This window comes from Anolis sagrei, chromosome 2, assembly GCF_037176765.1.
Source record: "Anolis sagrei isolate rAnoSag1 chromosome 2, rAnoSag1.mat, whole genome shotgun sequence".
Classification (NCBI taxonomy): Eukaryota; Metazoa; Chordata; class Lepidosauria; order Squamata; family Dactyloidae; genus Anolis; species Anolis sagrei.
This window is the reverse complement of record NC_090022.1, coordinates 227,291,371-227,435,549: the sequence shown is the minus strand read 5'-3', so window position 1 is coordinate 227,435,549 and position 144,179 is coordinate 227,291,371. Positions and strand designations below refer to the sequence as shown.

The 144,179-nt window shown below is 39.2% G+C and overlaps 1 long non-coding RNA gene and 1 pseudogene across 1 annotated transcript; one reads left to right on the top strand and one right to left on the bottom strand.

Moving 5' to 3' along the window:
• Positions 1–60,257: 60,257 nt before the first annotated feature.
• On the bottom strand, positions 60,258–99,863 carry LOC137096433 (uncharacterized). The gene is made up of 3 exons (XR_010909468.1): positions 99,785–99,863; positions 91,435–91,504; positions 60,258–63,031 (listed from the first exon to the last, which is right to left on the bottom strand). It is a non-coding gene; the product is annotated as an uncharacterized lncRNA (long non-coding RNA).
• Positions 99,864–134,939: 35,076 nt separating this feature from the next.
• LOC132769517 (U2 spliceosomal RNA) lies at positions 134,940–135,088 on the top strand (annotated as a pseudogene).
• Positions 135,089–144,179: the final 9,091 nt, after the last annotated feature.

The following is a 144,179-nucleotide window of genomic DNA, read 5'->3' as shown; positions in this document are numbered from 1 at the left end:
TGAGATTTTTGGATTCTTGGAGCCTAAAAAACTCAAGACAGTCCCCACCCCCTCCCAAACCCCCTTTAAAAACCTTAAAAAGTAAAAATTATTTAACATTACCCTGCTGCCAGCCCTCTCCTGGTGTGTAGAAATGATGCACCAGGAGAAGGGGAGAGGAGAAAAATTGCTCCTGCCCCCCTTTCTCCTAGTGCATCATTTCTACACATCAGGACATGGCCAGCAGCAGTGTAATGGTGGCTGGCTAAGTATTTTTTAAAACTTTTTAAGGCTTTTCTGGGAAGGGGGTGTTATTAGTGTCTGGGTATCCTGCTGGAAGGTTCACCAAGGTATCTGGACACACACACCCTTCCAGGAAAACATGGGGTTTTTTTTTTACCGGTGCAGGGGCAGAAGTTTGGCCTGACCTGGGTTTTAAAAAAAAAATCTGGAACCACCCCATGTGATGCATTTGCATGCTCACTGCATATCCATCTGAAGAAAGTTGGATGACCAGGTGTTTTGGATTTCAACTCTCAGAAGCACTCGTCAACATGTGTAATATAGTAAAGGGCCATGGGTGTTTATGGGCCAAAAATATCTGAATGGACCAAATGCCTCCACACTCACTTGTCAAAGCTTACAGAGAGCTTTGAGATCTTGTAATGAGTTCATGGATGATTGTACAAAGATCTAAGTCCTATTTGAAAATAGTGAAGCATACATACAGAAATGCCCAGGAGGCTGAAGGTGAAGGAAGGCCAACAAAGAGAGAGGGAGAGGTTTGACAAATGAAGGATGGAGCTACACCTGCTCACTGGCCAACACCCACTCTGTAGCCTAACAAAATGGCTGTATAACAAGATATAAATTACTTCTTTGTGTATCATAAGCAATAGGAACAAGGGGATAGGTCAGTAGAGGTATGGACTGGCCCATCTGGGCACTGGCCCTGGATTCAGCAGGTTTGTGCTGAATTTGGGACTTCTCTGGGACAGATATACACCTGAAGCTGGATCTACACTGCCACATAATCCAGTTTCTGAATCCATATTATGTGCATTGAACCATATTATATGAGTCTACATTGCCATATAATCAATTCAATTCAGAAACTGGGTTAAATGGCAGTGTAGATGGGGCCTGAGTAACCTGTGAGGTAGACATGTTCTTGATATGAAGACCCTGAGAACTCATTCATATTGTGAAATATTTCACAAATGTATGATATTAATTGCATTTTTATTATTTTTGCAATTTAAAAATGAAAGTGGTCCAGCATTTTTTTTAAAAAACCCTTAAAATTGCTCCAAGAGAGCATTTTCGGTCACCCCAAAGTAAAGAATAATTTTTACTCACTACTTGAAAGATATCATATTACCAATTGTTGCTTTATTTGAAAAAGAACCACTGTTTCATCCTAATTAACCTTCTCCCTAATGTCATTATTTCTGACTTCTGATTTAAATATAATTTTGAAGTAAATTTGTAATATTACATAGTACTGTGCAAATGTAAAGGCATATGAAAGTGAAATAGACCAGAACTAGAGTGATTTGCTCATCTTTATATTGTTTCAATGTAAGAAACTTAAGCAGGTACTTAATCTACTTCCTTTTTTCACTAAATCATGTTTTAAGTGATCTGATTACCTGGTTATATTGTATACTTGTCTACACAAGCACACACCTGAGAATTATCAGAACTGCCTTCATCGGCAACAAAACCTACAGTGAGAATAAGGGCTAAGTCAAGTCAAGGGCAGTGACAATACTAATATTGCAGATTTCACTTCAGTTGCAAATCAATACAAATGTCAAGAGACAGGCTAAAATTGCTGCTAGTGTGTGAAGGAGACATTAAACACTGACTGGAGTGCAACTTCTGCAGAACGAGCTTTTCCTCAAGCACTGAGCGTACCTTGTAATAAATCAGCTCAGGTCAACACAGATAAATAGCCCTTGCTACAGCCAATAGCAATAAACCTCCACTAAGGTTACTAGTTATTTTCTGCTTCTTTTGCACCTTCCATTGTAATAAGCAAATAATGCCTTTAAGAAAGGTGAAGCAAAGCCTGTCCTTGGAATTTGAAAGAGACAAGTAGCCAAGAGATGTCACTTTGGAAAATGCCTCCATTAACAGTATATATAAAACATGACAATGGGGTTGATTGTGGATCCTTAGGCCCTTTTTCTTCTACCACTTCTGGTATCTTTATTACAAATCCCGCCTCCCTTTTTTATTATTCTGGAAATGGCACAAAAAAAGATTTCTTTGTCTTGAACTGATGCTATCTGAAGTGGCAGAACTCCTAACTGATATTTCCGGCTTGCTTGTTTCAGTATTCAACAGCTCTTTTTTTAACTTCATAATTCAGCCAATAAAACAAAACCCAATTTGACTAGGCGTTATTTAAAATTGCTCTTTCTAAGCCTATGCTAAAAGAATCTTATATAATGTAAAAACATGTCCACCAGCTAAATGTATTATTATGTTTACTATGGACCCAGGCTCACATACATCATGCACCAGCTAAGACCTGCCTCCTGATCAGTCAAAGACCTGGCAGATGCCAGAGTTGGCCAATCAGGGGAAAGGGAGGGAGTTTCAAAACAGCAATGTTAAGGCATGATAACTCTTGTGTATAAAAATGTCTGCTTATGATTATGCTTTTATACTTGTACTTTTGAGCATCTGTGCTGTATGAGTGTCCCTTTTGTGCAAATTGAATAAAGTCTCTGTCATTTGCCTTCAACCTGTTGAGATTCCCGGTTCCTGATTCCTGATTCATGACATCTGCGGTTAGCGAAGCTTGCCAGGCATCCCTTGGTATCCATGAGACATTGAAAAACTCAAAATTTCCAACATCACACACACACACACACACACACTTTTATTATTATAGAGATCATTGAAAGCTCTTAACAGAACGAGGGAAAATATCAAACATAATAATCTGAAAATGAGAAATTCCAATCAAATGTGATCAAGAGGAACAGAAGATAAAATACACAAATTAATACATTCATGATGTATCTTCTATGCATGGGAAAAGCAATACAATTGATAATATGGAATTTCATGTTGTAATAAAGAACGAAAGGCGAGGTGTCTCTAATCACACCTGTGTGACAGGAATTCGAGGGAGGGAATGACTAATGATGTAAGAGACCGATAACACTGGTAGATTTTTGCCGCCACCGCCTCAATTTTACTGTTTGAGGAAACAAGATGTGAATATATTTGAAGCAATATGCACCCAGGCTTCTGGTTCTTCTTTTGGGGCTCCCTTGCTTGCTGACTGGACTATAACGAGGTTTTTAGGCTGACTGGATTTCACTAAGTATGACAGACCGAGGCAGACACCAGTTAACAATGAACTAATAACAGGTTTATTAAACTTCAAGAAGATGACAACTCATAAAATGAGATGTACACACGCGTATTTTTGTTACTGAGGCTTAGGCTTACTGGACATAAAGTTTTCTACAGCTTTTATTTGAAGTGAGATATCTTCTTCACACTATTCAACCCTTTGAAACAGTGTGTTTCTAAGATCAGTCCCCCTGACTGTCTTACAGAGTAACCAGACTTTCTCCAGTCTACTCTCCATTATAGGGCAATAAGCTCACTTGTACTCTCTATGAATACAAGTTGACAAGTCTTCTCAATGACACTCCTAGTACAGTAATACTGAAGCCCTTGTCCCTTTCTTATTCCCTAACAGCTTGACTCACTCAAAACCTTCCTTCTCCCTGTCTAAAATACTTCTTCTCTGTTAAAATCCTTCTCCCTGCTCTGTTAAAATCCTTCTCCCTGTCTCTCTGTTCGTTAGAACCCTTCTCTCTGTCTCTGTTAGACCCTTCTCTCCTCCTGTCAGAAGTGACAGCCTTTTTCACTCTCACCCAACTCCTCCCCTTGGTGCTTAAACCAATCAGGAGTTGGCTGACTCCTCCCCTGCCTCCTTGCCTCTCCCAAGATGTCAGCTATTTCTAAGCTGCCCTACCAAGATGGGGACCCAGCCCACTGACTCTCAGGCTTCGGCCTAGCCGTCAAAGGTTAGAATCTATTACACATGTCAATATCATATTGGTTGTGCAGCCAAATGGTAATTTTTGTTCTTAGGATCACTAGACACCTGCTTCTATTTTGGATATTTAAAAATGGTTACTTCTGAGTCATGGAATATACAATTTGACCTTTTAAAAATGTTAATTTAAGGGTTTTTTGCTGATTTGATTAGGCAATTCAGAGTACAACCCCCATAGGCCCAAGAGATACTTCCCTGGACTTCCCATGAACACGGGAAAATGTGAGTAATAGTGAATCTATTGAAATAAAGGAAGAATATTGTAGAATTTTGCTGGAGGACTTAGAAAATGCCTAGAAATGAAATGAAACCATGGGTACTGATCCAGCAGATATGGGAGTCACAGTGCTGTCCTAAGATACTAGGAAAGGAAAGGAGACATGATGGAGTGTATAGGAAGCAGTGGCCTAAATCCAGTTACTAATCCAAGTCACAGTGAGTCAATTGATCAATTCCTGAATAAAAAGTCAACATTTACAAAAATCAATTGATTTGATGGGTCTATTCTGATTAGAGCTATCAGCATATGGTTTTTCTTTTGGAGGATCTACACCTTGATTTTCAATAAGCTGCTATTAAAATACGGGCTGAAAGCATGACTTAAGTTTTACATTGTATAATTTCTATTTGTATTTATTTGGTTAGACCCTTAGTGTACTGTGCCTACAACTGCATTAAGGTGTACCTGGACGCAAAGGCAGGTCTCTTTCATTTTTATTTTTGTATAGATTGCATTGGTCACTGGGTCTGTGCAAACAAAATTGGATTTTATTTGATTTGGAACTAGCAATTAGATTCAAGACTTTGAATACACAGTAGCCAAATTTTATTATTTATTTATTACAGTCGCTTATACCCCGCCCTTCTCACCCCGAGGGGGACTCAGGGCGGCTTACACAACAAGGCACAATTCGATGCCCGCATTACATGACAACAAAACATAACATCAATAACAATAGCAATTATAACAATGATAACAATTAACCTAAGCAGTCATTATTATCGGCAACACATCCAAAAAACCCATAAAGTAAAAGCAATTAAAACAATTAAAACAGTAAAAGCAATACAAACCCCCTACTAGCCATAGCATCTTCCAGGGACGCAATTCTTCACCCGTTTTCATTTTGAAAGAAGCAAGAAGTTATTTTAGCAATGATGGATATGAAACAGTTACCTAAATGTACTTATCTTTATTTATTTATTTATTTATTTATTTATTTATTTGCTTTATTTCTATACCGCATTTTTCAGCCCAAACAGGCAACTCAATGCCGTTTTTTTAACTGATTCACATATGTGATCACCACTTAATCATGATTGTAACAAACCTACTTTATCGAGAATCGGCTGTATGGGAGGAGAAGCTCAATTTTACCAATAATTGGAGCACTGGTGAAAAAATTCTTTTTGACCATTTTCAAGCAGTCTTTTCATCTCTATCATGTCCCCAACTTGGGAGGAAGTTATGTCACAGCCAGGATCACGCTTACAATGGGAGGTACATACAGAACAACAAAAATGGAAGGAAGTATTGAATGTTGTTCCTTTTCCAATTCCATCCTGTTGGCAAGAACCCAATAGACCTTAAGTTATGTCAGGCTCTTTCACCTTGGAGCAACCTGATTTATAGAATTGCCCTATCTCCTAAGGAGAAATATGAATAAATTCAGCATTCCTAATGAAAATGGATGGGATGTAACACAATTTGACATCACTACAACCCCAGACAGTTAATTCACTATCAAAAGTAGCTTGTTTGAGGAGTGGGATTAGAATTGTTTGACATTTCACTATATGTGAAAACTTTTTTTCCCTTTTGTGGCAGGATAATGCAACCTAGTATTTGATTTTTTTGTAACATGAAATCATGAACTAAAGTAGACTTTGATCAATGTTCTGGATTATTTTAAATAGTTCAGAATTCTTCCAAAACCCTTTGACAGGTATTAGCAGCTTCTTCTGGCAACATGCCTATTTTTTTAAAAATATGCAGAACACATACTCTCACTTCTCCACTAACACATCACTCTCACACAATGGGCAAAACATGAATGGATACCGTTTGCTCTTGTGATCAATACTCTGATATGTCACAGGAAGCATGCACTTTAATAAACAGATAGTATTCCCATATCAATTAAAATAGAAATCCTTGACATTAAAGTGAACAATTTTATGAGGATTTTATGAATCTAGTTTCTCAGAGATGAACACAACCGACAGAGCTGTACCATGAAAGGGAATATAGAACATCACTCTCCTTTTAAGCAGCCTCAGCAAAAGCATCTATACAGAGTCCTAGTGCTGTAAAACCTTTCAGTAAACCTATTACAGCATACACTTGATTTATGAAAAGGGGATAAAAAGAGTCTATTCCTTATTCTGACCTGGAGGGTTTTGATGTAGGCGAAGAACTGTTGATACACCCACAATAATCTCCAACATGCTATGTCTGCCTCATTCATTGTGGGAGGCTAGAACTATCCTTGATTTTATATTGAATGAGGAGCCAAATCATGTTCATGAGCTGAATCCAGGGGCACCATTTTGTGGAATTGTATCCATCAACTAACTTCTAATGAAGTCTTCTCCCTGAGCAGACTTTAGGGTACCTCAGCAGATTGGAATGGGATTGGAGGAACAAGAGAAAAACCCATTTCACTAAAGGACTCCTTCTTGGCAGGGGGTTGGACTGAATGGCCCATTAGGTCTCTTCCAACTCTATGATTCTATGACTTCCATTAGCCCCATGTTGGATTTAAATCAATGTTATTCATTTTTGAGTGCATCTGCACTGCAGAATTAATGTAGCTTGACACCACTTTACCTCCCTTGGCTCAATGCTATGGAATTATGAGAATTGTAGTTTTACAACGTCTTTAGCCTCTCCTGTCAAAGAATGTTGATGCCTCATCAAACTACAAATCCCAAGATTCCACAGCATTAAGCCATGGCAGTCACACTGCAATAATTCTACAGTATAGACCCAACCTTTATTTTAATCATGCAGGAAAAGCACTACATTTTGAGATTTAAGGGCCAAGGAATGAGATTTTGAATGTCAGTATCTGGGTGGTGCTGCTAGATGGTAGTGTTGCTAACTTCTCTAGACTTAGCCTGATTAGGTCTGTGTGCTTACACTGAGCAAAACAGCAATTCTGCCACACTAATATGATATGGTTTCAGCATTACTAATTCTGACAGCAAGCTTATAAGCAATGTTCAAAGATCTTGTCATAAATATATTCATTAATTTACATTCCACCACCCTATTTTATGCTTTGCATTTTAAAAAATAAGACATGTTAAACTCTAAAACGAATGGATTATTGAAGGAAAAAAGAAATGCTTTCACTGCTGAAGTCAAGTCTATTTAGCTTTCCATTTTTAAGAAGGCAAATACATTTCCTCTTATTATAAAGGGCAATGGGGTTGACTTCAAAACCCATGCGTGTTTTGATCATCCTTAGTCCGAAGATAAAGTCTTGTCACAAAACCTGGCAGGCTTTTTTTAAGCACCCACATTTAAGAGTTATTTATTATAACAAATGTATTCAGGTACTTTAAAATCTTGCTTCTGTAAATTCACTGTATGTCCTACTTCTCTCCTGCACCCATACAACAGTAAATGCTCACTGAAATGATTGCTTAGTTGGCATGCTATTTAAAAAGATTTTTTTGTCATGTTAGGAGCGACTTGAGAAACTGCAAGTCAGTTTCTGGTGTGAGAGAATAGGCCAGCTGCAAGGACATTGCCATGGGGATGCCAGGATGTTTTGATCTTTTACCATCCTTGTGGGAGGCTTCTCGTGTCCCCGCATGAGGAGCTGGAGCTGGTAGAGGGAGCTCATCTGCCTCTCCCCAGACTTGAACCTGTGACCTGTCAGTCTTCAGTCCTGCCGGCACAGGGGTTTAACCCACTGCGCCACCGGGGGCTCCTGCTATTTAAATTAGAACTTAAAGAAAAACATCACCTTGCAGTGCTTCTGTGTATCTTCTTGATGTATGGAAAATGAAATTGGTTATTCAGAGGGAAAAATATTTCATTAAGTATTTCAGATTCCCCTGCCCACACTAGTCTAACTGCTTTATGTTCCTGTCCCTAAACAGTACAATCCTATGAATGGTATTGAAAGAAAAGGAACAAACAAATTGACTGAGAGAATGAGAATATAGCAAAGGAGTGAACGATTTTCAGTGCTCCACTTTGCGATACTAGACATTTGGGAGTTCACAATACATATTTGAGAGGGGCAATACCCCATTTACCCAGTCACTATGCATCTGCCCCTGGCTCTGATAGCAAGAGCAAACCAGAATAAAAGAAAATGCCTGGAGTAACAATGGGATGATGAGGAAAGATAAAATAAAGATGAATTTAGTTCAAATTTAGTCCATCTCTTTTATTGTTGTGTGCCTTCAAGTCATTTTGGACATATGGTGACCCTATCAGATGGTTTTCTTTGCAAGATTTGTTCAGATGTGTTTGGCCATTGTGTTCTTCTTAGTCTGTGAAAGTGTGATTTGCCGAAGGTCACCCACTGAGTTTCATGACCCAGCAGGAATTTAAACTCTGCCCTTCAGTTATAATCCAACACTCAAAACACTACACCATGCTGGCTCCTACCCCTCTTATATCAGGTCAAATAAAATGAATAGATGTGACAGTGGATAGCCTCACTTTGCCCCTTTCCCCATTAGCTTCACTCCTGGTGAGATTTAAGACCAGTAGGGACTATTTCCAAATAAGTATATATCTGTTCACAGTCCAGAGCTGCAATTTATTTACCTGGGAAGGAATCCCATTGAACACCGTGGAATTTAATTTCTGATTAGACATGCATACGATTACACTGTAAATGTTATTTCAAAAACTCCCAGACTGTTAAATATGTATTTCTTCCTAGAAAAAAAACGTTGCCTTTGATTAAACAGGTACTCATAATGTTTTGTGTACTAAGGAGCACTGAAAGACAATAGTGACTAGAATATTGAAACATTTGTAAGTAGATCAGAGGTCTTGTGGAAACAGAAGGAGATGCCAGGATGATTCCAATGACAGAAAAGTGCACCCATTGCGGATTCACTGACACATATCTCAGAAATGTGTTGCCTTCTGACTTCTAGTATGTACCTCTCAAAATTATTTGAAAACTGACTCCACAGAGTTCCTCATTCATCAGGAGTAGCATTGTGGACATTTTTTGTACTGTGAGATTGATGCCTTCTTTTGTATATCACCTATAATGTTTCTGTAATGCTCAATATACCGTCATGGGCTAGAATGGCACATTTTATCCCATCGTCCAAGTCATGGTGACCTCGATCAAAATATGAAGGCATGAATCTCTGTTATACCTGTCTATGGATTCATCTACATGAGCATAATAACTAGTACTCACTATGAGTTTGAGCTTGGTTGTCTTCATAACATTTCTTCACTTCTGATAGATATCATGGGGGGCAAATTGGAATAATCGGGTTTAGCTGCACTTTAAGAAAGGTCAGGGCAAATTCCAGAGTCTATCTAAAACTCCAGAGCAACCCTACTGCTTCAGAGCAATGTAGACAGCAGGATCTAGTCTGTTTCAGACAGGTCTACTGTCCACATGGGGCACTGCAGACATCCTCTTTTCCCTGCACTCATCACCACAGGAAAAAGGCAGCAGATTGTGCCTGTGTCACCATCATCTCTGCTCCAAGACAACCACATATGTCCATGTAAGCTCCTGGCCAATTAGGGTTCCCAATGTGGACATTAACAAAGGGACTTGTAACAGCCAGGAGCTCACACAGACCACCATGATTATTTTGGAGCGGTGGTGATAATATAAACACTAAGGTAATGATGGTCCAGTGTGGTCTCAGCCCAGCTGGACAAGCTGGATTTTGACCTATCACTGCTGTAAGTTGACAGTTCATGTGGCCACCTCCAGGGATAGCCCCGGATGAATCAATTTTTCTGCTATGGACTGACCGATTTAGACATTGCCCATGACATTTTAAGGCTTTTGTTAAAGAAGGAATTGGAGTACCTCCTTTATGCAACAATCCCTGTGTGCATTCATCCTACCTAACCACTGCTGATGTGTGTTTACCATAGCTCAGATTCTCAAATTGTGCTCCTTCAGGTATTTTGGACTTCAGCTCCTAGAAATCCCAGCAAGCTTACTGTTAGAAATTGTGGGAGCTGAAGTTCATAACATCTGGAGGAGCACAGTTTGAGAAACTCTACTGTAGCTATTTAGTTACTAGAGTTGAGCAGGAAGTACCCAAGCAGAATTTGGCTGCATTTCTACAGTCCCCACACAAATAAGATGGCATTCATCTGGACTTCCAGAGGTGGGGGAGGAGGAAGTATAAATATGTTTCATGGAACTTTATATTGCCTGAAACAGTATGGGATCTGGGCTATTTTCTTGCAAAATGCAAAAAGAACTAGACCTTCAATACAATCATTCTGTGACTCAGTCATCTGCAGTTGTATAAAATGTCTACAAATTCTGCACACTTGTCAAGTACAATGATATTCTTTTTTCCTACAAAGAAAAATAAATAAATTAGTGATCGTCTACAAACTTAGAAGATGGTCAGTGCTAAAATTACTATGCTCTTCAATAACACATTCTTAATCTAATTACAAATATATATATTTGATTTAACTAACATGTCCTACCAAATAAGAAAATTCTTTTGATGAACCCAGGATCATGACCCTTTTTTCTGTAGAGGCCATGGCATCTATTATCTTAGAGGTTTATTTTTATACTAATGCAAATGAGATTACTATGATCAAGCAGAATTAGTCAAGTCATTTTTAATTGTTGTGTACGGCCTGATAAATTTGGTTTAAAAATGAATCCTAAGAAAAGCAATAAGACAGCCTGAGAATTAAAATTTTAATATATTCTAATTACTGACTTTATATGACATACTCATTTGTGATAAATACTTTCATCCATACTTTCTTCATATAAATGCTTTGCAATATTTTGCCTTTGATGTGATAAAGATGCAGGATTTCCATTAAATGGACTTCACAATTGCCATTTCAGGAATTCTTTGTGACAATAAAAACTACATTCTTTGATGCAGGTTTTAATAATAAAGTTGTGTCTAAGAATCTTTTAACCTTTAATCAGCTTGGAATGCTTTGATCTAAAACACATTACTAATTTTTGCCATCATTATGTTTTTACCCCAGATGCAAAGTGTGTCAGTACTTCTCTGTTCTGCACTCTTAACAATTTATCAGAATATTTTGAAGACACTGTTAGGCAATTTTATTCCACCCAGAATACCTTCTGGTTTTCAGAGTGGCTCCCCAACATATCATTAGCAAGCAAATGGGTTGGTATGGAATTGCAGCCAGTTATCTATGGGATTATTGATAAAATATGATTATTCATTTCTCAGAACTCCTTCAAATATGAAAAAAATATGAAAGTCCCAGGTTTTGTTCCTGTACAGACAAATTTAGGGTTCTAGGCCCACACAATATTTTTTTTAATTTGGAAACCCTCAGCGTTATCAAATACTTTTTGTTCCTACTTCCCAAGTTACTTTACTTTAACTCAGTATTTTCTGAGATAAAATGTATCTCATCTTGGTTGTTTGTTTGTACTTCCATAGAACCATCAAAGATTACCATCACCAGAAAATGCAGCTATTGTTTGCAGAAGACAGATTCAACAGAGATAAAATGATCTCAAGAGAAATTTTTGCACCACAATGGCATGATGCTAATGTTCAACTAGTATAGTATTGTTAAAGCACATTGACACCTTTACTATAATTCCTAAATAATAATAAGGAAGGCTGAATGAAAATTGGTGAATTTTTTTTTTGAAATAGTGCATGAATCTAGAGTGGACACATGACCAGCGGAAGGGTGAAGAGGAAAAACATAAGGTAGAGAATAAAGTGAGGGAAATCCAGATATTTCAAGAAAGAGTTCGGATGCAAATTTAGGAATGGGCAAGGACAATCAAAACAAAAAGAACTGGAAACTCTTGATACTTTCAGAAACCTTTCTCCAGTTCTAGATGAATCTTAACACCACCAGGCTTTGTGATATGACCATATATTTACCACATTTTATCTCAAATTGTGATCTCTATTTATCAGAATATGGGTTTTCAGGCTTAGATTCTGTGGTCTGTGTTTAATAATGAGCATATAAACTGTGGGGACGTGGTTCTAAAAAAAACCACCTTTTCCTCAGTATGGTTCTCTTGAAGACATTGACTTCCTTTACCCTCATCTGTTGGCTCCTAGTTTAAATAATCTGCCATAAAATAAAAATAAGCCTGACACATCTTTTTCTAAAACAACAATAACCCATAAATGAATGTCTGGGTTAGGAATTTGGATCTAAATACAAAAAAAGTTTCTGTTCTTCAGCCATTAGTGCACCCGGCTAACTGCTGGGAAAGACTGATGCTCAAAAGATAGAGGAAAGGAGCACCTGCTTTCTCACGCTGGTTTGTGTTTGCTGTCTTGATAAAAATGCAAGACAGCATATGCAGAAACTGTGCGGAAACTCCATTCACATGGTAATTCCTTTGTATCTAAATAATTTCTTTTCAGGTGCCTGAATGAATACCAGGCTAGTGGGAGGATTTTGAACATCCCATTCCTCCAGTTTGTTCATGGCTATGTTTAGCATCTAGCTGATTTTGAAGATCAAACACCACCTCATTGTCTGACTACTCAAAAATAAAAGGTTGGCTCACTGGTTCCAATCCAGGCCAAGTATGACTGAATAATGTCTGTTTAGATAACATGACCTCACATTAAATTAATCAAAACCTACATTTTGCTTGATCACAGGAAATCGCATTGTTTAAAAATAATAATAAAAAGTGGGGACGTTATTTCCAGGCGTGACTAACAACAAAAACAGAAGATTGGGAACCAAGCTCACTGATCTTTAATCACACAAAGCCTGTGCAAGAAGCCAACAAAAATAACCGAACAAATTCCAAGCCATGGGAGCACCTCATGCTGGGGCAAATAAAACTGACCACAAAGCTTGTAAGATAGATTGAGGGTAGCATGTGAGTTTAACTTTCAATATTAGGTGGTTCAGGAAAGCTCCTTTGTAAGATTTTTTCAGTTCTGCCATGTATGTGACCACGCCTGCTTTTTCAATGCTGCTGGACACCAGCAGTGCACTTTGATTTGAATGAGATCTTTGACAGCAGACAGCTGGAGTAAATCTGGCCCAGCTTTGAGAGGAATCTGTTCTTCTATAAAGAACAGCTCACTATAATTTGGCCTGGAAGTACTGATAAGATAAAACAACCTTCTGCTGCATGTGTGGGAATGAATTCAATTTATATCCCATGTTAGAGAGGGAGTTACAATTAATCATGCATGTGTGGTCTGTTGCTCATCTTTCTGAATCTAACAAAATGCTAGCCTTTACCACTGATAAGGTGCAAATAGCACCAGTCTGTATTTTACTGTGTGCATTGTAAATGGAGACAATATATATCATAAAACAGAACAAAACAAGGCAAAGTCTAATGGAACATAGGAGGATATCTGTCATGATGGCTAAACTATTATTTGCTTTATTTCTATACCGCATTTTTCAGCCCTTAACTATGTCTTTCAGATGGGGTGATCAACCTTAGTAGTTCCAGAAGCACATTTCTGCCCCCATGACTCTTTGGGGGGGGGGGGGGGACGGACATATGAGCCACACACACACACACACACACACACATCTGATTTAGAAAAATGGGGCAGGTTATACCAAACAATAAAGAGTGGACTACAAGCTTTTAAAAAATGAGTGACAACTCCCAGGGGTTTCTGGACAGGGTGATTTGTCATTTTTTTCCTAGAAAAAAAAGTGTTCTGAGAAAGTCTGGACTATAAATGTAGCCTTTGGATGTCACATGAACCCCCAAGGTTCTGCCAACCCAAAGGGTACCCACCCCTACTAAAGAAACATATCTACTTTGTTAATCGAGGAATATCTGTATATTTAAAAAGGCAAAAATAGCTTCACAACAAAACTCAATAGAATTTAAAGATATAAATTCTTTGAGCTATATGCCCACATGCAAACTCTTTTGAGGAGCCAAATTCAGATATTCCCAAAGTTTTAAATTTTATTGGTGAAGGCTTTACCCAGAAAACCTAGAAATGTAGTCAATCAACTATTCTGGAATGACCTTGATGTTACAGCTCAGGTTTGCTGTAAAGCCACTGCTTAACCACAATAAAACAGAAAGGACCCCAGCATAGCAGGGTAACCCATCAGGAATGTCATTAAGACCACCACTCTGGGTTAAGTTGAAGGTGCTTCAGAGGAAGAATTTCAACTTGTTCTTCATTAGTTTAGCCAAAAGACAAGAGCATTGGTAACCATCCCTCCTTATATTTTCTCAGTAGACAGCTTACTTGGCTACTGGCTCTGGAGTAATGGATTGGTCTACTTCACTTGCCTTCTTCTATAAGCTTAGCAAGCAAATATGAAGGGCCCTATTTTTTGTAAACTTGTAACCTTGGGTAGCTGTAGTGACAATGAGGTCAGCCATCTCAAAATCCTTCTGACTTCTCCTGCCAAAACAGGGAGATGCTGGCTAAGGATTTCACCACAATGTCACTGCCCTGATTGTACACTAAGGTAAGAACTGTCGCAGGTCTTGAGATTTCAGTACCAAACCAGGGCCCTAAGGATGCTATTTTATGATTCACAGTAGTGATAATAAAAAGATTGATGTTATAGGTGGTATCTCCTTGTGATGCCATTAAACATTGTAATGTAAGCATCAACCACAGTTACACAAAGTCTGTCATTTGAATAAAAAACATTTAGACCAGCTGCATCAAACTTCTGCCCCTTCAGATGTTTGGGACTTCAACTTCCAAAAGCCTTAGCTAGCTTATCCAGTAGCCAGGAATTCTGAGAGTTGAAGTCCAAAACATCTGGAGAGCCACAAGTCTGACACCACTGATCTAGACTAATGAATGAGGAACAAACACACACTTTTTTCAAGGGAGTGCTCCTACTATGAGATTGCTTCCCCTTATTCTGAAGACTGAAAAGGTGCAATTCAGAAAAAAAACCTATACTGTTTTTGGTAAACCAGGCAGGAGTACACACAAGCCAGAAGGTAGGGCAGAGGGGAAAATGAGCCAGTCAAAGAGGTGAACAAGAAAAGAAAGGGCTTTTTTTTTTGCAATTAATTAATTAATTAATTAAAATATTTTGTGGGGGAAGGAAGGTGCAGGGCAGAGTCAGAAGTAAGAAGACAGGTGAGGTTGGGGACGGATTGAAATACTAGTATTTTAGTCATGGGGACTCAAGAGAGTCAGGCTATCTTTTCCCTTCCCTAAACCACCCCCAAAGGTGAAAAATATTTAAACAACCCCCCCCCCCCCATGCCCTCTCACAGCCCCCTAAACAAACACACACCCTCACCACTCTAGCAAAATTGTAAAAAAAAAAAAAAAAGAACAAACCCTGAAAGATATTAAATTAAGAATGAAAACCAAGCGATTTTGGTTGCCATGTGGTCCATTTTGGCTAAGTCAGTTCAAGCCCTGTTGCCCATCCTGGCCTTTAGGAAAAGGCTAAAAATGTGGATGTTCGACGAAGCATTCAAGGAGTAATCTATTAGTGCAAAAAGATGGTGAAATAGTATAATGACAAATTGGAACAGGCGCGGACTACGATGTTGGATTGCGTGATTTTAAATAATTGGTTTTAAGGTTTTATATGTTTTAATGATTGTTTTAATGCTTATGTTTTTATTGTGTGTGTTTATGTGTGTTTTTGGCATCTAATTGTTACCTATATATGCAAGCTGCCTTGACTCCCCTACGGGGTTGAGAAAGGCAGGTATAACTACAGTAAATAAATAAATAATAAATGAATCCTATTTATGGAAGTTTGGTTTCCAGAACTCGCAGATCCCATTTTGAAAAACAGTACTGTGCACACCTCTAGTATCCATGCCCTGAAGCTCAGAAGAAGGTCCTAATATGTGGGAACCTACATTCACATTGATTTCTCAGTGTATACTGTAGCATTTCACAGATCACAACCTAGACACATGTCACCAAGCAATGTAAGAGTGTAGCCAAGATGGCATCCTGTGTCCCTGATGCGCTGAGTGCAAACTACTTTTACACTTTGAACTCAGTTTACAGCAATTGAGGTAAGCAGAAGACAGAGTGTGAAAGATGGGTAGATGAGGGACAATCTGGGAGATGTTAAAAGCAGGTTGATGACAGAAGATTAAGTAGGACTGTCTCTGCCAAATTGGAACAATAGAAGAGTATGCCAGTGCCAAATGCAGAACCTATGTAGTAACATTTTCATGTGTATTGTGCTTGAATTACTTTTCATTTCTCATTTAATCCATAGCATCAACTCAAAATGTGTGCATCTCCAATACAGTTTCTTAAAACCATAGCCAAAACTATTTTTAAAGAGGCACTTACTGTCCTCTAGCCCAACTCCTGGTTTTGTATTGTATTGTATTGTATTGTTTTGTTTTCAACAGCAGTCTTCAAATGGAAGCTTCCTAATGGAATAAATGTCACAGGACTGCTTCTTCCTCTAGGTGGCTGCTTTGATTGTCTTATTCCTTTAAGGCTTGCAGAAAAGCATTTGTTTATATTGATTTCCAAAGCCAGGAAATTGCTTCCTCTTCCACCCTCCCCCTCCCCACAAAGCTGCTTCACTCTGGTATACAAAAACAGAAGGTGAAATGTTGACCTAAAAGATAAATTTAGGGGAAGAAAGGTGAGTTAACTTGCAGTGCAAAGAAATGAAGAAACAAACCTATTTGGGGTAGTGCATTGCAAATCCCAGTCATAAACACACCATTTAGATCAATGCAGCATTCATTATATATATTCTGTTATCAATATGTATGTTTTTAATTTTTTCAAAAGAGTACCTCATTTTATATTGTTCAGTTTGTATGTTGTTATGAATACCTTTGTGTTCAGCTTGCCAAATACACCCAACTGGTGAAATAACCATGCTTTGTCCTGTATAATTTGGCCTACCGCATTGTAAGATGCCCATGGATGCTGTGTTAGTTGGTAAGCACATTACTAGCCAATATGAATTATATATGAGGATATGGTTTTAGCAGTTGAGGCATTGTGGTGGGATGTAGTTCTCTGGCTCTCCATCCCTGCACACAGAAAAAGGAAGAGATTATATTTAAATATCATATCCCATGGTTTACTGTGGCTTAGGGTTTTACATGGTTTTTTTATTTCATTTCAGTACTTAGAATACTTGTGGATTACTGCATTTCAGGACTGGTCTGGCAAAGGCTTGTTTTAAAGCTGGCTGTGTAAGATTTCCTAAGCCACAGTCTGAGGAGAAATACATTAAGTGTAACAAACAGGCTTTACAAAATCTTTGAATACTGCTATCACTAATCAGATTGAACAAGGCTAGATCCCAGTCCCAAGAATTGAGGGACAAGCAATTTGCTTTGCAGTAGGGATTCTGAAATGTTCTCTCTCATTTTGGAAGCAACAACCATGCCAGCGGACATGTTCAGAGGAACTCTTGGAGGAACTCCAGAAGCTACCTGTAGGATGAAAGGAACAGCTGCTGGCGATGGGTGAGGGCAAAGCTTTGGTGTGCTGAATAAAGGACTTCATGCATGTCTCCAAAATGCTGTTTGGAGCATGGCAGGAAGCTCTAAAGCACATTTAAATGTAAACAGCTTTACCCAAAGTGACAGCTACTACTACGTTTTCTGCTTCCAAATGTGAGAAAATTAATGTGCCAAAAAAGTGCCTACTATTTAAAGGCGTCTTGCTCCAGACATTTTTAACAACTGAGATTTGCAGTGGGTAGACCACTGAAGTGTCTCGTCATTAAATTATGAACTATACATTAGAAACAGATGTAGCACTGGAAGCCTTGCATGACAGTGCAGCCTTCAAGAGTTGGCGGTTACATTGCCGCTGAAAGAGGAATGTGAAGCATGACTAACAGATTGGCTATTCCTCCTAGGAGGTGTCAATTTGGGATGGTGAGATTAGTACGTTTCAGTGTCGCAGTGCCACCTGTTCCAAAAGGTACCATTTGCAATACATTTTATCTCCTGTACCCAGTAAACTGCAAAGGCCATTTAATATCAACACATGGTAAAATATTTGATATGCTAATAAACACATTGAAAAGTACTGCTTTTAAAATAAGAGGGAAGTTGTGTTTGCTTGCTTTTAAATGTAAACCTCCTCACAATTAGCTTATGAAGCAATTGTAAGGCTTAGCAAAATTATCAAAGGAAGGAAGACCAGGTGGCAGAAGCCCAAGGCCCATTCAATGGAATGAGTAGGAAGGCTTCAAAATACAGAAGGTTTGACTGATCATCTTATCAAAAAGTTATCATCAAAATTGGAATGAGGAAGATGAGACTAGTAAGTATGCCATTTGTTTAGAGTCTAGACACTCACACTGACAGGTTCACCTTTGCTAATTTTATCGTCCCCCTCCCTTTGAAAATGATTTATTCTATTAAAGGTTTGAAAACTTCTTTCACTTTCAATAGTTATGTTCCTCCTCTGCCATAAAGTACTTCTCTCGCGGGGCAAGTCACTACAAACAAGAAAAACTGGAATGACCTCTAATCCAATGCCTGCCAACCCTACAATGTATGCCAACTTCTGGTGAGCATCCAGGGTTTTCTTTTCTTGATCCAGCTTTGCTCTGCTTTAAACAAAGTAAGGGAATATTCCAGAATTGATTGGAAACTCTGGACTATCCTGGGGCTTCATGGCAGTCTAGTCAGTCGAATCAGGTCTGATTTCACCCAATCAGCCACTGTCGCACTCCCCACCAGCCACAGATTTCCATGTGGTGGTCTGACCATTATGGGCAATATGCTGAAGCCACAGCAAGGGACCCATGCAACCATCAAGAAGGACAGAGTTGCTTTACTCCCAGCTTACCACCTAGTTCTGGTCATGAAGCCACCATACCTAAAATACAATAAACATAATAAGGAGAAAGCAATCAATTAGGAGCATATTAAACAAGTGACTGAATAATAACAAAACTACCCAAAAGGTGCAATGAATTAGTATGAAAAGGTTATTTCAATCTAATAGTTGACATCAGACAAGCCCCTACATTGGCAGTCTTTAGGAAGAGTTTGAAGACCTGGCTGTTCCGATGTGACTTTCCAGAATAGGAAACTGTGCCAGAAGCACTTTATCAGAGTTTTAAGATGGTCTGAACATTGCACTTACCCTAAAATCCTACATCCACCTGTCACACCCAGCACTTTTTAATCTGTACCCATTACATTTGGCCTGGCCCTAGTTTTATTGTGTTATGGTGTATTGTTTTTATTGTTTACTGCTATTGTTTTAATGTTTGATTTGATTTAAATTATGTGTTTTGTTATGCTGTTGTTTTATTGAGGCCTTGGCCTGTGTAAGCCGCATCGAGTCTTTCGGGAGATGCTAGTGGGGTACAAATAAAGTTAATGATGATGGTGATGATGATGATGATGATGATGATGATGATGATGATGTTGCACTGGATGTGGCTATACTCTTCCTGGTTTTACTCTTGGATTTAACCCAAGCCTGAAAGCTCAGTATTTCTTGGTGGCTAGTAATTTGCACATTTAAGTCTTGTACGCCAACAAAAAATGCAGGATCTGGCCACAGAAACACATGCCCAAAACTGTAATACAACTGGGAGATACAACAAACTGAGCTAGTAGCTAGCACATGATTTCTCTCTCTCAACATCCAGGATGCCACTTGAATAGACGAGCTTGACTAAAAGACACATGAGTAGTTTTCTTTTTCTGATTGACTCAGGCAGCAGGACTCACAGGCAAACCAGTGTGCTCATAGCTGCTGCCCCACATTCCATGTGTAGCCAAAAGAAACTGAAAGCAGACATTTTTGGCCACCATGTTTTTGTTGTGGTCAGAAAAAACATGGCCACACCTATGCTGTTACAGGCAATCTGGTGCCTAAAAAGGCCGAATCATCTGGAGCCCATTTTGAAAAATGGAACATCGCACAGCCCTACTAGTTAATAGGAGCAAACAACTCCCTTGTTGCAACAGCTTCTCTGATTGTTTCCGAACACAATTCAAGGTGCTGATTATGATGTATAAAGCCCTATAAAATTCTGATCTGGGTTAATTGAAGGACCACATTTTCCCATGTGGGACTGCACATGTTTTGACATCTTCTGGTGAGGAACCTCTCTTTTCCTCACCTTCTTCCCAAGTAAATCTGGTTGGAACACTGGAGAGAACCTTCTCAGTGAGTACTCTCATGTTCTGGAATTGCATTTCTAGGGAGATTAGACTAGCATATTGCATATTTCAGGAAATAGTCAAACATCTTGTTATCACATGATGCCTTTGAAAACTTATTGTTCAAGAAGAATGGGATTCACTAAAATGTCTATTTGTTGTTTTCTTTTGTTAGTTTAATTACACTTTTAACTTCTATATGCTGTGAATTTTTGTTTCGTTTTACTTGTTGGAAGTCACTTTGAGGTCTAAAGGTGATGGTGGTGGTGATGATTATATCATATGATATAAAAAATCTTCAGTAGTTTACAGATGAAAAAACATAAAAGTGTTCAAAAATAATTTAAAAAGAAAAATAAATAAACAGAACTGCAATCATTTGCTGGAGAAGACTTCTGTTGGAAGATGGATTGTTTCTGTTTTGATCCAGTATTTTTACTTCCAAATGCATGCAGATAGAAATGAGTTATATGCATTGCTTCAAAAATTATTGTTTAAAGAAAATAGCAGGATAATCCATTTTTGATACAGTAATGATATCAAAATGAGGAAGGTCCATATAGGTTCATATGAAATTAGTGAAACTGTAGCTGCATCTCAAAACATGTATGTTTTCCCACAGAGGCAATGAAGCATTCGTTTACATACTTTTCTTCTTTGCTTCTAAACATGAAGAGCATAATTACTCATTGCTATGAGTTTTAGCACTGCAGGTGGTAAAATTAAGACATGCTGTGAAGTCATTTTTATATTGCATCAAGGGAGCTGCATACTATAGAAATGAATACAGTTCATATAACTAATTTAGTTGAATATAAAAAGGCATTTGTATAAGGAAATTTGCAGTTGAGAGTAATTTGGAAGACTTAAATCATTCACTGTCCTATTTTTGTGATTTAAATTTGTGGACATTATTAAATGTATTCCTTTCTTTTCAACAGTATTCGATTATATACATTTAGAAATTTTAGCTAGCTTTTAATAAATATTTCAAGGCCTTTGTGTTAAATAATGATGGCTACCAATTTGGATGGCTTTAAGAGATAATTAGACATATTCATGGAGGCATATTCAGTGGCTAGCAGTCATGATGGATGTGATCCAATATTAGAAACAGCGTGTCTCTATATACCAATTTCTGGAAAGCACAGGGAGGAGGGTGCTGTTGTTTTGATATTTTGCTTGTGGACTTCTAATAGAAAAACTATTTGGCCATAGCGGGAATATAATGATGACTAGATAGACCATTTGTCTGACTTCTTGTCTCTTTTGACATGCTTTTAAATGGTGTTTAAAACTTTTGGGAGTTCGCTGTATGGAAAACAGTGTACTAAAGTACATTACCTGGTTTGTCAAACACTTTTTTTGAGTAATATATAGTTAAAAAATTTTTTGTGCCAAATCTGTAGTTTACTAGCAGCAAAGTTAGCATTTTCAGGTAGGTGAGGACAATTGAAAGATGGGTTATTTTTTTCTTTCGGCTGTCCAGGTTTACTTTATGTGGCCATAGACTTTATCACACGAAAGAGGCACACTGGCATTAAAGCAAAACCACCACCCTATCACACAACACTGTGTGCATCCCGTTGCTTGTCTGCCTCCTCCCTGTGATAAACCCATACACTGCTATTGACACAAAAACCCATCAAGCTGCAGATCAGTTATGTGATACAATGGTGTTGTTTTGCTTCTGTGCAAGCACAATGGTACTGCAGTGGGTGGAATCACCTTCTCTGCCACTCTTCTCCTCCCACTCACTATTCCAGAGGCAATCAGTTTTTTTTATTTTAAGTTTTATTTCTTTTTTAAAAAGTAAACAGTGCTGGAATTGTAAAATTGCTTCTAAAATGATTAGAAAATCATAAATCAGTAGAAATGTGGAAAAGTGGGATTAGAAGTTTTTGTGGAAGCTTTTGGTCGTGTCAGGAGCAACCTGAGAAACTGCAAGTCACTTCTGGTGTGAGAGAATTGGCTGTCTGCAAGGACGTTGCCCAGGAGACGTCCGGATGATTTGATGGTTTTTTTTTTATCATCCTTGTGGGAGGCTTCTCTCATGTCCCCGCATGAGGAGCTGGAGCTGATATAGGGAGCTCATCCACCTCTCCCCGGATTTGAACCTGCGACCTGTCGGTCTTCAGTCCTGCCAGCACAGGGGTTTAACCCACTGCGCCACCGGGGGCTCCTATTTTTGTGGAAGTAAGAATGTGGAACCATGGGTCAGCAAATCAACACAGATGTGCAAATGCAGGAATATGAGATAGTAAGGGTGCTCATAGTGGTATGTTCCCACTATTAGTGATGACACTAGAGCTGTGGAATTGAGGTTTTGTGCAATAAAGTCCCATGTTGGAAAATCAAGCATTTCCTCATACATCCCTTCTGCGGTGCCAACATTCCCTTTTGACATAAAATGAGTCCTTGCACCATCTTAGGGTCAATGTAACAATGGTTTTCTTTTAAGACCTATTTTAGGCCACTTCTACACAGCTGAATAAAATCCCACATTATCTGCTTTGAACTGGAATATATGGGAGTATGGACTCAGATAACCTGGATATTGTGGAATTTCCTGCCTTGATATTTTGGGTTATATGGCTGTGTGGAAGGGTCCTTAGTTTATATTGATCCCTGCACTCTGTACAAAGTATAAAGGGTCTTTTTACATCAAAGGGGAAAATGAGGGTGTTGGGAGTAAGGGGGCTACAGTGGGGCCCCAGGAAGCTCACTGAAAATTAGACAGTGCTATCATTGACTGCATCTGTTTAACCTTTTACCCATTGCTTTTCCATAGCTTTTTGCTCACTTTTGGAGATTCATTCTATCATCTCCTCCAGTTGTCTCTCTTGATGCTCTGATGGTTCAGCCATGTGAAAGGGAGAAAAAACTAGCATGTGCATAGCCAGCAGTAGAAAGGGGCAGGTAATATGGTATCCATGACAATGGTGGAACTTGCAAAGGATGAGAGAATCTCTTTTCTGTTGCCCCTTGTAGAAAACAGGTATATATGCATTCTTCATGGTTGACTTCCATGAAGCATGCCAGGAATAACACTACATCAGGGATTGGGTGGAAGTGGAGACTGATAGAAAATAGAAGCAGCAGCTATTGGATGGAGCACCTCTCAGTGCTTGGAGGAGGGGAGGAAAAAGCACACCCCAGACAGGAGCATACCCTGAAAGTGTTCCACTTTTAGAAAGACAACCCTGATTAACTATATGTAATTCCACCATTTTTCTGCTGTTAAAATATCCTTGTTTCCTCTTCCTCTTTTTCCTCCTCTTCCTCCTCCATCACAGTGGCTCTTTGGAGACAACTGTGGCAGTAGTTGTAGTATTTACCTGGCAATATTGTGCCCAACAGTAGTAATTTTGTTTTCTACAGGGTAAGCCAGCATAACTTCCTTTTTTCAAAACTTAATAAAACCCATTGTATGAATCAGAATTTATTTATTTATTTTTATAATGTAGGCACATACCTAAAGTTTTGTTTTATGTAGTTTGAAGATCAAATTAGGTAGGTGACATCCCCCATTCTCCATTCTCCCGCCTCTCGAACGAGACCACTAACACTAGATATGTCTTCAACCGACTGAATGGCGCACATTTTAAAAAAGGAAGTTATGCTGCCTCACCCTGTACTAATTTCACATGTATTAAAGTGTATTACCAGAAGAAAAGAGTGAAATGGATTCAAGAAACATTCAAGCTGTTGCCATGAAACTGTCTAAAAGATTTGAGGTAAAATACAGGAATGGTCCCAGCTAGCAGATGGCTGTGACTAATGAGCTTGGGTCAAGTCATCCTTCCTCCCCAAATCAATATGAGGCTCACTCTCTAAGCAATCCAAATGGTAGTGTTTACTTTGGGACGTTGTGTGCATTTCTCTTTATGATAAAGTAGTGTGATAATTGGACGAGAAGGGAGAGATAGAGATTCTAACACTTTAATCAAAGCACAAAGCTTATAGGAACCTCTCTCATAGTTAATGAAATCTTTGGCCCATAAACATGATCCACTTACATTTGCAGTCAACAATGTTAGATTTATCATTGTTATTTCTTACTGCAAAAATAAATCATTCACATACCACCTGAAATTTATATTTGACTTAAAGCCAGCTTCCCTTCCTTCCCTTTCCCTTCCCTCCCTCCCTCCCTCTCATTATTTTTTGTAATATTCCTCTATATAATTAATTTAAAGCACAGTATGAGGAAGAAGTTGCCATTTTGTCTTGATTTTATCCAAATCTGTCATTCTTCTGAATAAAATTAATTGTCTTGTATTTTACAATGGAAGAGATGAAGCACAACAGCTCACATAAACAGGCTGTAATGGTAATAGCCAATTTAAAGGTTCATTAACAAATACCAGCACTAGCACTGTAAGCCTCCGCTTCTTATTACCCAGATGTGAAATGACAGAAATTAAACATTCAAAGAAAGTGATTCCTAAATACCAAAACAAAACAGAAGGGGTGTTAAATGACAAAGCTCTGTTTTAGAGTTCGGGGACTACTGACATGCACATATTATGCAACTAATGTAATTTTTGAACTATCTAAAATAGTGGTTCTCAGTCTGTGGGTCCCCAGATATTTTGGCCTTCAACTCTGAGAAATCCTAACAACTGGTAAACTGGCTGGGATTTCTGGCAGTTGTAGGCTAAAACACATGGGGACCCACAGGTTGAGAACCACTGGTCTAAAAGTTCTGTACAATAGAAGAGAAATTGACAGGGGAAATAACAAAAACTTTTATCTGTTGTAGAAATTTACAATACTATTGTCAATGTATTGATTACTGTATATAATCATGTTGTAGTTGACCTCGTGTATAAGCCAAGGGCAGATTTTTGGGGCTAAAATTGCAGATTTTGATATGAACTGTGGATATGTTGAGGATCTTTCCACAGAGAGGGAAAAGCACTAATTCCAATTCAGGGGATAAGCCACCCTGTCTGCCACTGCCATTTCCCCAGGTAGGCATTCTAAAAGGCCAGGAGCAGTGCCACGGTGGAGAGAGCAGATGCAACTGCCACTTCTTTTAGATTTTGCCAAGATGAATTAAGCTCCTGCCTTTTGCTGCCCTACTCAGAGAAGGGGATGCTTCTTTTTTTTCTTAAGAAAATAGTACTCACATTGACCCATGGATAAGCTCACATAAGTTTTTTTAATTGATTTTTCGACAAAAATTCCAGATTTATACATGAGTATATAGGATGTTTTCAAAAATGCTACTAAAGTGTTAATGAACAACCTGTAGCTCCAAATAGGAGTAAGACATGGGAAAATCTGTGAATTTACAATCACTCACCAAAACCTTGTCTATGTCCCTTCATCAAGCTGAGACTAGTGAACTCACAAGTTTCAGCCTGATGGAGGTGCAACAGCTTCCCAGATGGCCTCATTCAGCCCCCACCCACCTTCCCTAGTGTCCCCTCCTCTTTCCAGGTGGGAAGGAGAAGGAGACCCCCCCCCCTTTCACAATAATTCTTCCTTTTGCATATTAGAATGAAAGAACAAGTAATAATTCTATTATGTAATTGAACATCGCCATGATGACATATCACATTAAAGATAGAGAATTAAAACACAGTAGGGCAAAAACCAAGGCTGGAGTAAAAACTCAGATCCTAAGAGTTAAATTTAGCACAGCTCTGTTACTCTTTATTCATGCACTTTCTCCCCAAAGGAAATAAACTCTTTAAAGATGAGATGGAGTGTTTGCCACTTTCCTCACAATTTTAGATTGGCTCTTATGATAGGAACAGATATTTGTTCCTGGCAGGCATTGTTGTAATGTGCATCTTGACATATTTAAAGGAAAATAAAAGGTATAATAAGAATTGGGTTCCTGTGCAGTTAGTGGTATGGGTTTTACCCAAAGACAAGGTGAGTTCTAAAGCACATGTATCAAAGATTATTACCAGAAGAATTGAGTTCTCTAAACCAAACAGAATCCAGTGGCTCTTGAGATTAAGCAAATATTGATTAGGAAGCGTTGAAAGCTTCCTTCAGGGATGCCAGAGAATCCTATAAGGTACATACTGGAGAACAATTAATCCATGTGCCTGCTCAGTTTGCATTTACCCATATCGCTTAAAAATGCCAGTTGATGTTTTTATTTTAAAAAGTAGAAGTGTTGATTTTTTTCCTGATACGACTCTTAAATGCATGAAAAAGTGAAAACATCCCCATCCCACCCCAGATCTTTATACCACTTCATTTTCCTCTGCAATCTCTCTCAAAATGATGAAGTTTCATTATTTACTGTTATCATTTTGAGAGGGGCTACAGGGAATGCTTAAGGTAGAGGTGGCCACATTGGCAGTTGGGAAGACCATGAGAATCTGCACCTCCTGACTGGGTGCAGATTCCCATAAACACAAATTTAATATGTTTATGCCCTCTGGGCTGTTTTAGACTCCAATCGAGACCTGCTTTATAATAGGAAGTCAATGAGAAGTTGACAAAAACTTTGAGAGGATAAAAAACCCATTGTGTTGGGGGAGTAAATGGTCTTGAGGGTCTCAAAATGGTCTTGAGGGTCTCATGATTTCAGGTGGATTGTACTGACATGTGGTAAAAATATATCAGAAATGTCTTCCTCTACTTTAGTGGTTCAAGCATGAATCACTCTGCTGTTCAGATGATTTCCATTTCTTTTTTTTTTCCATTTCTTTTATTGTGCTTACCTTTTTTTTCTCCACTCACTTTTTTTTGTCAATGAATTTGGATTCATTTTTGTGCCCTTCTCTCTACCCCTGTTCTTTGTTTGGCTTAACTTTCCAAGTTCTCAATTATTTAGACATTTTCTACTTAATCCTTTCAGAGGCAGGGCCGTCTGTCAACAATGGCGAGAGTACTGAATAAGTGCAGCACAAACAGGTTGTGAGGGCTTCAGAACATTTCACCCTCCAGATAGGAGCCCCTGGTGGCACAGTGGGTTAAACCCCTGTGCTGGCAGGACTGAAGACAGACAGGTCACAGGTTTGAATCCGGGGAGAGGCGGATGACCTCCCTCTATCAGCTCCAGCTCCTCATGCAGGGACATGAGAGAAGCCTCCCTCAAGGATGATAAAACATCATAAATCATCCGGGCATCCCCTAGGCAACGTCCTTGCAGATGGCCAATTCTCTCAAACCAGAAGCAACTTGCAGTTTCTCAAGTTGCGCCTGACATGACAAAAGAAACCCTCCAGATGTTTAAATGTTTGACCTGGCTTGAAAAACTAAGAAACAGACCTTCCCCTGTCCTGAAATAATTAAAATAGTATGTGTGTGTGTGTGTACACACACAAAGTGTGTGTATCATTCACACACACTTATATATATATGTGTGTGTGTGTCAAATACATAAGTGTGTGTGTGTGTGTATGTTGTGATACAGTAAGATAAAATTGCTTTGGGAAGAATGCTGGAGTGATTAAGGAGTTTGGTGGATGCCTTGTTTTAATCAATCAAGTGTGAAAGTGCTAATGAGAAACCAGTGCCAGCTTTGGGAACTACACACAGGCAAGACAAACTGCAAGAGATTTGCAAGAACAGGTTCTTTAAAAATAGTTGAGCTCTTTAGTAGAGCTGTCTGTGTATTCATTTTCCATAAAGTAAAAGAAATACACGTAAAAAGGTATAATCAATCTTAGCTTTATCTCAAAAATCAAAGTCAATCTCCAGGAGGAAAGATAGAATGGAATCTAAGGAGGTATCATTTCATGTAACAACTACGCAACCCCTTCTCCAGGGCTATCTCACGTTTTCTTGCAAAAGAAAAATAAAATAATAGATGCAGATGGATTTTACTGATAGGCAGTACAATCTGAAAGTTGCACCAGCTGTAGGATAGCAGCGAGTGAGGCACAGACCTTGTCTGTGGGTAAAATTCCCTTCTGTCAACAAAACCTTATTCTGCCAACTGAGCTCAGAGATCTGCCAACACAACATTCTGTGGATAGAACTGGCTAAGATCTTCCAAAGAAAGAGCCAAAAGGTCATGGAGAAGGTAAAACAGATATGCTAGATTAAATCTCATCCAGTCCAGAGACACAGCAAAAAATTCCAGCAAAATTTAAGATAGGCCTAAGCAATTTCCAGCATTTCCAGACTTTGAGCGGTTGGATTCTGTACAGCTTCAGCTCAAATGATCCCTGGTCATCTTGAGCAGTTAGAAATATACTTCAACTAAAAGAAAGATGAATTGTGTGGTTGACATTAAAATCCTTCACAGAAGTAAGCTAGGGGGTTGTTAAGGTAATATCTTGTTACTCATTGCATTTTCAAATATTCACTCCCACTTTGATTTTTAACTGAGCTCCTTGCCATCCTTGGATGCCCTTGCTGTCATTTCCGATGTTGCCTCCATGACTCTGAGATGGGATGAGAGAAAGGAAGCATAGGCACTTTTGCAAATGTCAAGAAATGACACCAGGTATGACCTGGAGATCTTTGGAGCTTTGCAGCTACCATGCCAGGACCACCAAGGTAGGTATCACCCTCATGTCCTACTGTGAAGTCCATATATATGCGCTATATATGTTGTTTGTTGATTTGTCTGTCTGATGTTAATTGTTGTGGAGCGACGTTGTTGTCCCGGTTGTTGTATTGCTGTGTTTTAATTGCACTGTAAACCGCATTGAGTCGCCTGTCAAGGGCTGAAATATGCAGTATAAAAGTGAAGCAAATAAAATAAATAAATAAATAAATAAATAAAGCGAGATTGGCAGGTGCAAACAATGGAACTTGTTTTGATTCAGAACTCGCCAAACTTTTTAAATGGCTCCAAAGTCAATGGCTGTTTCCAAGCTTTGGGGAAGCTCTGGAGCATTCCCCATTTTTTACAATGTGCATTGTGGTGAGAAGGGTCCATGTAGCATGTGAACACCACAAGGCCAATTCGTGTCCATCCAACTTTATAGTGTCAATATAGATATACCCTAAAAGGAGAAACAGAGAACACACCAGCAGGCCTAATCAGTGGTTCTCAACCTGTGGGTCCCCAGATGTTTTGGTCTTCAACTCCCAGAAAACCTAACACCTGATAAACTGGCTGGGATTTCTAGGAGTTGTAGCCCAAAACACCTGGGGACCCGCACGTTGAGAATCACTGAGCTAATATAATTTGAAAATAAAATGGGGTAGAAGATAAAAGGATAATATGGGGTGAAAGGTGCATCAATTGTTTCCACAAATAGTTTGTGGATACAAGCAGTAGAATGTCAATATTCTAGCCTGAAACCTAAATTGCATTGCTAACTGTGGAGGCTACAGATAAACAAGGCACTGGATCCATGCTTTGAGAAACCCAGTGACAAGTAGTTCATGATTAAGAAGTCACAATATTTTCAGTGGCTCTACTCTAAGCATGGCTAAATTCAGATTCAACCACAATATTTTCAGCTTTTGTTGCCAAATTGTAAGATACTTCATTATTCTTACATCATGAGTTGCGGAATTTGTTTTCAAATGTTATTCATCCACACCAACCTCTGGTTATGGTTAATGTTATTCAGAGAACATCTTGAAGTATGTTCTTATAATTTATTTCTGCTCTGAAACCTCAAAATATGCTTCTAGTTTACAATCTACACTGCCATTTTATTTTGGTGGGAAAGCTCTGGTGGCAATTATAGCAAATGAGATTGAGATCTTCCCCATTTGCCTGTTAGATGATCTTTTGTAGAGTCTGGGCTATTTTCCACACAGCATGTTATGATCTGGAGCTCATTGCGATAACCTTAAAGAAAATATTTCCCCAGAGATAACAAGAAATAGTATACTTTCATGTTCCCTCCATCATGGTTTTCACATTTTTATTACCATAATTTATTACCCAAAGAATATATGACTTCTTGTGACCAAGCGAGAAAACATGAGTGAGAAAACAGGAGTAGAGGTGAATCATAATTTTTCACAATACAGAGTTTTCAGAGTTTATCAGGTTGAAGAATGTAACATAATTCACTTTATATTTTTATGGATTTATTATTTCAAGCTGGTGATGCTTGTGGGGCAGGGAAAGCATTTCAAATTAAACCTACCCCCAAACACATTGGGTTTTCTGAATACAAAATGTCTGTGTACATCCAGTTCTAATACACCCAGAAGTCATATTTTTGACACCTTTCTTCTTAAATACAGTGATACCTTAAGAGTTTCATTTCTTCCATAACTGAGTTCTTAACTCAAATTGCTCTTATTTCAAAGTGAATTTTCCCATTGAAATACACTTAACTGCTATTAATCTGTTCTGCCCCCAGAACACCCTCCACCAATTTGTAGCCTTTGTGGTAATAGTAGTAATAATAACAGCAGCAGCAACACCAGAGGCCATGTAGTCCAACCCCATTCAACTATGTAGGAAAAGCACAAGCAATGCATCCCAAACAGATGGCCATCTAGCGTTTGTAATAATAATAATAACAACAACAATAATAGCAGCAGTATGAGTTGTTTTTTTCTAAAACCTCAGTATTCAGGTTAAATTGCTGTGTTGGCACTTTGTAATAAATAAGTGGGTTTGGGGTTTCAATTTGAGCACTCAGACTCTAAACGTTTTTGCCATCACTGCACTATAGCTAGAACTCACTATTAGAAAATTTTAAAATACTAAAAGACCTGGAGAATTTAAGAGTGTGTAGATAAGAAAGATGTCTAGGGTGCTTATAAAATAGAATTCAATAAGGGTGTGCAAGACACCAAAACTGTGCAATTTTTAGTTCCTTTTTTGCTGTCCCCTGTTTCATTTACCAGGAAATTTCCAAAACTGGGAGGGGAAAAATACTGTTCTATGATCTGGCAGCTGGAAGTTTTGTTTTTGTTCTGAGGAGATCTGGTCCCTTGGCAACAATGGACCAGATCATTTTTTTATGGCTATTGGGACGAAAATTTGGAGGACACATGTATGATTGCAAGCCCCCCAAGTTTCAGAAAATTTGAGTCACATTTAAACTTTTACAAATAAAATGTAAAACTTTAAATATAGGAAATGTAGGAAATATTTAAAGTTTTACAAATAAAATGTCTTCTAAAAAAACTAAAAGAGGTATCCCTTGGAATTTCTCTACACGAAAAATAGGAAAGAGTCAAAAAGTGAACTAACAAGAAGAAAGGGTTTTTAAAAAGTAATTTTTAATATTGGAGGTGCGGAGGAAGACTACTGGACTTGTGCAGGAGTACACACAAACCAGAAGGTAGGACTGGGGAGGGAATATCAGAAAGAAAAGAAGTGAACTAGAAGAAAGGGCTTTTTTGTAATTGTTAAATTGGGGGGGGGGGGGGAGCGGCGCTGGTGCAAGAGAGAGTACGAAGCCAGAAGTTAGGACTGGGGAGGGATTGAAATAGAAATAATATTCTCCCTGTGGGGACTAAAGGAAGTCAAGCCATCCCTCCCTTCCCTAAATCTATCACACATTCAGGGCTCTTCCAAACAGGTCAAAATCCGAGAGGAATTGGGATTTTGAATCCCACTTTCTCTCAGGATGGAGGCCAAACCTATGCAGGGTGTGTGTGTGTATCTGTATGCATCTAGATGCCCTCCCTCGTCAATATTCATCAACCAGATCAGCACGGGTGGGCAAGGGCATTGACAGGCTCCCCCTCCCTGCCCTCCATTTCCTTCCACTTACCAGAGGAAGGCTCCATTTGTGACCTGGAGCCTTTCTTCCCCCTTCCACTCAGAAGAGCCAAAAGAGGGCTTTGGGAAGGGGAGGGGGGATTCCTGTTCCAAGGATTTTTGTTGGCTCTTCCAGGGAGGAGGGAAAGAGGAAAAGGTTTCAGGCTTCAAACAGAGTCTTCCTCTGGTAAATGGAGGGGGAAATGAGGGGGCAGGGATGGGGATTTGGCAGTGCCATCCCTCTTCTTCAGGCTGCCTGAGCCTGGGGAGGAGGGTTTGCTATGGAAATAGGCACTGGGATAATCAGAAGGTAATGCCAGTGCCTTCTCTCCCCCCCCCCCTTTCTCTCTCTCTTTTCCTACTTTCCTTATAACCATGTTCACCTACTTTCACTGTAGTAGAAAACAGTTATCGCAGTCAGGTCAATGACTTTTTATCTTTGGTCAAGGTGTATGGGGTCTTTTTAAAAAATATATATTTATTCATTTTTAATTTTTTAATTTTTTTAATTTTTTAATCTTTTTAATTTTGGAGTATATATATATATATGTGTGTGTGTGTGTGTGTGTGGATATATATATATATATATATATATATATATATATATATATATATATATAAAATTAATGTCAACATTTATCTGTATGTTATGTCCATGTCATCTATATCTATATATATAATAAAAGTCAAAGTTTGTATGCGACGTAGGGCAGAGGTAGGTAGGATGTAGGGCGGACGTGTTTGGCAGCTTTCTGATTGGCTGCCGCTGTGGTGCTATTTGCATATGGTCTCTGATTGGCCAGCTTCAATAGGAGCCCCTGGTGGAGAAGAGGGTTCATGGCAGAAACGGGGCATGACAGAAGGAAATTTGCATATGGTCTCTGATTGGCCAGCCTCAAATGCAAGATTCCGAGATGAGAAAGAGAGGAAAGGAAAGGCCGGGGGCTGGGTCAGAACACTACCAATACAGAACAGACTTGGCACACAGGGCCCCCATCACCCACTCAACATCCTACTGCAGTTTGGAGGAGTATGAACCATGGATGATGGGACTTGCAGTACCACCACTCACATTCTGAGACCGCTGTTAACCTTATCCAATGACTGAGCAGGACCAAACATCGCACAGAGACCTCTCATGACCCACTTTACGTCCTGGTGTGGTTTGGCCGGGGATGGACTGTGGATTATGGGACTTGCAGTACTATTGCTCAATTCTTCAGACCACTGCAACCCTCATCCAATTACCAATAAATACCAAACTTGGCACACTGAGTCTCCATGACGCACTTTACATCCAGGTGCAGTTTGAAGGAGGATGCACCATGGACGATGGGACTTGCAATACCTGCACTCCCTTCCTAAGACCATTATAACTGCCAACAATGATGGATCAGGACCACAATTTACACAGAGAGCCCGCATAACTCACTCTACATCCTGGTGTGGTTTGGAAGAATTTGACAATGGATGATGGGACTTGCAGTCACTTCACTCACTTCCTGAGACCACTGAGACCCTTGCCAATGACTCATCAAGACTAAACTTGGCACATGGAGCTTCAATGACCCACTCTACATCCTGGAGAAGTTTGGAGGATGACAGACCATGGATGATGGGACTTCAAGTACCTCCACTACCCAAGACTGCTGCAAAACTCATCTAATGACCAATCAAGACCAAAGTTGGCACACAGAGCCCCCATGACCCACTCTACATCCTGCTGCAGTTTTGGAGAAGGGTGGACCATGGATGATGGAACTTCCAGTACCTTCACTCACATTCTGAGACCTCTGCAAACCTCATCCAATGACGGATCAAGACCAAACTTGGCACATAGACCTCTCATGACCCACTTTACGTCCTGGTGTTATTTGGAAAACTTTGGAGATGGATGATGGGACTTGCAGTACCTTTGCTCACTTCCTGAGACCACTGAGACCCTCGCCAATGACTAATCAAGACTAAACTTGGCACATGGAGCTCCAATGACCCACTCTACATCCTGCTGCAGTTTGGAGGAGGACAGAGCATGGATGATGGGACTTCAAGTACCTCCACTCCCTTCCGAAGATTGCTGCAACCCTCTTCTAATGATCAATCAAGACCACACTTGGCACACAGAGCACACAAGACCCACTCTACATCCTGCTGCAGTTTTGGAGGAGGGTTGACCATGGATGATGGGACTTGCAGTACGTTTACTCACTTACTGAAACCACTGCAACCCTAATCCAATGACTGATCAAGACCAAACTTAGCACACAAAGCCCCCATGACCCACTCTACATCTTGGTGCAGTTTGGAGGAGGACAGACCGTGGATGATGGGACTTCAAGTACCTCCACTCCCTTTCCAAGATTGCTGCAACTCTCATCCAATGACTAATCTAGACCAAACTTAGCACACAGAGCCCCCGTGACCCACTCTACATCCTGCTGCAGTTTTGGAGGAGGGTTGACCATGGATGATGGGACTTGCAGTATGTTTACTCACTCACTGAAACCACTACGACCCTAATCCAATGACTGATCAAGACCAAACTTAGCACACAGAGCCCCCATGACCCACTCTAAATCCTGCTGCAGCTTGGAGGAGGGTTGACCATGGATGATGGGACTTGCAGTACCTTCACTCACTTACTGAAACCACTGCCACCCTCATCCAATGACTCATAAAGACCAAATTTGGCACACAGAGCCCCTACGACCCACTCTATATCCTGCTGCTGTTTGGAGGAGGATGGACCATAGATGATGGGACTTCAAGTTCCTTCACTCACTTCCTGAAAACAATGCAGCCATTATCCAATGACCAATAAAGACCAAACTTGGCATACAGAACTGCCATTACCCACTTTCTCTAATAACCCGAGCAGCGCCGGGTCCCCAAGCTAGTTTACCAATAAAAATGAATTGCAAAAAGAAAAAGGAGAAGGAGAAGGAGAAGGAGGTAATCCCAGGAAGGTAATCACATCAGTAGGTAATCCCAGGGATTATTGGAAAGTAATTCCACAGGCCCCATAGCTCCGGATCTTTAGAGGTGTTTTTAAAAACTGGAGTAAACTGAATAGATTTGGTGTACTCCAGTTTGATTTGCCTGAAACATCATCTGGATGCCTCAGGCTAATCAATTTTTTAGCCTGAGTTTTAGGACTGTGTGGAAGGGTGCTCAGTCAAGTCAAAGCAAACAAAGGTAAAAATATTTAAACAAACACATAAAAATGTCATTTTAAAACATATAGTCTTCCCCAAATGTAAACATACACACACACCCCTCCCTAGCGAAATTAGTCTATAACAAAGATATTAACTAAGAAAATTTAATGATATAATGCATTAAAAAAATGATCCTAAGCAGCAGTGACACAGAGATAGCATATGGAGCTAGCTAGCACACAATTTCTCTCTCTCAAACATCAGGACACCACAAAAAATGAGGTGATTGTGCTGGTATATATAGACCCTCTTGGAAAAACACATGTGATCCGCATTCTTCTTCTGATTGGTTCTGCCAAGGCTAACAGGGAAAAAAACCATGCTGGGCTGCTCTTGTCAATCATGGAGCAGTCAAATCTCCATAATGAAAGATTTGGTGCCACATAGTCCATTCCAGCTGAGCCTTTGGCTGCCCCCTACCCAATCCATTTTCGGCAGTCCAACTGTCAAATCACTGAATGTCCTCGAATCTCGGATTACAAAATGTAACTGTGCACACCCCTAAAATTCAATTCATCTCCATAACAACAAATCAACTAGCTATGCCTACATAAGAACACCCATTATATTTGGAGGTCCAGGGGCTTCAAATATAGTCAAAAACCCCAACATATCTCTTAGAGGTCATTTGGGGGCATTTTGGAGCAAAAACAATATATTTTGACCTAGGGCTACAAAATTATTTTGACTTGTGGGCCACACTTTCCCTACTGGTATCCTAGTAATATAATAAGATTCAAAATGATGCCAACAAAATGTAGTACAATGTTCCATGTGGCCAATATTCGCTATCAGAAATTAGATGTGAATCATCAAGAAAAAGGTTAGAGGCTCAGTTTGTGACAGTGGACAAAATTAATTCCTGGCTTCATGTCTGTTAAGACATCAACCTACATTTCTGATTTCCTAATTTTGTGGAGCTTGATCCAATATGAGATAACCTTTGCTTTGATCATGTTCTGATAGATCTTTTAAAAATTGCTCGTATGTTTGTATATTCATTATTTAGAAAGGAGATGAACGTATTGGTTGATCGGGTTGAATTGTGTTATAGCCCATCTTTCTCCCAGAACTGGAACTCAAGGGATCTCACTGCAATAATATAAACAGACAAAAATGAAAACTCAATACAATGCGATCTTTAAACCAATTACAGTACTTTTAAAATTAAAATCCACTCATTTAAAAATCTATTTAGTTATTTTAATTAATGTTGCCTATGTATTAAAATCAATTTAAATGTCCTGCCTTGAAAAACAAAAGCTGGGTTGAATAGAGAGACTATTGCCTGGCAGCATAAGGACAATTCGCAGTGATCTGATTAGCTTCTCTACTGTATTGACGGCTGTGCCGATTATAAAACTAAAAAGTATTATTGGGTTTCTTCCCTGAGATTGGACATTCACAGATGTTCTGAGAGCAATTGGACAGTTAGAGGGTGGTTTTAGTTTTATTTAGCCCAGATGGAAACAGGAGTTGCAGCAAAAGGAGAAAGGAATATTTCCTTAATCCCCTTTCACATCCACAAACACACTGTTAAACTATTATAAACATGCTAGTTCACATAAATTAAAAGTCTGTGTGTCATTTACCTATTTTGTTCTAATGAGTGATTTAACATGGCTGAAATGGTGAAGAACATTGTAGTTTCCACTTTGGTATACAGGAGTTTGGTCATCATTAGTTGTGGGTGGAACACTTTTTTTGTTTCTTTGTTTCTATTTCACACCGATTTTATGTTTTCAGTGATCAGTTCATCACAACCCCAATATCTCTTTCCTGATTAACCATTGCCGCTTCAGACCCTGTAATTGTATTTACAAAATTTTAACTCGCTGGTGACTCAGTGGGTTAAACCACTAAGTTGCTGAACTTGCTGACCGAAAGGTTGGCGATTCAAATCCGAGGAGCGGGATGAGCTCCTGCTGTTAGGCTCAGCTTCTGCTAACCTATAGTTCAAAAGCATGCAATGTGAGTAGATCAGTAGGTACTGCTTCTGTAGGAAGGTAATAGCACTCCATGCAGTTATGCTGGATTTATAAAAAAATTAAAATCATGATTTTGGGACCAGGGCTTCAGGCAGTAGAGGTAAATGTATGCAGCATTTCAGAAAGACAATGACTGGAATGGCTATTCAATAGACGAGACTATTTTATTGTTTTAATGACTGTTTTATTGCTCATGGATGTATTTTTAAATTTAATTTATGTCTAATTGTAGTGTTTAATTGTAATTGTTTGTACTGGCATTACATTTTTGCCATTACTTATGTGTAAACCGCTTTGAGTCCCCCTCGGGGTGAGAAAAGCGGTATACAAATACTCTAAATAAAATAAATAATAAATAAATTCAATTCCCAAATTTTATTTTAGGATTCACAAATTTTTATTTTAGGATTCACACTTTAACATCATGGTTATCTTTGTATGCAGTACACGGTTGGTTGGTACCTATGGTGGCATGGTTCCAGGGCCCATCTCCCCCACCTCAAGGGGATAACAAAATTCATAGATGTTCAAGTCCTATTATATATAATGTTGTAGTAAAATGATGCTCCTTATATAAAATGCTGAACTACTAAAACTGGTGCTGGAGTTTTCCCTGCAAATATTTTCAAGCTGTGTTTGGTTGACTCTGTGGATTCAGAACCTGTGGATACAGAAGGCTGACTGTACATGTTATAAACAACATACTAGAATACAGGTATATGATATAAGTATGTATTGAAGCAGGAGGCCTGCCACCTCACCCCATTGGGGTTTTTGGCCCCTTTCCCCTCTTCTGTCTGGGGCCTGCTGAGCACCATCAGACAATGCTGGCTTGGCCCCATCCCCATTCCTCCCAAAGTGGAGGGAAAGCGTTACAAGGTGCTTCCTCTGCCATGATGTAGAGGGAAGTGTGTGATAAGGATTATTTTGAAACCAGTATGTTCCTGTTTGCTCCCACAATGACATTTCTGTGAGGCAACTGACTGGTGTGCTAAAGTTCCTTTTTTCAGATCATCCTCACCATATACATATGCACAACTATTGCCTTTAATAAGACAAATGAAATTTAAAGACCCAGACAGAAATCTCAGGGTCACATACAGTTTTAAGTTAAGGAACTCAGAAAGAAACAATTTATAACTCTGATAGCCATTTTTGCCTATCATTTTTTTATTCATTTTATCTGATTTAAAGATTGAATTGTGGTCCCATTGGGATTTGTAGGCACACAGTGTTCAGAACAGTACATATGGAACTGTTTACAGGTTCATTCCTATACTTTCACTCCATTCTTAATTCTGCTGGGGGATCATTCACAGTGAACTAGGGGAAATGTGTCCCTATAGAGGGAACTAACTAATAAGTATCTTGAAACTGCTGACATGAGCAATTAATTTAAGATGTACTCAGTGGCTCGGAACTACTTTTGAGATTTTTGGGAATAAAGTCTTCCAGAAAAACCACAAAAGCTGCAGTACTAAACATACTTGTTTAGAAGACTGTTATTTTGTAATTAATGGAATCTCTCAATCCAAATACTGTAAATGAAAATATTAATCCTGACTTAGAGGCAGATGTCATTAGTTACACTAAGGAGAGTGATCATTTGAGATTTTCATTTCAGATCTTTCCTTTCTCTGCTAATTGGATGGAGACATTTTAATATAATTTCCTTCCCATGCTCTTAGTACAGCTTGCTTCCTTCCTGACATACAGGAAATTTTCCAATATAATTTCTTTCTCTTCAGTGACCTGGGTGGGTTACATGTCATCCTTTTTCTTTGGCTTCATTCATTTGTTACTGAGATAAATACATTAATTAATTTCATTGCATCTTATGAACTGCTATTTATGGCTCATGTTTTCCATCTTTTTTAAAAAATGATATAACATAGCTTTCCTTTGGACAAAGGATCTCATTAATGTTATCTTACTGTCAATGGGAAACCAATGCATTATAGCACAGTGAAGTGATTAGATGGACTTCTTTTTAAACTGAATAGCAATTATGTGATGGCTAAGGCCTCTGGGGCAAATAAAACAACCACATTATCTTAACTGGGGTTGCAGGGTCTGTGTAAATGACCTTGCTGCTGTATTTGCAGCTGCCTTGCTTTTCTTAATGACCACTTATCTTTTCTTCCCTGCTGGAAAGAAGAGGCATGACTTTACCTCCAAAGATGACAAGTTAAATAGGTCACTCTCAATTTTCTTCCTAATCTGGCTGCTGTAAACACAAACCTCCGACCACCCAAATGGATAGTAGAGCATTGCATGATATGAAACATGTTTGAATGATGACTCTTATCTGAAGCACAACTTTACTCTTAGGTAAGGTCTACTGAATTCCCAAGTAAGCAGGAATGCCACTGTCACTGGTTATGTATTTATTGATGTGCAATATTTACATGGACAAGGAGAAATTGCTCCAAGAATCAAAATTAACTACTTAAAATTTTCTTAACAATAAAATCAACCATAGTTGTAAAATACCAGTCAGAGGAAATAAAAACAACTTAAAGCTAAAACAGACTAAAAAGCCTGGTGATAAAGAGTTTTTTGTAAATGAAACTGGCAATAATTCCACCAATATAAAGGTCTATTCCCCAGTTGTGACACAGTAAAATGTCAGACAGCAGTAGGATGTGAACAGGTAATCTGCCCTTCAGGTATCCCTATCAGGGTGCTTCCAGAGAGTGCCAAAATCCATGTTTTAAATGAGGGGTAAAAAATCTGGGACCTAACTACTGGTCTCCACCCAAACCTGTCAGTCCCAGGATTGGGTCCCCTTCCATCCTCATAGGCTTCCTCTGTCGGCATCTTCCCTCCTTTCTTTCAGAAAGAAGGTTAAGTCATGGTTCTGCCACCAGACCTTTGGACAGCAAGCATGACAACACTTTGGATGTTGAATTGGACTGGAATTGGCTATATGGCTTGATGACAATGTTTTTAATGTGTTTTTAACTTAATGTTCTATTTATTATTTTTAACTGTTGTTGTTTTATTTGTTTATATTTGTATTATCTTGTAGCATCGAATTGTTGCCGGTGTAAGTTGCCCTGAGTCTCCCCTCGAGGGTTGAGAAGGGCGGGTTAGAAATGTGGGAAATAATAAATAAATAAATAAATAATACCAGAACAAGATGGAAGATAGACAGAGGACATCCAGCGGAAGTTTTTTTTTTAAAAGGAATTTTTATTTAACAATACAAAAAAAATACATACTGTGCACACACAAAACATTTCCAATTCCCACCACCAACACGACATTGTTTTCTTTTACATTTACATTATTTTTGAGACAATATTATATCTTTATCTTTATAAATTTCCATTCTGTATGCAACGGCAGTTTTTGTTTTTTTAAAAAAATATCACTCTGTTATGTGCTGGACTGTATACTTGCACATGCAAATATCTTAATGTAAATATAAGCAGATTTGATGTGCTCAAATGAGGTACAGCACATAACAGAGTAATTACATTTATTTATTATTTATTTATTTACTATATTTCTATACCGCTTTTCTCAGCCCTCGGGCAACTCAAAGCGGTTAACAGTAACAAAATTCAATGCTCAAAACATCATAAAACAGTTAAAACAATTGAAGCAGTAGTGTAATAAGCAATCATTATAAATCAATAAAACATCTCATTAGCGTCTCATAGTTAAAATTAAGATCCAATCTCATCATCCAAATGTTCCATATTCCTATCTTCATTACACTGCCTTTCCAAATGAAATGCTAATAGGGAGGGGGCCGATCTAATGTCTGTAGGAAGGGCATTCCACAGCCGAGGGGCTACCACTGAGAAGGCTTTGTCTCTCGTCCCCGCCAAACGCACTTGTGACGCAAGCGGGATCGAGAGCAGGGCCTCCCCAGACAATCTTAACATCCTAGCAGGTTCATAGAGGGAGATGTGTTCGGATAGGTAAGTTGGGCCAGAACCATTTAGGGCTTTATAGGCTAACACCAGCACTTTGAATTGTGCCCAGTAGCAAACTGGCAGCCAGTGGAGCTGGCGTGACAGAAGAGTTGTGTGCTCCCTGAGTGCCGCTCCTGTTAGTAACCTGGCTACCATCCGGTGGACCATTTGGAGCTTCTGGACAGTCTTCAAAAGCAACCTCATGTAGAGAGCACTGCAGTAGTCCATACGGGATGTAAGCAGAGCGTGGACTACCATGGCCAAGTCAGACTTCCCAAGGTATGGATGCAGCTGGCGCACAAGATTTATCTGTGCAAATGCCCCCCTGGTCACTGCTGAAACTTGGGTTCCAGGCTCAGCGATGAGTCCAAGATTACACCCAAGCTGCAAGCCTGCATCATCAGGGGGAGTGTAACCCCATCCAATACAGGCTGTAACCCTATGTCCTGTTCGGCCTTATGACTGACCAGGAGTACCTCTGTCTTGTCTGGATTCAATTTCAATTTGTTCGCCCTCATCCAGACCGTCACAGCGGCCAACCATCGGTTCAGGACCTGAACAGCCTCCTTAATAGCGGGTGGAAAGGAGTGACAGAGTTGGACATCATCCGCATACAGATGACACCGCACCCTTAAACTCTGGATGATCTCCTCCAGTGGCTTCATGTAGATGTTAAACAACATGGGAGACAGTATTAAACCCTGAGGAACCCCACAAGACAATGGCTTTGGGGTTGAACAGATGTCCCCCAATAACACCTTCTGGGTGCGACCCTACAGAAAGGACAGGAGCCACTGTAAAACAGTACCTCCAAGGCCCATTCCAGAAAGGAGTCCCAGAATGAAACCGTGGTCGATGGTATCGAAGGCCACTGAGAGGTCCAGCAGAACCAACAGGGACACACTCCCCCTGTCTAACTCCCGGCATAGATCATCAACTAAGGTGACCAAGACTGTCTCAGTTTCCTGTCCTGGTCTAAAGGAAGTCTGCGCCAGATCCAGATAATCCATGTCTTCCAAGAATACCTGCAGTTGTGAAGCCACCACACATTCCAGGACTTTGCCCAAAAAGGGGAGATTGGAAACTGGCCGATAGTTGTCAAATTGAGTGGGGTCCAATGATTGTTTTTTCAACAGCAGTTTTATTATAACTTGTTTTAACCTCGTTGGAATATTGTCTTCCCGGGGGGAGGCATTAACCACCACCTTTACCCACTCGGCCAATCCCCCTCTGGCTTCCTTAAAAATCCAGGATGGACAGGGGTCTAGGATGCATGTGGTTGGCCTCATTCCTCCAAGTATCTTGACCACATCCTTGGGTTTCACCAATTGAAATGAATCCATCAAAACTGGACAAGCAGATGCTCATGTTACATCCTTAGAGATTGCTGTTAAGATGGTGTCCAGACCAGAACAGATCAAAGCAACTTTGTCTGCAAAGAACCAAGCAAAAGCTTCACAGCAGGCTGCCGAGTTGTCAGGGCTCCCATCCTGGATGGAGGGATTTAAAAGGCCACTGACAACTCAAAACAGCTCTGCCGAACAGTTCCTTGCAGATGCAATATTGGCTGCAAAGAAAGATTTCTTTGTGGCCTTTATTGTTGGGGCATATGCCCTTAGTAGGGCATCAAGTCGTATTCGATTTGGCACACTGGGATCCAAACCTCACATGCTCTCTAGTTCCCTCTTCTTCGCTTCATTGCTGCCAGCTCCTTGTGAAATCAAGGAGCTGGTTTAACTCAGCTACTTGAGAGGGGACGTTCTGGAGCAATCATGTCTGTTGCCCTAGACATCTCCCCAATCCAGAGACCAGGGCATCAAAAGGATCACCTACCAGGGTGGTGGGAAATTCCCCAAGAGCCATCAGAAATCCATCTGGATCCATAAGCCTCCTGGGGCGGACCAACTTAATGGGTCTTCCACCTCTGCGGCTGTCAGGGTGAACAGTAAGTCTAAACCTGACCAGGTAGTGGTCAGTCCATGGCAATGGAGAGATGCTTAACTCCTCAACACAGCCACCTTCCTCCCATCCCTGGAAGAAAACCAAATCCCATGAGTCTCCCACACTGTGAGTGGGGCCAGATACCCATTGCGAGAGCCCCATGGTTACCATGGCAGACATGAAGTCCTGAGCTGCTCCTGATAGGGTAGCCTTGGCATGGATATTGAAGTCCCCCAGCACAATCAGCCATTGGGACTCCAATGCCAGGCTCGAGACCGCCCCTGCTAGCTCAGGTAGGGAGACTGTAGTGCAGCGGGGTGGACGGTACACTGTACACTAAAAAAAAAAACTTCAGCCAGATCTCTTTCTTCCCCCAATTGTTAATTCAAGGTCTGCTTACTATTATAAAGTTTAAAATAAAGAGTTTCAGAGAGGTGTAATTGCTTCCCACTTGTGCTTCCCTTGAGCCACCTGTGTGTCCGACTGACAGCCCAATCAGCTGATCAGCTGTTTCAGACTTTTAAAAAGCACATAGGCACTGGAGCTGTCTCCACAGGGGGGAGGGAGGGAAATCATATATTTTTCACAAGTGCAGGGATATACAGTGATGTGAATATGCCCAGTTTCCGGGTGGAATTCGGATATAAGCATGACCCTTTTAACATGTGTTTTTTTAAAATCAGTTTCTGTGAATCAGTGCAAATGTACTGCTAGTGTCATTTAGCCCCCCCCCTTTAACCCATTAATGTCAGCATTTTAGGTACTGTGTAGAAGGGCCTCAGTTTGAAGTACAAAGTGATGGATGTATAATGAGACACCATGATCCACTAGAAAATGCAATAATGCTTGGTAATGTCGAACACAGTAGGAAAAGAGGAAAACTACATTCCAGATGGATGGATTCCACCAAGGAAGCCAGCACACTCTGCAGGACATGAATAGGGCTGTTGATGACATGACAACTTGCAGGTCTCTCATTCATGGGGTCATCAACTTGATGGCAGTTAACAACCACGATCAAGATTCAGATTCAAAGCCACATTTTTCTGTGCAGTTTTGCATTATTCCAAAATGAATTGGCTGCTATCCAAATAGGTGAATAAGGACCTGAGGATCTTTTTATATTTGGGACATGCCTTACGTTAAATCCACCCTCTCCAATGGTCTTTTTTATAGATAGTATAGTCTTATAAAACAAATCATTGGTCTTAATTCAGTGAAATATTGTGACTTAGTAAATATATGTGGTTAGTATACATGTGTCATGAAATCTACCTTTCAGTCGACTAGGCCGAAGCCTGCATGACAGTGGCTGTCATCTTGGAGGGCAGACAGAGCAGGAGGAGGAGTCAAGCCAACTCCTGATTGGGTCTAGCAATTGGGGGAGGAGTCGGTTGTGAGAGGGAAAATAAGCTGCCAGCTTTAGAGAGAGAGGAGAAGTGTCTTAAGGTCAGACAGGGAAAGAAGTGATTTTTAGGAGAGGAAGATAGATAGAGCAGGGATCTGACAGAAAAGGAAGAGCTTTTAGTGAGCCTGAAGTTTAGGGAATAGGCGAAGACAAAGGCTAGGATTTTTACTGTGTTGTTAGGGCCAGTAAAAGAAAGATTTGTCTCCTTATACTAGGGACAGTATAAGGGAGCTTATTGCACTGTGCTGACAGGAGTCTGTTCTTAACTGATACTGTGTCTAAAGATAGAACAGTATGTTTAAGGAGTCTCACAGGTGTTAAAAGCTTTTCTGTCAGGGGAACTATTTGTTTTAGTAACCAAGTTTCTGTAACTGAATCACGCTTATGTACCACTCATTCCTATGAGTTGTTGTTAATATTAAGTTCAATAAACTCTTTCTAGTTAACTTTTAACTGGTGTATGCCTCAATCTATCCATTTCCTCAGAACTCATTCTGCCAAACCCATTTTAAAGTTCAGTCAGCCAGTGAGGAGGCCATAGAAGAATCAAGAGCTCAAACACCCCTTACCTATAACACATTCACACCCTTTGGTCCCTCAGGCCAATAATTCTGAGGTGGTGGTGGCAAATACTACCAAGGACATTCGGTCACTTGTATATATAACATAGGGTCAGGTTTAATTTCGCTATATTGGTGGCAGCGGTGGTGGATTGATTGTTGGCCCCCCCTGCCCAGATATCCTTTCAATTTTATTATAACATGCACAACATTTACTTAGCTATATTTTACCTTAGAAACAAAATCTATGTGTCAGACTGCAAATCAAAATTAATCATAGCAGATGTTTGCCTAACAATTTTACATGGCGGTATGGTCTCCCAAACCTTTAAGAATAAATATTAGGAGATGGAGGCATTTCAATGAATCATAGAATAATTGTGTTGGAAGAGACTTCATGGGCCATCCAGTCCAACCTCCAGCAAAGAAGCATGTTTATTTTCCCCAATAGTTTTAAGCATGCGAGAGGCCTTTTAAAAGGAGAAGTGAACACAAAGTTATTGTGGCAAAAAAATGGCAAAAATGCCACCACATCCACTAGAGTGTGTTTGTAGGCCTTTTAGTGATTTAAAAAATGGATGGGGGAGGTATTGGAGCAGCCCTCCAAAGACTTCTGGTTGGCTAAGTTATCCCTATATTCTCTGATAGTTGCCCATCTTGGGCTAGAAAAGGTAACTTCACACTCAAATCATCCAAGAACTGAAAAGTTGAAGTCACTTCTGGTCACTGTTTTGTGGATTCCCTGGAAGATATAATTGATTTCCAGGGGATTTTTTTGCCCAAAAATCCATCAGTGTAACCCACTATGGGGAATCACTGGTGTAACAATTTCATTGCAGTTGCCCATCCCTGTGATCTAGCAATGACAGAAAATGCTTTCTATTTAAATTTCCTTTTAAAATAATCTGTGTTGCCACCAAGGACACACAAAGAGTAGTGGTTTACCATGCATGACAGCTGGATGGAGCATAAGGGATATTCACACATCTGTATGAAAAATTATGGCTGTCATATCACAGCTGCTTCTCCACTATTGTGGGAAGAACTTGTGAACAGTTCATGAGTCTGTAAAACCATATGACACCATGTACTATGTAGCCACATCAAAAACCACTATGACAATTATGCAGTTCATCACACAACTATTCAGTATAACATAGATATTAAGCCATACCACATTTAAGTGAAGTGAGCCACTGTTTATGAACATTAGTTTGGGATCCTGTCGTGTGTTACATAAGTTGATGTTTAGACAAGTTTTGTTTTTCCCTTGATTAAAGTTAGCAAGTGAGAATTTCCTTTTCTCATCTCTTTTCAGATTATAATACAACTATTAGATTAGGTGACTGACTCATCAAATCCTTTATAGCTTTTATAATTTTGAAATTTGAAGAGTTTTCTAAATCTATTTTGGATCACAAGGGTATTTTGCAGTTCCTGAGTAAGCATTGGCCTATACTTTTCCTGTAATGTTCCTGAATCTGTCTCAGTTTAGTCTCACCACACATCAGATTCTATTTAATCCAGAAAACCAATCAGACAAACTATACCATATGTATTGACCTATTTGTCTGAATAATCTTGAGCAAGCATTTTTGTGGGATACAAATACTTTTCTTGTGGTTCATTGCAGCCAGAATCACTTAACTTGGGATAAGAAGCGTGCTTCCCAAGGGAAATGCAGATCAATGACATTGGTTAGGCACAGAGTCTTCCCTAATAATTTGTGTTTTGAAAAGATCAGAAGATTGGGTGTCAAGAAAGATGGTGGTCCATTTTGTTTTTGCTTTGGGAGGATGGGGGACACATTTTTACAATATTTCTAATTCTCTAAATGGCTTAGAAAGTAGGTTTGGAGTATGGTAGCATAAGGAGACATAGCTGTCAAGACATAACCATGTGAGATATGTATATCTCCAGATGTATAATCTCAGCCACTAGTTGGTCTGCATCAGGAGAGGTACATGCCTCACACATTTTCTGCAAAATTGGTGCTTTTTCACAAAAAGGTTTGCACACAAAAAGAATGCAAGAAATCAATATGTGTTTCTGTGCAGAATAGTTATATGAAACAGTCTGGGATGTATAAATACCAGACAAAAGCTGCACAAAATTCTTTCTTTTGTGTTTCTCTTTCCAGTGTTTTGAGTGACAGGAAACTATTTTTTGGCCAGAAACAAACAATGTATACTAGACCTGTGCTATCAATTAAAAATGTTTCAATACTCATTACAAAATTAGGGGTTGGGAGGAAAATTATTTCTAAAGTGTTTCAAAAATTGGATGGAGTCCATATCATAACCATAACAAATTAACTATGTTCTTGTTACTTTTTGTTAAGAATTGTGCCAATGAGGAAATTTCAGGGGCTCCTTTCTCCCTCATTGTTAGAGCTATAGGCATGAAACTTTCTACAATTATATAACAAATTTACCACTAACAGCCCATCAAGTTTCAGAATGTTTCACACATTTACAGATTTCTGGGGAATTTTCAAAGTTTTTTACAAACAACATTGTTAAACAAATACTACAGGGCTATCTCCTTGAATTTCTATTTTCAAAGATACAGCATTACCAGGGCATCACTACCTCCTCTCCCCAAGTTTTAGAAATATTCATGAATTTTGGGGAATTTTTAAAAAGTTTGACAAAATGTTTTTTCAAAGCCACAACAGCTATCTCATTGAATATCTTCAACCAATTTAGAGATTTCTTCCCAGCCCAACACAGATTTACTTACTAGTTTTTAAGTATCAGTCAGTCCTCCTCTTTTCAGATTCAACAATTTATTGGAACTCTGGCTGCTGCAAGGAGGAACAAATCTCTTCCCTATCCTTTCTGCTGCTAAGTAGAATTCTGGGAAATATAGTTTAGGGCAGAGCCTTTTGAATTATTTGCCATAGGGCTTCTTGCCTTCCCAAACTACATTTCCCAGAATTCTGTGCTCTCTCAGTCCCTTTCCCAGCTTATTCAGCTCACCCCATCCTGTTGCTTTCTTCTCCTCATGGCAAGAGGCAGCCTATCTCTTCTTAAGAGGAATGGAAGCCTTTTTTACTTTGCTTTGTTTGCTCTAAACATAAAATTGACTTCCGAACATTACAGAATTCAAATGAAAAAGTATTGGGTAAGTTTTGATTCTTAAGTTTTTAGTGTACCCCCCCCCCCCCCAGTTTTTAAATATCTGTTTTTATATACAAAACTTACAAATTAGATACAACTAACAATTTAAAAATGAAGAGTTGCACATCCCTACTGTATACGCATGTATAAACTGAGGGCAGATTTTGGGATTTTATTATGGATTTTTATATGGAAAAGTCAAGGATCATTCTAAGGAGAGGGAAAAGCACCAATCCCATTTCAGGGGCCAGCCAGTGTGCCATTCACTTAGGTGACTGGGGGTGGGGGAGAGCCAGAGTACTCTAAGGAGGTGGTGTTTCACAGCTGGGGACAGTGGTGACACAGGAGAAAGGGAGCTGCTTGAGCCTGGATAGCATGGGATGACTGTCAAGACAACTGTGGCCAGTTCTATTTAGGAACTCCTGGTGATGAGTGACACTAGTTATGTTGCACCCATGGCTGCTGCTATGATAAGAACAGGAAAGGGGTGTGGAGTACCATATGGGACAGTCATGTAGACAGTTATGGCTCAAAAAGCCCAACTGCTAACATGGGCTCAAAGTCACAGTTAGCTTCCATTGGAGCGGGGTGGGGATAGGGGCCTGCATTTCAAGGCCACATTAAGCAGTCTGAGCCCTCACTAACCTGAATTAGCTCAGTGTGTCATACAACCTCCACAGAGCTACTTCGCTCCCCATTAGTATAAAAGTGTCAACGTGATCCCGTTACAGATACCTTTGACTCCAGTTCTCACGAAGCTGACAAGCTTCCTGGATAAGTCACCTGAATCCTTTGTCTGTAAACACTGGCTTGGTTTGGATTTTGGTTCCCTCTTTCAATGAAATGACTGAAATGACTTTAACTTTAAAAATACGTTCAGTCAAACTTCTTTGAAGCTGAGGTCAAGCCCTGATTTGCTGAGTATTTTGTTTTTCTCAGCAGAGATTGAGATTTTTGTAGTATACTGCAAGTTGTCGCCAGAGTACTGTAAGGCCCCAGTGATTTTACACAATAGAATTAGGAACTGGATCAAATGAAAACACACCCCATGTTCTTATACTTAGAGAAACTCAAGTCCAAATTTGGAACTCAATGCTGGGTCTAATTTCCATATCTAATTAATATGCAAATCCTCTTCAGTTTGTGCCCTCATTTGCACTGTGTAAACAACTTCAAATAGCTGATTTCTCCCTTTGTTCTTACAATGTCCTTTGAAGGCAAGAACAAAATTAATAGCAGGTAAGCAATTAAGTTTAATGAAGCATAGACAAAGCAACCAGTTAGTATAAATTGTTAGATTTTTCGTCTAATCTCATTTTTCAGTTTCTCACAGATCTTTTAATTTGTTCTGTCACTAAAACGTCAGTTCCCTCAACTCGACAAGCCCTGCTTCATATGCTTTGTCAATGAATAAAGGAACTAAATATTTTACACTGCTTCATTGTATGATGAGAAATAGTAGGAAATATATACATTCATTAAGACTAAGGAGCCAGACTAAGAAGGCCCTTTCCCCTCCAGTATATTTCCATAATAGAATATTATAGATGTGTAATCAACTATGTTTCATTGGCCTAGATCCAGGTAGTCAATGTGAATGCACTGAATCAATTGGTAAATTAACACTTAACAGTAAGTAAATTTGCTGTAGGGTTGCCATGGGTTAGAAATGACTTGAAGGCATACAGCAACAGCAGCAGCGGGAACAACAAAGTTTTGGTTGATTCAGTGGGTCAAGATTTTTTGGGGGAGGGGAGGGGTCATTACAGAGGTAGGTTTCAGAGCCATTCTGTGGCTGGTAGAGAATGGAGAAGAACAATCTCACCCCCTCCCATAACTCCCCTCATAATACAGCTTGCTGTGTTCCCATAATGAAATCCAGATCAATCACATCAAAAGCTAAGACTTCCAAATGATGCCAGAAGATCTCAATAAAAGATGTCTTTGGTCTGTATTTGCCTATGGGGACATAGTTAAGTATGCTTCCAGTTCTAACCCCACTCTCCACCAGCCCACAATGGATGATTGCAATATAAAAATAATTATCTGGTTGTCACTGAGGAGCTAACATGGACTTCCCCGTGTAGAACTCTTATGCTTTTATTCACTATGTTAGTTCTTGGCTTTCAATAGGGTTTATCCCTAAGCATAGGTATGACAGCATAGCCCACCCCAAATATGCTGAGCAATAAATTTCACTGTGAGGCTTAATGCCAGTATACAGAATTGAAGTCCAAATGCATTTAGAATTTTTGTAATCCTTAAACAATAATGAATCATGGCTATATTTAAACTCAGCCATTTTTGGCATTTTTGGTTGAAATGACATGCGTAGGAAAATTTCCTGGAATGGAGGAAAATCACTCCTGCTCCCCTTCTCCTGGTGCATCATTTCTATGTGCCAGGAGAGGACTGGCAGCAGGAAAATGCCAGCTGGGTAAGTTATTTTTTTTTCTTTTTAAGGCTTTTAAAAAGGGTTTTGGGAGGGGGTAAGGGCTGTCTTGGGTTTTTTGGGCTCCAGGAGCCCAAAAATCCTGAGACAGCTGAATGGATTGGGAGCGGTAGTTGCATGACGTGATCCCTGGGCCCAATCCACACAGCACCCACAGCTGGAAAGACCAGGGTCTGTCCAGCTGTCAAATTAATTCAGGACAAAGTCTTCTGGAGGGTTTTCTTTTGTGTCCGCGTGCTCTGCCAGAAGGTTCGGCAGAGCATCTTTACACCCCCCCCCCCACCAGAAAAGCGTGGTTGTTGGGGCAGTGTGCGGACTATAAGGCAGGCCCTATGAGATTTTTAAAATGCAATTGGGTGTGCATTAAAGTCCTAACTGGAACGGTCCTTTTAAAAACAGAGAGAGAAAGAGAGAGGGAGAAAAATGACTAAAATGAAAATTCACAGAAGAAGAATTGATTACTTTATTTCCTCAAATCTTAGTATTTTTGGTATCTATGCTCCAATCTGTGATTGGATATTCAAATGAATATTTACAGCCCAATCCTATGTTTCTTTATTTATAAATAAATTCCACTGTGTTCAGTGGCAGTCGTGTTTTGAAAAAGTGTGTCTTTGAAATTGTACAAACCTAATTTCTTTCTTTCGTTCTTTCTTTCTTGAGCTTATTTTGGATTGTGTTTCCCATATTACTCTGCTTTCCACTTCTAATAAGACTTTGCAAAAGCCTCTTGGAACTGAAGCCTCTTTCTGTGTTAACTGGGCCATTAAATTAAAAACACAACAATCCGTTATATGCCGCTTATAATTGCAAAACATTTTTGACATAACCTTGATATGGGAGCCAAGCAAATACCCCCATGAAAGTGTAAGCCATTCATTCTGCTTTGCCTTTCTTCTTCCTTTTTTCTCCTAAACACCCTCCACTTTCAGTCTCTTTCTCTCTTGTCTTCTGTACTTTCTCTCTCTCTTTTTCTCTCTCTCCTTTTTTGTTCCTGGAACATTCTGTTTCTTTTACGAGCTAACAAGTTTGATGTGGCCCTGTGTCTCATTCCCTTCCAGGCTTGCAGCTGTTTTGGCAACAGAAGAAAAAAATCCCCATAACAAATCAAATAAAAGCCCATTCTATGAAGAGGAATTGAAAACAGCAGGCCTCAAAGAAGACTGCACATGAGATGCCTTGTTCTGGCTTTCAACGCAACTCAAATCAGAAACACATTATCATAATCTGAAACAGCCCACTGCTAACACAAGACAGATGGTGGGTAATAACCCATGCATCATTAATAAATAAATTCCAGCATTAAAGGCTTTACAAAGTATGACAACATTATCCGGGCAAGATTACTGCCCCTCTCCCACCCCGACATCACTCCACGATGTTGTGGGTCTTTACCCACCCTGCTTTCTTTCCTTCCTTCCTTTTTTCCCTTTCTTTCAAGACCCTTTGCTTTTGAAGGAAGCTAATAAGGCACTTAAAAACCCAGATGAAAACCATCTCAGTGTGTAAGACAGTTTTTGAAACTCCAGAAGGGAAAAACAAAATTGCTGCCAAAGTGTAATAGCTCCCATGAACTTCCTTGGATTGGCAAATGGCAAATTATTACACTGCTCTCCACTGGCTCTCTCTGGTACTCTGCTGTTGTGCTCTTCCAGTAAGCATTCCCAACAACAATTCTGGCTTCATATGTTCCACAAAGCTGAAAGAAAGATATATAATTTCTCAGTTTTCCTCCTGCATACTCTCCCATCTGTCATTCTGTGGCCTACAATCTTGGCCACAATGTTCTTGTCACATCTTGGCCACAGTCCTAAAAACAATAGGACAAGTTCCACACACCCAGCAGGGTTATCGGCTTCTCTTTCTTGAGTACTAGGCTATTAAAAAGCCAGCTAAAAATCCAACGTATTCAACTAGAGAAAAGGTATACGTTTGACATTGGCTTCATTTCAGCTGGCTTAAGCATTCCCGATGTGCAGTTTTTCTGAGTGGAGTATTTGTCTATTTCCTTTCTCTCTGTTAACCCAGTGCAAAATCCCACTATGCTATTGAGTCTTTCACCTCACCAAACAGGTACCAAGAGATGCAGGCAAATGGACAAATCAGTGAAGATTGTCTCTTCAAAGAAAACTCCCAACTGAACTGGAAACCTTCAGTGCAGGGATTCTCAAACTTATTCAAGTGCAGAGCCCTTTTTGGAGCAAATGTTTCTTAGGGAGCCCCAAGAAATGTTTATATATTATATGAGTATTATACAGGGTTAGTCAAAATGCATAGGCCAATAAGCCATTCAATGGCTTATTGGCCTATGCATTTTGACTAACCCTGTATTATTATATCAAACTAGCTGTACCCTGGCCACGCGCTGCTGTGGCCCTCAGAAAACAGGAATCCTGGACATGAAATAATCTGGGCTAGGGAACACCTCCCCGTAAAGGCTTCCTGTAGGCAGTAAGAAGCCAGGTTTTCAAGCTGCAAGGCTTTTCAAAGGTTATGAAGGTGGGCAATGTATGTGTATGTGTATATGTGTGTGCATGTGTGTATATATGTATCATGTATGTGTATGTGTGTATATATGTATTTATGTGTGTGTATATGTATATGTATATATGAGTATATATATATGTGTGTGTATATATATGTGCATGTATGTGTTGTTTGTATATGTGTGCAGGCCTGGGCCTACTTGGGCCCTCCAGACATTTTGGACTTCGGTTCCTACAATTCCTAACAGCCAGAAAAGCATGGCTGTTAGGAATTGTGGGAATTGATGTCCAAAATGCCTGGATGGCCCAAATAGGCCCAGGCCTGGAGTAGGAGATTTGTTACTGAACTCTGTATCTCTTTCGAGGTCTGTGCAGCCTCCTCCTGGCATGGCTACTCCTCCCTTCCTCCCTCCCTCTCGCCAGCCTTGCCTGATGACTACAAAAGGCCTCCCCTTCCTTCCTTGCTTGCTTGTTTGCTTCTTTGCTTCTTCTGTCCCTCCGTCCATCCATCCGTCCTTCTTCCTCTCCCTCTCCCCCCTCTCTGTGGAGGCTCTAAAGGTTGCTTTTCAGAGCACCTTTGCTGGGCTGTTCCTTTCCTGCAGGGCCTTTCTCCTCCTCTCCTTGGCTGGCTTCTCGGCTTGCTGTTTGCAGGGCTGCTGGATTGCCTTCCAAAGTAGTGACAGCCAGCTGCTTTGCTATAGATTGCTATTTTCCCCCTCTCTCACAATAGGGGGCGGGGCTAGGTTTTGCACATGCATTGTAAGGTATTTTTCATTTTTTATGGATTTTAAAGCTATTTTCACAGTTTTTGTTTTTTTAAAATTGTTGGTCGTACCTTGGGGTATGAGACATTTAGAGACCAAATTTTATGTCAGTTGCCCCCATAGTTGGTTTGTTTTTAGCCCACTCACAAAGCACAGAAGCTTTTTATATATTAAGATGGTGACCTTGAACAGTCCAGAAATTACATTATGGGTAGAAAAAAAGGCAATGCTCTGTAAAAAGGCAAAGATCTGTATAGGAAGGATAACAATATCGAGGATAGTTTTGACGGTGTGGTGAATGAATTAGAACCAGACATCCTGAGGAGTGAGGTTGAATGGGCCTTAAGAAGCATTGCTAACAACAAGGCAGCAGGAGATGATGGGATCCCAGCTGAACTGTTTAAAATCTTAAAAGATGATGCTGTCAAGGTGATGCATGCCATTTGCCAGCAAATATGGAAAACACAAGAATGGCCATCAGACTGGAAAAAATCAACTTATATCCCCATACCAAAAAAGGGAAATGCGAAAGACTGCTCAAACTTCTGTACAGTGGCCCTTATTTCTCATGCCAGTAAGGTAATGCTCAAGATCCTGCAAGGAAGACTCCAGCAATACATGGAGCGAGAGTTGCCAGATGTTCAAGCTGGGTTTAGAAAAGGCAGAGGAACGAGAGACCAGATTGCCAATATCCGCTGGATAATGGAGAAAGGCAGGGAATTTCAGAAAAACATCTACTTCTGCTTCATTGACTATTCTAAAGCCTTTGACTGTGTGGATCATAATAAATTGTGGCAAGTTCTTGGTGGGATGGGCATCCCAAGCCACCTTGTCTCTCTCCTGAGGAATCTGTACAAGGACCAAGTAGCAACAGTCAGAACTGACCACGGAACAACAGACTGGTTCAAGATTGGGAAAGGCGTACGGCAAGGCTGCATCCTCTCACCCAACCTTTTTAACTTGTATGCAGAACACATCATGCGATGTGCGGGGCTGGATGAATGCAAAGCTGGGGTGAAAATTGCTGGAAGAAACATTAACAACCTCAGATATGCAGATGACACCACTCTGATGGCCGAAAGCGAGGAGGAGCTGAGGAGCCTTCTAATCAAGGTGAAAGAAGAAAGCGCAAAAGCCGGGTTGCAGCTAAACATAAAAAAAAACCAAGATTATGGCAACAAGAATGATTGACAACTGGAAAATAGAGGGAGAAACCGTGGAGGCCGTGACAGACTTTGTATTTCTAGGTGCAAAGATTACTGCAGATGCAGACTGTAGCCAGGAAATCAGAAGACGCTTACTTCTTGGGAGGAGAGCAATGTCCAGTCTCGATAAAATAGTGAAGAGTAGAGACATCAGTCTGGCAACAAAGATCCGCCTAGTCAAAGCCATGGTATTCCCTGTAGTCACCTACGGATGTGAGAGCTGGACCTTAGGGAAGGCTGAGCGAAGGAAGATAGATGCTTTTGAGCTGTGGTGTTGGAGGAAAGTGCTGAGAGTGCCTTGGACTGCGAGAAGATCCAACCAGTCCATCCTCCAGGAAATAAAGCCCGACTGCTCACTGGAGGGAAAGATACTAGAGACAAAGTTGAAGTACTTTGGCCACATCATGAGGAGACAGGAAAGCCCAGAGAAGACAATTATGCTGGGGAAAGTGGAAGGCAAAAGGAAGAGGGGCCGACCAAGGGCAAGATGGATGGATGGCATCCTTGAAGTGACTGGACTGACCTTGAGGGAGCTGGGGGTGGTAACGGCCGACAGGGAGCTCTGGCGTAGGCTGGTCCATGAGGTCACGAAGAGTCGGAGACGACTGAACGAATGAACAACAACAACAACTTTATAGCTCCCAAATTTGGATTAGTCCCAGAACTGGGGAATTTTAATTTGAGGCTGGAGGGGATTCTAAATTTTGTAGTTTTTAAATACAGAAATTTCAACTGGTCCAACGGGGGGTGGCCAGGTTGTTAACTGGTGCTCCTTACAGGGAGAGGTCAACCCTCCTGTTTAAGGAGCTCCATTGGCTGCCGTTCATTTTCCGGTCCCAATTCAAGGTGCAGGTGCTTACCTACAAAGCCCTAAACGGTTAGGGACCCGCCTACCTGCGTGACCGCATCTCTGTGTACGAACCCACACGATCTCTTCATTCATGTGGAGAAGCCCTACTCATGATCCCACCTTCATTGCAAGCGCGATTGGTGGGGACGAGGGATAGGGCCTTCTCGGTGGTGACCCCTCGACTCTGGAACTCGCTACCCAAGGACATTAGGCATGCCCCAACTCTAGCAGTCTTTAAGAGGAGCCTGAAAATGTGGTTGTTCCAGTGTGCCTTCCCAGAATAAGGAAACCCTAAGCAACATGTCCCTAATCACACTTTACTAATGATCTAGGATTGTCTGCTTGCTCCATCTCTCTCCAAATACCTATCCTAGTTATATGTCACCTTGTCATACCCAGCATTTTAAAATATTTTAATTATTACATTTGGCCCTGCCATAGGTTTTTAATGTGTCATGGTGTTATTGTTACTGTTTATTGCTTTGTTTATGAGTTTATTTATTGTCTGTATTGCTGTTGTTGCTGTTTTTATTGATGTATTTGGGCTCGGCCCCTTGTAAGCCACACCGAGTCCTTTGGGAGATGGCAGTGGGGTATAAATAAAGGTTTATTATTATTATTATTATTATTATTATTATTACTAAAGCTCTCCTTCACAAAGCTGGTGATACCTTAAGGTTGAGGAAAAATGGTCCTTCCCATACTATTTATGTTGGTCCTAATCATCTGCTCTGGTTTTGAGAATGTATAGTTATTTATAAGAATTATACAAGCAGTCACTATATTGTTCCCTAGCTCTGAAAATGAGAATCGTGTTACAAAAAAGAAAAACATGAGGACCTGGATAACTACTGACCAGTCAGCTTACTATCAATACCAAATTCTAAACTAATCAGTAAGCAGTCCATCCATAAGCATTATAAGAAAGAATGTTTTGATTACTAAAAGCCAGAATGACTTTCTCAAAACAACAAAAGCAAAACAAATTCGACTCAGCACACAAGTCTAATCTTTACTCACTCACTCACTCACTCACTCACTCCTCCCACCTTAGTAGATCATGGGGAATCCTATGAATATAATGCATCTTGATTTCAGAATGGTTTTTCACAAGGTCCTCTATGTGTTCTTGCACAGGTGCAGGTAAAATGTGGGCTAGAAAATGATACTTTTAGGTTGATGTGTAGCTTGTTGATGGATTGAAACTAAAGAGACCCATCAATGAGCCTTCTTCGGGTTCATCTACACTGAAACAACAACAACAACAACAACAACAACAACAACAATAATAATAATCTTTATTTATACCCTGCCACCATCTCCCCAATGGGGACTTGGAGCGGCTTACATGGGGCCAAGCCCAAACATCATATTACATCAAAATAAAACCAAAACATAAACAACAAGCAACATCATCAAAATTACATGAAAAAAGTAACATTACAATAAACAAAAACACAGTCACAGCAAACAATGGGTGAGCCACATGTACAGGATAAAATGTTAAAACTCTAATGAGATAAAAATAGGAGCAAGTTATTTGCATGGAGCTTATAAAGATACACAGGGTTGTGAAATGAAACTTCCCATTTAGGGGGCGTGTACTCAGCTTCAAGATGATTTGAAACTGGCCATATAATGCATGCCCAATGCTTGCTGCAGCATGGATTGAACGTATCATTAGTCCTCACAAACTGGATCAAATGAGCTAAATTTGTATTTACAACGCAATATCTGACCAGTGAATGTAGCTCATGCCAAAACCTTAATAATCAAGACTTACACAATACTTTTTTATTTGAATTTTGTAAACCTTGGAAGCCTCCCAAAGCTAGTTTCATTTTCAGCACAAGGAAGTAAAACAAAGCCAAAAAGGCTGTCTTTCCTCTTTAAATTAATGGCCTCTCACCATTAGGAGAGGGAAGCAGCAGGGAGAAACCAGAGTTGATTGAGAAAGAGACTGAGAAAGCACAGAACTCTGGGAAATGTAGTTTTGGAAGGCAAGGAGCCCTATCCCAGAAAATTCAAAAGACCCTGCCCTAAACTACATTTCCCAGAATTCTACTCAGCACCAGAAAGCCCCAGTCAGGATAGGGGAGAGATTTGTCCCTCTGTAATGGCAGCCAGCCAGAGATCCAATAAATTGTCGAATCTGCAAAGAGGAGGACTGACTGATACTTCTAGTAAGTAAATCTCTGTGCTGAGCTGGAAACAAATCCATAAATGGGAGATCTATTGGTTAATATGAGGGACATTCAATGAGATAGCAGTTGTTGGTTTTTTTAAAAAAAAATTGTAAAAACTTTTTTAAAAATCCCTAAAATTAGTAGATGCATGAATATTTCTGAAAGTTGGGGGGGGGGGGGGTCCATTAATTTGTGCCACTATATGAAATGTAAGGAGATAGCTCTTGAAATTATATATATATGTGTGTGTGTGTGTTGTTTATAAAAACTTTGAAAATACCCCAAAAATCTGTGGATAGGTGAAACATTCTGAAACGTGATGGGCTAACAGTGGTAATTGTGTTCTACCATTCTAGCAAGTTTCACCCCAATAGCTGTACAAACAAGGAGAAAGGAGCTCCTGATGCTTCCCCACTTGCACAATTACTATAACGAAAAGTAACACAATTTTGTTAATCACATTACAGTAATGAAGTTTTCACTAATGATACTTTAGAAACACTTTAGAACCAAAATGCTGCCACTTCCTAATTTTGTAATGAGTTTTTAAACTTTTTATTGATTGCACAGTGCATCTTTTAAAAGTCACAGGAAAGTCCAATTTAAGACCTGCGCAGATCTCAATATATCTTGGATCTCAGGGCAAACTCAGCTCTGCAGAGTGCAGAGCACATTGTAGACATCCCCCCTTGACAAAGTGCTTTGTAAAATTCAGAATGTGGGAAGAGGGGCTGCCGAAACATGCCCCAAGGGCACGGATGGCTAGCAGGGGGCTAATTAACCCTCTGGGATAGGTAATTTATTACCCTCCCACCTAACTGGTACTTTCCCCTTTTTCTTCACCTATCCCACTGGAGTGCTGATACACACCTCTCCCAGAAATGGAGGAAGGGATATGGGGGGCATAGAGCAGATTGAAACCAGCTTTTATGGTTGACATAATCTCTTTTCTAGCTTCAACCCAGTTCCAGACCTGTCTATCTAATCCCTTACACAGCGAAACCAGCTGTTTCAAAACCGGTTTCAAGCTACATTTTAGTGTCAATATAGATGTGCTCTTAGTCCTATAGAAAAGTCTTATATTTGCAAGGGTTGTTGCAAAGCTTTTTGCAAGGCTCTATCATTCAACATCTTTATAAAGGGCTAGAATGAATGAACAGAGGGAATTTACATCAAATTACAAATGACATCCAACTAGGAAGGAAAGCTAAGACAGAATCAGGATTCAAAATGACCCTAATAGGGATGTATGTTTAACTAATGAGGATCATTGTGGTTTAATGATTTGAATGTTGGACTATGCATTTGGGATACAGATTTCAAATGCCTGCGTGGCCAGGGAAACCCTCTTGGGAAAATTACACTCTCAACATCAGAGGAAGGCAATAGTAATCTCGTTCTGAATAAATCACAAAAACCCTCTTGATAGGGCTTGATATCTTAGTTTCCATAAGTCAACAGGGACAACAACTAAGCCAATACTAATAAAATAAATTTCAACAAGGTTAGATGTAAATCACTAGATCTGAGAAGAAGATAATGCAGAAATATAGGATGAGCTGCGCTTGGCTTCAGAGCACTGTATGCAGAAAGCATCTATGGGTCTTAGGAGATCACAAGCTAAACTGAGCCAACAGTATGATACAGTGGAAACAAACCAATTCAGTTCTAAGTTGCATCAACAGAACTATGATGTCTGAATTAAGAGAATTACTAGTACTATTTTCTTCTAGTTCAGTCAGACATCACCTGGAGTCCTGAAGTTTAAAAAGGATATGTACAAGCTGGAGCATGTCCAGAAGAGGGCAACCAAGATGATGAAGACTCCAAAACCCAAACTTTTTTCAGGAATGATTGAAATTGTGTGCTAGAAGAAGTTTTGAAATAAATACCTTTAAACATCTCAAGGGTTGTTACTGGGAAAATGGAGCAAATGGAAGGATCTTTTTATGAGTGGTACAATATTTTTATCCTCATTGTTACATTTTAAATGCTTTTAAAGTGTTTTAGTGGAATAGTTGACAGAAGATGCATTGATGGAATAAACAAGTTGATGTGTTGTATACAGAGTACGTCCACACTGTAAATGAGGGAAAGCATCTGCCCATCAGGTCTAGCTGTAGAAAAATACTACAGCTGGGTTTTATTTATTTATTTATTTATTTATTAAAAAGCTTTCGTCGAAGGAATGTACATAAAACACACCCTATACAGCAAACGAAGTCCATAAAGAAACAACACTTCAAAGCATTAATACAATGTACGGTAAATGTTTAATTCAATCAAGTACATCATTCCATGTATGAACATAAGTACGAGGGGTTTATCTTCTTGGGTCTGTTGAATTATTAGCATAGCAAATAGAAGCGATCCAAGTTTCTGTAAAGTTATTTATGTTTGTGTCTTTGCTCAATTCCTTGACTGCAACTTTTTTTTTAAAAAAAAGGTAAACATTAATGGTTGGGTTCCACTTATTTTAAAAACCACTCAGAAATCAAGTAATTTGCACCTTCTCAGGGGAATTCTCAGATATTTAGAAGTGTTTATGTATGCAAATAATTTCTAAAATGCCTAGCTCTTCAGAGCAATCTTTCTTTCATTTATAAACATTCTTTTTTTTAATGAGCATTTAAATTTCTGGGTACTAATTTTCAAACAAAATATTTGTGATATGGAATGTTTTTACAAGTGTGGACAAAAACCTGTTTTATGGACATGATGAAGAGGAATTTCCATAAACTAATATTCCCCATTCTCTCTCCCCTCCCTTTTCCTCATCTTTTTAATTAATTTTAGCACAAACAATCTAATTCATAAAACAATTTACTTTCAAAGAAAGAGAAATCAGAAAAAGATACAAAAAGAAAGAGCTTCTCTTCTGTAAAGCAATGTGAAATTAACATTTGTGGGAATGGAAGCTAAAAGTCTTCATTTATCTGATGGAAAAAGTCCAATCGGTCCATCTTGTGGGACACTGGATCGATTTTTCTTTCCATGCCATTTTCTATGGAGATTAGTCTTTCTCCTAAGAAAGACTTGGCTATTCTGTGTGCCACCAGCTGCTTTCACGACTCGCATTAAATCTAAAACCGTGTGTCGAGGAGGCATGAAAAGAATGGGCAAGGGCTGACACTGAACCTTTGAAGTCATTCTCATTCTGAGAAGATTTAAAGGACATTGTAGACGTCATGTAATGTATTTGCAAAGAATGAACTGAGTCGCTGCACTCTGATCAGTGCGTGTAACAGGGATCAGCAGTCTTGGCATGCATCATCTGTCTGTTTCTGGGGGCTACAACTGAGCGCATATTTGTATGGAGAAAGCAGGGATTGAGAAGGCCAAGAATCATGTTAAAAGGGAGATGGCTGCTTCGTTAGCCCTGCATAACTCTGTAGGCATTTGACACTGGGAGATGTACAAAGTATTCACCCGCTTCCTTCTCCAGAAATCGCTCTCAGAAGTGACGTCTTGCTTCTTTTAGATTAGAGTAAATGGAGGACTGTTGGATGGGAATTAGTATTTCCTAGCCATCCTTGCTGGAGGTGGTGTTAACATGGCTTAGATATCACTGCAGTCCTTGGCTTGGTCTTTTGTGCAGGGAGCCAAAGGAATAGAATGAGACAGACATAACAAGAGAAAAGAATGATGTGCTCTGCTTGGCATCTATGTTTGTCTATGCTGTGAAATCATCATGCTCAGCTGATAGATAGCATATGCTCAGGTTCCAGTATGAAGGAACAGGATTTGGCTGGAATAATTGAGTAGTGTCAATCAAAACACAGACTCAGATCATTTGGCTGGGCTCAGTGAGATCCTGCAAAAAGTTATAGTATTATTGTTTTCTTGTTGTTCCATTCAATGAAATGTGGCCTGCTTCTTTCTTGTGTGTTCTCTGGAGCAAACAGGGGAACAATCTTTTTTTAATTTTTAAAAAGTTGGAATGAAATAAGAGCTGATTATAATTTTATTAATTACCACTGGACTAGCAAACAAATTTGATGAAGCGATGCCAAAAACATTTCAACAGTTAGTTAATAGAAAGAGTTTGGATGGACTAGATGAATGGCCTCCACCCAGATGTTTTGACTGCCAAAAAAATGGACTTTTCCTTTCCCACAAAAACAAAAAACAAAACATGAGTTGCTGACAAATCGGTATTTCAGATGCCAGAAGCATGATGCTCTATGGCACTGAAGTCATAGTAACAAATGTCAGGTTGATGCTGCCTGAAACCAGAAATTACGGAGTTGATTCAGAAACCTTTTGCAGCACAAAGCCATCCTGATTGAAGGATGGCTTTTCATCTGGAACCTCTTTTGCCATATTAGAAGTTGTGCTATTATTATCACACACAGGGGTGAATGTGTATATTTAAAAGGTCAAATGACACTATGTATCCTGGGGGGGGGAGGGGCATATTCCTAAAATTGCCTAAATAGAAGCTTGTTTTAGTCCTTAGATGAAGGACTGGTGAATAAAAGAGAAAAGAAAAACCAATATTTTACAAAATACCTAGAGAGATACTCTTACTCACTAGGGCTAACCTGAGCTATATCCTCAAACCTTTTAAGCCTAGGGTCAGTTCACAATTCCTCAGACTGTTTATTTATTTATTTATACGCTTGTATACCGCTAATATCTCAGCCTAAGTCAGCGACTCATTGCGGTTAACAACACTTAAAAAACAGTATTCAATTTAAAAGCATAAAACACATATACAATACAAATTATTGGGCCACCAATAATAATCCTATGCATCTCGTAACTGGAATCGCAATCCAAAATTCGTCATCTATGATTACCAATCCTTTAGTCATCAAAATTCGTTGCAACGGATTAACCGAATGCTTGTTTAAACATCCATGTCTTCAATCTCTTCCGAAACACCATCAGCGAAGAAGCTGATCGTACCTCTATGGGGAGGGTGTTCCAAAGCCGAGGGGCCACCACAGGGGGGTTGGCGGACTAGGGTTTGGAAAAAAAAACATGAACACTGTGCATATCTTATTTGTAGTGCAAAAAATATGAAAGAACAATATAATATTTAAAATGAAGAATAATTTTAACCATATTACTATGGGAAGTGTGGGCCTGCTTTTGACTGATGAGATAGTCAAGTTAATTTGGATTGTTGTTGTGTGCTTTTAAGTCATTTCAGACTAAGGAGAACCTAAGTCTAAAATTTAGGGTGGGGGGCAGGTCAATGACATTGGAGGGCTGAATCCAGCACACAGACTTATTGGACCTCTGATTTCTATATATATATATATATATATATATATATATATATATATATATATGCTCATGTCATAATGAGTGGCTTAAAAACTAAAAGAACCAATGAACAAAATCACACCAAATTTGGCAACAAAACATCTCACTACACAAGGAGTGACCATCACTCAAAAAATTATGATTTTGTCATTTGGGAGTTGTAGTTGCTGGGATTTATAGTTTACCTATAATCAAAGAGCATTCTGAACTCCACCAACGATGGAATTGAACCAAACTTGGCACACAGGACTCCCATGAAAAACAGAAAATACTAGCAGCATTTGGTGGGCATTGACCTTGAGTTTGAGAATTGTAGTTCACCTACATCCAGAGAGCACTGTGGACTCAAACAATGATGAATCTGGACCAAACTTGGCATGAATATTCCATATGACCAAATATGAACACAGATGGAATTTGGAGGAAATAGACCTTGGCATTTGGGAGTTGTAGTTACCGGGATTTATAGTTCACCTACAATCAAAGACTATTCTGAATGAACCCCACAAATGACAGAATTGGGGCAAACTTCCCACACAGAACCCCCATGACCAACAGAAAATACTTAAGGCCATCCAGTCCAACTCCCTTCACCAGGGCAAGAAAACGTAATCAAAACCCTCCTGACAGAGAGCCATCCAGCCATAGATATAGATAGATATATATGATTCACACACACAGAGATAAATATTATAGATTTGAAAGGGACTCCTAAAGATGGACAATTATATGTTGCATGTTCCAGAGTAGGCAAACCAGACAATCTCTACCTCAACACTGTCAAAGAAACATCAAGAAATACTGTTTACCCACAAGCATAAAGAAATTACATATATTAGAAACCAGCACTCTCTAATTACTTTATTTTCCATATCACCAGACTGGGCCACAGCAACGCGTGGCAGGGGACCGCTAGTACAGTATAAAATGCAAGTTGGCACCACATTAACTACAACAACTCAGCGATCGAAGCACTTCTCTCTAGTGTCAGGATGCAACTAAGCAATGGAGGTGCTCACCCCATTAAATAGACACAGCTTGTGTAAGATATGTCACAGCTTTCTTCTATTCTGATTGGCCCAACAGCCAGGGCTCATCAGCCAGAAAATGATGAAACAACAAACTAAATAATCAATAGGTCACTCTTTCCTAGTGTGACTTCAGAGTGCTTAGCATTACCACATTCATATTGCTGTCAACTGCAATAGGATTTCATGGATGGGTTTATGACAGGGATTGGGATTATTACAAATTACATCTGGCAAAACAAGTGTTGGAGAAAGCCATGAGCATATGCCCAAAAATAATAATGTTTTCTGAATTCCCAGCATGTGGTAGAAGAGAGGACAGGAATAACAGAGAGAAAGACATATTGTGTCCTGTGTAGAATAGAATGTTGTTCTTGTTTGCAGGTGTTTACAAAGTGAGCAGATGTTACAGACCATAAAAAACATACAAGTAGGCTGCCGTGCTGGGGAAGACTGTAAATGGCTTCCACAAGTGGATCACCCATCTGAAATCATGTACATCAGACTAGAGTATGTGCTAGTGCCTACATCCCATTAGCTTGCTAGAACAGATAACAAGAAATCTTCATTAAAAGCCTGACACAAAATAAGCTGTTTCACATTTGTGCTTTTAAATATCATAGTACTGGTATCAGGCTTTACTATGGCTGCTAATTAATTTTTGTATTTCAAGATAGCAGATAGGTTTGATTATTTGTCAAAGGATATATCCAATGTAAGCAAGCTTCAGTAGTTCATTTGGATATATCCTTTGACAAATATTGCAGCATTGCAACATTTTGGAGTAGTTATCTCTGTTTCTAGTTAAGATAGAAATTCATGAAACCACAATTTCCCTCAGCTTCTCAAATAGAAGTAGATATGGTTTTCCTCCAAGAGAATAAAAAAGGGTCCTTCCAAACAGTCCCAAACATGGGACCTGTTTTGCTTTTTACCTGAGGCAGCCAAACAATGCCTTATGAAAAACTGAATTACTGCACATTAAACCTGGTTTCCCCGGTTTACTCCACATTAATTAAACACCTCCAAAGATCTGGACCTTAAGCTAAGGTTCTGGTCTTTAGAAGTGAGGGCCCTGTGGGCAGGGCCATAGCCAGAAAAAAAAATTCGGGAGGGGTTGAATTTGGGGGGGGGGGTGTTGAAAATTTCATGGGGGGGGTTGCCTCCTAGCTCACGCTGAATCAAAGAGCACAGCAGGGGGCAGAGCAGCCTTCAATAGCCTGCAGCTCTGCCCCTGTCAACCACCTCCACCAAGTCTGGCCTCCTTAATGAGAGCATTCAACACACACACACACAACTTGGTTGCTTTGCTACATCGGCTATTGCTGCAAGTAATGACAGTGTGAATAAATTGTCAATATTTGCCTGAGATAGTGCTTGCAGTTCTGGAGGGACTCTTAATTTTTTGCATCTCAGACTTAGCATGGGGATTTGGTTAACCAGTTAAAATTCATGAGTAAACCAGGTTTTTAAAAAAATCTGAAACATTTGGGGGGGGGGGTTGAACCCCTAAACCTGGTTTGAACCCCTAAACCTCGCTACAGGCCTGCCTGTGGGGATTGACTTCCAGGACTGCTTTCGCAGTCCCAATGGTCAGTCCTCACAGCCAACCCACTTCTTTGGTCTCTGAAAAACCTGGAGGAGTGGGGTGGTGCCCACCCCTTCCCCTCCAGCCCCCCATTTTACCCCCAAACTTACCAGAGAGACCTGCCAGCAGTGCAGGCCTCTCTTTATAGTCATCCTTGTGAGAGAAAATAACATGTCAGTAGGTGGGAAGATGTGCTACTTTCTCATGCCAGAAGGACTGTAGAGAGAGGCCTGAGCTGCCAGCAGGCATCTTCGGTAAGTTTAGGTGGTGAAATGGGGGTCGGGTGGAGTCTGGGGGGCTGGATGGCAGCCTAAGTCTATCTTTGTTTGACCTGGGATGCTATCTAGTTACCTTCCAGAGGAAAGCCTGGGGTTTGGGTTTGGGGTGGGAACTACAATCCGAGAGGAAGTGAGCCTCCTCTTGGGTTTTAGTATAGTGTAGAAAAGCACAAAGTCAAGAAAATAATATGAGTAGTAAGGGGTACCAGACTAGAAGGAAAATTAGTACAGAATAGAAAAAGACAAGTCCAAATATAGGGTCTTTTCCTCTCCTCACCCTCCCAACATCATATGCATCTGTATTACAAGTAGAGTTGCACCCTGTCACTTCCAACATTCATCAGTTCCAAATGGATGCTTATGTTAATCTCCTGCAAAAAGAAGAAAAAGACACTGTGTAACATCTCAACAAAATTATTATAGAACCACCAAAACTTCAGCAATGGACCCTCTTAAAATGAATTTTCTATCAGCCATGTATCATATATTGTAAATAGTACTATTCTCCTTCCAAATTTAATGGAAGCCTATTATATATTTTAGGGAAATTGTGTGATGTGCCTTAATCACTCGCAAGTGGATTCCACCTGTGCTATGCCAGATAGTTTATGTTTTAAGTCAGCTCATCTCAATCATATATTCAACTTTTGTTGGAAATCTTTTCTATCATTTGCGTGTAATAGATTCAATGTCAAAGACACAGACTTACTTTTAGATCTGTAAATGAACTTTCATGGACTGTGCACGGTCATCCAAAAAAGAGAGAAAGAGGGCTCATCTACATCTGCACTAAAATCTGGGGCCAGTTCAGAGTAACAATACTCGAGGACTGGCTCCAGATGGCTCCACTTTCCATGGCCATCTCACAATGGAAGTGGGGTGGAGCCCAGACCATCCCTGGTGGACCATCAACTTTCGCGTCTCTGTCCCCACTCCTTCTTTCTGATTGCATGAGCACCTTTGTTCAAATAGACAATGGACCAGTTCTTATTGGAGCTGATCATACTGTTCACTTTCACACTGAAGTATAGGGTTACTTTGGCATTTTGCCCAAACTCCAGTGCATTCCTTGACTTTTCTTAATGTAGAGTTAAGGTCCAGAAGTTCCTAGATGTTATAGTATAGAATAAAATAACTTTATTGTCATTATACATTGTACAACAAAATTAAATGTATTCCCTAGCATGCAGTGCAAAAATGTGCCAGCTTTAGCATAGCAGATTAAACACCAGCTGAAGTCAATCTTGCCAGTTCGATGCTGGGTTAGGTTGAGCTCCTGATCTTAGCCCAGCTTCCGCTTACCTAGCAGTTTGAAAACAAAAAATGTGATTTGATAAATAGGTATTGCTCATTAAAAAAGGTGGGGGAGGCATTCTGAGGCACCCAGAAGGAATACTGTTGATTCAATCCAAAAGAAGTAAGTAAGTTACGAACTAACTCTTTAGCAGAGAGATGGAGTGACAGTACCCTCGCTTGGCCGGAACCAAGCACAAATCTTTCCAAGGATGCCGAAAGATGGGGAAAGCCGATACCTTTTCTCTATGTATAATTGTTTGTCTATTTGTGTATAAAAAACGCAGTTAAATGTTTGCCACATATGTATGTTCTGTGATCTGCCCTGAGTCCCCTTTGGGATGAGAAGGGCAGAAAATAAATACAATAACAAACAAACAAACAACTCCAGGAATAACTTCTGGTCCACTTTCGGTATAAGGCAAGTGTAGACAAGCCCAGAAAGAAAGCAAGAGGAAGATATCAATAAACATTCAATCATTGGGTTACTTTTTATAACTGCCAATATAAAAAGGTTTCATTTCTAAAGGGCTATACGATTTTTTTCCCCCAGGAAAAAATAAGTCTTTACTGAAGCAGTAAAAATGTTTTAGAAAGGTTCTCCCCTATAAAATGACTGAAATGCCCTGTAAATTCACACACTATGAATAGGATATGCATTTTGGGTAAGGCACTTTCTATTCAGTCTCAACCACTGGGATTGAATCCTCTCCCACTCCCAGCAAGTTTTCAGGACCTGATGATATTCACTATTTTCCCTTGATGCAACTGGGTAAGATATTTGGGGTGACCAGATACCATAAAATATATTTATGCAAGCAGAAAGAGCACAATGAATATGCAGCATGAAGGCAAGAATAAATGAGAGGGGGGAAGAATCTTTCTTTTGTTCCTCATTCTTTCTTCTGCAAAGCTAAAGTTGTGATCCAACTGATAAGTGGCTGAGAACTTCAGTGAGCTGGTGATGATTGAAGAGCTCTGTGAATCTGCAGGCTTGTGAAAAAGGACAATTCTGCAGGTGCCTGGAAGGCAGAGCCAGTGTCTTTACAGTACATAAAGTGGAAACTAGCACAACAGCAAAAATGATGGGGAGGGGGGTGGTGGGGGGGGGGGGGGAAGCACAGACAAACTCAATTTTAGGAAGGGTTTGTGCTGTTGTTTTTTTTTAAAGTGACCTGAGGCAGTATGTTTTAAGAGTGTAAGATACTGCTCTTGAATTCTACCAATCATCTATTCATCCCTGAAGGGTGGTGTTTTTGTATAAGTGGATATATAAAATATAGAGGGAAAATAAAATAGTAAATAATGGGCTAATGATGCAAAGCTTGTTTTCTTTTCTCTTCTTTTCTTTCTTTTTAATGAAACAACTTTAAAGTAAAATTGGGAAGAGAAATTGCATTTTTGGTCCAGTTGCTAAAAAGTAGATTCAATCACTGGAGATAAAACCAAAATTGTCAAAATGAAACTTTTGGGTGAAAGATATTGTTCATTTTTCTTGTTGAAAAAGAACTATTAGAATGGAAAGTATAAAATTCTAAATACAAGATAACGTGTTGTTTTTATTGTGCCAAACCTCAAAGATTGTGAAATCAAGATATGTAAAACTTGGCATGGATAATAAATAGAACTTTGGGTTATGCATCTCAGGATTATTTTGTTTTTCCAATGGGTTAATCAATTTTAGTTAATTAAAATCTGTCTCGATTCTGCAGTATAGACTTATGTTCTTAGAAGGCAGATCTAACCTTCACAAAGGACCTCATCACATAGGGAAAAATCCCTGTTGTAGAACACTTTGCCCATGCAGATCTGATCACATGATGCACATCTATTTCTGGTGAGACTCTGTGCTGGTTGCATTGGCTAAATGTTCAATTAAGGGGAATTCTGAACACCGGAGGCTACCTGTGTTCAGATAGAAAATCATGGGGACAACATGGAAGGTACACTTTCTGGCGTGTTATGAGCAAGCAGGTGGTGCAGGTGATGCACCATGCTGAACAACATATTTGCCCCACTGCCCCATGATTTGCCCCACTGTCCATGTGATAAGCTCCTAAGTGGCAAAACTAAACAAAAACTTGACACATTAATTTCTCAGGAATCAGCAAATTATGGAAATGAGAGAGAAAGAGAGGGGGGATATTACTAGCAGACAGAACTGTACATAGCATTCTAGGTGAAATCTGACCAAAGCAGATTCTCCTGTTGATTCAATCTATTATTACTTTGGCTGTTTTCCCCATTGTATCGCACTGTTGAGTCATACTTAGCTTATGGGTTACTAAGAGTTCTAGATCCTTTAAACATGGACTTGTTGTCAAGCCAGGTATCACCCATCCTATATTTATGTATTTCTTTTTTTCCTGACCAAATGTAATACCTTACATTTGTCATTTATTTGATCTGCACCAGCTTGGGAATTATTTTCTTTTTGGAGGAATACTGATTCAAAGTAGGGGCCAGGCAGCTCTACTTTCTCTCTGTCTCTAAATAGCATCTTACTCTATTCTCCATATAATGGTTATATCATTTCCTTGTTCTTTCGATCATTTTAAAAATACCCCCAAATCACCCTAAAACTAAAACTTTTTTATTATTTTAATCTCTAGCAAGACTGAATTTCTTCTGGGTTTTAGTTTTTCTGACCTTCTCCCTACAAGTGTTATCTATTTGTTTAATTAACTGTAAAATCTCAGCTCATCTGAAATGTCTTTTTACATCTTTTCTGGTTTCTTTGGTGATCTTCTACCTTCCTCACTCATTCAAATTGTTTGCATTTGTGCTTTTAATGCCTCTAAAAAATCCCCATGCATCATGAACTCCTTTTCCTCTAAGCATTTCTTATAATAGATCTCACCCAGTATAAGCTTCTTGATGTCCAGACATCTAGCTACATTTGGCTCCCCCTCTCCTTTTTATGAGAAATCTCTTGAGGACATGGTCTTCAAGTTGTTCCCTTCTTTACCTTCTGGACAATGAAATTGTCAAGAAATCAAATGATTAATTTGTTGGACTTTCCATTCTTGCAGAGTCTAATTTCCAATACATATCAGGGTTGTTAAAGTTCCTATTGCTAGTATAGCTCTCATGTTTGATTGTTTGGTTATCTTTTCTAGAACAATGCCACATTTTTGTTCACTTTAAATAAGCTATTTAAGGTCCTTCACCTATTCACACAGAAATCAGCACTTTGGTGGGCACTTTTAAAGCCTTGGTCATAACCTGGATTAGACTCACCATCTCCTTGGCACAGGCCTGTCTTAACAGCATTATAGACCCCCAGGCAAAGCAGTGGACTGGGTTCTGCCTACATAACCACTCACAGGAATAAAACCGTAAATTATCTATAAAATAAACATATTTATTTTACCTTCCACAAAATCAGTGCTTGTTTCCTCTTTCTCCTCTGCAGCTCATTTCCTCTTCTGCTTCCATAACACTAACATTAAAATGATAAAAATTCTCTTATGAGTGCAGACATGCCAAGTTCTCTGCTGTAAGTTCTATTTTTTCTTGTTCTATAGAGTTGGTAAAAGATTTGAATGTTGAAGTGGGTGATCAGAAAATTAATGTTAAATTCTGATCTGTGCATAGATTAGCATGGGGCTCCTATGCTTGTGGGGCCGCCTGGCAATATCATTAAGGTGGCACTGCATTGGCATGGGACCCATCAGCAACCACTGGGACTCTATAGCAGTTAGCATATCAAAGAGATGAGAAAGAGCTGATTCCAGCAAACAGGAATCTCCTAAAAACAAACAAAAAGAGACCCTGAAGTCAGAGCATATCACACAGAAATGTTGGACCACTCTAACAAGTACCATGTTAGACTACACAGAGAAGCCATTGAAATCCACAAGCATGTGGACAATTTCAACAGAAAGGAGGAAACCATGAAAATGAACATAATTTGGCTCCCAGTATCAAAACACTCTAAAATCAAAAACAGGGGTATTCCAGACAAGAAACAATCAGGACCAGTTAATCACCTCCCAATAAAGAATTCCCCCAGGCAGTAAGCAGCCAAGCCAGGAAGCAGCCAAGCCAGGAAGCAGCCAAGCCTTGAATCTGCAAGGCTATTTAATGCTAACTAAGGTGATCAATTGCATCATTCACACTTGCCTTTAACAAAGAAGAGTTCTTTCTCCCACGCTGGACATTGCTCCACAGATATATAAACCACACTTGAATTGTTTCCAACAAACCTCACAACTTCTGGGGATGCCTGCCATAGATGTGGGTGAAACATCAAGAGAGAATGCTTCTGGAACATGGCTATACATTCCTGAAAACTCACAGCAATAATAATAATAATAATAATAATAATAATAATAATAATTTTATTTGTACCCCGCTACCATCTCCCCAAGCAACTTGGTGCGGCTTACATAAGGCTGAGCCCACAATACATCAATACAAGCAATAACAACAACAATACAAAGCAATTAAAATAAATCTCAAACACCAATAGCATAAATATTGACAATAGCACAACACACATTTAAAGTCTATGGCTGGGCCAAATGTAGTTAAAATTTAAAATAATGCTAGGCATGAACAAGATAAAGAGGCGGGCATTGGAGAGAACATACAAATCCAGACCTCGAAGTCTTAAGCAAGAGTTTGCCCTAATGGACAATTTTTTTTTTTGCACTCAGTAGACAGGTAACCAGCATGCAAAATGAAAATCCTACACCTTTCCAAAATCTTAGTAATTTTTTTTGCATTGACTGTGGAAAGCCAAGTTTGCCCCAAAAGGAAATGTAAATGAGATGAAGAATGCTAATGAATTCCAGGGCATTTCTATCATAAATGGCTAAAACTAGAAAAGGTCCTACCATTATGTATAAACAATATAATTGGCAAACACAGAGCGTGGGGAAATAAGGATTTTGAAGAAATCAAGTAGACCAGTGAAGAGGATAAAAACCAATGTGGAACAAAGAAAATCTAATTAGATTTCAAAATCATAACAAACTTTAAAAAATAAGCTGTGTGAGCATGGGACCGTAGCTGGTAAGGAATGTCCAGGAATCTAAGGGAAAGAGACAGAGACTCATTTAAAATTTGGCAGGAAGCTGACCTTTGGCTGTTCACTGCCACTGACAGTTCCAAGGTAGAAAGTAATGGAGGACCAAACTGTTCAGTTCAAATGGCACAGGGAAGGAATAAGGACATCAAGCTCACACAAGGGCCTTAGGGAAAAAGTTGGGCAATGTAAACTCTTAAAACCATTCTATGCTGGCGTGGAGCAGGAAAATAGAGTTTGCATTTGTTTAAATCACCATTAGGATAGGCATCAGAGAAGAGTATAAGTCTATAGTTTACTTTCTCCACAAAACATGCTACTTAATGCCATTTTTCTTATGTGTTCATCAGGTCTTTACACAAAACTGAATCTGAAGTTCAGTGGGGCATGACCAGCAGGTGTACTGGGAGGCAGGCACACTGTAGGCCATCAAAGTAAATGCAGGTTGAGCATCCCTTATGTGAAATGCTTGGGAAAAAAGGATTTTGGATTTCAGATTTCTTTTTATTTGAAACACCTGCATTATTGTGTGTATATATATGGAGATGGAAACCAAGTCTAAATACCCAAATATTTTAAAATATTTTTAAATGCCCAAGTCTAAATATATACACCTTATATGTGTAACTTGAAGACAATTTTATGCAATATTATTATTAACATTTTGCATGAAACAAAGTTTGTGTATGCACTTTCCGAAAGCAAATATGTTACACTGTAGTCTAAGAGACACCGTTGCATTGGAGACCTACCAACAGATTTCCCGGTCTGCTCCTCTCCGCTGCTGTTTCACCTCCAGCTGATCAGGCTTGCCACCACTGTTCTCGTCGGCTGGTCATACTGCGGCTGTTGCCATTGGAGGCCTGTGGTGGTGGCGACTTGAGGTGGTCCCTAGCCAGTTCAGTAGTGGATGTCAGCTGGGCTTCGGCATCCGTCATCAGGCCTCTGGCCTGGCCGTAAGCCCAACTGCTGGACTGCTGTTGCACCTTTGCCACTGCATTGCCACCGTGTGCCTTGTAACTCATGCCATTTTCCCCTTGGCTTTGCCTCCTTCCACTGTTCAGTGGCAGGAGTGCTCGCCATTGCCGGGGTTGCTGCTGCGGCGCCGCTGCTCTGATCCCGTTGGAATTATTGCAGCATCTCTTCTCCGGTGCTGCTTGCAGTCTGTGCTGTGGCTCCATGCTGCTCTTTTCTGAGCTGTACTTGCCAGACACCCTGCTGGTTGATACAGGCTGGTTGCCTTTCTCGCCCCAATGCTCCTCTGAGGGAGTTGCTGGTCTTGAAGTTCTGGCGGCCACCATTTTGGAGATGCCACCATTTGCTGAGTCATCAAGGACTTCAACTGGGTGTCCTGAGCTGTTCACATCACCAGTAGGATTGACGTCATCCAGAGAAGATTAAGATCTGCTGCCAAGGAATCTATTATTATATCATCTTTTAAGTAACAACCACCAACAACTTGGTCCAGGAAGTCACCATAGTCGGCCTTGGATTAGAATTTGGTAGCTATTTGTGGAGAACTAACTACTGGAGCGGGATAGAGACAGTCGGGAACCTAGCTGACGCCGGCTCACTTCTATGGGTCTCATGGGCTTGCAATTGTTTGGCCTGGCCCAGTGGGATTGTTCCCCTTTTTCTTACCAACTTGCTGCTAATTTCTTTCCAAATTTATCATCTAAAGCTCTAACATCAATTCGTGAGCCGGCTAGTCTTGGCAGATATTATCATCTTGGACTTCAATGGTTAAGTGCTGCTATTAATAACTTGCTGCTATTATATTCTTGCTGCTAATGCTGGTTCCCACTGTCAATCCTGGTTCCTCTCTTTATAAATAACCCTCGACTGGACCCCATTGTTGTGATTCAGCATCATATTAACACTATACTTAATGCTAGCCTGCCTTGCATTTGCACTTTAGATCGCTATTCTCTTAATTATATTGTTGCTGCTCTTAAACCTGCCATAATTCATCTCTGTAATTTGTATTTGTAATTTGCACATGTCCAGGGGACGGGGGCAATTTGGAGGGAAGGATAGACTGCAGGGCAGGGGGAGGTACAAGGGGGAACCCAGTATTCAAAGAGGTATTATTATTAGATCACAGAATTTTGCATAGACCACGTGCTGAAGAAGGGGGAGGAGGACTAGCTGGGGAGGGGGGATAGTATGGGCGGGGGGCCCCTATCGAGGTGGTAACGGGGAGGGGGAGATACTGGAAAGAGAGACCCAAATTACTAATTTGGCCCAAAACATGTAGAAGATCGAAATCACCATTTTGGCCCGAAATATGCGTAGAACCTAAATTATCGATTCGGTGGCTGCACTCTGAATCATATGGGGGCAACCTTTGAGAAAGTGTCACTACTACATAATTTTTATGTTATTGTGCTGCTCCAGTAGAATTATATTTTTAGTCTTGATATCATTTGCAAAACAATTAATATCCAACTTTAACAAAAAAAATCATACTTTTATTTATCTTTATTCATGCAACTTTAATAGAGTCTTCATTGACATCAATAAACAGTTCTGATGCTGTTCAAGTAATGCAACAACATCTTGCATTTATTTAAGGGGTGGTGATCTAATAGTATTTCTTTGCAAGCTGCATTTTGTAACTAGTACAAGAACTCCACGTGATTGTCTTAAAAAGTGCTTTAGGGTATATAGGCAGTGACCTTGGTGAAAATGAAATTCTATTTGCATCAGTATAATGTATCATCAAAACAGTCACTTTCAAATTGGTTAGAACCAAGGATACTGGAAATGCACAACAGCTGTTGCAACCTCAAAAAATCTTGAACATATTTTTCTTTATGCTCACATTATGGACTAATTGTCCTCCATATTCCATGTTCATAAACAAATGCATTATTGAGCTTTATGGGAGAATATAAACAAGCATAGAGCAGACCAAGCTCTTTTATGTTCCATTCATGCTATTTCAAAAAGAAGAGAAGCCACATTAAAACAAAAACACCCGCCCCCCAACACACAAACAAGTCATAGGAATTTACTACTGAAGAAGAACATGCATCCTGAAAACTATTATGATGGCAGCAGCCCTTGAAAAATAATAACCCCATTATAGAAATACTTACATTGCTTTAATTATAAATATTCATGCAAGCATATCACTGTATTGTACTACAGGCTACACAATTCAGATGGACAAGGTGTTTACAAAACTGGAGAATAACTAAGGGAATTTTCAGACATTCCTCAGACACCACTGGGAAGCTTCTTCTCAGCTGTAGTTCTTGTAGTGATGACATTACCTTATTCTCTTAGTGCCTGCTTAGTATTTCAGGTGTTGATTAATCAAGATTACTTATTGATGAAAGGAGTGTAAAATAACCACAAATACTGATTTGGACAAAACCTTTCCATTACTGGCTCTACACAGTAGAATTAATGCAGTTTAGCACCACTTTATCTGTCAAGGTTTAATGCTATGGTATTTTGGATTCGTAGTTTGGGCTGCTAACAGTACTCTTTGGATGAAAAGAGTACTGGTATTGACTGTATTTTTACAAGGTAAAGAAAAGACCTTGTAGAAACACAACACCCATGATGCCATAGCATTGAGCCATGGAGGTATTAAACTGTATTAAACTTCAGTGTAGATGCACCCGTTGTGCAAAGAGATGTCTTTTGGGTCAATAGAGATGCAAATAGAATTTTAGGTTAAAAAAAGTAGCTGGTGGTAGTGGGGGAAAGATGAGTGGTTGATTTGTGTACTAATTTTTCAAACTGCATGTAATAAAAACATCTGACAACTGCAGTGGACACTAGAACAAATAGGTTTCAGTATGTTTTTGAAGTATATACTGCCAGTCCCCAAGTTACAAACAAGATAGGTTCTGTAGATTTGTTCCTAAGTTGAATTTGTATGTAAGTCAGAACAGGTGCATTTTTAAGTGTAACTCCTGCCATATCATAAGAAAGGGTTAGCACCTCTGTGTTGCTTGTTTTGCTGTCTGTGCCCCTGTTCAGAAGATTTCACCTCATTTTCTTTCCCTGTGATAAGTGGAAACAAGGTATGGAGAGAAAGCTTCAGTGGAGATACACTTTTCCCATGATAACTCTTTTAAGAGTGAATTTTCCTTCCTCTCACTTCCTGGTGTATGACCCAATTCTTAACTTTAGACCTCTTCACATGGGTCTCTTGGGCCATGCTGTTGCACCGGCAATCACCAGCAAAAGGGAAGGTGCATGGGGTGGCTTGTGGTGCTCCACACACCCTCAGTCCTCCCCTCATCACATAGAGGGGACAGGAGAGAGTGCTTTGGCACCCCTCCCATCAGATGGCAGAAAGGGCAGCAACACATGGCAATGCACTTTGTCTCACTGCCCTTTCTGCTAGCACATGAGGAAATTGAAGGGAGAGTGCATGTAGCTCTATTGGAGCTATCCAAACTACACTTTCCTCCCCGTAGTGAAGGAGAAAGTGCCTTTCAGAACTTCTCCTCCACTTTGGGAGGAATGTGGGCAGGGCCTGCCATGTTTGTGTGATGACGCACTGCAGGCCCTGTCCTTGCTGCAATTAAAAGCAGGAAAAAGAGGACAAAATTCCCCATGTGAAGAAGTCCTATGAATTGTTTGTAAGCTGGATGTTGGTAACTTGGGGACTGTCTGCATACCTTAGTTTTCTTCCAGAATTGTGCAAGGCAATATGTTGCTCCTTTTCTCCACCTCATACCCACAAGGTTCCAGTGAGGTAGGTCAGGCTAACAGAGTGTGACTAGTTCAAAATAATCTAGACAGTTTTAGTACTCCTGAAGATAGACCTCAATATTCATTGCCTTCATCCAACACTCTAACCACTACAGCATTTGGCCACCTATGTGTTCAAGTAGTTGCTTGGTTAATAATTAACATCTATGCTGAGGTTTTCTTTTCATTTATCAATCCATATGAAAGTGCTAAAGAGTGCTCATGTTCTAGTTTGACATTTCAGCTGCTAGTTGAGCCTACATTACTGCAGAATTTGGGCAATGAGCAGCAGCAGATGGAATGGAGAATGAGTGACAATGAAGTGTTAAAGAACAGACCTGTATGTGCTATATGCCTTGCCCGAATTCATCAGGGTTAGCCATCTGCCATCAGTTATGGTGGTAAAAAAAATTGAAATGGGATTTAACTAGTAGTTTGCTTGGCCTCCGTACAACTAAGCATCATCCTGTGTTTCACCTTCAGGACCAAATGTCTATAGCCAGCCCTATAACCCACAGATTGAGAAGGAATTTTAAAACAAAGTATTCAACACTGAATGTGGGGGGTGGTAGCTTGGGTAAGTAGAGGATGTCTTTTTAAGTTTCTTTTCAGCATTGGGTCAGGCAGGAGGTCTCATAATAGTCAGATATCCTGATCATTGAAAAATCTCACCATGAGGTTTCGAACTAAGGTCTTACGAGGAGTAATTTCATAATATTCCGCAGGATTTTGACTGGTATTACATAGGGTTAATATCAGTCAAAAATCTAGAACAATGCATTGGAGGGCATAACAAGAGGACATAAAGATTAATTGGTATATAATATATTTATAAAAATGAAGTAGTTTAGACAGGTGCAAAGTCATGTTTTATAAGCTGTACTCCTTTTGGGAGACATTTGCAATGTCTAAGGGGGCTTATCATAGGACTTCACAGTAGAAAGCATTCCCATGGTGCCACTAACAAGTCTTCATTGATATCAAAAATATCAGTCTAATTTGTGTGTTATGTTATGATTAGGAGATGACATACATTTGGGATGTTATTTCATGCAGGTTCCAAGAAGTACTTTTGTCATGAAGATCAACTCCACTTTGGAAATTGCTGTGCCGAAGAAAAACATTCAAACATTTGAGGTAGTTTGCCTATCTATCATTCAAATTAACTACATTTTAAAATTCTAGCCAATTGCTGGTAGGTAAAATATTCTGGAGGATTTGATAGTGGGAAGGAAATAGATTCTACAGTGACATTTATCAGCAGTCATACTTATTATTTGTTCCATCAAGAAGTCAAACATAAAGCAATGCCAACTCTATCTGGAAAGCAGGATATTTCATTCCAAGTGCAAATTAGATCTACAAGAGTTTATAAAAACCTACCTATTATCCCACTGCAGGATACAAGTTAGATTCAATGAGCAAAAGCTTTTGAACCCAGTGGGAATTAACTTGTACTTGGTGGGAGGGAATCTACCCTTGATGAGCAATTCTCTCATTTTCAACTCCTTCAAAACTCTTCAAACTATTTATTATTATTACTATTATGAAAACCCCACCATAGTTCAAACAGAGATTAGAATATCCGTGCCTGAGGTATATGAAAAAAAAATAGGAATATCTAATTAGTGTAAGTCATGGTACACATAATGGCAAGGCTGTTTCCACATGGGGATCTGTGGATCAGGTCCAGTGTATTAGCTGGAATCTTAGTACTGGGAAGAAATAACAAAAGTGGTTACGTATGTCAAAATCCATATGTTTAGAATCCTTGTTACAAGACTATTCTAGAGATGTTGGTAAATGTGAAGAGATTTTAGAAGCTATGACAGTTGTGATTGTAAGGTAACTAGGGATAATGCATTTCCTTTTGTGTTGTAACAATCGTAACTGTTCTAATAATCATAGCTGTGGTATGACAATTATAAGTATGTTTGGATTTCACAGGGTGAATGCAGCCTTAAGACCCAATGTGGTGTAATGATTTTGAGTTTTCGACTAGGAGACTGATCCCAGGGTTTGAGTCCCCACTCACCCATGAAAATCCACTGTGTGACCTTGGATAAGTCACATTGTCTCAGCCTCCAATGAAGACAAACAATCCTCCTCTCAACAAAATCTGCCAAGAAAACCCTGTGATAGGTTCATTTTAGGGCTGATGATCTGAAATTTCAGAAATGATCTGAAAGTACAGAACAACACAACATAGCCCCACTACATGGCCCAGTAGCTTGGATTATTTTGAAGCAGAAGGGAAATAACTACTCTAAATAATTTGAAAATTTAGGAGGCTCATAATCTGAGTTGCAGCCTCTCCGACCACAAAAAAGAATTGCTTACCATCATACAATGTCATCCTAAATTCATTCTGAATCAGCATTCAACTCATTTATTTGTTACTTTTTAAAAGTGGGGAGGGGGGGCTTCCATTTTAGGCACAAGAGGAGCTCTGGCTGCAAAGCCATAAATGCCCTCTTTCACCCAGTTCTCTTCCTTTAAAAAAAATTACAAAACAGTGCAGTTTCTGTGCTAATTCCAGGCACCTATGGGAATTTTCTCTCTTGGTTCGCAATGTCCATATTGTTTGCTAACCTTTTTTGTTCTTTTGTAGATATGAAATCAATGCTGCAAAATGCAGCCTGAACTCATTTGTCAATTAGAAAGTTCACTCCCTTCCAGAATACACAAACCTGGGCTTCTAATTCCAAAATTCATATTTCCTTTTATATTAATTGAAATCGTCTCTCTTTTTTTTGCAATACAGGAAGGTCTTAAATGCGAAATTCAGTCAGATTTCCACATTCGCTGGGATTAGGGCCACATTAGTCCATGCTCTGGTTACATCCCGTATAGACTACCTCAACACACTCTACGTGTGGTTTCTTTTGAAGATTGTCCAGAAGCTTCAATGGATGGCAGCCAGATTGCTAACAGGGGCAGCGCTCAGGGAGCATACAACTCCTCTGCTGTGCCAGCTCCACTGGCTGCCAGTCTGCTACCAGGCACAATTCAAAGTGCTGGCTTTAGCCTATAAAGCCCTAAACAGTTCTGGCCCAACTTATCTGTCCAAACCCATCTCCCCTTATGAACCTTCCAGGACTTTAAGATCATCTGAGGAGGCCCTGCTCTCAATCCTGCCGTCATCAGAAGCACATTTGGCGGGGACGAGGAACAGGGCCTTCTCGGTGGTGGCCCCTCAGCTATGGAATGCCCTAGGGATATCAGATTGGCCCCTTCCCTTTTAACATTCTGAAAAAAAACAAGACTTGGCTTTTTGAGCAAGCGTTTGCAGATGCAATATAGCAGATATAGGAACGACTAGACAACGTTATTGAATTTTACTTTTAATGAGGAGATTCTAATTGAAATGTGTTTTTTATTGATATTGCATGTTTTATTTGGTTTTTATATTTATATTAGCTGTTTTAATTGTATTTTATGTTTTTGGTGCTCACTGTAAACCGCCCTGTCGCTTGCGGGCTAAGAGGGATGGTATATAAGCATAGTAAATAAATAAATAAATAAATAGGGGCACATGATTCCCCAAAAGAGTAGAAAAATATAAATTTGAAAAAAGGCAATTTTTAAAAACCTGATAGAATCCCTTTCTTTGGATCTCTATGTCCATCACAACTCTATGTTTAATGCCTGGCAGAAATTGCCCATAGTGTCATATTGGAGGATGTAGCGATTTCTACAGAAATAATTTGAAGCAAATCTGCAAAAGTCAAACTCAAAAATGTTAAGGGCCAATTGTACAAGCTTGCTTTTATGCAAATTACAACTTTATTTTGCTATTGCTGCTGCTGAAAAATGCAGCTAATTTTGATCTTTTACAGCAGTTTTTTTGTTGTTGCAATGACTGACATCCTCAATAGGATGTCTCGATGTATTGAGACAGCTTTCCTTGTTGAGGACGAAAAAAACCTGAGTATTCTTCAGATCCATAGTATTTAAACAGAGTTGAAACACCTCTCAAAACTGACAAGGATGGCCTGAATACGCTTCACATTGTTCCTTGCATGGTGCTTGAAATCAGGTTTGAGATATATGGAGAGAGACTGGCAGCTTTCAAGTTTGCTTTTTATCTTCTATCTGGCGAGTGAAACATCAGCAGGATATTCACAAGCTTTTCCAAGTGAGTTTGCCTTCCAGGGGCTTGTTCAGTAGAGTTCAAATCTCTGGCAAACAGCTCACTATGTCTCTGGTGCTTCTAATGCAAAATACATTGGCTTTTACATTGTTAGCTGTGAGAGCGACGGGCCCAGTGGCACAACAGGCTTTTAAATATTCATCCCTTCCCGTAAATATTAAATATGAAAAACAGAAAAGCAAGTCTTTACTAGACATCAGTGTGTAACAAGAGGACAGAAAAAGCAGATCTGAGGGGAAATAAACTGAAACCAAGTCGAAGATTACTGACAAAGATCTTGAGATATGAGGAAGAGCTAGGGTGGGAATCTGAAAAATAAGGCAACACATTTGAGGTGGCGTGGGAGAAAGTTCACATAGACAAATGGGAAATTTGTATCCAAAATAAAAACACAGAAGAGGCAGTTTAGGAAACAGCAAAAAAAAAATCTATAAAGCTTTAGCATAGATTGGAATCTGGAAGATTAACACAGTGTTGTTATCATCTTAATTCTACATCCTTCATATTGTTTTTATTTTTTTTAATAAATATGGTACTTTACTATTATTTGGCTGATAAACAATCCAGGTTTTTCCAGATTTTTTTTGGACCAAACAAATGCAAACATGACTCAAGATCTTCATTATCAATTGTTAGACCCTTCGAACCACAAGGAGAGGCAGGTAATGAAATTGTTGCTGTTCACGATAATCTTAATTCAGTAATATGAGTTACATGTCCTATTCCTCAGAGGTTGGAATTAACTGGCTTTCAGCAAATAGCTAATTACAGTACTCTACTCTTCCAATAGTGAAGATATAATGAAGTTATGACACAATGGCATCTTGCCAAGATTACATTGTATATGGCTCCACTCATTTTGTGGTGTAGCTGCAAGTGATTTGTAATTTTTAAAGTTCTGGGAGTGTGACCTCACTAAATAGTTCTCAGCTGACTTGTGCTGTTGGCGTTGGTGTTGAGGCAACCCTGAGGTTGATTGGATTAATAGCACAAGATGTGTCATTCAGATTTTCAAAGTAACCACTAAGGCCCCTTCCACACAGCTGTATAAAATCCACATCGAACTAGATTATAGGGCAGTGTTGGCTCAGATAATCCAGTTCAAATCAGATATTGTGGATCATCTGCCTTGATATTCTGGGTTATATGGCTGTATAGGAGGGCCCTTAGTAACTATTGGAAAGCAAAATTATGTTTGAAATTGAAACTTTTAGTGGTAATTCACAGCTGTGCTTGGGTCTTGAAACTATCATTGTAAGTAATTTTTGAGACTTAACTTTCCATGGTTTGTTTCTGGGTGAGGAATGGCACATGTGGCTTTTGACAGATGGGGATCAAGATCAGATGTGGCTCCTGAGCCAGATGCAATCTGACGGGAGCTTTTCTGTCAGCTTTGTATGGTACACATGAAAATATACCTTCCATCTGCCTTGTCATGTGCCACACACACCAAAGTCCTCCATCTGGGGCTGGTGTACCCAGTCCTTTCCTGAACCTTGCCTTATAAATCCATTTTTGGATTTGTGTCATAGAATGTAAATAATTCTAATTTGTGAAAAGGAAATATAATCTTTTACAGACTATCTTATTTTTTAATAAATCTGTCATGAACCAGATTTTAATTTGCTTTCAATTGATGTGGTTTCATTTGTCTTGGTTCCAATGAAAATAACACCAGTTCACATCACCGTATAAGCTTAACTGGAGCATTGTTGCACTGAAAAAATAGGAGACTTATCCCAATGTAGAAGGCCATCTGGTCTGCTAACTTTTCATATGGAAAGGTCTTCATCTAATCACTCTCAAGTGAGTTAGCTTTTGCCATCCTGCCACTGAATCGTTATCTAGACAGCTAGAGGAAAGAAAAGATGTCTGGCACATTCCAAAATTGGCAAAACGAAAGCATTCATTATTTCCCTTCATTTTTCAGATCTCATCCAAATGAGCCTTGTTTGACTTTCCCCAGAGCTAATTTTCCTTAATCCGAGTGGAAAATGTATCAGAGCATATGGGGAAAGCACATTACTTCCACGGTTAAAGTAGGGTTCATTATATTTTGTAATAAGGCCAAACAACAAATAAGGAACACTTTACCCAAAATGAACTTGACAGAGAGTATGGAGAAAATGGAACATCAATAGAAATTATTGCTATAATAGATACACAATATTATTGATGCTTTGCTAAGCACCTAATGAGATCAGTGGTTTGATTCAGCAAGAGACTTTGTATGTTTTTCATTGTGTGAAGAAGATGTAGGTCTATCAGAAAAATCATTTGCAGCAACAAACATTTATTTCATTATTTCATTATTTGTTCAATTTATCCCCCATGTTTGTCACACCATAGGAACTAAGTTAGCTTTGCTGTTGCACACAGCCCTATATCCCAGAATATCAAGGCAGAAGATCCCACAATATCTGCTTTGAACTGAGTTATCTGAGTGCACACTGCCATATAATCCAGTTCAATGTGGATTTTATACAGCTGTGTGGAAGGGACCAAAGAGTCCAATACCCAAGCCACTACATCACATTGGCTCTCAGGATGGTTTATGATAATTTAAACTTAACATTTAGTTTAAATGTTATTTTACAAAAATAAAAACAATTTAAAAAACTAAAACAATAAAATCCGGTTTACTGAAGCTTAGACTTCCTTCTGTGTGATCAGGGGGATGAGGGGGAAGCCTGGATGGTGTGAGGCGGGCTCCACTGATGGCTTGTGTGAAGAGGTCCAAGGAGAAACAAGAGTTTCGTAAGATCCCCATTGCTGCCAATGGGCCAGATATTTCGAGATCTTTTGGTTACCAGATCAAAAAATTGATTTTTTTTCTGATTGAATTCGGGAGGCTCCCAAAAATGGGCCTGGGGGTTCACCAAAATCCAGATACCAAAAACAGAACTGAATTGCACACTCCTACTCTCAACTGAAGCTTTATCAATCTTTGTTTCCACAACAAGCCATTTTTTTTCAAAATCAAATTATCACAGAGACTGGAAGTAAGGTGAAATCTTCTGAAAAGGGGCACAGACAACAAAATAAACACCATAAGGGTTTTAACTTTTCCCTATGCTGTCCAAAGCTAACACTAGAACACACAGACACACATATTTGACTGGAGCTACACTAAAAATGTACCTGTTTCAACTTACATACAAATTCGACTTAAGAACACAGTCTCTGGGCTCTTCCTTGCAGCCATATAACCCAGATTATTTATGCAGATAATCCACAATATCTGCTTTGAACTGAATTATCTGAGTCCACACTGCCATATAAACCATTTTAATGTGGATTTTATACAGCTGTGTGGAATGGGGCCTTCGACACTACTGAAATCTGAGCCTTTAGGATCAAATTTGAGTCTAGGAATTTGTCCAAGCTGCAAACCTGAGATTGCAGGGGTAGTATAACTTTATCCAGCTCAGACTGATTCCTCTGAATTGTCTGGACCGAGTTTCAATTTGTTTAGTCTCATCCAGTCCTTTACTGACACTAGACTAGACACTAGTTTACTACCTTCTGTCTTGGAGTTAGGTGAGAAAGGGCATAATCACTTTAGTAAATTTACCTATCATATGATGCTTTCACCACAGTTTGGGGACAGAGCCTGCTGGATCTTATCAAATAACATAGAGCTACTTCCAGCAGAATGTGTTCCAAAACTGTGCTAAAAGCGTCATATGAGGAAGCATCAAGAACATGGGAGGCTTTCCATGTTCTCATTGCCAGCAATGAGGTGAGCATGCTTGGAAGATGGCCAGTAGCATTTCCCCCATGTTATGGTGAAAGCGACACTGTGAGTGAAGCATGGCATAGGGTAAACAAATTCTGCATACTGTTGACACAAAACTTCAAAACTCCAGGTGACCTCTCCCAAAAATTCTAAAACCTCTCCCATCTTTGGTCTTTCTTGAAATTGATCAAGGATTTCTCTACCTTAGCGTTGATTTCAAAAGGAAGCACTGAGTAGAGTGGTGAAATATTGTTTTGAAGGAAATAGTGGGGATACAGTGATGGCAGCCAGAAATGGCTGCACCCTTTTGGCCATGCTGATACTTTTCCCTCTCTGGAGAATGACCCTTAACTTATCCATGGGTCATATGCATAATTTTGGCCCCAAAACCTGCCCTTCAGGTCAACTTATACATGATTATAAATAGTAATGAAGATCATGTTGTTCCCCCTAGCCCAGTGAATATCTTTGTCTAAATGCTCATAATGCTTAACACTCACCCTGCCCTCAAAAAAGCAAAGCAAAACAAAACAAAGCTGGCCATCTATACTATTTATTTCAAAACTTTTAAGCCTCTATTATTATACTAGGGCCATGACCAACACATTCCACAGATGAAAACTTAGAATCTCAGCTAGATCGTGTGTTTATTTCTTTGTACAAAACATCTGGCATTTCGGAACAGACTAGTCAGAATCACAAACAAAACTCTAACAATAAAATGACAAGTTAGCAACAATAAAGGGAGGAATGGCTTTTGCTGATCCAAGCTTGCTTATTAGTACAGATGGTTACAAAGAACAGAAAAAGTCCTGAATCCAGCTACCCTATTTATTTGTGTTATCACCAGGTACTGTAGTAGCTCATGAAGCCATCTTCAGTGCTGATTGCTTAACATCCATCTCTAGAGTCTGGAAAGAGTTATTTCTGGACTGCAAGTTCCATATTCTCCCAGCTGGTATGGCCAGGGACCAATAGGTTACCAGTAGATATTCTAGTAAAAAAAATGTTCCACCCTTCAGTTGGAGCAAAACTACCAGAAATCTCCATGCTGGTTTGGCAATCTTAGAATTTTAATATGTGTATTTATATAATTCTTACAATGTGTGTTTTAACTATGCTGTAAGCCACTTGGAGCCATGAGGAGACGTGAGTAAATAATCATCGTCGTTGTCATCGTCGTCGTCGTCATCATCATCATCATCATCATCTGTGTGTAGTGCAAAAGCTAACTCTTCCAAGCTCTAAAGCAGAAGATGAAATAAATGCACATACATAGATAATGAGCATTTCTCTAGGCAAGGGTGGTCCCTACAATATAGATCCCATGGAAAACCAGTTGGCAAACCCATTCTCACTTATCTAGGGATATTTTATTGGAAATCTGAAAAGTGTAATAAATGGGTATAGAAGGCAACACAGTGGCCAAAATGGCCAGTAGTCAATTTAGAGAGTTGCTAGTCAGCCAGTTTGGACAAAAAAAGTAAATGTGCTAGATATACTACTGTACTTGTGAACTGAATTTAGAACAGCTATAGGGAAAGCATGGCACAAGAGCCACATTCAACTCCAACCTGTTTTGTGATCCCAAAGCCACCAAAATCCTGAAAGTCCTAGACTCCCAAAATGCTTTTTTTTAAAAAAAAAAAAAGGAGAGAAAAAATTGCATGAGAATTTATAAAATTGCCAGAAAATGCATTAGTCTGGCTTTATTTACACACACATGGAGCCAACCCCATCCTATGGGTAGATGGGAGATGAACAAAAACCAGCTGAAAATAAATGTAAACCAAAAATGGAAGTGATGGAAAGAAAGTTGAATTAAAAACAGTGTATCCCACTGGGAAGAGGTGAATGAAAGGGGGAAATGGCCTGGTATGGCATAGGTTCTGGTATGGCATAGGTCCTGTATATTACTGTTTTAGACCTAAAATGTCTATTGCTGATTTAGACCTAAAATGAGCATTGTTAGCAAGCAAATCTGGAAGATTCCCAATGCTAAAATGTAGAGTTGTCCCTTTCCTGTAATAAGAACAGAGTGGAGGTTGCTTAAAATAGCTTATCCTAGGTAGAGGGATACACATTCAGATTTGGAAGAATGTTAATTGTTACCTATTCCCAGATGAAAATGTGGGTTTTCTAAAACTTTGAAAACTCTATTGGGAAGAATAAATAGACCATTGAGAAGCTTGTGCTGTTTCGTCCCAGTACTTAAAAGTGCCAAAGAATTGCCTTGAAATTATTCTATATGAGGAAAAAACATGGCAGTTTTTGTTAAAAAAAAACCCCAAAACCAAAAAACAATTTCTATGTAGGAAAAAAAAAGAATCTATTTTCTACACAGAAAGTATGTTTCTATGCCAAAAATAATTCTAAGTGATTTTCCCTGCAGAACAATTCCTCTCACTACTTTGGGTCTTTTAAATGTTTGAAAAAGAATATCCATCTCCTGTAGTAAGGAAAAAGCTGCCATATGTATTCATGCTCAAATGGGAGAACAAAATACAAGGTATTCAACATGTCAAAGATATGCATTGTCTTCCAGATTGCAACCCCCATCAACGCTAGCCAGCATAACCAATTATAAGGAATAATGAGAGAGTTTAACATCTGGAGGGACACACAGACCTCATTCCTAGTTTATATAAACTAATGTTCCAGTTCAGGTCATTTTCACCAGCTGGAAAATATAAGAACCAAACAACACAACCATATTGAACTAATTAGTCTTATTGATTGAAGTTAAGGAAGGTTAATACAAGTGTGGTATATTATGCTGTTTTAAGACATTTCACTTAGCAAACAAGGCAAGAGGAGGCATAGGGTAATAATTAATTCTTCTTTGAAGTCAACTGTGAGCTTTACTCAAAATCCGTAGTAATGTCTGCTTTGGATTCCCTAGACAGCTATGTATTTAAGGCTATGAAATCAACATAGACAGGAAGTCAATAGCTCAAATACGTGCCCTCTCATAGTTGCAGAAAACAAAAAGGCCAAGAAGAAAGGAGTTAAAAATCATTTGTTGACATGCATACTTATGCACTCAGATTTTTAAGAGTTGTGTCTTTAAAGATGCATTATCCACTGTCAGACTTCTGGGAGCAAATTAAATTCTCTTTACCTCTTTTGCAGTCACAACAAACTCAAGTCTGCTAAAATGTGGCTAACAAATTATTGGCAAGTCCAATATGTTTGATAGGAGACTAATAAGACATATATTTTAGACTGTCTACCTAAACCATGCTTTATGCACCCTCGCACCGGAGGCCCTTTTCAGGCCCTTTTCAGTCTCCTAACTTACAATTCACAGATGAAAGATAAGTGGGCAAGATATATGGAGACTTCTCTTCAATGAAAGAGAGTTTATTGTCCTCATTATCACACTTGTTACCTGCATGCATCTAGGTGGGTAACTAGGCCTTTTTCAGTTTCACTGATTTTTAACCAATTATGACCACTACATCATTTTATTTATGAATTATTTCAACTTTTCCTATCATATTTATCATCACCTTGATATCTGATGTTGATGGAATGTTGGTACAGTGGATCTTTGCTGGGGTTTATTCCAGGATCCCCAGAGATACCAAAATGACACACTTTCCCTTGCCTTTAATGAAGGCTCAATCCCATTGTTTGCCCCTTCTGAGCTCCCCCACAGACACATACTTCTCCATTTACTTATCTCACCCAAGGTTTTATCAATCTCATTCTGTGCATTTGGCCCATCCACCATACTTTTATTTTATTTCTTCATCATGTTATTTTGCGTTTGTTTATTGCTTTTTCCATTATTTTATATATTTTATTTTGATGTTATTATTTGCTGTTTGTATTTTTATTTTATTTTGTTGTACTGTAGTTCTGGGCTTGGTCTCATGTTAGTCAGCCCGAGTCCCCTTTGGGAATATGATGGTGGGGTATAAATAAAGATTATTATTATTATTATTATTATTATTATTATTATTAAAATCTGTGGATGCTCAAGTCATCTTATATGGAGCTGTGGTATTCCTCATATAAAAGGGAAAAATCTTTTTTTTAATCAAGTTGGTTGAATTTGTGGCTACAGAACATAAAGATATGTAAACCAATTTTACAACATCGGCTACTTTGTATATAAGTTATAGAAAAGAGCATGGCATTCTTTTAGAAAAGAGCAGTGACAAATACATAAGTTAACACATTCATAAATTTTCAGTACATATTTATGATTGTGGCACTACTGTTACAATCAGAAATGCTATCCGCAACCCTGCCTTTCAGCCATCAGCCACACTTAGTGATGGAGGTCTGTGTTGCTGGCAATCAGGGCACAACAGGATGATGTTTCCAACCCCCTCCTTCCAGCAAGAAAAGGAGTTGTGATGAGGTCCTGAATCAGTGTTTTTGCACTGAAATTCACTCGTGGGAGGGCTCTGGAAATATCATCCTACTGCATTCTGATTACTGGCAGAACTCAGTTCACTCCAACTATTAAGATAGGTTTGGGGAGTCAATTCAGGAAACAATGCATAGTTAATTATTTTTAGGGCTTTATAGTATGAAGCCACTATTCCATGTCAGTCATGCACTCATCGATACAAGATACTGTACATTTTAGGCAAATATTACTATAAATTATAAAATAAGCAGCTTGGAAATCACAAGGGAGAGGAGGAGAAAAAGAGAATCTTACTCCCTAATGACACTTCAGTGCAAACATGCCACACAGAAGTGGAAAGGACCTATTGCACAAGGTACTGGAAACAGTTTGGGATTATTCCCTATTGACAGGATTTTACCATCAATAGCAAAGGCAGGTTAATCATGGGAGGAGACAGACTGGTAGTGTGATGGGCATGGTGTCATGCAATAGAGGCTGTCACATTTGGTGCTGCTTCACAGAGCCAGTCTTAAGAAATGGGGCTACAAAGTGGAGTCCACAACATGGAAGTGTGAAGAAGGAAAACCACAGACCACTTAATGCAATTCAGCCTGAGACCCACTACATGCACAATGGAGGACCTTATTACAGTGACAACAAAGACACTTGAAGTTTCCAGCTTCTGGTCAAAGGAAATTTAGTATAATGCCAAGTTTTTAACTTTGTTTGTGGTTTTCCATACATTATAACTGTATTTCCAATTTGAATTTAACATTATAAATAAATAAATAAATAAATGCCAGTTTAACTGCCTCATAAAATAAAGTCCTTAATGTCTGTGATATAGATTTTAGACCACCATGGCTACAAAAGAATAACATTCCACATATGCTGGAACACATAACTCTAAACTGGAGTCTCTTAGCCTTTCCCATTCCCAGTTTTTTTAAAACAAACTATGAAAGGTAACTATTTCTAATATTCTTCCTTTTATTTCAGAGTAAAAGTTCCTATTTTTCATTCTCTGTCCTTTTAGGGTATGTCAATGATTAAACATTTGATTTTATTAACTCAGGCATTTGATGGCTAAAGATAATGAAGACTTTCTTCTGCTATTATGTATTTGTATATTTTCAGCATTTTGCAAACTGAACTCCAGCTGGCTATTTGTAAGGATGGGACTTCTAAACTTTTCAACTGATAACCACTGACAGGACATGGACAGTTTAATATAAAACTCTCAATACTTTTCATTTCTATTATCATTAACAAAAATGCATGAGCTTTAGGTTGGCTTGTCTCACTTGCGAAGCTGATACACTGAAGATTGTGGTTAAAGAACTGTGAATGAAAATGGTTTCTGAACCAGCCCACTTACATTTAATCAAGTTGAAATGGTTCAGAAGGGCTAGAAAGATATGGACAGAAGAGACCTAAAACAGAAAACTTGAATCCACATTGTTTGTTTGTATTAAATACATTGTAGGATGTTTCCAAACAGAGGCATCCTGGTGCTATTATTCAGAAGACATTGCCTTTTCCTCCTTAATAGATTTTCTGTAGTTGGAAAAGCAATATCAACCTGGACAACAGGGTAAATTTTCTAGTACGAATATACAGACAGCACAAGAGGTGCTCTTCTTGTTGTTTGTAGCTATCATTCATAGTTCTTAAGTACTGTTTTGGGAAAGCAAGCAAGGAATGGTTAAAACTGAGTAGGTCTGAGGAGACGTTTTTCAATAAACCCTGCCCTACCTTCCTGCAATTGCTGCATAATATTGTCCCCCGTCCCACTCCTCCGGTGCACATACACACTAAAGAAGAGAGAGAGAGAGAGTACACAAAGCCAGAGTAGCAACTGCGAAAAGCTCTGCACATAAAATACCGAGTATAAATCTCACCTTCATACTGTACCTTATAAAGCTCAGGTGTTTGAGATGCTTGGACAGACTCCCATAAGGGTTTATTACCCTGAAGAAAGCAAAGCACAAAATACACCTCATGCCTATAAAGGTCAGATGATTCTGTTCCAGCTGTTTCCCAAATTTATTGGCATTCCTGTGTCCCCGTCCCCCCCCCCCCCATCCCTCCCATGATAATCCAAAGCCTGATCCCTAACAAAAGTGAAATGAGAACTTTGAATTGTTACCTCAAGGCTTCTTCAAAGGCTGGAAAGTCCACTCTGAATTCTTTTGAAATGCTTCATTTAAATCACAAACCCATGTACCAAACATGTCTGTAATAGTATCAGACTTTGTGTCTCAGTCAGAGGCATTTTCTACCCAAATCAGACTTTGAAGTGTTGCATAAGTGTATGGAGTATGCTTAAATTTGTAACTTTTACAGCTGATAGACCATAATCCCTTAAACCATTTTGCCTAGAGCTTTGTTGTTAATTGCCATCAACTCAATTTTGACACATGAGGGTCCTACAAAGGGAGCTCTCCAAGTCACCCTGTCATCATGAATGATAATTCTTCGACTGTGGGTGAACCTATACTCCAGAATTAATGGCATTTGACACTAGTTTAACTGCCATACCTCAATGCTTTGGAATTATGAGAGTTGATGTTTGGTGAGGCACCAGCATTATTTATCACGGAAGATTAACGACCTTGACAAACTACAAAGTCCAAGATTCCATAGCATTGAGCCATGGAAATTAAAGTGGTGTCAAGTTGCATTCATTATATGTTGTAGATGCATCCAGAGTCTCCAAACTGAAATGTGGTCTTTTTATTTTCCTACTGCCTTCTACTTTTCCAGGCATTTTTTAAGAAGTGTACAATTTGGTTAAACCCCATGCCATTTTCGGTGTCAGAAGTTTGATTCTCCCACCATCTTTTTTTTCGGGATCTTCTTGAATTTGGGCAAGCAAAATTCCATTTTTTGATCTGGCAGCTGAAAGATCCCTTTTAACTCCGGGAAGATTCGGCCTACTGATAGCAATGGGGAAACTTCTGAGGCTCCCCTTTTTATTATTTTTAGGGCATCAGTCATAAGAAACCACTTTTCTTTCTACTCATATCCTTCAATAAGACCTGGGTTCAAGCATTAGACTTAATAAATCTCCTTTTCTGGAATCATTTCTCCTCATATCCTTCAATTGGTTGAGGCATCATACTTAAGAAATGATTTGGGGGGGGGGGGTCGTCTCCCCTAATATCCTTCAATAAGACCTAGGTTAGGACATCAGGCATAAGAAACTATTTTTTTCTGCGAGTGCTTGCCCTCAACACCCTTTCAATGAAGCTGAGTTAAGACATTCTTTTAAAACACATATTTCAGTAGGAGCTACACTTCCTAAAGAAGCATTGGCTATTGTTTTAAAAAGATATATATTACCTCCTTGTTTTATGGCGGTTTTATAAATGGCAAGATGTCTCTATCCCACATTTGAAGCTTGTGTTGTGTGAAGGGCACCATAAGTGGCAATTTCTTAAATGTGTAGAAATGCTTATTTGTTCCTATTTGAGTCAAAAAGCAAGCCAAGACATTCAGAGCTGCAAGTGGCACTGAGAACTTAGATCACTAACATGATCTCTCAAAAGCCTACTTGCAACAGAAAAATGGAGGTCCAGCTTGGCTAAAAGACATGCCATGGCTTTCCCCTGTTCTGATTGGATCAACAGACAGGGCCCACCGGGAAACCCTTGTGCAGGTGCACGGCTGCCTCTTTGCGCTCCACATGTAGCTGAATGAAATTAAAAGTAGTTGAGGTCAGCAGCCGCATGTTCTGTTGCAGCTAAAAGCCGAATCAGCCAGAGCCCGTTTTGAAAAATGGATCCATGCACAGTTCTAATTATTGTCTTTTCTAATGAGTCCTGCCTTCTCATGATGTGTTGAAAGTGCAACATTATTAGATTAGTTATCTATAGAGCTTATAACTGAAATGGAAGGGAGAAGGTTTGAGGAAAAGAGACAAAGAGAGTTCTGGAGGTCTCAAAAGCACGGATTTTATTTCCAGCTGGGGCTCTGGAGTGAAGCTATGTCCAAAAGCATCCAGAGCCCCGATATAAGTGTTGACAGCCTTTTTATACCCTCCAATAGCAGGCAAACAAAGAACATGCTTCTACATACATTGACGTCATTCTCTGCGTCACTTTAGCATCACAGAAATATCAAATTCTATCTTCCAACATACAAAAGGCATGTCTCTGTGTATTTCTTTCTAGCAGCAGCATACAGCTTACAGCTTACATTCATCTATCAAGGGGCCTACTTTGACCTGTCATGAGGCTCCTTACTTAGAAGCTAGATGCTGGGCTCGGTACCAGTCTCTGTATAGATAACATGTCCCCCTCTTCTGGAATGTTCAGCCCCTCTCTTGCTGTTCCTGGACAGCAGCTTGGATTTCTGATACAAAGAGAGCCTGATTTTTCTATACATTTCAGTGCTTGTAAAAGTACATACAATTTATACCAAAAAAATCTATTTTTCCAATATCTCCTCCTCATAAAAACATCATTTTTTTCAAATGCAAAAATATGGACAATAGATTTGGCAGTCCTCTCTCTTAGGGTACTTTTGCCTAAGCTCTTGCATAGCAATTACTACACCATATGCTTGAGTCATTTTCCGTCAGAACTGAAAACAGTCACCAACATTATCCAACATTATGCCATTACTTTTTACTGTATGTATTTCCGGTTGAGAACCATTGCTCTATCATCTTGACAAAAATAAACTTTGGAGACTAGCCTACAGTTATCCAGTAAAATAGGATCTAACAAAGATTCAGAAGACTTTTCATTGGGCATCTTAGGACCACACCTTGTAGCAACATGGCAATCATTATTCTTTGTACTTGTTTGGTCAGTCCCCCTCTGGCCTGTTTTATAAGCCAGAATGGGCAAGGATCTAGTACACAGGTGGTGGCTCCAAAGAACCTGTCCATATCCTTGTGCTGCAAGTATTCTAGTGCTGAGATTTCACTGACGGTTCTGACCCAATCTTACAAAATTAAATCAGCCACTATAACAACAATCTTGCAAAATTAGATTAGCCACTATAATTAAAATTATAATATCATTTGAGATTACTCAAACAACTTAATAATAGCAAACTTTCCTAGATCCCCTCCCCCCCAGTCATTCTCAAGTATGGTTTCCTCTTCAATTATGACAGATGGGACAGAGAAGCCATTATAGGTGGAAGAAATTGGCCCAAACCCTACAAGGGGCTGGGAGATGCCCCCCACTCCCACCTACACATTCCATTTCACATAGTTAAAACAAACCTCTCACTCCTATAGAGGATTTTTTTTCCCCAAGGGACTCAAGTGGTTCCATGAGAGAAAACAGGACAGGAAATCTTATTCTATGAACTTCCTTTACTTGGCTTATTTCAGAATTGAATAATACATTTGCACATAGAAAAAAGTAATTTTATGGCCAGGGAATATCTGCATTATTTGTAGGTGACACATGCATTTGTTTCAGTGAAAGTCAGAAGAGCTATTCCTCTATTCCAGTACAGGCAGTCCCCAAGTTACGAACAAGGTTCTGTAGGTTTGTTCTTAAGTTGAATTTCTTTGTAAGTCAGAACAGGTACATCTTTTGAAGTAACTCATAGATAGATGATAGATAGATAGATAGATAGATAGATAGATAGATAGATAGATAGATAGATAGTTTTGGATAGCATAAGGAAGGGTTAAGACCCCTGTGGTGGTGGTTTTGCTGTCTGTGACCCTGGTCAAAAGATTTCACTTCATTTTCTGTCCTTGAAATAATTTGGATTTTGAAAAAAAGGCTTTTATGGAAACAAGGATTGGTACTAAAGCTTCAGCTGAGACACCTTTTTCCCATGATAACTCTTTCAGGAGTGAATTTCCTAGAAGGTCAGCTTTAGCACAGCAGGTTAAACCACCAACTCTAGTCAGTCTTATCAGTCAAAAGGCTGCCAGTTCAAAGTCAGGTCAGGGTGAGCTCCTGGCCATTAGCTTAGCTTCAGCCTACCTAGCAGTTCAAAAGCAAATGTGAATAGAAAAATATGTACTGATTTTTTAAAAGCAGGGAGATATTCTGAGGCACCATAAGGAATGTCAGCCATTTGATCCAGAAAGGAGGAAGTTACAAACAAGCTTGGATTTAGGCTAAGATATTTGCTTTATATTTGCATGTTTTGGAAGGTTGCATAATAATCTGTATAGGTTGTCACTGCCTTCCTTCACATCAACTCTTTCTGAAATGAGATAACTTCATTTTATTATGTATACCTTGGATGTGCAAAACTAAAATCTTCTCCCTCTATTGCGGCTAAACATTTGTGCACACCTTGCAAAGTTCACTTTTGGTGACTTGTAACTTTAATAAGTTCATATTGACGCCATCATACTAACTGGATCTTATTTACAACTATGCCTATTAAATTTAGTAACAGTCATTTCACAGAGGAAAATCACATAGGAAGCTAATATTCTTGGGGATGTTTGTTACCAAGGTAACAAATAAAATTCTGGCTATCAGGGAGTACTTTGCTTTCAATGAAGAACTGAATTTTTTTCAATTATTAGGTAGGACAGAAAAGTAGTAAACAAGGTTATAAATCTCTGGATTTCATATCATGGTAATAGTGTTGCAAGCTGGCAACTTTTCACACTTGAAAAGAGTACTCCTACAATGTAATATTTTCCAATTAGACAACAATTACTTATTGACTTCTTGATACAAATGTCTTTGCTAATTGGAGATTTGGCTGAGCTACACAAATCTCCAACCACACTTGGAATTGACATATAAATGCTAATAATTGAGAGAGGAAAATTGATCTTGCACATTATATGACAATGTCAAAGAATGATTTTGAATATGTAGAACTTTATTCCCCCTTTAAATAATACCATTAGTGTCAGATGAAGATAGATCACATTTAATTAAAATGTTGTGCCAAATCATTGTAAATCCTCATCATGAGCTTACATAGTAGTTCTCCATTTATTAGATTCCATACAAATGTGAATATAATCATATGTATTCTTTTTTATTTACCACTTTCCACCTTAGAATTGTCTAAAGTATTTTATAAGATGATTCATACCAATCATTAAAGTGCATCAAAAGTGACATAGACTTGGCCCCCATTACACTGAATCAGTTCAATGTGTCATGCAAGACACATAGAGCCGATTTGGCCTCCCTCCAGCTTAAGGGTGCCATGTAAGATGCCCCCTAAGTGATTCTGCATGTTTGTCAAGGCCCCCAGCACCAGAGATATATTTCTGGTTTTTGATAGCATTATTCTGCTTTTATGCTGGTCATGTTTGTTGGAATGTAATGGACTTGTTCATGCTGCCATGTATTGCAGGATATGGATTTGTATATTAAGTTTTGACAAGGATCATCTCCTGTATGGGTGTGTGTTGAGGAAGAACACCTGGACACTTAAGCAATTATGTGTGAGCCACTCCCTCATTAGTGTATATCAGGAGAAGTTTTCTTGATGTATTCAGAGAGGGGGAAGTGATCAGATGATCAGAGACTGGATGGGACTACACTACACTACAGGAATTGCTGACTATTTACCAAGGAAGAAGCAGATAATGCATGAATTTAATGCACTGAATTTTGTAAGGTATATTTCCAAGGCTGGTTGGTGTATTTTGTAAAGCTGCATATTTGACTACTCAAGAGTAAAATTTATTTTTCCTTCTACTCTGTGTGATTCAACTAAAGGGCTGGAGCTGGGAAGACTGCTGGGTAGCTTCTGTATAGACTAATAAACCGCAACACCATGGACATTGGTTTGATGATCCCCCACCCCCCTAACTTGGTTCTCAAGGCTTTAGCCCATAATCAGGTAACTTTGAGGAGCCATATGACCAAATCACATAGACTCTAGTACAGAAGTTCTCAACCTGAGGGTTGGGAGCCCTGTGGGGGGTCACAAGGGGGTTTCAGAGGGGTCACCAGAGGGGTCACCAACCTTCTGTACTACAGTCTATGTGATTTCTGATGGTCTTAAGAACCCCTTTGGCAGAGAAAGTTGAAGATCTCTTTGCCTGTCCTTCTTTTCCTTTTTGAAAACTGATGGCGAATCCTCCCACCAAAAAGCCCTCCTCTGCTGTAATTGGCTGGCCTGTCAGTCAAGGAAAGGGCTGTTTCTGAGACTCCAAGTGAGGAGGGGAGAGCCGGCATGCTCTGCACATGGTGGTTTGGGGCTCATGTGTGGTGAAGGGAGAGTGTGCAAGGCTGGAGGAAGGCTTGTGCCAGTGAGTCCCTTCAAGGCAGGAGGGTTCTGTGGGAAGTTAGAGACTCTGCTCTATGCAGCTGGGTTTAAATGCCCTCCCTTCATGTGTTATTCATGTGAAGGGGAATTAGGCAGAGTCTGTGTGGTGAGGCTTTAAAAAAAATCACTCTTACTTATTGTAGAACCTGGCAATATATCTCATTTCTCAGGCTACATCTATACTGTAGAATTAATTTGCCTGTCCTTCTCTTCCTTTTTGAAAACTCATGGTGAATCGTCTCACCAAAAGCCCTCTTCTGCTGTGATTGGCTGGCACCACGGAAACTGCTATGGCACAATGTTATGGGATCACCAAAGGGATGTAATAGTCCCACTCTATTCTGCTTTGGTCAGACCTCACTTGGAATACTGTGACCAGCTCTGGGCATCACAATTCAAGAAGGATATTGACAAGATGGAACATGTCCAGAGAAGGGCAAGCAAAATGATCAAAGGTTTGAAAGCCAAGCGCTATGTTAAGTTTGGAGAAGAGAAGTTTGTGAGAGACATGATAGTCATTTTTAAATATTTGAATAATTGTTACATTGAGGAGGGGCAAGTTTGTTTTCTGATGCTCTAGAGACTAGGACATGATCCGGGTACTGTTTAATTATCTGGGTGGAGGCCACAAAGAGGTGATATAGAGAGAATGATAGTTCATTTTATGGGCGGAGGGGGTTGAAGGAGTTAGTCCATTTCCTCCAATTTTCTTGTTATTTCCTCCACCCGTATCACTATTGTCGAAACAATCATTGTATATGTTATGGGAAAGGAGGGGGTAGCCAGTGAAAATGGGTTTTCCCCTTCAACTCCCCCCCCCCCCCCACATAAAATGGACTATCCTTTTCTGTCTAGGCCTCTTTTTGGAGTCCGCCCGGACAATGGAACAGTACCAGACATTCAAATTGCAGGTAAAGGGGTTCAACCTCAATATTACAAGGGATATGGTGTGTACAGCTGCCTTCTACTCGGCTAGAAGACACAACAAGTAGGGATACCTGCACAGCAGGTTCGACAAGAGCAGCTGATAAACAGTGATTTTATTTATTTATTTACAGCATTTATATGCCACCCTTCTCACCCCGAAGGGGACTGATTTCTCTTGTTTTCCCTCTTTTTTTCTACAAAAGTTGCTGCTATTGCCATTTCCTCCTCCTCATCTTCCTACTGCTACTGTTTTTGTATATGCCCAAGAGGTGGGTGTAAGAATGATAGAGAATATCTGCTGTGTAAAGGGTGGTAGTTTGCTTCCCACTTCAAGCAGAAGATACCACAGCAAACAACACACTGTGTGTAGCTACTGGAAACCAAAAGGCTTAGAAGAGAGGCTACTAAGACTAAAGTACCTCTTTCAGAAGCAGCCTAGAGTCTTACAGTCAGGCAGACAACTGATGTTTACACTTATTGCATTACCATTATTTAGCATCATTTAACTGTTGTAAGTGTGAAAAGGTGCTATATTTATACCTGGTATGTGCCAAGTAATACAGAAAGAAAGGAAGAAACCAAGTGATTGAAATTGGCTGCCTTTAACAGAGATATCATACACCCCCTCAGAAATAAACATGACAAAAGGCAGCCTTATTCATAGTCAAAGAAATAAAACAAAGTTTCTGTTTGGGGAACAAGCATTTTAAAAATATGGGACATATATACTCTCTGCTTTTTGAACTCCCTTTTTGTTGTCAGTAATCAAAACTCCCAGATAAGCCACAGTATTTCGCAGAAATTGTTTTTGTATTATTTTGAACTACTTTTTCCATTCTTCTCTCCCCTTTCTATCTTTTTTAAAAAACCCGGTCCACCCAATTTGTTTTCCATGAAATTACTCTCTAGACTCTTCAAATATATTTCTTTCAGAGCTGTTCTCTTGGAGCAGTAATTTAGTTCTGAAAGCAGCATTCATCTGATTTTTTTTCACTGCAATCATTGTTCCAGATGAGCGTATTCCCAAGGACAAATTTAAAAGTACTAATGCAGCTTTACCCGTTTGAAGTGGCCTCTTCAGTTGTCAATACTCACCAAGCATGAAGGCCCACGCTCTAGTGTTTTTCAGTAAGTATCACCAAGTTTTTATTCAGCTCTCATAAGAGCACTGCACTTGTGTCTCCCAATGGTATTGTGAAAGAGTGCTTTTCCAGAAAGGAAAGAAAGGGGGAATAGAGAGTGGATGAATTAATTTAGTCCAATTTGGGACTGCAAAATAGCAGTGCACTCATTTGCCATGCTTAACATTTCCATATGTATAATTCTATCCAGACACATCATCTTGTGTCTGAATTCCATAATAATTTCAGCAAAGTCATATCAACTCAGTCCACATTGTCTTCTATAGGCTGCCACTCACAAGTAAGGGAAAAAATTATAGAAATTCCAATTCAGCAGTCTCCGAGGAATCAGATCTAACTTCCTTTTTTTTCAAGGTTATGGTTAATGCACCACTGAATGAATGCTGTCCAAATATCACTCAGGCCAAGTTTTGGTAATCTATTTATGAATGCATGCAGTATTATATTTTGAAAATCTTTTTTTAAGTTTCAATTTTTATTAAGCCAGATTAAAACAAAATCTACATACAAACATACAAAAACAAAAGCAAAACATCAACAACAATAAAATATTTATTTATTTATTTATTTACCACGTTTATATACTGCTTTTTTCTGTCTTATCTGGATTCAGTTTCAATTTGTTTGCCCTCATCCATACCATCATAGCAGCCAAGCACTGGTTCAAGACTTGAACAGCCTCCTTAGTAGCTGGGAAGGAGTGACGGAGTTGGATGTCATCTGAATACAGGTGACACCGCATCCCAAAACTCTGGATGTCTCCCCCAGCAGCTTCATGTAGATTTTTAAAATACTTTTTCTAGAATAATACTACTACATCCTAAACATCAAAGAAATAATAACCACAAACAATCTACATTATCTAATCTAAGAGGTTTACATCCTTTGTCTGGTGGTTATAGTCTCCTAGTTTTCTATACCCATTTAGTGAAAAAGAACCACATAAAAATAGTGATGGAGATTTTTACTGGAGCTGGAGGAACACAATAAAGTTAAAGATTTCTCCTTAATTAACATAGTAAGTTTATACATTTTTGTGAGTTCTTTTATTTTCATAAGCCAATCATTTTGGGATGGAATCATTTAGTCTTTCCATCTTTCAGCATAGGTAATTCTTGCTGCTGTTATGTATAGCAATAACCTTCCACATTTTCTTCAAGTTGCTCACCTAACATCCCAAGCAGATAGAGGTCAAGTTTCATTTCAAATTTGGCTTTAATGGTTTTTTTAAAAAAATCATATTTATCTGGGCCCAGTATTTCCGAGCCTTTTTACATAAACACTACATATGATTAAAAGTATCCACCTTTTCCCTGCATATCCAACAGTCAATAGTCAACTATATGTATACATTAGGCTTGGTTGATCCAAAAAAAATTGTTTCTGAACTGTGTTCAGAAGTTTAAAAAAAGAATTTAAGTAGTGAGGGAACACTGTATTTTATTGTTATTTCTTTTCCCTTTTTTTCTCCATTTACCCAGAGAAGATCCGAGGAAAGTTTCTTTCTCACACATGCAGGCACTGGCTCTCCTTCTTCTCCTCCTCTGCCTTCTCTCTCCACCCAGAAGGAGACTACCTGTGAGGGAAGCCTCCTCAGCGGTGCTTCTCCCACCGCTTAACTCCTTCCTGGCTTCCTGCCACAGTCCCTGCTTCTGTGTGTGTGTCCCTGCTTCCTTTGCCAAGGGAGAGGATCTGTGTGTGTGTGTGTGTGTGTGTGTGTGTGTCCCTGCTGCCTTTGCAGGGTGGAAAAGGGAAGAGTCCTACAAACCTACTTCCCTCAGCAAAGAGGAAGGGCATCTTCTGGGACAAGTGGGCAATGTAGTCTTTGCATGCCCTCTTTCAGCAGTGGAGCCAAAGGGAGGCTCAGCTCAGGTTCCAGGGATTGGGACCCTCGGTCTGCAAAAGGCGAGGAGGAAAGAAGGCAAGAAGGAATGGCAGCCTCCCGGGCTCTGTTTTCTCTCTGCTGTGGAAGGAGGAGGAAGGAGGGAAGACAGAGCTGCGGGGAGACAGAGAGTGAGGAGGGAAGGGGAGGAGGCATTCCTACTTTGCGGAATTTCACTTATCGCAGGTGATCCTGGAATGTAACCACCGCAATAAGTGAGGGACCGTTGTATACATCTTAGCAATCCTTTCTGGTGTCAGCCACCATCTATGCATCATTTTACAAAAGTTTTCTTTCAAGTCATTGCACAGTTTAAATTTCAGACTCTTTGTCCAAACACTTTCCCATTGTTCCATTTGTTTGTTTTTACCAAAATTTTATGCCCACTTAATCATACAATCTTTCACCTGTTCCTACTCAATTCTGTATTTTGACAACAATTTATACAACTTAGCAAATAAATGATTATCTCCAGAGCCCAAAACAGTTTCAAGTTCAGTTTTATTAATACAAAATCCAAATAAATTTTTATCTGTTTTAAATCATTCTACTAATTGTCTGTAGGAAAACATTGTATTGGGAAGTTTACGGGAAGGAGTTCCTCTCTCATCTTCATTCTGTACTGATCATTTTCCAACAACAAATATTTATAAGTCAACCATTTCTCGTTCAAGGCAATTTGCCTTCTAAACAGAGCTTAATGTAAAGATTACAACAGCGACTTTCTACTATAATGTCTTTTCTTATAATTATTCCACACATTTAATAACAATCTCATTATGCAGTGGTTATTAAAATCAGAGTCCATCTTTATTTTGTCATACCAGAGATAGGCATAAATCCCAAATTTCAGACCTTCTCCTTCTAGTTGTATGGTTTTCTGCAAATCAGGAGGCAGGAAATGAATCAGGAGCACATGAACATGTTTTAATGAGATTACATTACATTGAGATTTAGTAGTTTTAGTTGATCACCCATAGGCCATAACCAGTGGTGCAGTGGTTTAAACCACTGAGCTGCTGAACTTGCTGATCAAAAGGTCATTGGTTCGAATCCAGGGAGCGGCATGAGCTTCCGCTATTAGCCCCAGCTTCTGCCAACCTAGCAGTTCGAAAACATGCAAATGTGAGTAGATCAATAGGTACTGCTCCAGCGGGAAGGTAACGGCACTCCATGCAGTCATGCCACATGACCTTGGACATGTCTACGGACAATGCCGGCTCTTCGGCTTAGAAATGGAGATGAGCACCAACCCCCAGAGTCGGACACAACTGGACATAATGTCAGGGAAAAACTTTTGCCTTTACCTTTACACTGCACATTTTCATGAAGTATGTCATAATGTTTGCTTGAATTTTAAAATATTTTGATTATTGCATTTTGGTGCATTTTATATACTTTTCTTCTGTCTTACACTCTACAGTAGAATGGGAATCGATATAGTATTCCTATAGAGTAACAGAATGTAAGACATAAAAGAAGTGGGTGCCTAGATTCTAAAATTCAATGAATTTCTGCCATATTACAAAGCCTTCCAATTATTCCAAATTATACATGACCAGCTAAACCTAGATGATGTTTTTTTTGAACAGAAAGAAAAAAAGATGCACAGTTTAGCTTTTTGACAGTAAGTTCTCCCCCTCACAACTGTTTAAGACAAATCTCTTAACTATATAGAGAAATAACAGTTTAATTCCAGTCATTTGTTTAATCATTATCAGAAAAGTATAAGCTTCAGCCCCAACAAGTCGTCTTCTTCATTAATTAAATACAATGCAAAATGATATATGCTTAATTCTTTGAAAAAGTCTTTTGTATTTCTTTTCACTATATCATAGCATGCGTAGTTATATTGCAATATAATCAAATTGTGTCCAGTTTTATTCAATAAGTTAAATTGTCAATTCTTTTTATAAAACCCAGTTGAGGTGAATAATTGGTTTAGAGTTTTAGGGGCAGCTGAGAACAGGAATTTTTGAGGTTACCACAGAAAACAGGAACTGTATGAGCAAATCCCATTGATAAATCTGTTGAGCAAACTACATGACATGCATGAATACAGGATTCATTGTGTTACTGCTATTCCACCTTTTCCTTTTGGTCTATTTTCTACAGAAAGGGAAAAAAGAATACAAATGATGAAGAACTCCTAGAGTTTTGCAAATGGAAAGGAATGTCAACTAGAACACTCCTCCAACAAAAGTATGTATAAAGCAGGGCAATTGAATAATTAAAATCTCTTATAGAAGTAATCTTAGAAATTTAGACTATTTACAAATATTAAAAAATTATAAAATAAAATAGATTGGTTTCTGATTACAGGAATTCAGGAAATAGGAAACAAGAAGTTCATCAAATATGTGAGTTGCTTTCAGTCACTATCTGACTTCTTGTGTCAATGGATTACTAATGAGATATTCTTGGTTAGCTCCAAGCACTTCACCTTAGCTGGATTCTGGGTTCCATCTCCTCCAGCATTCATAACTGCTTTGGAGTTAGCTTTGGTTCATTGCTTCTCAGTATGAATTTACAAAGTTCAATGGCAAGCTGAAATGTGTCTGGAGGAGGGCAACTAAAAAAGTATAAGGTCTAAAATCAAGTCCTCTGGGGAATAATTGAGGGAAGTGGGTATGTTTAGCATGGCAAAGAAAAAACTGAAGGTGATATGTTATCCATGTTTAAAGAGCTGAAGAGCTATCATGTGGAAGATGGAGCAAGCTTGTTATTTTCTGCTCCGGAAGATAGGACCTGACCCAATGAATTCAACTTGTTCTAAAGAAAATTCTGATTCACTTGAGAAGTCTGGCACAGTGGGTGGTAGACATTTCAAGACTATAATGTTATTTTGTGAGTGAGGAGCTATCCGCATGTGACTGTCACTCAAGGATACTCTAAATTAGAAATCAAGATGGGTCCAAGAACAGGTGTCTGACTGATATAAGGCAGGGACAACAATACTCAAATGAGCACTTTGAAAATGAAACAATAACCAGAATGCAGGGTGATCAATCTAACTTGAGACATTAGGGACTTCATCCCCACAGTAAAATGAGTGTTTCTACACATTTAAGAAATGGCAACCCACTGTGCTCTTCACACATCACAAGCTTCAACTTTTGCAATTTCTAAAGTGTTGCTTTCCCAATGATTCCTAAGCTGGTTGACAATTTATTTTTAAATTCCCCACACAGAGATGGGCAAAATGGTCAATTTTTCCATGTGATGTTAATCCCTGTTGCCCGTTTGTAAATAGAATGATGACGTTGTGTGTGAGAGGAGCCAAAATGCAAATTTCTCCAATTTAAAACCACTTCCTACAATCACCAATGTAGAGGCTTGGGGAAAGATCAGGGTTAAATTAAAACTCCTTCCTATGATCACCAATAAAGTCCTAAGACTGAAGGACAAATCAGAACAAGAAAACCAATAAAGAGGCAGCGGGACTGAAGATCAAGTCAGAAAAATCAGACTAAAGAGAAAGTCAGAACTGAAAGACAAACAAGGAAGCAAAAACAAGGTAAGAAGCAAATAAGAACATGGGAACACATTAGAGGCCAGAAAGACCTTACTCTGTAAGGAAAACTCAACTGGATGAAATTCACAAATCCTTGATATTTAGAGAAGGAATACATTCAAATTTAAAAAATTCAAATGGTGGAGGGCAGGGAGTGAAACTAGTAGACTTTCATTGCCCTGGTCCAGGGACTTAGGCCTCTTCCACACTGCCCCTATATTCCATTGTAGAAGGGACCTTAGGTTACTTGGTGATTCACTTGGAGTTCAGTGGATAACCTATAGACCAGCTGCATACAGATCTCTAACCCAAGTAAACCTGGAAGTATATAGACATATAACTAAAAAAAGAAGAGTGCTCTTTTTTACTGCTATTATTGCATGACATCCTACCTTGGCAATACGGTCCCTTGTTTCCCTGTAATCCTGTCAGTCCTGACTTGAGCTGAATGTGTAACAAGGGGAAATCCCCAGACTCTATGTGCACTGTTAGTATTTTATTTTAACAAGGAGAGCAATGTCCTTCTTATGCTCAAATCTGTGAGCCTCACTGCTGCACTGAGCCAGGTAAAATGCTATTCCAACAGGAGCTTGATATTTCTGCTCAGTGGGTTTCAATTCCCTATTGTAGGGCCGCTTGCTAATTTTCTGGCTGCCTGTGTCTGACATCTATAATCCAACATCACAGACAAAACAAGAGAAAGAGATTTTTCAAAAACTACATCAAACAAAGGAGAAAGTTACAGTAAGAGAGAGATGCATGAAGAGACAGTTTCCTCTTGGCTATGGAAAGACATCCAGCATTGGATCATTTATATATATAGTGAGCCTAAATATATATGTATATGTATGTATGTGTTAGGGTTGTGGGTGGACCAATAGATAATGGCTGTAATGATTGTGATGTTTAACCTGTGTGCTGAAGGGGAGCATTGCAGAACTCAGTAGGCAAAACTTATGCACATGTAAGAAACTAGCAGGATGCTGGCCAATCTTAAAATGATATAGATATATACTAATATCTAGATACAAATATAGATATAAATAAATGAGTCAGTGCTTTTCATACTTGTGGATGGATAGAATAGTTTTTCTGAATTTAGTTGCCAACTTTATTTATCTCTATCTTATTCTTCAACAAGCAAGAATATAATTTTTTTTAAAAAAACCCTCAAATTTTCATCCACTTTTAAAAAAAACTTCAAGAGGACTAGAAATTAAATTAAGAACCCCTGGGAAATATTAATTTGATTGACTCAATTAATTAATTAATTATGAGTTCTTATTTAATTATTTAATAACTTAAGTAATACCGTAATTCTGAAATTACGTTTTTGAAATAATGAAATTCTAACTGAAGTCAATTAACTTACATTTAATTAAGTTGCCCCTTTACAGTAGAACATTCTAACCTAATTGATAACTTAGTTGATTTAATTAGTTAGTTTTTATCTTGGTGGTATCGCTGGTGTGGGCACCTATTAAAGGTGTGCAATTTAGCCAACAATCATGCCGTTTCGGGTTCCATTGCTGGCTGGCCCCTTAATCTGTTTATCAGAAAGTTATTTGAAAGGGAAGGGTTTGTCATTTTCATTTGGCAGAGATTCGGCCAATTGACTACAATGGGAAACTTTAAAGGCTCAATACTCAGCCATTTAAAGCCTATCTGCATGAAACCTGCCTCGGTTTTAGACCACATTTACAACTGCAGACCCACCAAGTTTCAAAACAATTCACCAATCTACTGATTTTTTAGAATTATTTAAAGTTTTAAACATAACATTTTTTAAAAAAAAATAAGACAAACTGTAAGAGAGGGTACTGGGAATCAAAGCATGGATACCACCAGACTTTTTATTGGCTGAGAAACAGAGAGAGAAAAACTTCAACTCCCACTATGCTCCGAGAATAGTTTTTCAATGGCCACCTTAAGCAGAAAAAGACACAGTAGATCCCCTGCCTCAGCTATACCGTGCATTAACTCTTCCCCTCTCCAGAATCAGAAAAATCCAGCTCTCTGAATCCATTTTGTTGGGCTGTTAATCTCCCTCCTATCCATTCTGTTTTCTAAAATTATCAAAAATGGCCCACTGAAAACTACAAATATTTTCATTAACAGTAATTCTGGCCCAAGTCTAGCACCCATGTTCATGCTCCAAGGGTCCAATAAATAAATGGGAAAGGAAATGGAGACAATGTAAATAAGAGTATGTATTATTATGTCAGTTATAGAAATTTGACTTAATAAACATTAAGAGTCCTTCTAAGGCTATGTGGGGTGAAAAGTGTTTTCATGATGACTCTGAAGGGGGAAAGTGTCACAAGGACTAGGTGTAAGTGCAGAAAAAGATCTGAACTTGAGACATCAGTCGTAGGCCTGGGTAACAACGGAAAAATTTGTTTCTAAAATCGATTCGTTTTTTGGGGTTTTTTGCGTTTCGATATTTAAAAGAATTCCGAAATTTTTCTTTTAAAAAGTTCGATATTTACGAAATTTCGTAAATGTTAAAAAAATTATGAAACATTAACGAACCAAATACGAAACAATAACCAATCGATTCGTTAATGGCGGATGCGACCGCGCAATACGCTAAAAAACCTCCAAATGGGACAGGGGGAACTTCTGAAGCTTCCCTCTCCCTCTGTTGTTGACTGTTGGTGTGATATTATAATTTTTTTTCACTAATTAAACAAAAAACAACTATAAAACTTGCCCCAGACATGCGGAAATAATAACGAAACGACCTCAAACCGAATAACGAAACGAATACATAACGAATCCGAAGCATTTATGAAACGAATTTAAAAATTCGTTTCGTTTTTAAGTTGCTCCAGAATGGTTCGTTATCGCTTCGTTATCAAAAAAAATAACGAATTTTTAACGAATTACAAATTAACGAAACGAAACCGCCCAGCCCTAATCAGTCGCAAGAGGGCAGGGAGAAAGTATGGGCACAATTATATTTGCTAAGTGATAAAATTGTGGCCCTCATTTAATTAAAGACCTCATCACATTAAGTGCCCTAACATGGGTGACAGCGTGGGATTTCCCAGGCATTATAGTGAATCTGTGGGGCAGTGGGGGACTCCATTGCCCCACTTCGTCTGCAGTGCTGCCTTCCCCATCACACAGGGGAAAGTGTCACTGTCTGGCTTCCTCACATACTGGCCCTGTTACGGTCAATGAGAACATGAGAAGCCTCTCATATTATCCTTACTCCATTGTAGGATACTTCCAGAACAGTTTGGGGACAGAGCCCTGCCAGAAATTGCTGTCTGTCTTTGGATAGGATCCGGTGGGCTTGATTCCCAAACTGTGCTGGAAGCATCCTTTGACTGGTAAGAAAGCCCATGTGATGAAGTCGTAAGACTATGGCAGTATCTTCATTCAGGAGTATGGTTATATAAATTTCCCTGTAAACTAATTCTACAAAGAAGATACTGTCCTGGTCTAGATATGTCAAGAAGAAACAACAGCTGTCCTGGGTTTTCAAACATGTTTTTTGTCCTCTACTCACTTAAGAGATTCCAGGTTTTAAGCTTGGGACCAAGTGGGTGTGATTGGTCATGATAAGGCAGAAACCTTCTGATAACGTGAATATTAAGTTGTATATGCAGCAGGAGACACACCTATATGATTGTCCTAACCATGTTATTTTTCTTTTGTAGTGTTTTTTATAAGACTCTAGTTTTGCCATTCAATCCTCACTTAGTGAACTCTGAGGAATTTAATTTTCAACTAAATGTGTACACAATCAGCTCATAATTATTTGCTCCTGCACACAAGCATATCTCAATTGTTAGGTGAACCATCAGAGTTGCTAAAGCAGGAATTACCTCTAGTATACTCCAGCTATTTTTGCATATCTTTCTCACCTCTCACATTAAGCCTTCAAACTAATTTTTCTTAGTGTTGAGAGGAATGGGGCAGCGGGGGGGGGGGGGGGACTGGAACTGTACAGCCTATGGCTTTGGCAAGGAGGTGAACCACTGAAAGGGATAGTCATGTTCATTTGCTTGGTTGCTTCTTGCATGTTCAGGCACATATTTCTGGAGCTCAGTTGTAACTGTAACTGTAATGAGTGATAAATAAAGATTATTGACTATGATTTCATGCACATTCAGGAGTAAACTGAATTAAACTCAATAAGATGTACTTCTCAATTACTTTGAACTGGCTTGGAACCCTTGTCTCCCTATTTAGAGTTTTGCTTTGGAGAGAACCAATCTACTTCCTTTATTTAAACTTGAATATATGGAGCTAGTGACATAAACAGCTGGTCTTGATCAGGGTAGGCCAAAGAGCCTTCACACTTACATCAGTGATGTGAAAGGCCCCAGAGCACACAGTCTTGGCTTAAAACAGACACACATTTTTCCAAAATTACTCGCAGCTCTATCAAATTACGAGTAATTTTTCACTGTGAATGGGATCCAACACACATAAAGCTCTTGTATTTTTTAATGCTAGCGGGGAGGGCCAATAAGTCAGCTCCCATTAGCAAACATGTGGGGAAGTGGAATGAAAATGAGCACAGACAAACAAAGTGTTCTTCAGAAGGTATAATCAGCTTCCCTTGTGAAGAACTGATACTGATACCCTGTTTTAAAAATGGAGGTCAGGTTGAAAGTGGAAAGGAAAGGAAATGGGTCTCCCTCACTCTTCTTAATTCAGTCTCACAGCAGTGGAAATTTAATGTGCATAGTTGGACAGGCCGTTTCCATTTTTTAACTGCTCTGGTGGGTAAATGTAAGAAATTGATCCCATCCCGTTTATTATGATCAAGTCCTCTGGACAGAAAGATCTAAATGATCAACCTGGAAAAAAGTAGTTCAGTGGGCAAAAGGTTGAAGGGAAAATAAAGTTAACTCACCCACAGAATTGGAGCCAAATCAAAACTTCAGCAGAGCCAAGTCAACAAAAAATTGCAGACGGTTTAGTATGTTTCAGAAACCTTTTGTTAAGAAATCCAAAGTTCTAAATCTTATTGAATAGTGGATCCATCATAAGTCAAACTTGGCTGGCAACAATGAGAGAAGCCGCTTTCTTTTATATTCTATATTCTGATTCAATTTTCTCAAGAGTCTTATAATACAATAGGACATTTTATTACCCAACAACCTTGTTTTGTTAAAGAATTTGCACAAAGTATTGTCGAAGGCTTTCATGGCTGGAATCACTAGGTTCTTGTGGGTTTTTTCGGGCTATAGAGCCATGTTCTAGAGGCATTTCTCCTGACGTTTCGCCTGCACCTCTGAGGATGCTTGCCATAGATGCAGGCGAAACGTCAGGAGAAATGCCTCTAGAACATGGCTCTATAGCCCGAAAAAACCCACAAGAACCTAATTTGCACAAAGATAGATCTAGTAGGGAGACATTGGTCAACACTGGATGGAATCGTGTTGCTTATTCCTAACAATTTCTAATCTATTGTTGAATAGTAAATTGACACATAGGTAAATTCAGTTGGTTCAATGGGTCTGCTCTAGTCAGGACTTTGGCCTTGGTCTCCAGATCACAATGACTTGCTGTGTACAAAGGGTTTTATTTTTTAAAAATCAAATCAATGATTTTTTCAGGATTTGCTGGAATGAGAACGGTACCTCAATTTATTTAACGTTCTGTCTTTCTTCAACTATGGGACTCAAAGTGGCTCGAAACAGATTAAAACAAAATGTAGCCAAAGCCCAATCATAGTATAGCCAGCTCCACATATCCATGGATTCTGTATCCACAGCTTCCATCATCTACAATTCAAAAATATTTTTTTAAATCCGAAAAGAAATTTTGCTATTTTACATAAGGGGCATCATTTTATTGTGCCATTGCATATAATTGGACTTCAGCATCCACAGATTTTGTTATCTACAACTCCACTGGATAGCAACGCCCCACTGTATTAAAAACAGGTCAAAACTATTAAATAAATGGATAAACTAACATATTAAAAACAGCACACATGCACTGAGGGTGGGAGGGTGAGTCACATTTAGAAATTAAAGAGGCTTATGAAGGACAGCAAGGTAAATAGTTACTTGCCTGGGAGAGAAACCATATCATTCCCATGGCGATGCTTACCTTCCACCCCTTTGTTATCATTTCCTGTGCCATGCCAGAGTCCAGCACTAATCCTGAATGGACATAGGGATGCACAGTGGCACATCTCAGTTGAATTGGCAAGAAAAAACATTCCTGGGTTTGGTTATGATCCGCAGTCAGCATATATTGTGACCAATGTCTTAGCAGCAAACTGGTTCCTGGGGTGAACTGGCTCCCTTTATTTATTTATTTAGAACTTTTATATACTGGTCTTCTCTACCTCCACAGAGGGACTCAGTCTGGTTCACAACAAAAATTCATAGACAATAATTTAAAACATCACATCCCATAATTCACTAAAACATTAAAATACAGTCATATAATTACATAATGTCAAGTCGTCAAAATGAAGTCACAATTCATCTCATCTGTCTGCGTGGTCTGGAGTTATTGATTCACTCATCAAATGCTAAATTCCAGAGCCAGGTTTTCACCAGTTTTCTAAAACTCAGGAGAGAAGGGGCAGATCTAATCTCCAGTGGGAGAGAGTTCCAAAGCCTTTAATCTACTTCCTAACATGGATTTAGTTTAGAGCCTGTGCAGAAATGCTTTGAGGGTCCTTCCAAACAGGCCCTATATCCCAGAATCTGATCCTGCTTTAAACTGGATTATATGAGTCAGCACTGCCAGATAATCTGGGATAAACAGAAAACTTGGAATCAGATCCTGGGATATACAGCCTGTCTGGAAGGGCCCTGAGTAATGAATATGAAAGACCTTTGCCCCATAACCATGAAAGCCACAGTCAGTCAGCATGCATAGTAGTGGGTTAAACAGGGTTGAAACAGGAAAAGACCACTTTGATTTCATCCACACAGTAGAATGAATGCAGCTTGACATCACTGTAATTGCCATGACTAAATGCTGTGGAATCATAGATATTTTAGTTTTACAAGGTCTGGGACCAGAAATGTTTCGCATTTTGGATTTTTCCCCTGAGTTTTGGAATATTTCAATGTACATAGGAGATATCTTGAGATCCAAATCTAAATGCAAAATTCATTTATGATATATATATATAATATATCTTATGCGCATAGCCTGAAGATAATTTTATTCACTGTCTTTTATCATTTTGTACCTGAAGTATCCCCACCACCCATGTGGACAATTCTGGAGTATTTTGAATGTTGGAATTCTGGATAAAGGATGTGAAACTGTTCAATGTCCTGGAAACACAAAACTAGAAAAAGAGCAGTATAGCCCTGGCAAGATCTCAGAGATTTCAAAATTATAGAAAGGCTATCAGAAGCATAAGTGTTGTTAGTAATGGCAGCAGCCTTCAAAACTCAGCAACTTCACTTCCTAAGGCTGGTTCTACACTGCCCTATATTCTAGAATCTGATCCCAGATAATCTGCTTTGAACTGGATTATATGAGCCTACACTGCCATGTAATCTGAGATAAGCAAAAAAATCTGGGATCAGATCCTGGAATATTGGACAGTAGATATCCAGCCTAACTTTATACCACTGTACACTTTTACATGAAAAAAGCAAGGGAAAGAAATACAGATAGAAAAGAAGTTGTGGAATGAATGTGCCAAATACATCGTGTACAGAATGTGCAGCACTGTTTTTAAAACAGAAGAAAAATCCAGATTTTTGATTGATTGATTGATTATGCTATCTATCACTTCTCAAACTATTGAGGACTCCAATGCAATGCAAATAGATAAAAATGGTTGAAATAATACATAGATAATAACCTTTTAAAGAAAGCTAAAATGCGCCTTTAAAATAATTTTTAATCAAGAAGTTTGAATATCCAGAGCTGTTTCAAGGACCAAAGGCCATGCGGAACTAACAGTTTTAGTTTCCAGCTACATGCTCAGAAGAAATGGAGCCAGTTTAAGATCTTTTGTCAAGGAGTTCCTTCGTCAGAGTGCTGTTGCAAAGACTGTCCTGTTATATGTACACAGCATTCTAGCTTCCACCATCTCTGTTATTTAAACTACCCCAGTGAGATGTCTGCCTTTAACTCATCATAAATTAGTCTACTTTATGATGTTTGGCCAGAATTGTGTTAAGGCTAGCATTAAATAAGTCATGCTTTCTCAAAAGTTCTGTCAGTATAATCTCAAGACCAGCCGCTCCCCTGGGGTCATTGCCTTGGTGGGTGTGAGGTTTATAATGTCAGTTTCATTATAGAAATTCTGGGATTTTTAGGCACAATTATGCTCCCTAGCCATCCATATCATCCTCACCAACTGGAAGGAATCTCATTAGGACCCAGAAGCTACATACATACACTTAGGAATGACACTGCTCTTTTATTTCCTTCTTGGCTTGATTTTGCTTGGGTAGCTTCAATTACATGTGTGAAAGGAAATGTAGTTTATCACCACATACAACTGCTGCCAAGTCACAAAACAACCCAGCAAACGTCCCTCAGGAGTGGTGAAAAATATATTAGTTTGTCTGCTCAAATGTATAGGAAGCATATGCCTTACAAGATTTCTCAGTGTTAACCAGAAAAGGAGTAAAGTTGATTTTCTTTTGCTGGTATCATAAAAGATTTAGAAATTTTCTTTTCCACCTCATTGTTTGCTTTCTGGAACTCAAATACATTTATCTTGGAATGGAGGAGGTACAAAAAGAAGCAAAGCAAATGTTCTCAAGGAATAACTTGATACAAATGGCATGTTTGTCTGGAATATCAACATGCATGAGAATTTTTTAGCACCTTTGAGAGAAAGAAGTTGGTGGCAAAAGGTTTAGATTTAGATCTGCTTTCTCATACTGGATTTTCACTGCCAGGTAATGTAGTTTCAGAATGCAGATTAACTGCATTGAACCTGGATTATATGGCAGTGTACTCAAATAATCCAGTTCAATGCAGTTAATCTGCATTCTGAAGCTGCATTATCTCGCAGTGTAGATTCAGTCTCAGGTGTACTTCATGCATCTCAGAAAGTAGCCTTAAGTCTGACACATATTTTGGCCAAGATATTAAATGGAAATGAACTGCATAAGTGACATGCCAATCATGAGCTGCTTCCAACAAGGTGATCTCAAGATAAATATTAATGTTCTTCAGGACTACAATATATGTTGCCCAGGGCTGCTTGGATTTGAAGTACAATAACAGCTGGCGGAGGAGCATAATTTCCACTCCTACTATAGATTGTTTATTTCCTTCCAGCTAAGCCTGGCACTTCTCCCCAAATCCTGATGGGTATGTTTGGAGAAAGTAACTCCTCCCCTTTCACCCAACCAGGTTTCAGTAGCATGGGCCAGGTCAGGATTCTGCTCTATAAATAAGTCAAATATAAGCCATTCCTTATCACCACTTCAGAGTGGAAGAAGTAAACCTCCGCTGATATTGCCAGACTCAGTTCCATCAAACTTATTTAGCATAGCAAAAGTAAGGATCTGCTTTCCAAAAAGATCTAGATAGCCAAACCTTTCCTGCCTTTGTAGTAAGCCATGTTTATCAAACTAAAAAAAGTTCACAATCAAAGCTTTATGGTTTGTTTGTTATTTGTGTTCTATTTACAGGTGGTTGACATACAAAGGTTGGACACATATAGAAGAAGCATAAATAATTCTCAACATTAGAGTTGTTGTTGATGATGATCATCCAAGCTGTGAAACAGGTACAGAAATCCTCTGTGATGAGTTGAGATTTCTTTGAAACAGTGAACATTCATCTCTTTTAAACAATCCTCCTGAAAGATCACCATGGCACTTACTTTTGAAAATAAATATAGAATGGTATCCTCATTTTCAGACTTACAATATTATATTAGAACAGCTGCACATTTTTGCTTTCTCTCTGACAGACTGAGCAATCTATCTTCTCTTTCAGGGAAAAAACCAAGATATAATTACTAATAGTATACTGATTTGGAAAGATTATTTTATAATGATATTGCAGAGAAATACAAGGCAGCAGTGGTAGATTGTCCCCTGTAAAGACTAATTTGGTAACAGGATTTTGTTTCTTTCTGCTTCTCTGTAGCGTGCCAACTCTCCTGTGTTTCAAGAAGTGTAATTTTAAAACACTTCAGAAGATCTCCTGCTTTTGCAAGAGGCATCCCTCATAGGTTTCTCTGCAGAGCATAACCTACCTGCTTTGTACAAAAGAACACTGCTCTCTAGTGGAATGTGGATAAAAATTCTGTGACCTCACTTACCTTGTATTTCTTGGCTAACTGCAATGGAAACAACATGTGTTTTAGTTTCCAACTGATAAGGTGGGTTTTGAGGAGTGAAGGAGGGAGATGGTCTAACCTCTGCTTCCAAGGTGTTTTTAATAGAGACTATGATTGGTGGGAAGCAGTGAATAGTCTCCCCCACCCCCTCAATGATATAAAGCTACACATTATCACCTGTCATTTACTGAAGAGGTGCTGTTGAAAAGAGCCACTTCAAAAGCCAGCAATCCTTCCTATATCGAATCATTATAATATACAGCTGCAATTATAGGGCTGCTTTATTAAAAGGTGCTTTGTTACGTTGTACTTGGTTTACACCATTTTGAAAGGGGAGAGATATAGAACATATTTTGCATTCCTCTCTGTGTGTGTTTTAAGGGAGTTTATAGTTTTTCTGTAACAAGTAGGCCTTTTGCAATCCTCTCTTCCCTGCCCAGTATCAAGTAGAAAGTCTGGAACTAATAGCAATTTAATTTGCCCAGGAACTCATAATAATTTAACTTGCATAAGGTTAATTTGAGAGTGATTAATAGCAGCATTTATAGAGCTGGAAATTTTTAATAACATTCTACTCAGGAATTTATGGTGCTAATGCTTCATAAGCTGGGGTTTGTGTTGGGGTTGTTGCCACGGTCCCAACTTATTTTGTAGTACCATATATGTCCATGCATGTGTGTGCTGTGCGTGCGCGCGCGCGCACACACACACACACACACAAAGATTGCTTCATAAATTTCTCAGTCTAGCAGCAGATGCCTTGAGAAAACAAATGTGGCATATTTTGTTTTCTGGCCTCAAGGCTTGCTGCAGATCTGCCATCGCTTCAATTGGACAGGATGAGAATCACGACTCCTTTGAAAAGCCTTATTCGCTATCACAACTCCCAGTAAGCCCGTGGGCCTATGAATTTGTGCTCTGGACATGTTTCAAGTGAGCACATGTAGCAGAAGTGAAATGAGTATAAGGTGGAATGCACAGCTAAGGATGTATTCAAAACAGACATTCCCTCTTTTGAGGTATTAGATTATTTAAACCAGGAGTCAGCTGTTCTCAGAAGATTTATTTTCAATATGCCCCTACCCTTAGGCAATGGGTGGACATATTTTCCCTTTCTTTTTCTTTCTTTCACAAAACTTTCTTCTATGTCCAGAGAATGTCTAGCTCTTGTTTTGTTTTGAGGAGGCAAAGAAAGTAATGATAGATTGCTGTAAACTTTGCAGTGGTTTGTCTGGAATCCACGTGGTTACAATGCCATGAAGTGTAATTTAATAGTATGCTGTAAACCAAATACTTTGGAAAAAATAGCTTTTAGAAGTGCACAACAATATATAATATTTCTATGCCAGCCATACAGTCAGAGAACTATATAAGGAAAATAGCTTTCAGTGCGTATTTTAGTTTATTCTTGCACTACACAAAATTGAGCTATCAGATGCTATATCCAAAGTCTTAGAATCCCTGTCCTCCATCTCTGTGGGCAGAGACTGCTAATCTCATCTATCTAAAGGGCTTACTAAAAATGTCTAACTTTGGGGCATTAGTATTTAGCAACAATTTCCTTTGGTTCTTTTGAACTTTTAGTTTTAGTGATTAGTCTGGATGGTAAACCTAGTTAGAGTGGAAGGTACCTACATATTCACAGAAAAATGCAGTCTTACATAAGACCTTTTGTGTTACATAGACTTTTGTTTTGTTTTGTCATTTATTTCTCCATAGAGATTATTACACTATAGGAAAAAATGTTGCCTTTTCATTTCCACATTAAGTATAGACATTGTTTTGCCAGTCTTCCTCTATGCAGAACATCCCCGACACATCTTGCACCATTTTCTTCTCAAATCTCTACGCCTTATTGTGAGGAATGATGATTGTTACTAAAATGTTGTGTGCAAAATAACAGATGGATCCTTTGCTTTTCCACATTCAAACAAGAAGACACAAATATCAAAGGCTAGAGAGCTGCACTGGATCCCACATTACTGAGGAGCTCCCTCCCTCCACTGTCCCCTACCTAATGCTCTTAATTTCAATCAATAGATACCACCCCAGTGGGAATGTAAAAGGGCATTTCATGCAGACATGCAAACATGGTGGCAAAAAGATCAGAGATGTCTACGGACAGCAGGCTCCTTCAGCATGGAAAATAGAACAAGAATACCTCCTCATGACCAGAAGTTGAGCATCGCATCCAGATGCCAGAGGTAGAAAAGGGGAAGGCCTTTATCTTATCTGTGTATTGTATAATATATCATTGTTGGTGCAAAATGGCATTGAATGTTTGCCTTATATGTACTGTAATCTGCTCTGAGTCCCTCCGGGGAGATAAAGTAAAGTGTATTATTATTATTATTATTATTATTATTATTATTATTGCCCAACAGCACAGCAGGTTAAATGGCTGATCTGCTGAAGTTGCTGACCAAAAGGTCGCCGGTTCAAATCCAGGGAGCGGGGTGAGCTCCCGCTGTTAGACACAGCTTCTGTCAATCTAGAAGTCTGAAAACATGTAAATATGAGTAGATCAATAGGTATGACTCCAGTGGGAAGGTAACGACGCTCCATACAGTCATGCTGGCTACAGGACCTTGGAGGTGTCTCTGGACAATGCCAGCTCTTCAGCTTAGAAATGGAAATGAGCACCACCCCGCAGGGTCAGACATGACTAGACTTAATGTCAAGGGGAAACCTTTATCTTTACCTTACAGTAGAGCAAAATTTCCTAATCTTCTAATAATGTTTTAAAGTTGGCCCCCATGGAGGGGGTGGCTCATGAGGGGAACCCAAGAAATATTGCTACTGTACTGATAGGTCTGCAGTGGAGACTCTGGGCTCTTTCAGATGAGATTAGATATGCCAATCAGTCATGTTCCTTGCTATAGTCCTTGAGTTGTTTTTCAACATCCACACAAAATTTCCATTGTTCCAAAGTTTGTAAGCATATATTTAGAGTATTGCTCTATAGTGCATAAGTGAAGTGGTGATCTTGCGTGGAGAGGGAATATGCTCTTCAAGAGTACCTTAGCAAATCATGCATTAGATACATTTGTAAAAGAAACCTTGGGAACTCCAGTGCACATCCAAAAAGTAGCTATGGAATAAGTGAACACTGGAACCACAGTAAGTGCCAAAAGCAAAGGAACTTTACTATGATAAACCACATTTCTTTAGGGTAATCTGAAGAGCTCTCTGTTAGGATTTTGCTAACATCTGTTTAAATGAGAAGGGCAAATATGTGGCATTTTAATGTTGGGGTGCAACGTAATCAGCATAACCAGTAGTGAAGCATGATGTCACTTGTATTCCACAATAAGTGGAGGGCTACAAGTTGACTAGCTATAACCTAGTGCTGATGAGGGAGTGGTCATAAACTACATCCCATGTTCTTCAGAGATATGACATTGAGTCCAATAAATGTTCTATTAGTATTCATCCAGATTAGGTAATGTTTATCTCCATTTTGACCCCCTGTCTGTTATGTTGTCCCTCGGTGATCAAATCTACTCCCAGTTTATCCCACTTTCCCAGTAATAAGCAGTTTTTATATGTCTCTCCATTCTCTGTAAAGTCCATTCTTTGCTGATTAGAAGATGTGGTGTCGATAAAGAAAAGTGATTTGGCAACAGGGAACGGGATGTTTACTTTATTGAAATTTATTTTCAATTATCTTTATACTGCTTTTTCATATACATTTCAGAAGTGGTTTACAAAATCTCAGAGAATAATAAAACAGAGTATAATATAAACTAAAGAGCCATCTGTTAGCCTCAACTAATGTGCCAATAGATATATTTTCTTCCCTAAAGTTTGTTGCTTTTACTTGTTTGTTTATAGTGATTAATTTTCATGAAATTCAAGGATGAAAAAATTGGAAACTTTAAAAAAAGAATATCATCTGAAATACCACAAGATGAAACAGTTTCCATCATCTGACATTGCACATAACAATAAAGCAACTATATCGTCTCTTTACTACATGAGGTTTGGCCTAAATAGTAAAGCTTTCTGTGGCAGTGTAGATTCCTATAATCCAGTTCAATGCAGTTCAGTCTGCATTATATGTGTTTACACTGATCATTATAATGGTGGTTAATAATGGTAGCTGTAAACTCGAAATTATTAGGAAAACTTGTATATAAACAGGATGTGGTATGTGCACATGGTAGTGGGGGGGGGGGAGGTTAAAGCCATTCTTATGGCTTCCTGCCATAGGAATTCTGATATTTTTTTCTCTATCTCATTTTAAGCATCACAGAAAATGAGACAGTAATCATTGTCCATACATAGAATTCTTACATTTGCTGTGTTTGCATTTTCCTGATAACTTTGCCTGCCATGTTTCTTTGAATGCCTTAACATTCAGTTAAATGGGGTTTTAAACAGTCAACTGGAATTTTAAATTATTGCAGTGCTAGAAACTTGGGAACTGGAGGAAAATTTCATTAGGGGGAGCAAAGTTGGTGGACAGTGCTCCCTGTGTATAAATATTCACATTATGTTCAGCTACAGAAGGAAATGTTTATTTTTCTAAAAGGATACGATATGTAGATAGTCTCATTAATTCATAGTATATCCATAATAAAAAATAATTTCATTAAATGTTGACCTGTCCACACCTCCTTTAAATTTACACTGCCTCTGAACTGAGAGGGAGTCCTCGTGCTCAGCCCCTCTGTGTTAAGTTTCTACAGTTTTGTGATAGATATTTATCTAATCTGTTTTACAACACTCAACTACTTATCACATTACTCCAAAATTCTTTCTGTGGATGCATTAATTTGATATCTTTAATTTTAGGAAGTTTAAAAGTTTGTAGTTCTGGAATCGGTTTCTCTACCTGTCTTGAATATGCCAGTTTCTATGCACATAAATATACACAAATATGATACGTACACAGTACCCTTGTTGTCTTTTCTGTTGATGTAGCAACCTGGATATCTCAGAACTGTGTGCAATTTTGTGTCGGTGTTGTGGTCCTTCTGTTAATATTTCAGTGTCTTCAAAATACACAAGTAAAGATTGTTCCTTGAAAAATTCTGATAGATAGATAGATAGAAGTTTGAAATAATTTTACCCTAGCACCTAAGCCACAGTTGAAATCCCTCAACTGATTATAAAAAACAAAAAGAAAACTCTAGAGATCTTTTTATGGATCTTCCCCATCTTGACTAATTTCAATTCAACCTGAGTCCCTCCTCGGAGGTTGAGAAGGATGGGGTATAAATGTTCTAAATAAATAAAATAAATAAACTATTTTAAATTAATTCTTTGCATTAACTATAAAAGGTGTGGTCAATTACTCATGAGGCTGTACTACACTCCATGAGGTCTTAGAAGTCATATTTCCATTTCCTGAAATTATTCTTTTGGGTAAATATTGCTTTAAATGTGACCAAAAAACCACCACACCCCTAGGAGTCCATTATTGGCAATACAATAAAATAAAACCCTGGAATGCATTTTCAGATGTTCTCTAGCAATCTCAAAACTGGCCTGGGAGGCCTACACTTCCTCCATTCTTCAGCAGAAATTTCATTACTATTGTATGAGTAGAATCCACCTTTTGTGCTGAAATTGTAACTATTTAGTAACATTTAATTTTTATAGAGGTGTGGCTTCACTGGCCAAGTTTGTTCTGTACAATAGGACAGCAGTGTGTTAGGAAACTGAAAGTAGCTATTTTGTAATTATGGAATAATTATGTAATTGTGGAATAACAAGTAATTAAATTATATCTAAACACTTCTGTGATAGTAATGAATTCCTTTCATTAGTCCATGGAATGGTAACCAATAATTACCTTTGAGGGTAAGTTTCCAAAGCGACAGTATTGCAGAGCTTGTGAAAGAGAACTTGTTTTTGTATGGCTCTCAGGTTTGCCCATCTGAAATGTTCATCTTTTCCCACATCTCTGAAAAGCAATGGAATTGAAACATCACTTTCTAAAATGAAATGTGTGCATAATCCAACATATCTAAATAAGATGGGAGGATGAAGAGAGGGAGTCTTTTGATAGGCTTGAGCAGTTTCTGAACAGCAGGTTTTTAAAGCCTTGAGATTACATGCAAGGTAATAGCAGAGTAAAAATGCCGCAGCTGATTGTTGGGATGCAGAGCTGGTCTTGAATATTTAAGCAATAATTGACAGTACATTCAATGCAATGAATGAGTCCCATGTCGAGGCCACACATTGGTATGTTTACTGAGAAGCAGAGTTGATGATAGGCATTATATTGCAAGGGAGGAAGGAAATGAAAGAATTTGAAAAATTATTGCTCTTAATGGAGTTGTCAGGACTGGAAAGAACACTATTGGGGAATGGAGAAAGAAGGGGGTAAGGCTGCCCATTTTAAGAAGTTACAGGATGGTTCAATTTCCTTCTGTACTTTGTTTTGATTCACTCTAACCTTCTTCACTCCTTAGGGACCTGTATGTTGAACATGTGATGCATCTTGTGCCAATGTGCCATGTGAAGCATTCAGCTAGATACCTGCTTTCTAACCACAGTTCTTGCCTAATGCATGATTTGAATGTTATTTGTTCATACAAAGCCTATGTGTATAATATATCATCATGTCTTTCATGGAGACACAAACTTTCTTGAACAAAGGGGGAACAAACCTCCATTGATCACATAATGGCTACTTAATTAATTAATTAATTAAAACATTTATATTCTACCCTTCTCACCCCGCAGGGGACACAGAGCAGAGAACAATATATATATGGCAAACATTCAATGCCAGGACATAAAACTATAAATATATACATAATATAAATATATACAAACATTAAAATCACTTATATCCACATTTAAAGTTGCTTTAAAACCATCTCAGGACACCATTTTACCTCATTACATTGCTTCTGAAGGACAAGAGGGATGTAGCTGATCTAACATTGCCAGGAAGAGAGTTCCATACTCAGGCGGCAATCACTAAGAAGGCCCTTTCTCTCACCCCCACCAAACGTACCTGTGATGGTGGCAGGACTGAGAGTAGGGCCTCCCCAGAAGATCTTAGTTTCCACAGTGGTACATAAAGGGAGATGTGTTTGGACAGGTAAACTGGGCTGGGGCCGTTTACTTGTAAGTGCCAGTGTTTTCCAGTAAGTAGCAATGTGTGTGTGTGTGTGGGGGGGGGGGGGGGGGACACCTGAGATTTGCTGCTTCATAATTGAAATGCTCACACATACATATCTCCCATATGTATTTTTGCCATCATGTGTTATTGTATGATTAATGTTATGGTAGTGGATAAAAATATAATAGATATATTGAAAGTGCATCTTCATGCCATGTCCCCCAGAGTAGCACTCGTAGGGCCCATCAAGACAGGGCGCAAAATGTACACCCTTCCGGATATTTGCAGGGGGCATCCAAATGACCTCCCATGTAAATGCGACTACATTCGGCATAAAGCAGGAAAAACCTGCTGTGCGCTCAATTCTGCCTGGAAAACTCTGAGGGCACCAACCCCCCCACCCCCCACCATCACCACCAAAAAAAATTGAAAATAAAATAATTCATCCAACCGCCATTAAAATACTGCGGGTCCTCTCCTGATGTATATGAATGATATACCAGGAGAAGTAGGAGGAGGAAAATCGTTCCTGGCCCCAGCTTCTCCTGGAGTGTCATTCTTAAATGTTAAGAGAGCTCTTGCAGGACTTTAATGGTGGTTGAATAAGTTATTTTATTTTAAATGATTTTAAAGGGGTTTTGGGAGGAGGTGAGGGCTGTCTCCCTATCTTCCCAGAAGGTTCCAGAAGGGCATCTGGACACCCGCCTCAGAAACCACATTTTAAAATGCAATTCCTCCTGGTTTAAAGTGCTGTCTGGAACTGCAGTTACATCATTCAGTCAAAATCCCGCTTTTCCTAATTTTGCCAGGGACTGTAATTTCTGGAAACTAGTAATATATTTGCACGAGTTCTGAAGAATTGTTGTGTGGTTGTTGTGAGTTCCAAGCACAGTCCTCTGCTGTTGTTCTTTTGGTAAAGGACAAGCACAAGAAAAAAACAGTCTCAGCAAAGGACAGTATGGAGGGACTTATGGTTGGTTGGTTGGGTGTGGGGGAAGCAAAATGAACCTGAATCTAGGTGGAGATGCTTACTGTTAGAGGTTCTAACCTGGATTTAGAAGTGTATCAATCAGTTCTGAGTGGGGTTACGCTCCCCCTAAAATACTGTGTTCACAGTTTGGGGCAGTTCTGGATTCTTTACTCCAAATGACATGGAGGATCTAGAGTGTAGTGCATGTACTGGTAATATCAATGCTAGGTTTCTGCAATGTGCTGCACATTGGACTACCTCTATATCAAGATCAGAAACTAACTAGTTCAAAACATGGCAGCTAGGCTGGTCACTAGTACAGCTAGGAGTGTTCATATTACACATATATAAACATCATTTATTGCCAATTAGTTTCTAAGAAAAGTACAAAATGTTGGTTATTATCTTTAAAGCCCTACATGTTTGGAGGCAACTTTAACTATGAGATTACTTCCTCCTGCATAATCCCCCCTGTGCACTCTGTTCCTCTGAGGAATGTTTACTCCTGTCAGCTGAGATTAGGCTGGCAACCTTTTTTTCTTCAGTTGCCCAAGATTGTGGAATAACCTGCCTGATTGATACAACAAATAGCTAAACTGTTTGAATGCTAAACAATGATTTTAAATTATGAATCTTATATTATAAATTTTAAATTGTGCACTAGTCATTTAATATTTATTGATTGCATAAGTTTAAAAAAATGTTTTACCATATTTATGTGTCATGTGTTTAAACTCATGGTATATACTATATTTTAATATGTTGTTCCCACCTTGGTACATGGGACGAAGTGGAGAGGAACTCATTTATTAACCATTATTATTATTATTATTATTATTATTATTATTATTATTATTATCATTCATTGTGTGATGATGAGGCTCAGATTTATAATATAGAGCCATGCTGAATCAGAACAAATGCCTATCCCAACATTCTGTTCACCTAGTGGCAAACCTCTTGCCTACAGAAAAATAATAAACAGAACATGAATTATTCTACAAAAAAAAAAAAACACTTCCACTGTATTTCCTCATCTACTAATATACAGAGGCATAACGTTACTGGTACTAAAGATGTTATGTAATGACTTTGACTAACAATCATTGAGGGCCATAACCTTCATGAATTCTTCTAACCCTTTTTAAATATTTTGATGTTGGCAGCTTTAATTGCATCCAGAAATATTGAATTCCACAGTCAAATCTTTTATATGTTCTTGGTGCTTTGTCTGAACTAACACTTTCATTTTCATACATATTTATGGATGGTAAAATAGCTAAAAAGGTCCTTGTTTGATAACAAATTAAGTTTTGAAGGTGTTTTAAATAGTCACTTGTTGTGATGTGACCTTCTATACTTGAAATATCATGAAAGGCCGAATCTATGTTGGGTGTTATATTGTACACACCACTTCTTGGCAACATGTAGCTTCCTTCTGATTGTGAAGAAAGCTGAAACATAAGCTTTCTTTCTCTCTGTGTGAACTACCTTTGCGTTTCCAAGACTTTTCAGACAATGAGGAAACTAAATGAGGTCAATCTCAAGTAACATTGAAAAGCCAGGGGGCTAAGCTCTAGGCCTGGTCATAATCTCTTTTGGGCTTGATGGCAAATTTTATATGGATTGAAGAAAATCCCCTTTGCAATTTCTTGCTATCTCAACATCTCTGCTTGGTACCACCTAAATGAATGTAATATGAAGGTAGCCAAAATGTTGCCTTTTTTTTCAAATTTCACATTATTTTAAATGGTAGATTAGTTCATAGGCATGTATGTATATGAAAAATGACTTTGAGACTAGTCATTAGTCTGCCAGTAATGATCTGCCAGTAATGACCTGCCAGTAATGATATGAACCATTAAGTTGATGCACAGAGACAATCACAGCAATTTCAGTGCAAAACAGTAATTTTAGGCAATATACCTACAGCTTTTCCCATGTATATACAAAACATGGTAATTTTTTTCACCACATTCATGTACACACCTGTGTGGAGATGAAGATAATTCAGTGTCACATGTCAACATATCTGTGGTTCTGGACCAATATTTTTCTGGTTTGTAGCCAATAACAATTGGTCATAATTCAGTTAAAGATACACACAAGTATGAGTCCAACATATCTCTATGTACTGTATATAGTCAAGTACAAGCTGACCCAAATATAAGCCAAGGCACCTAATTATACAACAAAAAACTGGGAAAATATATTGACTTGAGTATAAGCCTAGGGTGGAAATGCAGCAACTACTGGTAAATTCCAAAATAAAAATAGTTACCAATAAAATTACATTAACTGAGACATCGGTAGGTTAAATGTTTTTGAATATTTATCGTAGTTCAAAAAAAAAAAAGTAAACTATTTTTTCCCCCTGAAAGGTTTGCAAATCCTCTCTCTATATATGTGCATTTCTCTCCTGCAATATTTGCAAGCCCTATATATCTGTTTATATCTATCTAGACATCTGTCTGTATATAGATAATTATATCTATATAGGATTTGCAAAGACTTGCAAACATGTGAGGGGAAAATACACACACACACACACACATTTTAATGGGAAAATTCATATATATGTACATACACATATACATACACATAGTGAGATATACAGATATATAGGTACCTCTATATGTTTATTGATACCTATATCTATAGGATTTGCAGAAACTTGCAAACTTGCAAACATGTGAGGGGAAAATTCACATATAAAAATAATGTATGATACACACACATGCATACACACACACACACACAGAGTGATATGATATTTAATGGCATGTGGTTGTATCTGTAGTTTCAGCTAACTATAGTCCAGCCAGGAATGTATCCTTCACAAGTATAGTGGTATTACTGCATTCTTTGCAATTAGCAAAGCCCCCCATTCCCAAGAACTCACCATTTTGCTGTGATATCCCCTCTCTACAGCCATATAATGGATTGTGGAGAACTGGGATGTTGAAGTATCTGGCTATATATTCCTGGTCGGAAAAAGAATGATTGTCTCATTCATTGATGCCAGAAGATTGTCATTTATTTTATTTACCTGTGGAGATACAATCTGATCTTTATCCAATCCCCAAGCTCTATGCCAACTAGATAATGTTTGTGGTGGGTTTCCCATTACAGTATCATGAATTAGTGACAGGAAGCTATACCTGTAGAATTTTTACACTTGGTGATGTAGGATCTTGGTCTCAGAGTGTTGTTTGCAGCACTGGCCTTCAGGAAACACATAAAGATATCAACCTGACATTTGGGTAGATGCCAAACTATGTTTGATTAGAATTCAAATAATTGAGAATATATTCATAATTATTTCAGATTCCATTAAGTACAGTTCAGTGTTGGAATAAAGACAACACATACATTAATTTAAGCAATTTGAATGAGCCTGCTATTCTGTGTGTGATTATATTTGGATTTAACCCTTGCTTTCATAATGAAACTTTATCCTCCAGTAGAAGGATGGAGGAACAACTCCTTCTCTTTGCACACATAATCTTTTCTATGTGAATGCCCAATCTGTCCTCATCTGCTGACTTTCCACACCCACATCAAAAACCATGAAAATAGCATTAAATGTATTTGTTTTGCAGATTCAGTTCACAGTTGGAGTGTTCTTGGATACAGCTCTTTTTATTCAAATGCCAACAAATAGAAATAACAGCATTTACTTATCAGAATAGCTGTGACTTCCTTGAAGACTAAAAATACCAGTTTTATAATGAAAGTGAACATTTTTATACTTACCTTTAATTTTTATAAACAATGTCTTAGCCAAATGTTAAGCCATAGAGAAATGATAGAAATCATGATGTTTGTGATGATGATAATGATAATATTTGAGGTGGCTCATCATTATCATAATACAAGAGGGTAGAAACTAGCAACATCAGTATGATTACTATGCAATGAAAGGCCAATAGTACCTTAATTAACACAAATAAGTTACATTAGAGAGCTTCCTCATTTGAAAATTAGGCTTGAAGGACTCAGACCATTAACTGATTAAACAGTGCTATCAGATTCATGACCAGGTTTCATTAGCTAATTACTACTTCTAAGTGAGAGATGTACTGTGTTTCCCCTTTACCTAAGAAAGTAAATTCCTATTTCACAGGAATTTTTGCAATTTAGTCAACAAAGAATATCATGTGAATTTGTTTAGGGTAGTGTGTTTCTTTTGTACTGATTAATCTTGGAACACTACTTGGTAAACATGTTAAATTCAAATATTACAACATCTATAGTTATTAGGAGCTATTTACAACATTTCAGTTTAGAATATGAGCAATATGTATTCATAATCACATTCTTAATGGTAAAATGGTGTATCTGTGTATCTTGGTATGGTTTTGCATATTTTGGACATATTTCCTCTACATCTAAGTCTTTTCTGTGAACTCTTTCCTTGCACAAAAAAGACTAAATGTTGCACAAAATGGATGATACACATAAAAAGTTATATTTTTGCAAAATGCTATGGCTGGTATTCATAACGGTGCTATATTCAGCAATACTACATAGTCGCAAATGTTCTGCTATTGCCATAATCATAAAAGCTGGGCATGTTTAGCCTGCAGAAAAGAAGGCTGAGAGGAGACATGATAGCCATGGGTGGTTCTGCGAAATGCATCAGACAGAGTAGACATGCTGCCTAGACAAGCTCCCTGATGGAAATGAAATAACAGCTTTTCAAAAATCTCTGTGGTGGAGACTCCTTCTTTGGAGGCTTTTAAACAGAGGCTGGATAGCCTTCTGTTGGTTGCAGGTGGCATTGAATACAATTTTCCTGCTTCTTCGCAGGGGGTTGGACTAGATGCCCCACAAGGTCTCTTACAACTCTATAATTCTATGATTTTATGATTCAGTGCCCATGCACTCTCTAGTAAACTGTTCTCACATGTCCTCTCTATTAGTGGGTTTCCTGCTCTCCATTGTCACCAGCTGATTTTATTTTTAAAATGTGTATTTCACAATATATATTTATAAACTGTGTATGAAACAGCCCCTAGAAACATAAGAAATGTAAAAAAAATAAATAAATCACAGTTAGTAACTCATTCTTGAGTTGCCCCTTCCCCCAATAAAAATCAAATTGCCACTGTGGGAATGGGAACTAGGGCCTCAGGGTCACAGATCAGGAATGATATAAATGCAGCACTTACAACACATTTGTGCATTTGTAGAGATTCCTTTATAGATATCTGTTTGCTGATCATTTTGACTGCAAAACAGATTTTGGGTGTTCCCATGGTGTATCAAGGGGCCTTTCCACACAGGCACATAATTTGGCATGGAACCAACATGAAAAATGCTGGTTCTGAAGCACATTGAGGTTACACAAGGGTGTCTTAAGTTGCCTTGATGGTGGAACAGACTTGACAACCCAGCCATACCAAAGTCAATTTGGTAGGGCTGGACATAGGGCAGGATTCTACCCCAACTCCCCCCAAAAGCAAATATATCTCCCCTTACCAGTGCCACCTGCTCTTCTCTTCCAATTTCTTTATCAATAAGTGAGCAAAGCAGCTTGGGAGGAGGGAGCCACCTCTTCTCCTCCAAAGCTACTGGGCACAATTAATGACAACAAAACGGGAAGGGTAGAGTAACCAGTGCTAAAAAATGATTTCCTTCTTTTGCGGGGGTGGGGATGAGTTGTTGGGGGGCAGAAAGAGATGGCCATCCCATCTCCCCAAATTGTTTGAGCATGGGGAGCATGGGATGGCTGTGAAGACACCATTCTGGATCTCGCTTAGGGATCCAGGGTGGTTCTCCTTACTGCCACAACGCTGGGGGAAGTCTGAATCCTGCTGCAGGATTTAAACCATCCCCCAATGTTTTTTAAACCCAGGGTCCACATGCATTATTTTGCTTCCTTCAGATTAAATGAACATTGTATGGATGCCCCAGGCAAATGTGATTCTCATATGACATTATATGGCAGTGTAAATGCAGCCAAATACAGCTCAGATTAGATCACTCTATACTGTACCCGGATAATTTCACTTGATGTAGATGCAGCCTAAGGGGCCCCGTAGTGGCACAATGAGTTAAACCACTGAGCTGCTGAATTTGCTGACTGAAAGGTTGGTGGTTCAAATCTCAGGAGCAGGGTGAGCTCCTGCTGTTAGCCCCAGCTTCTGCCAACCTAGCAGTTCAAAAACATGCAAATGTGAGTAGATCAATAAGTACCGCTTCTGCAGGAAAGTAACAGCATTCCATGCAGTCATGCCGGCCACATGACCTTGGACTTGTCTATGGACAATGGCGGCTCTTCAGCCTAGAAATAGAGATGAGCACCACTCCCCAGAGTCAAACACGAATAATGTCAGGGGAAACCTTTACCTTTTTAGATGCAGCCTTAGTCTATGAAATCTTATGCTAGTAACTTCATTCTCTTTATTAGTTTCTAGTGTGTTTCAATGTCCTTTGTACACACCCAAGTTAGTTTTAGAGAGAGGGACTAATTTTTTTCTATGATTCTAAGGAAGATATAGTTATGAGACATTTTTTGCACATTTTAGCAGTATGGGATCACTCCAACAAATGTTCATGGAACTGATAAATAAATAATAAAACAATTTATTATTAAATAAAACAATTTATTATTTATTATCTGTCAGTGAAATTCCTTTTTTTTCTTTTTCAAAAGGTTGCCAAGTTCCCCCACTCCACTTTCCCCCCATTTCCCTCTGTCTCTCCAAATGCCAGAGGGTTGTGAAACAGGGCCATGGAAACACAAAATTCAGTGTCAGGTTGCAGCAGCATTGTCTGCAAGAAACATTGCATGAAAACTTGAACTGGGAAATAATAGTTTATCTGGCTTGGTTGTTTCATTTCATTTATGCATATTATTTGTTAGGAATGAAAAGTTTATGGGGACATGGTGAACTTCTCCACCACCTCCTCTTCCTTTTCTTCCTCTCCTCCTTCCTCTACCACACAATTGCCAAATTTTTTGCTTGGAAGCACACAGAAGTAAGCAAGAGTACTATGGCCACACTATATAAACAATGTGAAAAGATATAGGAAATGACCCTTTTATGAGGGTGATTTCATAACTCTGCATCAGTAGAGCAACAGTTAGCATGTAAAGTCGTCGTATGACAGTGGTGTATAATCTTGTTCACAGCTGCCACCACCATTTTCCTTAAGACTGGATGCCAGCAGCTGATCAATTGTAGATGCTTTTTTCCCCTAGGCCCTTGACATTAATACTACTTTAGAGCAGAGCATAGAGACCAGGCCTCAGAGTCAAATGTACTCCAAAATATATTCCTGCCCTGCAGCTCAAAAGATCATATGCTGTTCCTCAGATCTGCCACATGACTTTTAAATTGACAGTACCTCCTTGTCTTTCTTTTAACATAGCTCTCTGTATAGAGTGAATTCTATTAGTCCACATACATTTCTTTTACGGAAATTGGCAACAGTGCCATGTGAGATTAGTTCCATTGTTCATTTATAATACATTAAAACCTTTTCAGCTCTATTGACGTTGGAGAGCAGTGAATCAAAGGTACCACAGAGCCATAAATAAGGCTGCCAGAACCATTCCATTCGAACTGCCTTTTTTCATTTCCTTTATAACCATGTAAATAATTAGTTGAGGATTAAAGTTTTCATGCTTAATCTCAGTCCAAAAAATTATTTTTTTCCTTAAAAGTTAGTAAATTAATTCCAGATGCCTATTGCTTTGCCTTTCTGCTGTAGCTGAGTCAAATAGGCAAATGTTTTGTGGCTTTGGTTCTCTCTGCAGTTAGAGACTATTTCACTCATCCATTTGTGGTCTTATTATTGAATTCTTAGGGAAGACGTACAAGGCCAGCTGATGGAATCATTGTGGTTTTGTCTGCTTTTGCTTTGTTCTGATCTACCATGAAAATATAAAAGAGTTTAATTTCAGATCCTTCCTTCCTCCAACTCCCCAAATTGTTTTCTTATACTGAGACAATCTCATCACACCTAGAGGGGCTTATGGAGGAAATCTGAAATATTTTAAAAGCAAAGAGTGCAATGATTCAAGACAAGGCACACCCCCCTTTTTTTGTTTTGTTTGGTGCCTTGCTTTTTTGCATTACAAAGGATATTTGTAATTCTGATTTAATGTTTGTTCCTTTAGACTTATAGAAAGCAGTAATTTCCATTCAAATGTACTTTTCTAGACATCCTAATCAAGTGGTAAAATTGATTCCTTTTGCATCCACAACCCTGGGATGACATCAGCAGGTATTTTTGGTTCCAGCATTGGAGAGTAGGGCAGGAAGACATCTCCATTGTTCTATAATACCCAGATGATTATATGCAGCTGGGTCAATTCATATAACATATTCATCACAGATTTATTAAAGCCTCAATAAGAATCAATAATGTTTGTTCACATAACCAATTATTTTATTTTATTTTATTCAGTCAGATTCTATCTGATGCTATGACAACATCCGGTAACTATGCTGCACAACTTGATGGCTGTAAGTGCCTAGTGGGTCTGGAGGGCTTACATAGAAAGAGAAAAACCATTGTTGTTTAGGGGGTATTGGGAGGGGATCAGGAGGTAATTCAGAGTCATGCCTGGGTCAGAATACAGATTCACAAGAACATTGTTGTTTAAGGGAACACACACAGAGTTGTTAATAAACAGGCCATAGTCAGATGATTAGAGAAACTGTTCATAATTCAAGCAGCTGGGGCAGGTAATCATGTCAGGCAAAGCTGATTTTAGGAATTTGCTCCTGCAAGAGTGTCTATAATTTTCTGGATGAAGATCAAACGCTACTGAATTAAACCTTTCTGGATTCTCAAGCTTCTTGAAAAGTTCAGTTCTTTTTTGCCTGTCTTTTTTGGCTCTGGCTCTCCTGAAGGTTTAGGGCAGGGGTACTCAATAGAGAAGAGAGAGGGTATTTCACCTCTGTATTGCTCCACTCCATCAGAAGTGACACAAAACCATTTCTGGCTGCCATTTTGGCCAATTTTTAATTGAGGGATTTGAGACCTCTAGAATGGGGGAAGGTACACAGCCGCATATGTTCCTGGTTTTGGGTACTTTTCACTGGATTTTGACCAAAACCTCTTCTTTCTTCTTTCAGTAGCACTCCTCCAGATAGCATTCCATGATCGCATAGACAACTACAAATATGCCATTTAAGTTCTAATTTGGCACAGTGATGGTGAAGTGAAGATAGCATGTTCTCCACTGTGTAATGACCACAATAATACAAAAGAGCATGGTGGCACTTCTATTTAGGAGGCCAAAGCCACTAAGCATGTCCATGTGCAAATACAACATGGAGTAGGTTGACCTAGACAGGCTGTTTGAGGATAGAGAAAGTTGGAGATCTCATATTCATAGGGTTGAGGTTGATTTGAAGACAGTTAACAACAAAAGGGATGACATTTTATGGCCCATTTAAAAGCATAAATGCTGGTCACAGAGGCTTCCAAGAGGACCAATTCACCATATTTTTGCCAGAAAAGGATAGTTGAGAGGCTCAAAGATGTTAGTCTCAGGGACCACATGAGGCCTTAGGGCCACAGATTCCATGCCATTGTTCTAAACTTGATAGTTACCATCGTACAAAAGCTTTTAAAACTAATTTCAGATTTAGAAAATTAGTATTTTATAAACCACATAGCAACATGGGACTATGTAAATAACATCAGTCGTTTCCTTTCTTGGCCCCTACATTCTGTCTTCTGACAATCTAAGTATTTCTGAAGCCTCCCAGATTGTTAATATAAAGGACTCTGTGATTCAGAAACTGGTTGCTCAACATAAAGTATGACCCTTCAGTACTAAAGAATGAAGGAAATCCATGAAGATATTCATTGAGTTTGAAATTGTCTCAGCACAGCAGAACTGAGACTATAAAATATTTGTCATGCTATTACCTCAATTGGTCTCTCCACAAAGTATTAAAAACAGGGTTTTTTTAAAAAACACACACACACATACACACAACTTCCATGGGGAACTCTCAGGCATCAACTACATAGAGCGGGGGAGGTCCTCTCCATCTCAGAAAAGCAATCATAATCTCTGTGGGTCAGACAGCATATTTTGTTTGCAGACCTCCGACTAGGGAGAAAACATAGTCACTTTAGATAACTATTTTTCTAGTTAAAATATGTGGTGGGCTGAAAAGAAGTGAGTGTCTGTGAATTCCAAATTTCCGCCTACTGTTCACAAATTAAATACAAATGTGAGCAGCAGGAGGTTGACTTTTAGAACAGACAAGTGTTGCCACACATTTAAAAAATTGATCCTCTTCAATATTTTCTTGGCTTTCTCTGCATTCTGCATAAAGTAGAGAGTGACAAGTCCTGGATTGTTTTAATCTTCAAGCCCCTTTCATGCCAGGTCATGGTGCCAGCTGTGCTAAATTTGTATTATGTGCACTTCTAGTCTATTAAAACTTTGCTAAAATTCATGAATTAAGGGAGTACAGGCTGTCCCCAAGCAATGAACAAGATAGGCCCTGTAAATTTGTTCTTAAGTTGAATTTGTATGTAAGTCATTTTGTTGTTGTTGTTCATTTGTTCAGTCATCTCCGACTCTTCGTGACCTCATGGACCAGCCCACGCCAGAGCTCCCTGTTGGCCGTCACCACCCCCAGCTTCTTCAAGGTCAGTCCAGTCACTTCAAGGATGCCATCCATCCATCTTGCCCTTGGTCATCCCCTCTTCCTTTTACCTTCCACTTTCCCCAGCATAATTGTCTTCTCTAGGCTTTGCTGTCTCCTCATGATGTGGCCAAAGTACTTCAACTTTGTCTCTAGTATCCTTCCTCCAATGAGCAGTCGGGCTTTATTTCCTGGAGGATGGACTGGTTGGATCTTCTCGCAGTCCAAGGCACTCTCAGAACTTTCCTCCAACACCACAGTTCAAAAGCATTGATCTTCCTTCGCTCAGCCTTCCCTAAGGTCCAGCTCTCACATCCGTAGGTGACTACAGAGAATACCATGGCTTAGACTATGCGGATCTTTGTTGCCATCTGATGTCTCTACTCTTTACTATTTTATCGAGATTGGACATTGCTCTCCTCTCAAGAAGTAAGCGTCTTCTGATTTCCTGGCCACAATCTGCATCTGTAGTGATCTTTGCACCTAGAAATACAAAGTCTCTCACGGCGTCCACATTTTCTCCCTGTTTTCCGGTTCAATCAATCAATCAATGATTTATTATGGTCTTTGACCAGCACAGTACAGAATGGGGCATCGGTGCCCAAGGAAGGGAATCGCAGTTCCCAAGTAGATCAGGTATAAAAGCAGATTAAAAGCAGATTAAAAACATGTTATAAAAGAGACAAATTAAAAAGATAAAACAGACTAAACTTACAGTTTAAAGTGCATGTATGAATCTAAAATAGGGGGCGGCTAATAACAAATATCAGACGGCTGGGAAGCTTCTCGGCCTTTTGGCTAAGATCAAGTGTAGTATCTGTTTTCCAGTTGTCAATCATTCTTGTTGCCATAATCTTGGGTTTTTTTGTTTAGCTGCAACCCAGCTTTTGCGCTTTCTTCTTTCACCTTGATTAGAAGGCTCCTCAGCTCCTCCTCGCTTTCGGCCATCAGAGTGGTGTCGTCTGCATATCTGAGGTTGTTAATGTTTCTTCCAGCAATTTTCACCCCAGCTTTGCATTCATCAAGCCCCACACATCGCATGATGTGTTCTGCATACAAGTTAAAAAGGTTGGGTGAGAGTATGCAGCCTTGCCGTACGCCTTTCCCAATCTTTAACCAGTCTGTTGTTCCGTGGTCAGTTCTTACTGTTGCTATTTGGTCCTTGTACAGATTCCTCAGGAGAGAAACAAGGTGGCTTGGTATGCCCATCCCACCAAGCACTTGCCACAATTTATTATGATCCACACAGTCAAAGGCTTTAGAATAGTCCATGAAGCAGAAATAGATGTTTTTCTGAAACTCCCTGCCTTTCTCCATTATCCAGGGGATAATGTAATGTAAGTCATAACAGGTGCATTTTAAAGGGTAACTCCAGATATATAGAGATGTATGTGTGTATGTGTATGTGTGTGTGTATTGCCTGTGCGATCAATGAAAAAATGTTTCAATACTCATCACAAAATTAGAGGGTGGGAGAAAATTGTTTCTAAAATCTTTCCAAAATTGGATGGGGTCTGTGTCGTGACTATAAAGAGTTAACTACTTTTTGTTACTTTTCTTTAAGTAAATAAATTCAGGGGTGCCTTTCTTCCTCATTGTTAGAGATACTGGCATGACACTTGCCACAGTTATAGAACACATTTACCACTGTTAGTCCATCAAGTTTCAGAACGTTTCACTCATCCACAAATTTTTGGGTAATTTTCAAAATTTTTACAAACAACATTTAAAAAGAAAACTACAAGAGAAATCTTCTTGAATTTTCTATACAATGATACAAAATAACAGGAGATCATTCCCCCCAAGTCTCAGAAATATTCATACATCTACTGAGTTTGGGGATTTTAAAAATTTATTGACAAAAATGTTTTTGTTTTTAAAAAGAGCACAGTGGCTATCTCATTGAGTGTCTCTCATAGAATTTCAATTTAGGGATTTCTTCTTAGCCCAGCACTGATTTACTTATGAGAATTGAAGTATCAGCCAGTTCTCTCTTTGCAGAATCAACAATTTATTGGAACTCTGGCTGCTGCTAGGAGGGAAGCATCTCTCCTTTATGCTACCAGAGCTTTATGAATCTGGACAGAATTCTGGGAAATGTAGTTTAGGTCTTTTGAATTTCCTGTCATAGGGATCCTTGCTTTTCCAAACTACATTTCCCAGAATTCTGTGCTCTCTTAGTCTCTTTCCCAGCTCACTCAGGGCGCTTCCAGACAGTAGGAAATGCCATGTTGAACTGGGTTTAAAAACATGGTTTGGGGTGGCCTTTAGTCCCCAGACTTCACACTAAACCACATGCTTTCCCTTGTGGATGTCTAGATTCCCTCTTGGTAACTTCCAGGAGGGCACTTAGACAAAGGTCTTAAAATAGAAAATCAAAAGGGCTGTGTAGATTGGGCCTGGGGATCATGTGACATGGTTCCTGGTCCCAATCCACACTGGATCCATGCCTGGAAAGACCAGGGTCTTATCAAAGATCTGGGTCTTACCAGGTATCAAAAAGGTTTTCCTGCTTTGTCTCAAATTAATTTGATTTTACTGGAGGCATTGTTTGGATACCTCTGGTAAAAAATGCATGAGATTACGCATTTTGGGCCCTGTCTGGATTGACCCTCAGTTTGTCCCACTCTACTGCTTCCTCTCCTCATGGCAAGAGGCTATAAATTTAAAGAGGCACAGCAGCCTTTTTGGCTTTCCTTTGCTTGCACTAAGAATGAAACTGACTTTGATGACTTCTGAGCATTACAGACTTTAAATGAAAAAGACTTGGGGGGGGGGTGCTGCAAAGCAAAACAAAGCAAAGTTTATTGATTAATCCACTGACCGTATGAACATTAAAAACAAAAACAGAAATGTACACAAATAGACAATAATCACTATCCTAAGACTCCCATAATAGTGAACTAACATACATTCAGAGTTGATTAAGTTAAAAGATAATTTAAAATATCATCATTAAAATGCCAAGGTAAAATTTCAAACCACAAAAATTAAAAACAAAGATTAAAACAAAGGTTAAAATAGACCAGCTATTACACAATCCCAAGCCACTTCAGATATCTGCATCACCCCTACAGTTTACCCCAATCTCCTCCAGATACGTAGTTCTCAGCTGTGTTGCTTTATGAAGGAAAAGGGCTGTTTGGTGTGTTATCTTAGCATTCTGGCTAAGAAAAAGAAAAAGACTTGGGTGAGTTTTGATTCTTATGTTTTTGCACCTGTAACAGGTGCAGTTGGTGCACAAGCATTAATTTTGTGAAGACTGACCTAGACAACACTGCCACCTGTGCCTTCAGGTAAGACAGAGTCCAGGAGGACCCCCAATCTGCCCACCTGAGATTTCAGGGGGACTGTAACCCCATCCAGCTCAGGTTGTAATCCAGTTCCGGAATCCATTTTCCTTGAGGACAGCAGTATCTTCATCTTGCCTGGAATGAGTTTCAGCTTGTTCACCCTCATCTAATCCATCGCTGCCCTCAGACAGTGACTTGGGGCAGGACTACTTCCTTGGCATCAGGTGAAAAATAGTAGTAGAGTACAGGTGATACCAAACTCCAAAATTCCAGATGATCTCTCCCAGTTGCTTCAGGTGATGTTAAATAACATTGGGACTAGCTATGAGACTTGTGGGATCCCACAACTCAAACAATGGCTCAGGGGCAGAACTGCTTCCCTGGCATCAGGTGAAAAATAGTAGTAGAGTACAGGTGATACCAAACCCCAAAATTCCAGATGATTTCTCCCAGCATCTTCAAGTAGATGTTACATAACATTGGGGATAGCTATGAGCCTTGTGGGACCCCACAACACACCAGCCATGAGATCAAGCAGGACTCCCCCAATACCATCTTCTGTGAGTGGCCTGAGAGGAAGGATCAGAACTACTGTGACACACTTCCTCCTAACCCCGTAGTCACAAATCTCCCCAGAAGTATACCATGATCAATGGTATCGAAGGCCACTGCGAGATCCAGGAAATTTAATAGGGTCACACTCCCCCTATCAAGCTCTCAACATGGATCGTCCACCACGGCAAACAAAGCTATTTCTGTTCTATGTCCCAGTCTGAAGCCAGATTGAAATCAATCCAGATAATCAGCCTCATCCAGAGCTGTTGTCTAACCCCTGTTCTTAACTAGGACTCATTTGTAAGTCAGACGTTTGTAACTTGGGGACTGTCTGTACTGCTGAGTAACTTACTTTTTGATTGAAAGAAGAGCAGGACTGAGAACTTTGGGAGACCAGGGTTCAAATCCATTCTCAACCATTAAAGATGACCTGGGGCAAGTTATACTCTCTCAAGCTCAGAGGAAGGCACACAACACCAAGAAGCATACAGAGAAATTATAAAAGGTCATTGTTTTAGAAGTATTTGTAGAAAGACCTGTACCTTAACTAGAATTCATCTCTAGCTGTTATGGAAGATATATGTCTCAGAGCTACATGTGGATTTTTATATACCCGAGGGTTGTTTTGTGTGTTATCCCTATGCACCAATCCATAATGTTGATATATCTCTTATTGCATGCACCAGTCCAGTGACATGGAGAGCTCCCACACCAGTAGCAGTGGTCCTATCATGGTGCAACACTTATGAGATATACATTTTCACTGTGATTAAGCCAGTCCATGAAGCAAAAGATTTACATTGCAATTATTATAATCCTGCTGGAAGGAGTTGCTCAATGTAGCCTCCATGTGGAGGCTGTAATGTTTAATTCAGTTTTAATGTTTAATTTAATGTTTAATTCTTTTGCTTTTCAGTAGGGGCTTCCCATTTCTTTTATGAAAACCCATTTTAGTCTGGGTTTTAAAAAGGAATGGTAATATTAAATTACATGCATTTATTAGATCTTCAACAGCATGAAATACGATCTAAAAATTCTGCCAGAAGAACCATTCTTTATTTCACGATTCTTTACTTTAAGGGACAAATGTGCTATAGCCAAACAATGAAAAATATGTGTTATAAGCAATAGCTTTGCCTATAACATGTTAATTTTGAGGCATTATAATACTTTTGCAACTTTTGTATAACAAGTGGTAGTGTGTGTTTGATTACCATCCATTTTATTAAAAGAAACTCATGCACAGGTGTCTTCCAAAAACTTGGAAGGCCATCATACTTGGACAATGAGGGATTACCTAAGTAAGTAAGATAGAGACCTAGAATATCAAGGCAGAATAGTCCACAGTATCTGCTTTGAACTGGGTTATCTGATTCCACACTGCCATATATTTCAGTTCAAAGCAGAAAATGTGGGTTTTTATTCAGCTGTGTGGAAGAGGCCTGAGTCCACACTGCCATATAATCGAGTTCAGTGTGGATTTTATACAGCTGTGTGGAAGAGGACTTAGAAGACAAAGGCAATGGTGCCTGGTGATATCTATATGAATATAGCAGTGGATCCACTTCAGTTTTTATTGCAGATTTTACACAGTTACCCAAGGTGTTGAATCCTATTTCCTTAGATAGCTCCTTCAAAGACAGAGCTGAAAACTTCCAAATTGTGATTTTGATATCAATGGGTAGTAAATCTATTTTAGTGCAAACATGAACAGGATTCCCCACCTTAATGATATGAAAACCACAGATTGCCACTGCGACATGATCTGAGGGCAAATTCGTAAGCTGCTGTTATCAATGCTTATTTAGTCAAGTTTCTTAATGGAATAACTATGAATGAGTTTCATTGATGCTATAGCCATTTTTGACCTGACCTCATCACACTAGAAAATGAATCCACTTTAATGATAAAACATCTGGGCGTCCCCTGGGCAACGTCCTTGCAGACGGCTAATTCTCTCACACCAGAAGTGACTTGCAGTTTCTCAAGTCACTTCTGACACAAAAAAAATATTTCTAACAAGTCCTTTCTTTCTTTCTTTCTTTCTTTCTTTCTTTCTCTCTTTTTTATGTGGCAAAAGAATCCATCCTTTAAAATAGAAGAATATTAGCTTGTGGTTACTTTCTTTCATCCTTGTTGCAGGAGTGGGTGGGACTGAGGGAATAATCTCAAACTAAAGAAATTTGCATTTTTGCCAGATGTCTGGAGTCTGTCAAGCTGCCTGCTCTATTATAATGTATATTAAACCTCAGGCTATGACTTCCTATTATACTGGAAGGTAGAAGAGAATGACTATAGGCAAACCATAAATATTATTCATACTCTCAGTAGTCTGACAGATCATGTTTGAAATGCTGGTCTTGGTCAAACCATTGTGTTTAAATGGCAACAAATGAATAGGAGAAACTGTTCTCTTTTCATTTATGCACTGCAGTAGCTATTGTTCCCATCCTGTGTTGAAGTAAGCATCGACTATTCTCCAGTTTCAGCTTTGAGGTCAATAACGATCATTACAATAGAGCAGGTTTTTTTTCTCGAAAAATCAATGCACATATTATATGAATAGGTTTTGTGAATATGCACCACTTCCGTATCTTACTTGGTGCTATTGTTGTCCCTGGTGGTTTGCTATCATGCCAATGTTTTTCCATGTTATGATTTTAGTACTTTGCTGGGGTTGCTTCTTTCAGACACATCCATGAAAAATATACATTTAGAGTTGCTCCTGACATAAAAAGCCCCATTTGAATTCCTTCCAACTTATTAAGACTAAATAAAATATTCTATTGATGCTTCATTTAATTATATCTTAATAAAGATTTGTAGAGAAAGTGAATGTTTGAGCATTAGACTACAACTGTGGAGACCAAAGTTGAAATCTTCGCTCAGCCATGGAAACCCACTGCGTTACCTTGAGCAAGTAAGTCTCTCAACCTCAAAGGAAGGCAAATCATCCTCTGAACAAATCTTGCCAAGAAAACCCTGTCTTATAGTTGTTGTAAGTTGGAAATGACTTGAAGGCACAGCAACACCATTGCGGGTTAACAAAGCTAAAATGTACTTTAACTTTCATTAAGATTATGGTCCATTTAGTTGCTTTGTTAAAACTTAAAATAGTAGCTTTTTGATCATTCCGTTTCTTTCTGTCCCTTCATATCCAGTCTATAACTTCTCTCTGTTGAAATCATCCAACTGCAAACATATTTATTGTCCCCCAACCACCGAAATGATCAGACCACACAACTTCAGTTGGGTTTAAATAAGGGCAACTTTTTTATTGTTACCTGTTGATTTAACTGTTTTGTTAAATAACCAGAACTTGGTGGGGCAAAGTTAAGCTAACACCTTTGCCCAGCCTAAATTATCTAACTCGGGGCAAACTTCTGTATCCCATGTAATCTTAATATTGGTAACCGCTTAAAGTAATGTATTATCAACTTTATTAAGGATAACCAATCCCAGGCTCTCCCCCACACCCCCTTCCTAGGCCATTCTTATCCCTTCACCTAACCACAGAGAACTTTAGGTGAGTGTATTCTTGAATGGCCTATCCACTCTGAGGGGGATGCCTAAGGACTATACTAACTATTTAACTTATTTAACTCATTTCCGTGACAGCCTATTTATAACCACACCATCCCAATTTGCCCTAACAGTATAGGGTAGGCGAAAAACCCCCCTAGAACATAGGAGGGGGAAAAATTCCTACCCGGCCCCCTATTGGCAACCATTTATACTGTTTTATAGGGCGGGCGAGGTGGGTCGACGGTCAGCTTCAGACTGAATGTGTGGGGGCGGGCCCAGCCCCTAAGCGGGCTCTGCCCCCAACCAGTAGTTCCGGCCGGAACTATTTCTCAATCGGCGGAGGGGGACAAACCTCTTTCCCCCGCCAGCGTGCAGGCAGGGGAAAGACCATTGTCCCCCAACCACCGAAATGATCAGACCACACAACTTCAGTTGGGTTTAAATAAGGGCAACTTTATTATTGTTACCTGTTGATTTAACTGTTTTGTTAAATAACCAGAACTTGGTGGGGCAAAGTTAAGCTAACACCTTTGCCCAGCCTAAATTATCTAACTCGGGGCAAACTTCTGTATCCCATGTAATCTTAATATTGGTAACCACTTAAAGTAATGTATTATCAACTTTATTAAGGATAACCAATCCCAGGCTCTCCCCCACACCCCCTTCCTAGGCCATTCTTATCCCCTCACCTAACCACAGAGAACTTTAGGTGAGTGTATTCTTGAATGGCCTATCAACTCTGAGGGGGATGCCTAAGGACTATACTAACTATTTAACTTATTTAACTCATTTCCGCCACCGATTGGGGACAAATGTCTATTTTGTCCCCATCACCCCCACCAAACCCATAAGTGCTTTTTCAATTCCCAACTTTAAATTGGCCAAAAATAGGTCGTTGCCCTCATCCGAGAGATGAATACCATCTGACCGGTATAACAACAGATTATCGAGCGTAATGCCACCTTGGTGTATAAACAATCCCCTCCGCCGGGCCAGCTCCACACGAATAGCCCGATTAACCCGCTTTCTGGCCCTTTCCATCTGTCGAATATCTCCGCCTCCGATCCATCTTAAACATGGGATCATAGCAGACCATGCAATGATTGTGTTGGGCCATGCCTTAGCAATTGCTTTGAAATCACTGCGGGCTTGCAAATATAAGGCCTTGCCTTGCAACAGGCCCAAATCATTACCCCCAAGGTGGATTACTAAAACATCTGGTGGGGGCCCCCCACCAGCCTGAAACATCAACGGGATCAATCCGTCCCACCTCAACCCTCTCTTGCCTTTCCATTCTATTGAGGCAATTGAGGCCAGACCCAAATGCTGGCCATAGGTACTTCGGCGGGCATGTCGCTCTGCCCAGTGGACGTAGCTATGCCCGCAAATCAACACCCTCCTTCTATGGCCCAGCCACTCTCCACCTGTAACGATAAACATCATTAAAAAGAAACAGGGCGAACATAGCCTTTGAATGCTTCAGATTTCCACCTCCCCAGGTTCTTTATTTTTTCATCCCCATAACCGAGCCTCGCGGCCGTAGACGCCGCGCCAATTCAAAATGAATGCGTTCCGAACTTGTGTTGTTGCAATCCCAATAATTTAAGGGCCTTGTTGGTAAGCGCCCAAAATTGGTATTTGGTGAGTGGGTCGCCATTCTTGTGAATGAAAAAATATCCCGTGGCGACCCCCCTGAGTGTCATAAATTTGACCGCGGCAGTTACCGGGCAAATATCTGCGTCACCACAGGAGGCCAAAGAAATCACCGTTCCTCTTGCCCTCTGATCGGTTTTTGACGATCTGATGGAAATTTGCAAGCCTTGATCAACCAACTCAACGTCTGAAAAAAGTAAGGCTTTTTGTGATACGTCTTTTTTGCTGGCTGGCACTAACTCACTTATCCTTAAAGCCCCGAAAAACGCGATTAGGGCAGCAGTGTGAAAAAGCGACTGTTCATAGCTCGACGAACAGACCTGCGCCCATGTTTTGTTGAGGCCCTTCAGTATGTCTGGTGTCAGGGGATCTCTGTCGTCCAAGTGATGGCCATGTTCGTGTGACCAACCCGACAGTAGTTTGTGTAGCCTAAAATCATTCGTGTGGTCAGGGAACCCCTGCGCCTTAAGCCAATAGGCTAGAGCTGCTAGCTTTGATCTAATTGATTGAGGGGCTAACCCGCGGCGCCTGGAGTATACACAGAATTGGGCGATGTGTTCATACGGTGTTGGAACAACATTGGGCAAGCTGTAATAATTTCTGAAGTCAACAAATTCTTGAACTGCATTAAGGTATGATTTTCTAGAGCTTGGCGCTAGGGCTATAGACATTCCCTTTAAAACCTCATCGCTCCAACCTGCCAAAGATGGTCTGGCATAGCCTCTGGTCGGACGTCTGTGTTGGGCGCCAACTGTCTGAAACGCTCCATCTGCATACGAGACAGAGCGTCAGCCAGCGGGTTGTGGATGCCCAAAACATGAAATGCTTTAAACAGTATGTTGTGATTCAAACAATGAAGTGTAAATTGTCGAACCACTTCCATTACCCTAGCAGATTTAGATGTGAAATTGTTGATTACCTGTACCGTGGCCATGTTGTCGCACCAAAAGTGCAGCGTGCAATTTTGAAAAAACTTTGCCCAAATTGTAACT